The sequence below is a fragment of the Prionailurus viverrinus genome, chromosome B1 (genome assembly GCF_022837055.1).
Source record: "Prionailurus viverrinus isolate Anna chromosome B1, UM_Priviv_1.0, whole genome shotgun sequence".
Taxonomy (NCBI): Eukaryota; Metazoa; Chordata; class Mammalia; order Carnivora; family Felidae; genus Prionailurus; species Prionailurus viverrinus.
Window position 1 is genome coordinate 173643825 of NC_062564.1, and position 111486 is coordinate 173755310.

The following is a 111486-nucleotide window of genomic DNA, read 5'->3' on the forward strand; positions in this document are numbered from 1 at the left end:
TCTTTCCTTAACTTTCAACCCTCAACACGTTTGAAAATTCCAGGTTAGTTATTTTGCAGAATGACCCTCAGTTTAGCTTGTCTGATATTTTCCCCTGATTAGGTTCAAGTTATACATCTTCGGCAGGAATATCACAGAAGTGATGCTGTGTTCTTTTCATTCCATCCTCTCACGTGGCCTAAGATTTTCATTTGTCCCATTACTGATAATAATCGCTTTGGTTTCGTGATTAAAATGGTGTCTGCTAGGCTTCTCAATTTAAAGTTACTCATTGTCCTCTGTAACAATGTTTTGGAGGGAGATACTTTAAAACTATTAAATGTCTTGTTCCTCATCAAGCTTCCAGTTTTTGTTTTTTTAAATGTCTGTACGGGGGCGCCTGGGTGGCGCAATTGGTTAAGCGTCCGACTTCAGCCAGGTCACGATCTCGCGGCCCATGAGTTCGAGCCCCGCATCAGGCTCTGGGCTGATGGCTCAGAGCCTGGAGCCTGTTTCTGATTCTGTGTCTCCCTCTCTCTCTCTGCCCCTCCCCCGTTCATGCTCTGTCTCTCTCTGTCCCAAAAATAAATAAACGTTGAAAAAAAAAATTAAAAAAAAAAAAATATGTCTGTACGTGTTTGTATTTTATTCAAAGGGTTATAGTTTATTATTGCCATTTATTTTACATAGACCCCAGTTTAGTCAGTGGAAGCCCCTCCAAGCTGCCTTCCATGCCCTTTGCCATGCCCCCAACATTCTTTGAGCACAACCTTGTCTACTGGCACAATAAGGTGTTTTAGTTTTGCCTTGTATTTTCCTTGCCCTAGGTCTGGAACCGGGCATTCTCCAAGAATCTTTCATTCCTTTTAGTAGAAGATGGTATTTAGAAGCCAAGATGTGGGCACAAGGTGTGATCACTGCTATTTCCAGACTCTCTCTGTAAAGAGAGCGAGCTAGGGAATATTTGTCTTATGTCTTCTTCCTTCCTCCCTCCCTCCCTCCCTTCCTTCCTTCCTTCCTTTCTTGAACTGTGAGTTCACACTGACGCATCCAATCCTGATTCAATATCAGGATTCATTCTAGTTTTTACCCTTTCTGTATTTATAACTCCCTTCTCCAACAGTGAGAAACTTGTGTTTCATTATCCTTAATATAATTACTAATTCGATTAATACCCTTTAACCATTCTGGGGCCAATCCCAATGTCTGTGGGTTTTTCCCACACCACCAAGTAATTGTCCAATACCAGCTGAGTATCCTACAATTCAACTCAATTCCAAGCAGATAGTGTCAGATCCCACAGGTTAAAGGCTCAGTCCCACAAGACTGCCGCCCCCATCTCCCTAATTCAGACAGCAGTCATAAGCCCAGGTTGTTATCTGTGCTTCTGACCAATTAGCTGTAGATTGGAGTTTCCAATACTCCCTCCTTGGGCTCGATTAATTTGCTAGAACAACTCACAGAAACATTTGACTTACCAGTTTGTTATAAAAGGATATAACTCAGGGGGTGCCTGGGTGGCTCAGGTGGTTAAGTGTCCGACTCTTGATTTTGGCTTGGGTCATGATCTCAGAGCTCCTGAGATTGAGCCCAGAGTTGGGCTTCACGCTGACAGCACAGAGCCTGCTTAGGATTCTCTCTCTCCTCTCATTCTGCCCCTCCCTGACTTGTGTGCATGCACATGCTCTCTCTCTCAAAATAAATAAGCTTAATATATATATATATATATATATATATATATACATATAACTCAGGAAGAGCCGGGTGGAAATGATGCCCAGGGTAGGGCAGCTTACCTTAAAGGTGCAGAGCTTCTATGCCCTCTCCTGGCTGTCAATTTCCTCAATTCCCCACAGACTCACCAACTCAGAAACTCTCCAAACTCCGTTCTTTTTGGGGTTTTTAGGGAAAGCTTTGTTTCTTAGGTACGATTGATTAAATCATTAGCCGCTGGTGACTGAATTCAATCTAGGTCAGGGGGTGGGACTGAAAGCTCCAACCAGCTAATCACCTGGTTGGTACCCCCAGCAACCAGTCCCTCCCCTCCCCTTCCCGCGCCCCCCCTCCCCCGCCTCAGGGGCTTTCCTAAAGTCGCCTCATTAACATAACAAAAGACACCTTTGTTGCTCTTATCACTTAGCTCTGTGCCAGAAACTGGAAGGAAGACAAAAGAATGGATGTTTCTTATAAATCACAGTATCACACCTTTGTAGGCACCCACTGTCCAATCCCTGCCCCCACTCTCTCCGTCCCCAGACACCCGCCCCTCCCTGGTGGGCTCTAATTCCCCTTTTCCAGGTTGTCCCTCACAGACACCTTTTTCACTCTGCTCAGCCTCTGACTTTGCGATGCCAGGCTGAACTCTGGCGTGGGTATTTCCCTTACCCTCCTCAGGCTCTGACAGTTTGTGCCAGGCTGCCCCGCTGTGTGGTTACCCCCCTCACCCTGCTCAGGCTCCGGTGCCCCACACTGGGCCACCATGTCTTCCCTCAACCCTACTGCATATACTATCCTTGCCATGTTCCACCTAATGGCTTTAAATTGCATTATTAGGGAAGGAAAATGCTTTAAAATTTTTTTCTGTTTACTACTTTTGAGAGAAAGAGAGAGAGAGAGCACAAGTGGGGGAGGGATAGAGAGAGGGAGAACACAGAAGCTGAAGCAAGCTCCAGGCTCTGAGCTGTTAGCACAGAGCCCTATGCAGGGCCTGAACCCATGAACCTTGAGATCACGACCTGAGCCAAAGTCCGATGCTTAACTGACTGAGCCAAAGGCACCCCGGTGCACCACTTTTAATTTTCCTTTTTTTCATGTTTATACACCTAACCATTACCAGATCAAGACGTCAAACATCCCGTCACCTCAAAAGATACCCTCTTGTCCACTTATAGTCATTACATCTTCAAAGTTAACCATTCTGAGCTCTATCGCCATGGATTAGTGTTAGCCCTTTTTGAATTTCACTCAAGTAGAAACATTCAGAAGCATACAGCATGTAAATGTTTGTGTTCTGTTTCTTTCACTGAATGGTACACCCATGTTGTGTGGATTAGTAGCTGGTTCTTTTTTACTGGTAAGTAAATAGTTCATTGTATCACTGAACCACTTTATCCATTTCGTTTTAGGACATTTAGGACATTCATTTCTAGTGTGGGGCACATTAAACTGCCATGAATATTCTTGTTCATGTATTTTGATAGAAATAAGCACTTATATGTGTTTAGTATATATTTTGGAGTGGAGTTGTAGGAATGTAGGGTAGATTTTGTATTTAGGATTAGTAGGTCCTGACAAACATTGTTACAAAGTGGTTGTATTAGACTTCCACCAACAATGTAGAATTAACTGCTCTGTCCTCACCAACCCACAGTATGACCAATCTTTTAACATTTTATTTATTCTAGGAGTGCCCAGGTGGCTCAGTCGGTTAAGTGTCTGACTTCGGCTCGGGTCATGATCTTGAGGTTTGTGGGTTCAAGCCCCGCATCAGGCTCTGTGCTGACAGCTCAGACCCTGAAGCCTGCTTTGGATTCTGTGTCTCCCTCTCTCTCTGCCCCTCTCCTGCTTGTACTCTATCTCTCAAAAATAAATAAATTAAAAAAAATTTTTTAATTAAAAAAATTAAAATTGTTATTTATTGTAGTGTGTTGTACTGTGAATGCTATGCCATAGTTTTAACTTGCATTTATCTAATGACTAACAATGTTGAGCATCTCTGCATATATTTATTGGATATTTTGATATTTTTGCAAATTGCCTTCAAATCTTTTGTTTGTGGTTTAATTAGGTTAGCCACACAGCTTTAAGTCATGCAGAGTTGCTTTCTTGTGCCCAGGAACATGGGCCAGTAGCCTGAGATCAACCACTTTCTGATGCAGGCAGGCATGAACTCAGTTTGGCTGGTATGAGAGGTGGGATGGAAAACACTCTTTGGAATTGTGAGAGAAATGATCTAAACCAGCATGTGTTTGCAACTATGAGAACCCTGCTGTATGTCTTGAAGGAAAGAAGAAACAATTTTCGGCAGACCAATTGTTTTTTGTTTGCTTTGTTGACAGCATCCATGGCTCGATGTAAGAGGGAAAAACTAAATTTCTTTCCAGATGCTTTAAAAAATAAGTTATTCTTTTTGGGATGTGTATCAATGAAATTACAGTCCCATCAGATCTCACTTAGATTCCTCATTTTTCTCTGGGAAACGAGTCACACACTTTTCCATTATCTATGCAACCTGGTGCAGTCTGGCTCTTAGACCCTGTCCTCAATGGTGTGCTGGTGCCCCCAACACTGGCGCCTGAGACCTGCTTGTGCCCATCTCTTCCCAACTTTGTATTTAGTGACATCATGTTGGTAGCTCGAAATCGTTGCCTGGTGGGAGTATTTTCACCATTGATATTGGCAAATGCTACAAATCAGAGGTGGTTTTTTTTTTTCCCCACTATAGAGATTCGATGTTAAACATTTACTAAGACACAGCTGCTTCTACTTCATGCAAACTGCTCATCGCCAAAACAAGTGGTCAGTTTTAAGCTCCCTGCTTTCACGTATATTTAAGTTTTGCAGCTGTTCTGGCTTAGGTCAGGACATGAAGGTGCAGGGCATGTGGTGGGATCATGACAGAAATATGTCCAAAAGTAGGGAAAGCATAGAAGTATGGGAAAGTAGAGGAGAAATAGCTCATACAAGAAAGAAACTTGAAGGGCACCTGGGTGGCTCAGTTGGTGAAGTGTCTGACTCCTGATTTTGGCTCAGGTCATGTTCTCGTGGTCATGAGATCAAGCCCTACACTGGGCTCTGCTCTGCTCTTAGTGCAGCACCTGCTTGGGATTCTCTCTCTCCTTCTCTCTCTGCCCCTCCCCACCTCTCAAAATAAATAAACATTCAAAAGAAAAAGAAAGAAAGAAGCATGATGTAAATCTTCCCCAATCCTAAAGGTTTACATGGCATGACTGATGATGAATTGTGAAGCTGAAAGAGGTTTTGTGAAGTATAAATAATAAAAGAACAAATTATGATCAATTGTGTTAGAGGAAAGTGAATTACCTTTCTACCTTTCTATACTTTCTATAGAAAATATGAGAAAATTGTTGCCATATGAAGGGGTGATCAGTAAGTAGGCAACCAAAAAATGTAAGAAAAAATATTATAAAGGTATGTCAGGCAGTTCATAAAATTATTTCATTCTGTAACTTGTACCTTGTAGATATTTAACAAATGTTTACTAAACTAAACTGAACTAATTTCTGAAAATGTTTACTTGCCCGTAATCTGTTTGATATGTATGTGTTTTATTTGAGGTGCACCAACCATTGAAGGAACTCTCATTTTCTTATTTTAGGTATCACACTTCTTCCTCTGAATTCGTCTAATGTTCACAATTTATCCCATTTGCTACTTATCTTCTTGTACTGGAATTATCTGTCAATACACTTCTTTTCTACTAGAATGTTTCCCTCCTTTTTCTCCTTTTGTATTAAAGGGAATCGTGGATGTGATGGATTGTCGGGGACATAGTTATGGTTAGTTGTCTGTGTCCCGCCAGCTTGTGAGCTCCTTACGGTCACTAAAGCGTGAGGGACCATGTGTTTTAGTTCTTAGCACACAGTGGGATCACACACACACACACACACACACACAGATTTGTTAAAATGAATCGAATCACCCTCTTCCTTTTATTCTATATTTTCAGACTCTATCTCGATTCAATGTGCCTGGTTTCACTGATAGTCATATGTGCCAATTTTTAATTTTTGGCTGCTCATATCCAATCTTCATTACCTGCTCTGTGAAAATAGACATGGGCCTTTTTCTTCTTTTCCAGCTGGCACAACGTGAAATGCTGGCACAACATGAAAAGAGGAAGGGGACAGCAATCTGCTGCAGTGCCTGAGCGTCGCTATTCACTACTGTTAACCTGGGCCTTTTCTCAGGGCTGTGTGTAGTATGAAACCTTGAGGACAAAGAGCAGTGTTGCCTACCATTTGCTATAAAGCAGTGGAGGGGCGTCTGGGTGGCTCAGTTGGTTAAGCAACCGGCTCTCGATTTCAGCTCAAGTCATGATCTCACAATTTGTGAAAGCCAGCCCTGAGTCAGGCTCCATGCTGGGCCTGGAGCCTGCTTAATAGTTTCTCTCTCCTTCTGCCCCTCCCCCGCTTGAGCTCTCTCTCTCAAAAATAAACAAATAAATAAAAGCAATGGATTTCTGAAACTCAGCAGATTCCCCACCAGCTCCTGTGGGATTTGGGGGCCAGCAGAATTGTCCCAAACTCTGAGAGTCACACTAGTTTGTGTACTTGGAGTCATCTAGTTCTTTGTCTCTGCCCTAGGACTTTAGTTGTCTTCTGCCAGCACGTGTGAAACAATAACAGGTTAATTTACTAGTTTGCAGGTAGGGCAGAGTCAAATCCCAGACCGTGATAATCAGCCAACCCTGCACTATAGTACGTAGTTCCTTATATCAAACCTTCTCTGGGGCCTTATCTCTTAGGTGATGGAAGAATGGTCCTCCGCACAGGTTGGCAAATTTTTTTCTGCAAATGTCAAGAAAAAGATAGGGTTTTTGTCACAGCTACTCAACTTTGCTGTTGTAGCACAAAAGCAGCCATAGGCAATATGTAATCAAATAGGCACATCTGTGTTCTAGTAAAACTTCACTTACACAAACAGCAGACAGATTTGCCCTGTGGGCTCTAGTTTGTTGACCTTCAATCTGTAGTTTCTCTGCCTTTATAGTCTTTGGATGTAGAAAGCTGAAGTATAATCTTTGAGTTTTATACTCTATCTTTTTTTTTTCTATCTTTTTTTTCTCTATCTTTGGTCATTTTTCTCTATCTTTGGTCTTCAAAAGAGGTACTCATTTGTGGAACGTTGCAAAGTTTTACCACAGGTAAAATTTTAATTTTAAACATTTTCCTCACTCCAGTAGTACTTACCATATTTTATCATGGGCCTTCATTGAATGGTTCTACTTGGCTCCCTGAGATTCTATAGTCACAGGTTACTTATTATAAGTATGCAGATAATTAGGCACAAAAATATCTTTAGCTTATCTTAAAGCATAATGTAATTAATTGAAAAAAATGGCAATGTGCTAAATAGCATTAACTATATAGTATCAGTGGACAACCCAGAACTATGAATCAGCATAATTTTTTATAGTTTGATGTAATATTAGGAAGTCCATAATCTAAAATTTCTACTGGATAAGACAAAGAAAAATTGAGCTGAATAATTTTTATTATCAACAATGGAGAATAATTTCAAAATAATGACTATTAAAATGTTTAATATTAATTAAGTCATTGTCCTATTGTGGTTAAAGAACTTGTCACCATCATGCAGTCATGGATGTTGAAATTTTGGTTCTCTTAACTAGTCACTTGTAGGTTTTACAATTTTTTGTGAATGCTCAAACATCATGTAACATATTTATTCTAATGGCAATCATTGTGAACAATATAGAAGACTAAATAAAATTAGAGAAGAAATATCTTTTGCCATATTTTGAATAAATACAGAATTAGTTTAATGAAATTAACAAAGTTTAGTATTCTTGAAGGTCATATGAGTGAGAGAGATATTTTGCTGAAAATGTGCAGATAGGGCATTTCTTTGATGTCATTTTTCTGACATTAATTTCCTAAGCACATATTATTCTGTTTACATACATTTCAGAAAGATAGTCTTCCTTGTCTGTTAGAAATTCCCAGTGAAAATATCTGGGCCTAGAGTTTTCTTTGTGGAAAGATCTTCTTTAAATGACTATGGGACTATTTATGTCTCCTGTAATGTAAATCTGGGCTGCAACTTTACAGCGGGTGTGTGTGTGTGTGTGTGTGTGTGTGTGTGTGTGTGTGACTTGTGGTCACCTGTTCTCAGAGATCCCCAGGCATTTTCTTTTCTTTCTTTTGTTCCTTTCTTTTCTTTCTTCCTTTCCCTTTTCTTTCTGTCACTTAGTTTCTTTCTTTCTTTCTTTTTTCTTTCTTTCTTTCTTTTTTTTCTTTTCTCATTCTCCTGATAATAGGGAACAAAGTAGGTGTTATTTTGGTTTGTCACTTTCCTTGAGCTGTAGCACTTTAAGGTCCCAGCTTTATAGACTTAGAGTCTTTCCACTTTGGGCATGTCTTGGGTTTTGACTTTTTTTAGCCTATACCCTAGGAAACCAACAAAACCAAAAGGAAATTTCCTCCATTTGGGGAATGTCCTCAGTAAAAGAGGTTCAGTGCTCAGCTCACCTTTCTCGGTCTCTCACTTAGCTTTTTGTCTTCATAATCTTGATTTGTTCTTCAAAGGTTTAAGGGAAAATATATTTTATTCAGAATTTCTCATTGTTTTAAGCAGGATGATTTTTCTAAATAATTTACTCAACCATATTCCCAGAAACGGAAGTCTGTTCTGAGTTGTTCATGTTTTTGAAAGATGCTTTTCATTTTAGACCATCACAAATATCTTTCTTAAATAACTTTGTTAAAAATATTCCATTTCTTCTACAAAAATACTATACAGCCTCACTAATTTGGTATAATTTGGGAAAAGCTCATCTAAATTGTGAAAACCTCTAAATGGTATATTGTTTTAAAATAAATTGTATACTTTGCACATGCTAAATAAAGCTACCAAAATATTATCTTGTAGTGGTCCTTGGAGAGCTTGAGCAGATAAGAATGATTTGCAATCTCATAATTATGTGAATAAGTGGCTCTCCTAAAAGCCTGAGGGTGCTTGAAAAGTTTGCTCTTGGTTTAACACTGTGATAGTCTGTTCTAGCTACTAAAAAACCAAACCAACCAACCATAGACTGGGTGCCTTATAAACAGCAGAAATTTATTGCTTACGGTTTTGGAGGCTAGAAGTCCGAAATTAGGGTGCCCCATGGTTGAGTGAAGGCCCTATTTTGGTTGCAAACTTCTTGGTATATCCTCATGTGGTGGAAGGATCTAGGGATCTCTCAGGCGCCTCTTTTAGAAGACACTAATCCCACCCAGGAGGGCTTCTCTCCTCTTGACTTGAGCACTTCCCAAGGGCTACACCTCCTAATACCATAACTTTTGGGGGGAGGGGGAGGGAGTCAGGTTCTTAACACGTGACTTCTGGGAGGGACACAAACACTCAGACTATAGTTCAGAGAGCCTTGATTTGAAGACTTTGGTAAGCGGTGACACAGAGATTGACCTAGGTAATGGTTCTTTACAGTGGCTGCAGATTAGAATCACCTAGGTTCTGGCTGGAACTGATATCCTGAGATGGCATATATGGGGTAGAGTTCAGGCACTAAGGGTCTTTTAAAGCTCCTCGAGTAATCCTGGTGTGATGCTGTGGTTGAGAATCACTAGACTAGACAATGCTGGCACTGGGGTGATAACTCCATAGAGTTCTGGGTTCTGGCTGGGATATTATCCCAAGATGTCATATCTGGTGGATATGAACATCAAGAGATAGTTGCTATTCAACCTAATTATTGAATACTGGAGCTAGAAGGGACCAGAATAATCATCTAGTACAATCTTTGCAATGACTATTACTTATTACGAAAGATTTATGTAACAGAGAAAATATAAAATTTCCCTACCACCCAAATATTGAGTAAAATGTCCATGACATTTGAAAATTGTAATTGTTGTAATATTGCTGGGAGAAGAGAAAACAAGACGATTTAGTTAATATATTTTAGCTGTAAGTGGTCCATATGGCTATGTGGACAAGGTCAGAAGGGAAGAGCAGGTAGACAGAATATAATGGAGGCCTACCTGTAGACTGCATCCCTGGTAGTTATTTATAACCGTCTGGAGCTTCTTCATATTATTGTGGAGTCATGTACAGATAGAAATGATGACTGTTATTCTTAATTTGAATAATACAATAAATGAGCCGACATTTCCCTCCACCCCTATGCATGTATCTGATTCAGCAGTCAGCCTGGGCTGCTCCTTCCTTCCTGAACATATTCTAGGTTAGTCATTTCTGTCTTGTGTTCTCCACCTCTCTAATTTCAAAACCCTCTTCCAATATGTGAACACGGAAATCTCATAAATTGTTTTTGTTCTGTGTTTCAGAATCTGTGTTACTATAAACTCACATACATCTATAGTGACTGACCTCAAAGACCAAGTCTATTCCATATTTATATTCAACCAATAATGAGCAAGAGCCTATTATGTGAAGGTATATCAATGAGTAACATGCTAAGGGCTGCAGGGGATACAAAAATATACCCCAGAATGGGCCCTTAAGGAACTAACATTCTCTCCCCTCCTTTGTGTCATGATCAATTATTGCATAAGATTTTGGTCTCCCTAATGCTCTGCTCAATGCCTTATTGATTAGAAAGTTTCTGAGATAAATGAATTCTCAATTGGATTAGCTCCTGCCACCCCCACTCCCAGTCCTTCTCTGCAGCTTTGCTGAGTTTGTGATACAGAATCAGACAGGTAAGTAGGTCAGCTTTTGCCAAGCTTATTACCTAGCATTTTCTTTCTTTGAAGTTCTCACACAGCCCAGCTATTCTTGTCACTGACACATACAGCTAGCTCTTTAAATGACAGCTTCTCTCTAACCTCATTGCTCCAGTCACCACAAAGTGAGGATATCTTTCCTTTCACAAAATTTACTCCATCTATGTCTCTTTTGAGTTGCTCAGTTTATTATGTATTTTAGATTTGTAAAGATGCATACCTTTGAAAAGTATTTTAAAAATTTAGTTGATTCCACTTCTCAGTTTTGAGTGTTTTTAACTATCTTCAAAAGTGACAATAGACTTTCTGAGTAGAATTCACTCAGAAAAATATAACCTGACTAGTTTTGAAACATAATGTAGTCACGATCAATTTAATACCTTTAATTACCTTGGGCATGCCACCACTCACAGTGTAACCAAATGGTCATTGAGTCATTGTTTGCCTTCCCAACTTCTGTTAATTATTTTTTAGGCACATATTATACTAGTATTCATTCAGCAATATAAAACTGTTTTAAAATATCTTGATTACATATGTGTTTATTATCCACAAAGAAATGTCACCAAATGGGACCAACCTCAGCTTGCGCAAAGATATAGGACACTGAACAGGGTTCCCAGGCTTCCTTGTCTTCACTCTTTAGATACATCTCAGCCAAAGTAATTACTCAGGGTTGAGGGAAAATAGGGTGGCAGTAAACACTAGTTGTAATGCTAATACCTACATCAATCAATACTGTATTTCTTCAAGAGATTCACAAGATGCCAGAATTGCTCAGGCCCAGGAGAAGATACAAAATAAACATGGTATTTTCTTAGGTCTTAGGAGTAAGGACAGAATCTCTGGTGGGGGCCTTGGTGCATTTTTATAAATCATGGAAGACATCTGAGATTGAGAAGGATGAAAATGCCAAAAGTAGGCTTTAATTTTTCATTTGATTTTTAACTCCAAATAAAAAATGAAATAGAATGGAAATAGAATGAAATAGAATTAAAGTATTACATAGGAATTTATAATCCAGTCACAGTAAAATGATATGTCACAGTAAAATGATATGTCATTTTACTGTTTATTCCTCAATAACAGTTAAGATATTATCAACTATTTTAAGCATTATATGGAGTTTATGAAAAGGTACCTACTTTGACTTTTAGCAAACATTTGTGGAATGCCTGTTTGTGTACCAGGCATTGGGAAAGAGCTTCCAATCAAAATTTCCTGTTTGTAATTGTTTCTCACTCTTAGACTAGAGTTATGATCTAAAGTTACTGTCTGACTTTAAAAATTCACTTACTTGCAGATTACATTTAGAAAAAATATCTTTGGGATGAATATCAGTGCAAAATTTTAATCCCAATAATATCTAGAGAATGCCTAAGTGTTATGATATTTAAATAACAGTTTCTAACATACATACTAAGCTTTTTTATTGTTGTAAAATATACATAACTTTTCCACAAGTGACATTTCTTTACCATGTTCTGTAGCCATCACTATTAATTAGTTCCAGGACATTTTCATCACCCTGAAAGGAAATTCCTTAGTCATTAAGTAGCCACCCCCTATTCCCTCTTACTCTCAGATTCCGGCTATCTCTATGAATTTGCCTATTTTGTATATTTCATATAAATGGAATCATACAATATGTGGTCTTTTGTGTCTTGCTCATTTTACTTAGCATAATGTTTTCAAGATTCATCCATGTTGTAGTATGTATCTGTGCTTCATTTTTTTTTTTATGGCTCAAAAAGATTCTATTATATTATGTACCACAATCTGTTTATTCATCAGCTGATGGACATGTTTCCACCTTTTGGGTACTATGAATAATGTTGCTATGAATATTTGTGTACAAGTTTTTGTTTGAACACCTGTTTTCAGGGGTTTTATTTTGAGGGGGGATATATACCCAGGGGTGGAATTGGTCATCTGGTAATTCTATGTTTAATTTATTGAGGAACCACTAACTGTTTTCCATAATATTTGTACCATTTTACCATCCCACCAGCAATGTACAAAGGTTCTCATTTCTCCACATCCTCTCCAACACTTATTTTCTATTTTAAAAATTATAGTCATCCTAGTGGATTTGAAATGGTCTCTAATTATGGTTTTGGTTGCACTTCTCTAATGATGAATGATGTTGAACACCTATTCCTGGGCTTGTTGGCCCATGAATTTATACCTTCATCAGAGAAATGTCTATTCAAATCCTTTGCCCATTTTTAAATGGATTGTTTGTCTTTTTGTTGTTGAGTGTAGGGGTTCTTTATATTTTCTTGATAGACATGATTTGCAAGTATTTTCTCACATTCTGTTGGTTGTCTTTTCACTTTCCTAATAGTGTCCTGTGATGCATAGAAACTTTTTAATTTTAGTGAAGTCCAATTTATCTTTTGTTACCTTGTGCTTTTGGTGCCATATATATGAAACTATTGCCAAATCCAAGGTCATGAAGATTTATGCCTACGTTTTCTTCTCAGTTTTATGGTTTTAACTCTTATGTCCAGCTTCATTCTTTTGCACATGAATATTGTTGTTCCAGCACCATTTGAAGAGATTATTCCTTCTTCATTGAATAGTCTTGGCACTCTCCTTGAAAATCAGTTGACCATAAGTGTATTGATGATAGTTTATTTCTGGACTTTCTATTTCATGCTACTGGTCTATATATTTATCCTTATAGCAGTACACACTGTTTTGAGTACTGTAGCTTTTAATACATTTTGAAATCAGGATATGTGAGTCCTTTATCTTTATTCTTTTTAAAGATTGTTTTGGCTCCTTTGGGTTGCAATTCCATATGAATTTTAGGATTAGCTTTTCCATTTCTGCAAAAAAGGGTCATTGGGTTTTTGATAAGGATTGCATGGAATCTGTACTCTACTTTGGAGAGTACTGCCATCTTAACTTTATTAAGTATTCCAAACCATGAACATGGGATGTCTTTCCACTTAAATAAATCTTTATTGCAGCAATGTTTTGTACTTCTCAGTGTGCAAGCTTTGCACTTCCTTCGTTAAATTTATTACCAAGTATTTTATTCTTTGTGATGCTACTGTAAATGGAATTATTTTTTAAAATTTCCTTTTTGGATATTTTTTTTTTGCCAATGTATAGATATCAAATGATATTTGTGTGTTGATCTCGTATCCTGCAACATTACTGAATTTGTTTATTAACTCTAAATAGTTTTGTGTGTGTGTGGATTCTTTGGAATTTTTAATATATAGGATCATGTAAGCTGCAAATAGAGATAGGCTTACTTCTTCCTAATTGGGATTCCTTTTATTTCTTTTTATTGCCTAATTGCTCATGTTAGAACTTCTGGTGCAATGATGACTAGCAGTGATAAGAGTGGGCATTTTCTTGATCTTGAGATAGTTTTCAATCTTTCACCATTTAGTATGTTGTTAACTATTTGTTTTTCATGAATGCCTTTTAAGAGGTTGAGGAAATTCCATTCTCTTCCTAGTTTGCTGAGTGTTTTTTATTGGGAAAGAGTGTTGGATTTTGTCAAATGCCTTTCTTAGCAATTGAGATGATCATGCTTCCCCCTTCATTCTATTTTTTTTAAATAAGACCATTATTTTCATGTCATTGTCCCAGTTTCTTCTAGCTGTTGCTTCCTTCATGCTATTAATGTGATATATTACATTGATTGATTTTCATATGTTGAAACATCCCTGTATTCCTGCAATAATTACTAGTCTGTCATGGTGTACGATCTGTCTTTGGTATCAAGATAAAGCTGGTCTTACTGAATAATTAAGGAAGTGTTCCTCCCCTTTTATTTTAATTTAATTTAATTTTTTTTTTTTGGAAGAGTTAAGAAGAATTAGCATTAACTTCTCCTTACATATTTGGTAGAAAAAAAAATGTTTGGTAGAATTCACCAGTGAACTCACCTGCTGCTGTACTTTCTTTGTTGGAAGTTTTTGATTATTGATTCAATCTCTTCACTTGTTATAGGTCTGTTCAGATTTTTTTATTCTTTCTTGAGTCAGTTTTGTTAATTTGTGTGTTTCTAAGAATTTGTCCATCTCATCTAGGTTATCTAATTTATTGGCAGTAGAGCCTTTTTTGATAAATTTGTTTATGTTTCAGTCATCCAAAATACCATGCAATTTATCTAATATTTATAAACGTTAAGTGTATATCACGTTTTCTTGCATTTACTTTTCTAAAGCAAATTGTATGTAAAATTCTGTAAGAGATTTAAACAAAATTTTCCCATGAGACTAAAGAACCAAAATTTTCTGAGAGGGGTATGACTGATATAAATTTTACTTCTAAGAAGCATAAACTTTCTTCATATTCTTTTTATTAAAATAAATGCTGGGGCACCTGGGTGGCTCAGTTGGTTGAGCGTCCGACTTCAGCTCAGGTCATGATCTCACGGCTTGTGAGTTCGAGCCCTGCATTCTGCTCTGTGCTGACAGCTCGGAGCCTGGAGCCTTCTTTGGATTCTGTGTCTGCCTCTCTCTCTCTGCCCCTCCCCCACTCATGCCATGTCTCTGTCTCTCAAAAATAAATAAACCTTAAAAAAATTAAAAATAAATAAAATAAATGCTATTTATGATCTTGCTATTTATGCTCTTGGGGTTAACTCCTCTGTGCCTCAGTTTCCTCATCTGTAAAAATGGGATTAATAATAGACCTACCTCATAAAGTTGTTGTGAGGATTAAATGCATTAATGCATGCAAAAAACTTGGTTCTTAATTCATAATAAGCATTCAGTAATTATTAACAAATATTATTTTTATAAAGTGTCACCAAATGAGGTTAAAATAAAGAGCATCTAGACATCTTTAATGAACAAACTAATTGTAAAAGTCAAGGCAGCAATGTTGTATGGATACAAAAAGAGCCATATTTTCCTCTAGGTTTGTAAGACCCCAGATTGGGAGAAGAAGAATGAATATTTTGGTAAGTGTTCTGTCCCTAGAAAAGAAATCGGTTCTTTTTATTAGTATTCAAGAAAGCAGGTCCTACTGAGTACAGTTGACCCTTGAGCAATACAGGTTTGAACAGTATGGGTCCACTTATATGAGGATTTTTTTTCGATAAATACAATAGAGCCCCGTGCATGGATTTTCTCTTCCTTATGATTTTTTAAATAACATTTTCTTTTCTGTAGCTTACTTTATTGTAAGAATACAGTATATAACACATACAAAATACAAAATATTTGTAAATCAACTGTTTACATTACTGGTAAGGCTTCTGGTCAACAGTAGGCTAGCAGTAGTTAAGTTCTGGGGGAGTTGAAAGTTATACACACATCTTTTACTGTGTACATCTTTTACAACACCCTGACCCCCGTGTTGTTCAAGAGTCAACTATACAAAACTGCATTAGAGAGGCCCTCTATCAGGGTGGAAAAACCAAAGGCACTGTGCATGAATCCCATAAAGGAAAGCAAAGCCCTCATAGAGAAGAATCCGTTCCTTTACTTTAACATGAGTCTGGCCTCCACTGTGGGCCATAGGAAATCAGAGAGTGGATGGTGAGTGTTCAAAGAGATAATCACGTGTAGAAGTACTTCCTTTCAAATCACAGGCCTAGGCTTCCTCAACAAGGTGATGATGTAACTAACACATTTCTGCTTTTGGCTTTTTGTTTTGTTTCTTATACCTTTTCCTCTCTCTTCCCTTAAATACATAAATACACTCTAAGGCTGATCCCTCCTTATCATGAAAATAATGAATTCATGTCTATAATATAATGATTACATAAACATTAATGTGTTTTTCACTATCATTATTATTTCCTTTGTGGCCCCACCAATAACGACCACAAGATTTGCTTTGGGAATGGAAGTATTCAGTTTCTTGGTTCTTAACATTTCAAGAACATTTAAAACCGGCTCAAAAAAAAGAGAAAAAAAAAAAAGAGTTTGGTTTAATTTTTAAAGAAGGCAACTAAAATCAATCTACCTTGATATAAAATGTAAAAACACATTAATCACAGCATTGTATTTTAAAAGATGGGAATTTAGTTGATACTCATTTTTATATTAAGACATAAGTTAATGACTTGTATATCTTAAAGGGTTTATCATAAAATGTTACTGCCCAGTGCATTTTTGCAAAGAGTAAACAATTCACTGAGAGTATTAACATTCACATGTGTAATTGGAGTTTACAAATGTACAAAACTTCGGGTAATAAAGAGTTCAAACTTATTTTTCAACATCCGATAAGCTCATTCCCCTCAAACGGTTTGATTACAAAGAAGCACAAAGGGTTACCACCTGTGGCAAAATGTGAGAAACAAAAGCAAGATGGTAACTACAGACTTGAGAACATAATATCCAAACAGTACCTGTCCATATCAAAAGACAAAAGCAAAACATCTTTTATAACATAAAAGAAAACAAATCCATAGAATTAAATACTACTCAGGTGAAAGAACATTGTAGTGAATATAACATTTATTTTCTCTACATAAATTTGCATGTCTTAAATTTAATACAAAACACCATGTGTCAATTATTCCAATTTGAGAATATCATAACACGTGGTTCTTAGTGAATCTAAATATAATAATAGGTTGAATATTTTAAAAGAACCCAAAGATCATTTTGTTTTCATCCGCTCATTATTGTTTTAATGCTCTAACGTTTTTCTTCACTCATTAGACTAAACCGATTTAGAAATAAAATACATCATCAAAGCTTATATAATACAGCTATTTCTGAAAAAAACTAAGTATTAGCATCGTCTTTAGTATGTCATTAAAATAGTGGTTGTGGTTAAACAAATACAAATTAGTGCAACTAATGTAGAATAAAGTTACAAAGCAAATGTTAAAAGTTTTATCTGGTGTATGTGCACTATAATAAAGGAAATTGGATAATGGAGTAAAGTGTGGTTATTAATAAATGAAATTCCCAGTTGTGTTGTATTTAGGAGGACTGCATTTGTCTGCATATGTTAAACCAGGAACGTATGTTCACCACCCACCAGCTGTAGTTATGATTTGCTAAGAAATGACTTACTAAGAAATGCAGGATTTAATCCTGGTTCATCCACTCCTTCCTCCCTTGTTTTATCATCTTCACGTTGAGACTGGGCACTTTGTGCCCAGGTATGTGGCATTGTGAATTTGCTAAAAAATGTGTCCAGTGGTGGTAGGATAATTTTCCTAAATTCATAAGGAAGAGGATATCTTCTTCACTTAGAAAACAAAGCACTACATTATAATTTGACAGTTACAACGCAAGCCCCAGCTCTTCCTAGACACAGTGGAGCAACCTAAAAGAGAAACAAAAAAATGTATTTGTTGGATTGGCAGGTACAAAAGTTGAGAAAACCATACCCGGTTTGAAAAGTACTGAAATAGTCTGTTTTTGTCAAGGAGCTCTGCCAAACCCTGCCGCCCCAGCCTTGCTGTGGGCCTGGTTCCTTCCCCCGAATCCCTCCTGCTGCCAGAGTTTCACAGATTAAGTCGTTTAGGGTGTATCGCATTATTATGCAGTATTCGCTTCTCTTTAAAGGTAATTCTAAAAAAAACTGCTCAAGATTTTTCTACCTGACCCTTTGTTTTGGCCAAAATGATGTACGATATGGATAATGAGGAAATGCTGAACTTTAACTCTGTGGCCAATGCGGACAAAATATCAAGTATTATCTCGAAAAGCCCTTTACCAGATGTGCTGTCTCAGAGCACACCAAACACACTTCGTGCCTGGGGTCTGCTTATTCCAGGGGAACCAGTAATTTCACATTTACTGACTGCCTTCTCTGTGCATGGTGGAAAGGTCTAAACCCATTCGACTAATTTTTAGCAGAGTATATAAATAATAAATAGTACTCCTCCAGCTCCTGAGGAATTGAAACAAATCTGGTGAATAAACTCTATGACAATGAGACGGAAGTGCGGGGTGCCAGGGAAAGAGATACGATCTCAGTTTATAGATAAGGAATAATTCTTAAATCTTTCACTTACTCTTTTATTACTATTTTTTTAAGTAGCCTAGACACTGGGCAATTCATAGTGAAAATAAAAGTGTAGACAAGGATAGTTTTTAAATTTTTTTAAACATTTTATTTATTTTTGAGAGACAGAGACAGAGCACAAGCAGGGGAGGGGCAGAGAGAGACACACACAGAATCCCAAGCAGGCTCCAGGCTCCGAGCTGCCAGCACAGAACCTGGCGGGGCTCGAACCCATGAACTGTGAGATCATGACCCGAGCTGAAGTTGGACGCTTAACTGACTGAGCCACCCAGGCACCCCAAGGATAGTTTTTAAAGAAGGGCTACTTTGAGCACATTAAGACCTAAGAATTAAAACAACAGTATTTAGGGAAGGAGTGACTAATACAAAGTACTAAGAAAATGTGTTTTGTACTTATGTATGTAGGCGTACGTTAATGAAATGTTTTCGTCAAATACACGAAATCAAAATGACTTTCTAATCAGTTTGGCCTCTTTCCCAACCTTTCCAGTTGAATGACTGGATTTTAAGAACACACTGTAAGAGAATTCTCAGTTGTTCTCAATTTGAATCTATTGTTTTGATCACTGTTCTATCTCCCTGAACAATCAAATCACCTGCTTTAAAGCCAAATCTATTCACAGTATTCTAGGAGTAACCTCTAGGTCATTTCAGTCACAAGTGTCTGTTTGTAATTAGGAGCTTTTCTCAAAACACCCATGACCTGAAGTCTTTACACTGTAAAGAGTTGATGTTGCCATAACAACCAGGGAGAAAGGTCAGCTTAGAGTATTTCTTCAATACAGTGCAGTCACCTCCTGCTTTGGGTCAAGGTGGGTTGTAGGGTGGGTGATGACTTCAGACTTTATAATCTCATTTCATTCCCTGACCAAATGTCCTCTTGTCCATTTGTTGGAACACTAAATGGAAAACATTTGTTTTTCAGATTCTATGGCTATAAGTTCAAATTTAGGTGCTTTAAAATAGTAATAGAGGTGGCATGCAAACAAAAAAGCTATGTAGTCACAGATTGTTAATTTTGATAAGAGAGTAATTCAGCATAAAGTATTAATTACCTGTAATAACAAATGTTTTAAAAATATTTTTTAATGTTTATTTTTGAGAGAGAGAGTGAGAGAGAGAGAGAGGAAGCGCACAAGCAGGGGAGGGGCAAAGAGAAAGGGAGACACAGAATCTGAAGCAGGCTCCAGGCCCTGAACTGTCAGCACAGAGCCTGACATGGGGCTTGAATACACAAGTGAGATCATGACCTAAGCTGAAGGTGGATGCTCAACTGACTGAGCTACCCGGCGTCCCAATAACAAGTCTTAAACACTGGCCAATAGATTTCCTTATAACTAGTCTAACAGCATAAATCAAATATATCTTAGAAAAAGAGATTTTTACATCTCATTTTGGGCTCCTTCGTTATCATTCATATTGCCATGGTGGGAGACTGATTTCATTTCTAATGAATTTCTGTAGCTCTGACTCAAGCCCTCAAATTATCTCTTCTTCCCTCTACCAAATAATCCTACTTAAACTTAAGAAACAAGATCAAGGTCACACGCTCAGTCCCTTTTTCTGTCTTTTTCATTTAAAAACCCTTTTTTCTCAATTCTGCTTCCTGCCCTTCTTTCAGTAAAGTGCCCTTCAATGTTACTCTCTCTTTCTAGCATCTGGAATCTCTACTCTTGTTTTCACCTCTATTTTGAAAAAGACCCACGGCTCAAATTCTAACTCCATTTATTTGCTGTGTGACTTGGGTCAACTATTTAACCTCTCTGTGTCTCAGATTCCTCATCCAGTAGAGCCTGGTACATAAAATGTGTTTAATAAATGTTAACTTTCTATCATCATCATTATTTGAAAATTGTATGCCCCTCTAGCTCCTGCATTTATTTTTTTCTTTACTTTTTACATTGTGATCTGTCTCAAAATAAATAAATAAACATTTAATTAAAAAAAATTGCTCTATTCCATTATCTTATCTAAGACATTGTCTGGTCATTCATTTGCTGTTTTCTTCACCTTCAATCCAACCCAGTAAGTGTAAAAAGAAAGGATAGATAGGACTTGGTAATATCTCTTGAATCCATCTATAGAGTTGACAGCTCAAGCCTTACAAGTGAAGCAATCTTCTAGATGTTTCATTTTTATCCAGCCTTCGCTTCCCCTGCTCCTGTCCCCAACTGCCACATGAACTTCCTATTACTGTATCACTCTCCTGGTTAAAAGTTTCCACTGGCTTCCCACTACCAAACTCTTTACCCATGGCCTTCATAGACCTCCATCCTGACCCCAACCTTGCTCTCTAATAGGAACTCTTACTCTTGCTAAGCATGGATCCATATAACCAGCCACCCTTCCTCAATTATCTTGCATATTTCTGCTTCAGTGACATTTCTTTTGTGTTTTTTCACACAGCTTCCCATTTCTTTCTACCTTTTTGAATTGGATCAATTCATTTAAGGCTTAACTTAAATCCAGCTTCTCCTCACTAAAGCCCTCTCAACAACCATTTTATTTTTTCTTTGACTTCATATACCACACAATACCTATACCATGGGACACTTCCCTACCAACTGTTCTACATTGTGGGTTCTCCCCTTACACATGCAGATCATACCTATTTAAGTAGCTAAGTTGTATGACAGTGGGGATGCTTTTAAATTTTGTTTTCTTGACAGTACTTACTACTGCTCCTTGTATGTAGGAAAACCTTGGCTCAATTAAACATTTGAGCATCTTTCAGTACCAGATACTAAATTGGGTCACAAAATTTCTAATTCTCTTCTTGGTAATGATGGAAACAAGGATCTCAGAAGATCATTCTTAGAAGTATGAAACCCTCCAGAAATAGACATGGTTGGAATTCTGCTAATAAGCTTGCCAGGTCAAGACTTGTTAATATAATTTAAGATTGCTATCTTTATTAGGTGATGACCAGACATTTTATCTGCTTCCAGATATCAATAGCTTGAGTATTTAAAAATTATTGCTCATGTATGGATAATTGGTTCAAATTTTTCTGACTTCTATCTTTTTTCTTATTTTCCACCATCTCCCTCTCTTTTTCCCATAGCTCTCCTGTAGTCCTATCTGCTTTACCAATACTAGAATATCTCATCAATTCCCAGCAAGCCAATGGTGGCAGATCAAAACTATTAATAATTTCCTTGAGTATTAACTTCTACTTCAAAGGTAATTTTGGATTTTAATTATGTTATAAAATTAAACAGTCCTTCTTGTTTTCATATATTTAATTCAGAGATGACCTTATCATGCTTATGCTATATATTTTGATATTGGATAAAATTTAAAGAATCAGTTTTACCAAACAAATTGTTTTAATAAAAACAGAGAAGTGTAATAATGAAAAATGAAATGCCATACCTGGGTCCACTCATTTGTCTGGGGATCATAAGCCTCCACTGTATTAAGGTAAGTCTGTCCATCATACCCTCCAACAGCATATAATTTATCACCAAGTAAACAGACCCCTACTGCATCTCTGCTGATGCTCATAGATGCCACTGCAGTCCACATATCTGTTTTGGGATCATATCTGAAAGAAAATTTTAGAACTGGAGCTGACATTGTCCTCACCACATTTTTATGTAAAAATTGTTTATGGATGAAAGACTTGCATATAAGACCTGATACCATAAAACTCCTAGAAGAAAACATGGGGGGAAGATCCTTGACATTGGTCTTGGCAATGATTTTCTGGATTTGACACCAAAAAGCAAAGGCAACAAAAGTAAAAATAAACACAAATGACCATGTCAAACTAAGAACCTTCTGCATGGCAAAGGAAACCATCAATAAAATGAAAAGGCAACCTATAGAATGGGAAAGAATGCTTCCAAATTATGCATCTGATAAGAAGTTAATATCTAGAAGATATAAAGAATCATACAACTCAATAACCAAAAAACCCAAATAAACCAATTAAAAATGAGCAAAGGGTCTGAATAGGCATTTTTCCAAAGAAGACATCTACATCGCCAATAGGTACATGAAAAGGTGCTTAACATCACTAATCATCAGGAAAATGTAAATCAAAACTACAATGGCTGTTAGCAAAAAAGATAATAACAGTGTATGTGAGGATGTGGAGGAAAGGGAAAAACACTGTGTACTGTTGGTGGGAATGTAAGTTAGTGCAATTGCTATAGAAAACAATATGGAGAGTCCTCAAAAAATTTAAAATAGAAATAACGTATGATCCAGTAATTCTACTTCTAGGTTTTTATCCAAAGAAAAGGAAAGCACTAATTTGAAAAGATATATGCACCCTCATGTTCACTGCAGCATTATTTACAGTAGCCAAGACATGGAAACAACCTAAGTGTTCATCAATGGATGAATGGATAAAGATGTAATACATCTAGAACACACACACACACACACACACACACACACACACACACACACAGTGTAATATTATTTGGCCCTAAAAAAGAATGAAATCTTGCTATTTCAAACACATGGATGAACCTTGAGGGCATTATACTAAGTGAAATAAGTCAGAGAAAACAAATACCTATTATCTCACTTCACATGTGGACCCTAAAACAAAACAAAACAAAAAACCTGGCACTCATAGGGTGCCAGAAGTAGGGCACGAGGTTGGGGGGGGGGGAGGGGGAGGAATGGGTGAAATGAGGGAGGGGGATCAAAAGGTACAAATTTCTATAGTTATAAAATACATGAATCATGGGGATATAATGCACAGCATGGTGATACAGTTAATAATACTGTGCTTTCTATTTGAAAGTTGCTAAGGGTAAAAAGTTCTCATCACAAGAAAAAAATTTGTAACTATATATGGTGATGGATGTCAACTAGGCTTATTGTGATCATTTCTCAATATATACAAATGTCAAATCATTGTTATACACCTGAGACTAATATGACAATTACACCTCCATAAAAGAATACCTACATATCCAGAAACACCTGGGAGAGGCAGTATAGCAAAGTGGTTAGAGAACGCGCTTTGGATTTGGGCTGAACAATCTTAAGTCCTTATCCTTCCAATTATTAGCTCTGTGGTATTGTAAACTTACTTAAAATCTTTAAATCATAGTTTCTTTACTGGTAAATATTGCTCACCACATAGCATTGAAAATTAAATGAGGGGGCGCCTGGGTGGCGCAGTCGGTTAAGCGTCCGACTTCAGCCAGGTCACGATCTCGCGGTCCGTGAGTTCGAGCCCCGCGTCGGGCTCTGGGCCGATGGCTCAGAACCTGGAGCCTGTTTCCGATTCTGTGTCTCCCTCTCTCTCTGCCCCTCCCCCGTTCATGCTCTGTCTCTCTCTGTCCCAAAAATAAATAAACGTTGAAAAAAAAAATTAAAAAAAAAAAAAAAAAAAAAAAAAAAAAAAAAAGAAAATTAAATGAGAATGCATAGTAAGCATTTGATAAATGTCATCTTAAAGATGGGTTCATTTATTACACTTGTTTCCTATTAGCAAGGAATACAATCTTGTAACAAAAATTCAAAGAATACAAAAATATGTAAAAAAGCAATAGCTAGCCTTTTTTCATTCCAACTTTTTTTTTTTTTTTTTTTTTTTTTTCCAACGTTTATTTATTTTTGGGACAGAGAGAGACAGAGCATGAACGGGGCAAGGGCAGAGAAAGAGAAGGAGACACAGAATCGGAAACAGGCTCCAGGCTCTGAGCCATCAGCCCAGAGCCTGACGCGGGGCTCGAACTCACGGACCGCGAGATCGTGACCTGGCTGAAGTCGGACGCTTAACCGACTGCGCCACCCAGGCGCCCCTTTTCATTCCAACTTTAATTACAGAGTCAAGTGGTAACGACTCTTAACAATTTAGTTAGTATTTGATCTTCTAAATATTTCACTTTTTATTCTGAGGACCCAGATGTCTATTTCAGAACATGTTTTTAATTCAATTTACTTTTTCTTTCCAAGTGTAACATTAAAAGTTTTTTCAGGGGCGCCTGGGTGGCGCAGTCGGTTAAGCGTTCAATTTCAGCCAGGTCACGATCTCGCGGTCTGTGAGTTCGAGCCCCGCGTCAGGCTCTGGGCTGATGGCTCAGAGCCTGGAGCCTGTTTCCAATTCTGTGTCTCCCTCTCTCTCTGCCCCTCCCCCGTTCATGCTCTCTCTCTGTCCCAAAAATAAATAAAACGTTGAAAAAAAAATTTAAAAAAAAAAAAAAGTTTTTTCATTAGGGGCGCCTGGGTGGTGCAGTCGGTTAAGCGTCCGACTTCAGCCAGGTCACGATCTTGCGGTCCGTGAGTTCGAGCCCCGCGTCAGGCTCTGGGCTGATGGCTCAGAGCCTGGAGCCTGTTTCTGATTCTGTGTCTCCCTCTCTCTCTGCCCCTCCCCCGTTCATGCTCTGTCTCTCTCTGTCCCAAAAATAAATAAACATTGAAAAAAAAAAGTTTTTTCATTAAAAAAAATAAAAATAGTTTAGTTCTTTAAGCCTACCCCTTGTCTTATTACTGCTATCTAAAGTACATTTGGACATATTTTTAGAAAAAATCAGTATTTCCCTGAAAACTTTTAACTTACAGTATTATAGCTTCATTTAGTAAATCCACGACACTTAAACTATCCAAAAGAGCTAAAGTAAATACTGAAACTGCTTTATGGGTTTTGATTGTCCACTGAAAATCTGAGGAAATCAATACATGAAGCTCTGTGTAAGATGGCTTACACACTCAATCATTATAGCTGTCCATTTTTGAAACGTCTCGTTCCTTTCATGAAATACATTACCTAGAACAGCCCAAAGTTGTCTAAGAGCAGATACATCATGCTACAATGACCTATACTGCTTGTAATACCTCTTGCATCAATGAACAATTTTTCATCAGGTGCAGTACTGCAGTGAGCTTGTAATGTATAAAGTATACAAAGGCTTCCATATTCCTTTCCTGAAATGTAACATGCAACAAGCATAGTCTGGATTACTTTCCCTAATACAGGGGAAATGCAGGTGTAACTCTCCTGCTTTCTCAAAAGACAACAAACCAACCTTCCGTATTATTTCACAGAAAGCACTCATTGCCATCAAACCTGCATTTCGCTTTTTATCCTTCTTCCAATCATGTATAAATAATACACACACACACACACACACACACACACACACACACACACTAACTTCCAGTTGCTCATTAAAATCTAGACTCTTTGATAAGGCCTTAAAGACTCAACGTGATTTGCCCCTACCTCCACTCTAGTCCGCCTCCTTTCCTGACACTGTCTCCCTCATTCTTTGTTCTCCAGTCATAGTGTCTACCTTTCAGCTTTCCGAATGAATCATATTCCTTTCTGCTTAGGAGTGTTTGTAATGTTCCCTTTGATTCTACCTCCTAAATCCGTTCAATTCTCTCCATTCCTTAAATTAGACTAATAGTAACAGATGGAGCCTGAACTATTGTCCAAATCGTCCATTGATGTTAGGCTCTTTACCTGGCCCATACTTGAGTTTCATGAGGCCAGTTTGGATGACTTGTTTAGCCTTTTAGTCTGCTATTATTTCATGTTATTTCATTTTATATGAAAATGTGTTAGTAACGTTCCTCTCCTTTTTACTTATTTAGCCTCCAGCCCCTATTCCTTCTCTTTGAAATTCATCAACCTCCTTTCCTTTTCTTGTCAGGTACAGTGTCCAGCACAAAATACGTACATAAGAAATGTTTGTCATTTGGCTCAATTAATAAATTGTATAATCAATTCTAAGGTACGTTTTCTTTTTTTTTTTAATATGAAATTTATTGTCAAATTGGTTTCCATACAACACCCAGTGCTCATCCCAACAGGTGCCCTCCTCAATGCCCATCACCCACCCTCCCTTCCCTCCCACCCCTCCATCAACCCTCAGTTTATTCTCAGTTTTTAAGAGTCTCTTATGGTTTGCCTCCCTTCCTCTCTAACTTTTTTTCCCCCTTCCCCTCCCCCATGGTATTCTGTTAAGTTTCTCAGGATCCACATAAGAGTGAAAACATATGGTATCTGTCTTTCTCTGTATGACTTATTTCACTTAGCATTAACACTCTCCAGTTCCATCCACATTGCTACAAAAGGCCATATTTCATTCTCTCTCATTGCCAAGTAGTATTTCATTGTATATATAAACAACAATTTCTTTATCCATTCGTCAGTTGATGGACATTTAGGCTCTTTCCATAATTTGGCTATTGTTGGAAGTGCTGCTATAAACATTGGGGTACAAGTGCCCCTATGCATCAGCACTTCTGTATCCCTTGGGTAAATTCCTAGCAGTGCTATTGCTGGGTCATAGGGTAGATCTATTTTTAATTTTTTGAGGAACCTCCACACCGTTTTCCAGAGAGGCTGCACCAGTTTGCATTCCCATCTAAGGTACATTTTCAGTAGGCAGTAATACAATGAGAGAAGAATCTGAGTAGGCATTAGGAGACAGACTGAGAGATGGGCAACTCAACATTTACAAAGCTCTGAAGGAACTGCTTCGCATATGGTAGATGTTCACTAAAGAGTCATTAATTTGTCTGCAAGTGTCAGACAAACTTTTCCTTCACAGGAAATTACCTTTCCACACAGTCTGAGAGTCTGGATGTCAAGTTGGATGCAGGAGCATCGTGTCCTCCAATAGCATACAGCAATCCATTCCAGGTAGTTACTCCGACTCCCCCTCTCCTTTTGGACATTTGAGCACAGAGTGTCCATTTATTAGTATGAGGATCAAAACATTCTACTGATTTGAGGCAAGAACTTCCATCACGACCACCAACTGCATAAAGTCTGTAAAAAACAGTGGCATCATTATGATTAAGACACAGAGGTTATTCTTATGGTATTTCATTGAATTTAAGATGCTACAGATTATAAGACAAACTGTCAATTTATGTGCCATCAAGAAAGAAGATATGCTACCATTATATGACATATGTGTGTAACATATGTGTATATATATATATATACACACACACATACACTATATATACATACATACATCATGTATATAGATACGTAGATAGATAGATACATATCTATATATATAGATATCATCCTGCATAAAATAGAAGAGGGGTGCCTGGGTGGCTCAGTTGGTTAAGCATCTGACTCTTGGTTCTGGCTCAAGTTGTGATCTCAAGATTCATGGGTTTGAGCCCCATGTCAGGCTCTGAACTGACAGCATGGAGCCTGCTTGGGATTCTCTCTCTCTGCCCCTCCTCTGCTTGCATGTGCACTCTATTTCTCTCTCTCAAAATGAATAAACATTAAAAAAAGAGAAAGTGACATGAAAGCAATGACCACTATTTCACAGCTGCCATCTGTTTGGCAGGTCACCACGGATTTTACAATGCATTACAATTTAGAGGTACAAGATGTGTCTTAGAATAAATGAAATGTGGTGTATAAATACACCATGACTTATTTCTTAAATAGCTAAGATAGGACTGGATTATAAAGGAAAGAAACGAACCTTCTCTGCACCTACCACAGGCTAGACATTTTACCTGTATTAATTTAATCATATCAATGATGCTATGAGAAACCATTTATATTCCTGTTTCATGGGTGAAGAAACAGGCTCATGAAGATTAAGAGGCTAATACAGGGTCAGAAGCAGAACCAGGGCAGTTATAATAATGAGCAGTTGTATGGTGAGCAGTCGCCTGGGATGCTCTTGTAAGTGAAATAGGAGGATAAAAGGATTGCTTGAAACAGTGGTATATAAATTAATATTTATTACATGTGAACAGTATCCTTCATTAATTCAAATTACTGCAGAGAATACTGTAAGTTATTGAAAATGAATATGGTATGTTAATGTCCTAAGTGCTGCCTAGTAGATAAATTTTAATTATCAGTCAATATATTTCATTAATTTAAAAGTCTTTTACTCTGAACTTAAAATATATAAAAAATATTTTAAATATTTGAGCATTTGAATATTTTTATTAAGCACAAAATCTTCTTGTACTTACTATTCACTTGGGAAGCTCTTTATAGATATTTTCCTAATCTTTTTTTCAAAAGAGTAAAAAAAATCATTTCATTGCTTATATAAAAGTCTTCACATTTTGAATTTACAGATGCCTCAGTTAATATTTAACTATTTTTCTTACCTCAAGAAATAATATTTGAACTATACCAAATGTCTGCCAATTAAAACTCTAAGTTATTATATTGAGGTGTATATGTGTGTGTGTGTGTGTGTGTGTGTATTTAAAGACTTTTTCTTAGTGTTTATTTATTTATTTTGAGAGAGAGAGCATGTGTGGGAGGGGCAGAAAGAGAGAATATCAAGCAGGCTCCACACTGTCAGCCCAGACCTCAATGTGGGGTTTGAACTCATGAACCGTGAGATCATGACCTGAGCCAAAACCAAGAGTCAATGCTTAACCGACTGAGCCACACAGGCACCCCAAGACATTTGTTAAATTTTAATTCATAATGTAAAGTACACTATGCCACTTAAACTGGTTCTTTTTCTTTTTTATCTTCAAATTTTTCGTTAAATTCTAGTCAGTTAACATATAGTGTAATATTAGTTTCAAGTATAGAATTTAGTGTTTTAATCACTTACATACAACATCCAGTGCTCGTCACAGCAAATGCCCTCCTTAGTACCCATCAGCCATTTAACCCCTCTACCCTCCTGCTCAGCAATCCTCAGTTTGTTCTCTACAGTTAAGAATCTGTTTCATGGTTTGCCTCTTTTTCTCCCCACTATGTTCATCTATTTTGTTTCTTAAATTCCACACCAGTGAAATCTGACTGATTTGTCTTTCTCTGATTTATTTCGCTTAGGATAATACTCTCCAGCTCCATGCATGTCATTGCAAATGACAAGATTTTGTTCTTTTTGAAGGCTGAGTAATATTCGTGTGTGTGTGTGTGTGTGTGTGTGTGCGCGCGCGCGCGTGCACATCTTCTTTACCCATTCAGCAGTTGATGGACATCTGGGCTCTTTCCATAATTTGGCTACTGTTGATAATGCTGCTAGAAACATTGGGGTGCATGTACCCCTTAGAATCAGTATTCCTGTATCCTTTGGGTAAATATCTAGCAGTACAATTGCTGGATCATAGGGTAGTTCTGTTTTTAACTTTCTGAGGAACCTCCATACTGTTTTCCAGATTGGCTGCAGCAGTTTGCATTCCCACCAACAGTGAAAGAGGGTTCTCTTTTCTCTGCATCTTTGCCAACATCTGTTGTTTCCTGTGTTATTAATTTTAGCCATTCTGACAGGCTTGAGATGATACCTCATTGTAGTTTTTATTTGTATTCCCCCAATGATCATTGATTCAAACTGGTTCTTAACTGAGAAGATGATCATATCTGAAATAGCAACATGTGGCTGTAGCAATATCTTATTCTATCTAAACTTTATATTAATAGTATGGAAAGTGAAATTTATTTGAAACTTTGTTAAAAAATTTATCTCTTAAAAACTACTTTCTTGTGTTATCATTCTTAATGTTAAACTATTCTTATTTTTAACTAATACTTGTAGAATATTTGTCTGAATATGGGATCACAGAATATTAGAGGACACCAACAATTAGAAACTATTCATAATTAAAAAAACCATGTACAGGGGCACCTGGGTGGCTCAGTCCTTTAAGTGTCCAACTTCGGCTCAGGTAATGATCTCACGGTTTGTGACTTTGAGTCCCACATCAGGCTCTGTGCTGACAGCTTAGAGCCTGGAGCCTGCTTCTGATTTGGTGTCTGCCCCTCTCTCTGCCCCTCCCATGCTCATGCTCTGTCTCTCTCTGTCTCTCAATAATAAATGTTAAAAAAATTTAAAAAGCCATGTACACACACACAGAAACACAACAACAGGATTCAAGGCACCACCCCCTCTTCACAGTGAACTCATGGGTCTTGACTATGAAAAGTGGTGTAGTATAGGGATTAAGAGATGAACTCTGGAGCCAGACTCTGGATTTGAAGCTTGGTTCTAACACTTACTAGCTCTGACTGTGGACAAGTTATTTAACCTCCACCTGCCTGAATTTCATCATCCAAAACACCTCTAAACCCTGTCTCAAAGGATTATTGGTGATCAAATTTAATATACCTTGAATAGTGCCTTACAATGGTTTAAGTGTTTAAGGGGAAAAATAAATTCTATCTCTATTTGTATTCTTTTAGAAAATGGCATTTTTATTTAAAAAATAATTTTAAACATTTATTCATTTATTTTGAGAGAGAGAGAGAGAGAGAGAGAGAGAGAGAGAGAGAGAGAGATTGCATGAGTGAGTGTAAGCAGGGGAGGGGCAGAGAGACAGGGAAAGAGAGAATCCCAAGCAGGCTCTGGGCTGTCTGTGCAGAAACTGATGTGGAGCTCCATGTCACAAGCCGCCAAGATATTGACCTGAGCTGAAATCAAGAGGTGGACACTTAACGAACTGAGGAAAATGGCATTTTTAGATCTTAAGTGTCCAAACAATGTTTACAATCAGTTAATGTTAAGGGCTAAAATGTACCAATAATACTTTCTGAAGAAACATGATCTCAAGCAATGGCTTTCAAATTGTTTTCTAAGAACAGAATTCTGTGGAGGACTTGAGGAGGTCCCAAAAACAGTGCATTTGAAATTTAAGTTTTAATAATTTTCAAAAATGTCACTTCACTCAATTAAAGGCCATGAAAGATTCACAACTCATCTTTCTTTCCCATGACAGTATCTATTACAGTATAAACATTATGTCAAATTATGAAATTGTGCCCAATTGTATTGTACTATATGCTTCAAAATAAGACTTAATCTTTTCTGACTTTTAAAATTAGGATCAAGAATGCAACGGGCTGGTGGATACTGAGATTTAACAGAAAAAAAATTCTACTACTTTTAATCTACAATACAGTTTAACTGAAAAGTTTCCTGAGATTCCAATTAAATTGCTCTATTAGTTAAAATAACTGTTATCATTTTCAGCTATTGATCTGTGAATGAGGATTTTCTTATACTGAACAACAACAAAAACCAAACATAGAAATAATCTGGGTGTTTTTAAAAACAGAGTTGCTCTTCTACATTGATTTTTATAATAAGTATATGTTATAGGCTTAAACTTCAATTTACCTTAAGTATTGAGATTTTTATAAGGTTTCATTTGAAAGAGAGATTCTACTACCAAAATATATTTGCCAGTCAGTGGCTTAAAAGTAGCCTGAGCAATTAGAATTCTAAATAAAGCTTTTTTCTCTCAAACATGGTAGAAAGTGAAATTTTAACTTTTGACAGTTTCAAGATATACTGACAGGATACAACTCATAAAAAAACATTCAAACAGTTCTTTTCTAAAGAAACAATTATATATATATATATATATATATATATATATATACACATACACATCATGTGCATATAATGCACATATATATACATTTAAGAAACAATTATATTTTGCATCAGGAAGCATTGTAAAATTAAGTTCAAAATAACAAAAATAGTAATTAATTTAGGCTTTTCATTATGTAGATAAAAAAAACCGAGGCACAGGGAAATGATTTGTTCTAAATCACAAGGAGTAGTGAGAAAAGATGCATAATTTGTTTCAATCTTTTTAAAAAAACAACACGATTTCTATTTTTTCCAGATTCTGGATATGTACCTAAAAATGGAGAACAGGGGCACCTGGGAGGCTCAGTCAGTTAAGGCTCCACCTTGATTTCAGATCAAGTCATGAACTCACAGTTTGTGGGTTTGAGCCCCTGCTGTCAGTGCAGAGCCTGCTTGGGATTATCTCTCTCCCTCTCTCTCTGCCTCCCCCCACCTTCTCTCTCAAAATAAACAAAGAAACTTAAAAAATGGAAACCAACAAAATCTTTTAAAATATTGCTACTTTAGCAACGTGGATGGAACTGCAGAGTGTGATGCTAAGTGAAATAAGCCATACAGAGAAAGACAGATATCATATGTTTTCACTCTTATGTGGATCCTGAGAAACGTAACAAAAACCCATGGGGGAGGGGAAGGAAAAAAAATGAGGTTAGAGTGGGAGAGAGCCAAAGCATAAGAGACTCTTAAAAACTGAGAACTGAGGGTTGATGGAGGGGTGGGAGGGAGGGAAGGGTAGGTGATCCATTGAAGAGGGCATCTTTTGGGATGAGCACTGGGTGTTGTATGGAAACCAGTTTGACAATAAATTTCATGTATTAAAAAAAATAAAATAAAATATTGCTACTTTGTTTTTTTTTTTTTTTAATTTTTTTTTTTTTTCAACGTTTATTTATTTTTGGGACAGAGAGAGACAGAGCATGAACGGGGGAGGGGCAGAGAGAGAGAGGGAGACACAGAATCGGAAACAGGCTCCAGGCTCCGAGCCATCAGCCCAGAGCCCGACGCGGGGCTCGAACTCGCGGACTGCGATATCGTGACCTGGCTGAAGTCGGACGCTCAACCGACTGCGCCACCCAGGCGCCCCTATTGCTACTTTGTTTTAAAGCACGCTTAGAAAAATGTTAGTTGATAGATTAGCTGTGATTAAAGTACCATGTCATCTAAGTGGTACCAGAACATTCTTCAATAAGGTCACACACTTCAGGTTATGTTCCAGGTACCATGCTAGGTGTCAGGAACAAAAAGTTAGGCCAGGTCACTCAAGACTATGATATACTATAGGAGACTGATGAGTAAATAACAACAACAATAGATTGGTACCTGCTATGATACAATCATACACATATTATACACAGTAAAAATGCAGAGGCTAGAATGGACAATTAATATGGTGAGGGGCACTGAGGAGATGGAAGTGGAAAGTGGGGACAGTTTTCCAGAGATGACAGTTGAGTACGTTTCAAGGATGCTGAATTTGCCAGGTATGAATCCAGGGAAACAACACTCTAAGACAGATGGGATGGGTCAAAAGACAATGTGAGTGTGAAACAAAATACATTTTTCACAAATAAGTTAGTTTTGCTGGGGTGTAATATGCATGGGTAGAGGAGAGAGAGGTGGAGAGGGGTGGACAGGGGCAAAAAAGATATCTCTGTCTAGGAGTCAAAGCTGCTGTAGGTCTAGGAATAAGATTTTAGGTAAAGTCGTTTTTCTTTTGTACTGTCAGAAAGAAATATTTCTAGCCAGAGATAAGGGCTAAGAAAAATGTCAGTGAACAAGAATTAGTTCAATGAAATAATCCCAGAAGTTAAAAAAATTTTTCTTTAATGTTTCTTTATTTTTTAAAAGACGGAGAGACAGAGTGTGAGTGGGGAAGGGGCAGAGAGAGAGAGGGAGATAAAGAATCTGAAGCAGGCTCCAGGCTCTGAGCTATCAGCACATCGAACCCATCAGCTGTGAGATCATGACCTGAGCCGAAGTCAGACACTTAACTGAGACACCCAAGCATCCCTCCCAAAAGTTTTAACTGAAGGGTCAAAACTGAAAAGATACTGTTAGTTTTCTCTTTTTTCTCATTCACTAGATTCTTTGGTGGCTAACTCTGCTACCAAAGAATTAGGAAGGATAAATTCTGAAGTTCTTTCTTTAGTTAAAACAAATGAAGAGAGGGGTGTGGAGATCACATACATTTTAAAAAGTAGGACATACCTAACATGTCCTGAGGAAATAAGACCTTAGGTGTGGGGAATAAGTTTAGGAATTCCCTGGGCTTGCACCAATGGGTTAATGAGGCATAAAGAATTACAAAGCCATAGGGTGCTCTCACCCAAGCTTGGGTAAACAAGGTGAGACTCCCAGAATAAAGTAGGGAGGGGCCTAGGCCCCCATAATAGAGAGGAAGGGACAAAGGTCCCAGAATAGAGAGGGAGGCAAAGGCCCCCAATACATGGGTATATGAGGTAAGCAAGATTAGGCATTCAGGTGAGCCCCCCACCCCACCGCCCCTCAACTTAGTACTATGGCAGAAAGCTGCTTTTACAGGAGGGAAGGACCAAGTTAGGTAAACAGGTAAATAGAGCTGTGGATCTCTGAACTGCAGGTGAAACTGCCCAGAGCAGAGCTGATTAGCAAATGAAAAGGTGCCTCATTAACCTTGAGGTTGTTTGACTTATCTGCCTTATCCCCTAGGCGAGCTAAGATCAACAGATAACTGGCACCTCCTGTCTGCCATTAACAACCATCTGCCCATCTGCCCTGTGCCAGGATTCTTCTATTGACCCAAACCACAAACACGGTATATCTTCTAAACCCCCTTTCCCTCATGCTCATGAGTTAATGTTCACCGATGCATTGTCTTTTTGTGGATGCCCATCACGTTTGTAAGCCTTCTGATCTTAATAAATATGGGGCAAGGACCCTTATTCAGGGCTCTGGTCTTTTCCTGGACATTAGCCATCTGTTGCATTTCAATCCCGTGTCCCGCTTTCTTGCTAGACAAGAAAGAACTTTAGACTTAAGAGTCTACGACACTTAGGTCATAGATTATAAACATTTTACTAATATTTTCTCATTTTTGTTTTGCCAATCGATCAGTAACACAATTCTACAAATAATTCTTGGTTTCTATATTTTTTTTTTTTAATTTTTTTTTCAACGTTTTTATTTATTTTTGGGACAGAGAGAGACAGAGCATGAACGGGGGAGGGGCAGAGAGAGAGGGAGACACAGAATCGGAAACAGGCTCCAGGCTCCGAGCCATCAGCCCAGAGCCTGACGCGGGGCTCGAACTCACGGACCGCGAGATCGTGACCTGGCTGAAGTCGGACGCTTAACCGACTGCGCCACCCAGGCGCCCCTCTATATTTTAACTTTGATTCCTTCCCCTTCATGGAAGTGATGATAAAACATTTTAAATGAGTAAAGGTATGCAACAAACAACTTTTATTTAATAACCATGCAGAGCTTCATTTTATGGAAGAAAGGTCTTTGATATGTATTTAGTCTCTGAGTTACCAAGAGCTATTGGTAATGGCTGTCCAAATCTGTTTACTCTAGTGAGAGCAGACTAGAGCCAAGACTGCACCTTTCTAAATCCATTTCAGTTTTCAGCAGTTTTACCATGATAAGAAAGAAGTAAAAATAAAGATAAGTCAGTAGAAGAGATGGAAGGAATTATTTAGAAAAACACTGAGAGGGCCCATACTATGCTTAAAACACTATATACTTTTGGGGCACTTGGGTGGCTCAGTCAGTTGAGCGTCTCACAGTTCATGAATTCAAGGCCCACATCAGGCTCACTGCTTTCATTGCAGAGCCTGCTTCAGATCCTCTGTCTCCTCTCTTTCTCTGCCCCTTCCCACTTGTGCTGTCTCAAAAATAAAACTAATTTAAAACACTATATACTTTTAAAGCTATACAAACTACCAGATTTTTACTATATTGAATATTTATATAAAGTTTCTTCATGTAAAATAATTTGAAATTTACAATATCTGTACATTAAAATGAAAGCCTAACACTGCTAAGTTATTTATATTTAGAACTATGATAAAAAGAGACTATTTAAAAAAATTATTTTTATTTATTTTTGAGAGAGAGAGAGAGAGAGAGAGAGAGAAGGCACGAATGGGAGAGGAGCAGAAAGAGAGGGAGACACAGAAACCAAAGCAGGCTCCAGGCTCTGAGCTGTCAGCACAGAGCCTGACACGGGGCTCAAACCCACAAACTGTGAAATCATGACCTGAGCTGAAGTCGGACGCTTAACCGACTGAGCCACCCAGGAGCCCTGAGACTATTTTAAAAGTTTGCATCACTAGGGGCATCTGGGTGGCTCAGTCGGTTAAGCATCCAATTTTGGCTAAGGTCATGATCTCGAGGTTCATGAGTTTGAGCTCCGCGTCGGGCTCTGTACTGACAGCTCAGAGCCTGGAGTCTGCTTCAGATTCTGTGTCTCCCTCTCTCTCTGCCCTCCCCTGCTCCTGCTCTCTCCTTTCGCTCTCTCAAAATAAATAAACATTAAAAAAAAGGGGGGGTGTGTGCCTGGGCGGCTCAGTTGGTTGAGTGTCTGACTTCAGCTCAGGTCATGATCTCATGGTTCGTGGGTTCGAGCCCCCCGTCAGGCTCTGGGCTGACAGCTCAGAGCCTGGAGCCCACTTTGGATTCTGTGTCTCCCTTTCTCTCTGATCCTCTCCCACTCATGTTCTGTCTCTCTTTGCCTCTCAAAAATAAAGAAACGTAATAAAAAAAGATTTAACAGTTTGCATCACTCAAAGAAAGTATTTCTCTTTTGTGATTTATTTACGAATATTTTTATTCATTACATAAAATGTATTTTTATACACAAAAATGATGTAGCTCAATAAATTTGGTTTATTGTGTTTTAAATGGAATTTTAAATATTTCCTTACTTTCCACTTAGTACAGCCACACCTACTGTGCTTCTGGGGGTGGACATAGTGGCAACAAAATTCCACTGGCGAGCCTGAGGGTCCCATCTTTCCACTGTATTCAGATAGCTCCAGCCATCATGTCCTCCTACTGCATACATGGGACCTTCCAATACAGCCACACCTACACGGGGACAGGAAAGAAGCAATGACTTAAGATTTACCACTACCTTAAAGATCACATTTTAACTGAAATATAAATACACAGTTTACTGCCTATGATTTCTTCTATGAGTTTTATGGCTCCAGGTCTTATGCTCAAGTCTTTAGTCCATTTTGAGTTTATTTTCATGTTTGCTCTAGGATAATGGCCCACTTGCATTCTTTTGTATGTGACTATACAGTTTTCCCAGCACCATTTATTGAAGACTGTCCTTTCCCCATTGTATATTCTTGGCTCCTTTGTTGTAAATTAGTTGAGCACACATGCATGGGTTTATTTCTGGTCCACTGATCTATGTGTCTATTTTTAAGCCAAATACCATTATGTCTTCATTGCTATAACTTTGTAGTATAGTTTGAAATCAGGGGGCGTGATGCCTCTGCTTTGTCCTCCCTCAAGTTTGTTTTGGCTATTCTGTATTTTTATGTGGTTCCATCCAAATTTTAGAATTATTTGTTCTATTTCTTTGAAAAATGTCATTGGAATTTTGAAAGGGATTTTATTGAATTGGTAGACTCCTTTGGGTGGTACAACGAACCTTAAACATACAAATTTAACTAAGGAAACATTTATAATAAAGGTATCTGGTTGCCACACAGCTCTTCTTGGTGGTAGGGGGGTAGGTGAGGGGGAAAAATAGCAATATAACCCTGGTCTTGTAAGATTTTTTTTTTTAATGTTTAATTTATTTTTGAGAGAGAGAGAGAGAGAGAGAAAGAGAAATAGAGTGAGAGAGCGAACAAGCATGAGCGGGGCAGGGGTAGAGACAGAGGGACAGACTGAGAATCCCAAGCAGGCTCTGTGGTGTCAGTGTGGAGCCCAACTCTGGGCTCAAACCCACGAACTGTGTGACCTCAGCCAAAATCGAGAGTTGGACACTCAACCAACTGAGCCACCCAGGTGCTCCTGGTCTTATAAGTTTTAGAGGCAGTATCTTGAGGTCCAACAGTGGAAACTTATTTAAAACTATATAAGATGCATACATTGCCATATTTAAAAGATTTTTGGGGGTGTCTGGGTGGCTAAGTTGGTTAAGCAACTGACTTTGGCTCAGGACATGATTTTGCAACTCATGGGTTCAAGGCCAGCATCAGACTTCAACACAGAGCTCGCTTTAGATCCTCTATCTCTCTCTCTGCCCCTCCTCTGTTCTCTCTTTCTCTCAAAAATAAATAAACATTTTTTAAAAATTTTAAAAAATAGGGACACCTGGGTGGCTCAATCAGTTAAGCATCTAACTCTTGATCTCAGCTTGGGTCATGATCTCACTGTTTGTGAGTTCAAGCCTTACATCTGGCTCTGTGCTGATGGCATGGAGCCTACTTGGGATTCTGTCTCTCCTTCTCTCTGCCCCTCACCTGCTTGTGCTCTCTCTCAAAATAAATAAATAAACTTAAATAACCTTAAAAAATAAATCCTCATTTAAAATTTTTTAAAAAACATTTATTCATTTTTGAGAGACAGAGACAGAGTGTGAGTGGGGCAGAGAGAGAGGGAGACACAGAATTCAAAACAGGCTCCAGGCTCTGAGCTGTTGGCATAGAGCCTGACGTGGGGCTTGAACTCACAGACCATAAGATCATGACCTGAGCTGAAGTCCAACACTTAACCAACTGAGCTACCCAGGCACCCAATAAATCCTCCTTATAAAAAATTTTAAAAAATAAAAGATTTTTCAATAATTCAGATTTAAGATATGTTTGAAAAATCATTTTTATTCCTTTGCCCCTATTAATTCAAATTCATGACATTTTACTGTAGTTAGAGGTGATACCACAATCATTGGTGTGATTCATTATCAGGGAACCAAGCTAGATTCATTTGTTCCCTTATTCAACAAATATCTATTTAGTGTTTATTAAGTGCCAAGCACTTAATAAAAGAACAGATAAGGGCCCTGCCATCATGGACCTAATATTTTAATCAGGAAACAGGCAAAATATATCTCAGGTATTGGTAAGTGCTAATAAGAAAAATGGAACTGAGTAAAAGGGTAGAGAGAGTCAGGAAAGATCTCTTAGATAAAATTACATCTGAAAAAAAACACAAATGAAGTTAGGAAACCAGACAGAGAGACAACTGAGAGAAGAGATGGTGAGGTAAAGGGAACAGTATGTACAAACTACACATACACACACACATACACACACACAAACACACACACATACACACAGCTCCAAATATATATAAAATATATCCAATTATATGTGTATATGTATGTGTGCAAAGTTAACTAAAGGGCTGGAAGAAACGATAATGGGTCTAATTCAACTCCTTTAACAGTATCTTTGAAAATAAATTCTAGGAGCAGAACCATTTCTTCCAAATGAAGTCTTTAGGTAATTCTCACATATAAAAGAGATAAAAGGAGCATTTCCTATGTAAGAATTTCTTTTATAAGGTCAAATTGATTTATTATAGGATAAATTAGTAAGAACAAGGCTGTTTTGAATGAAAGATCTAAAAAAAAAAACTTAAGACATTTGAACTATAGGATTATTCTTCTCTGAACTTGCTTCAATAAAACCTTATATGGTACCTAGAATGAACGATAGTATTCTATGCACAATCTGATCTGCACAAAACACAGCTGGATCATGGGCATTCTCATTCTGTGTACCCTAAGAATCTACCTTAAGTTAAAATTAAATTTCTTTTCTCCATGGTGGGGAAAAGTATGCATTTGAATCACACACTATTGAGCCTGGATTTTATGGTCAACTCAAGGTTATAAGTCTCATTCATGCGGCTTTTAAGATACATTCCCATTCTGTGCCTATGTAATAAGTTGATTTTATGGACTAAAGATTAATATTTTATGGTTTCCTTAATTAAATTTCATATAGTTAATTTTTAGCTCCCCTCTCAATACCGTGCCCTTAATCCTCTGGTTTTACTGTTTTATCAAACTTGAAACTTAAGATCAACTTTAATTGAAACCTAATCACAAAAAGTAGAAGCACTTATTTCTTTGATTTTTTTGTTGTCCAACTATCACACCAATCTTCATGCCTAGATAATTTATATTACTGATACTGGCTTTTTTTGGCAGCCTCTGCTCTGGTGCTCAGCATTAATAAATTGAATGTAGTACAAAGCTATGCTATCTAGACTGAATGATGCCTTCATTGCTGCTCATCCATCTTTTAATTCATCTTTTATGATGACCTATCAAATTCTTTATTGCAATTAATTTAAACCTTTTCCAAACTGTGATACATTGACAATATAGCCACAAATTTGTCTTACCGCTGAATGCATGCCTATTTTCAATGTGACACTGTAGTGCCTCCCATAAAGAACAGTGTCCATCAATAAATGAATAGATGAATGGTACACACACACACACACACAGCCATAAAAATGATAAGTTCATCCCATATGAGACATGCATGGACCTAGAGGGTATTATGCTAAGTGAAATAAGTGAGACTCAGAAAGGCAAATCTAAGAAATGAATAAACAAAAAAAGAGCAGCATCAGAATTATAAATACAGGGGTGCCTGGGTGGCTCACTCAGTTAAGTGTCTGACATCTCATGGTTCATGAGTTCAACCCCGCGTTGGGTTCTGTGCTGATGGCTCAGAGCCTGGAGCCCACTTTGAATTCTGTGTTTCCCTCTCTCTGTCCTTCCCCTGGTCAGACTGTCTCTCTCTCTCTCAAAAATAAATAAACATTAAAAAATTTTTTAAAAAAGAACTATAGGGGCGCCTGGGTGGCGCAGTTGGTTAAGCGACCGACTTCAGCCAGGTCACGATCTCGCGGTCCGTGAGTTCGAGCCCCGCGTCAGGCTCTGGGCTGATGGCTCAGAGCCTGGAGCCTGTTTCCGATTCTGTGTCTCCCTCTCTCTCTGCCCCTCCCCTGTTCATGCTCTGTCTCTCTCTGTCCCCCCAAAAAAATAAATGTTGAAAAAAAAATTAAAAAAAAAAATAAAAAAAAATAAAAAAGAACTATAAATACAGAGAATGAACTGATAGTTGCCAGAGGGGAGGGAGATGGAGGGCTGGGCAAAATGGGTGGAGATGGAAATATAGGCCTCCAGTTATTGAATGAGTAAGTCATGGGAATAAAAGGCAGAGCATAAGGAATATAGTCAATGGTACTGAAATAGGGATGTATAACAGGACAGATAGTAGCTATACTTATGGTGAACACAGCAGAATGTATAAACTTGTCAAATCATTAAGCTGTATACCTGAAGTCAATGTGACATGGTGTGTCAACTAGACTCAAATAAATATTAATATAAATACATACATACATATATAAATAAGAAGAGTAGTCTTGATCTCTACTCTTTGGATCTGGGCTTGCCCATGTGACTTGTTTTGGCCAGTGCAACATTAGCAAGTACAATGCTAGCAGAAGCTTGAAAATTCTTTGTGCACTGTGGCTTGCCTTCTCTTGCTGCTTTTGAAACCCTGTGACTGGCACCATGTGAAGAAGCCTGGCTAGCCTGGTGAATGATTACAGGCATGTGGCCCGGTTGTCTCTACCTCAACAATCTACCTACCATTACACATGTAAATGAGGCTATCCTAGATCATCTAGCTGACCTGTGAGCCCACCAGAGATCCATGAAAAAATCTAGCAGAAATCATCTAAGGCAGGCATGCCAGACCAGAAAAATGCCTCAGCTGACCCACAGTTCCAACAGCTAAATATATGGTTGTTGTTTTAAACCTTTGACCTTTCGAGTTATGCAGCAAAAGCTGGGTGATACAGATTCATTTCAAGCCCCATCTAATTGTGTGTCCATCTGCTTCACTCATCTAACAATTCTTTTTATTTCATCAATTCTTTCTCCTATCAGAAAAGATAGATCATCTGATATAAGGCCCTAAGTTATCTTCTATCAGCTCAGAGTGAGCCATCAGTTCCTTCAGAGTAAAGATAGTGTCTTCTTCATCTTTGTACACCTACAGAACAAAGAGCATGATGGCACATAGTACATGCTCATCAATGTCAGTTTAGTGTTTTATTGAATGAAAGAGTGAAAAGTCTCTATCATTATATTCTCTGTGCCAGCTCAAGATTTCTCTGGGTTTTTACTCATTTCTGCTTAAAAAACAGGGGATATAGATGAAAAACAGTAATGCTAAATATTTTTAAAATAACATTTCAATCAGGTTAGATTAACACTGATTGACAGAACACACATTTTAAAACATGTTACACTAGAATCCTTAAATATCCATGTTTTTACTTGTGCTAGTTGCTGTTACATTCATGTATATTCTACTTCTCAGTTAAAGAGCATGTGAAGGAATGCTTGGTGACTGATTGCTGCTGACTCAGCAGCTCCCACATTGGTTTTCTTCTGCCTGGTACAGAATGTAAAAATGCTGTGGAAGCTTAATGATGATATCATGAATGAACGTGCATGGTTATACTCACCAAGGCCATGCCTGTGGGTGGACATAGGAGGCATCACACTCCAGGTTTTTGTTTTGGGGTTGTAGCATTCTACAGTGTTCAAAGTCTTCAGTCCATCTCTTCCTCCAACCACATACAGTTTGTCATCTAACACTGCAACACCAAACTGCAGCCTCCTCCCATTCATATTTGCTACAGGAGTCCACATATTTGTACGAAGATCATACTTTTCAATGCTTGTTGCTCCTTCACAGTAATATATAGATGTTACATAAAAGAATTTCACATTTGAGTACTTTATGATTTTATACACATAAAAGTATAATTTATTAGCATTGACAATAATACTTTTATTATATTTCATTGAGCTCCTGCATGGTCAGGCCCCTGCTTATGTCTCTGACCTCATCTCCTACTATTCTCCAGGGCATACACAAGGCTCTACATTAAAAGGTCAAGTGAGAAAGGATTACTTGTAACAGCTAGAAGTGGCAGGAAAAGCAGGGAAGTTTAGTGTCATGGAACCCAAAATAAAAAAAATTGTAGCAGGTAGTTTTGAAGGAAGATGGTGGCAGAATAGGACAACCCTAGACTTGCCTCATCTCATGAATACAACTAGATAACTATCAGATACTCAATACACGAGAAATTGGTACAAAGACTGGCAGAACAAACTCCACATCTAAGGGTAGGAAAAAGGCCACATCAAAGATGGTAGGAAGTATGGAGACATGACTTGGGAGAGAAATGGATCATGGTCAATGCAGTGAGGAGGGAGTCATGGTATTAGAGAAGGGTGAGAGACAAACCAGCACACAGGGAACTGCATGGGGAAAATGAATCCCCTTAGCAACTGGGCTTGGAAAATGAGAGGGCATGAATTTCATGAGTTCTTGCAACCAGTGGGGCTTAGAACTTGGGGTTTTAAAAGTCAGCATGCTTGGCTCTTGGAGACTTTGAAGAACATTGGGACTGCTCTTAGAGAAAAGCATATCTGCAAGCTGACATACAGCACAGAAACAGCGATCTGAAGAGCACCTGGAGACACAGTGGAGAGGTTAGTTGCTTATATTGGAGTGTGTCCCGGGGGGGGGCAGCATTCATGGAGAGACCTCTCTAGTAACAAAGAAACTGGCAGGTGCTATTTCTCTCTCCCCATCCCTCATCATAAGCACAGAGCCACCTGCAGGAACCAGCACAGTGCCAACACTCACCACCTACCTTGCTTACATCCAGCCCAGCACCCCCCAAACTCCAGTGGAACTGCCCTTCCCAGTCACACTTGCCTTCATCCCAGCACAGGGGACCCCTTTCTCCAGAAGACCAGCCCAAACTCCTGCCAACTCTGCATCTGCTGACTGAGGAGTTTTGTGAGGCCTCAATTCCAGTGGTGGTGGTGACAGGTCTCTTTTCACAAGCAAACCAGAGCACATCTAGTTAAAATGCACTACATTCAGGCCAGGGACCAAACACTGCCCTAACAAGCAAAGAGAGTTTCTGCAGACAATTGGTATGAAGGATAAAGTGGCCAGGACACAGCAACAAAAGCACACGCAGCACACACTGGACACACTCCTGGAAGTACCAGGCCCTGGGGAACAGGAGATACTACACTGTACTGTAAGATCTCTTCTTTTTAAAGCCATTACTCTCAAGAACAGGAGACATAGCTGATTTTCCAGAGAAATAGGCACAGAGACTTAGACAAATGAGAAAACAGAGCACAAAGTTTGGCTATAAAAGGGAGGAGAGAGATAGGAATTACTAGATCAGTTGAGAGAGGTTTTATTTTGTTTTTAAAGCTGGATAAACTTGAGTTTGCTTAAATGCTCATGGGAAGGATCTACTTGTGAGGAAAGAAGCTGTAAATACAGGAGAGAAGGGATCCTACTTAACGGTGAGGTTCCTGAGGAATCAAGAAAGGGCAATGTCAGAGCACAGATGTGGGGCTGGCTTTCCTAAGAGGAGGGAAGGGATATACATTCTCCTGCGACCTGGAAGGACAAGAGCCTAAGTGAACATCATGGATTTTGGAAACTGTCAGTGTGAGAAGTCTGGGGATAACTGCCTGGTCCTGGCTGTCTGTCTGTCTCTCTCTCTCTCTTTATACATATACATATACATATACATATACATATACATATACATATACATATACATATACATATATATATATATTTTTTAAGAACTGGAAGATTCCAGGAACTTTTGTTTGCTTTATGAAATGAGAAAAAAATTTAAAAGTGCCACCCCTCTAAAAAAATCCAACTTCCAGTTATGAAGAGTTCAATTAGAATCTATTTTAATTCTAAGTGTTGAATATCATGTGCAATCAGAGCTCTTTATAGAATTAAAATCATAACAAATATTTATTCTGAAGTATTTGTTATAATTACTTCATCAGAGCACTAGTACTACTGGAACCTCCTAAAATTTAGAAAGAGTTTTGTTATATATATTATACATATAATATTATATAATCTATTTAGAATACTGTATATATAATATATGTATTTCTTCTCATACATTATAGTTTTTATTTTATGAATTTAACCTATGAAATTCTTAAGTTATTTGGGATAGATTACAAGTCTTTTTCCATCTCTGTATTCTTTTTTTTTTTTTAAAGATTTTATTTTTACACCCAACATAGGACTCAAACTTACAACCCTGAGATCAAAAGCCACAGGCTACTGACCAAGCCAGCCAGGTGACCCATCATCTCTGTATTCTTCACAGCAACAGAGTTTCTTGTATGTAGTAGCTGTTCAAAAATATTTTTTGAGCTTGAATAATCTTTCTTTATAATTTTTAGCTATAACGAGATTTTATTCATACACTCAGATTATTTTATGTAATAGTATACTTTATTCATCACTCTGAATTTGATCTTAAAAAATGTCTTCATTCCATTAAAAAGGCAATGCTAGTCATCTTTCCTCACTTATGAAGTTAAGGAATATTTCTTTCATTTTAAGTTCTTTCTTTTACTTCTAGCTCACTAGGCAGTATCACAGTCCTATGAACTGCTAAGTAAAATTTCCTTTGCTAACACCAAACATAATTCTTTTTTTTTTTTTTTTTAAATTTTTTTTTCAACATTTATTTATTTTTGGGACAGAGAGAGACAGAGCATGAACGGGGGAGGGGCAGAGAGCGAGGGAGACACAGACTCAGAAACAGGCTCCAGGCTCTGAGCCATCAGCCCAGAGCCCGACGCGGGGCTCGAACTCACGGACCGCGAGATCGTGACCTGGCTGAAGTCGGACGCTTAACCGACTGCGCCACCCAGGCGCCCCCAAACATAATTCTTAAAACAAAAACAAAAACAAAAACAAAAACAAATATCCCCAAATAACAAATTCCTAATAATTACAAAATTCTGTGTAGAAGCTTAAAACGTCCTTGACTTATACTTAAAGATTAGCCTTTAAAAAAGTAAGCAGAAATATATGCTAACATTTTCTTAGTGGTTATTTAGAAACATTACCAGTTTATGTGTTAGGCTCTACACTAAGTTATATGTAGGGACCAAGAACCCAGTGATCAGATTGCCCTCCAATTAATGCAAATTGCTCTCCATTATAAAGACACTGGGTACAAAATAAGTTGAGGCCAGGGAAGATAGCTTGAATAGGACAGAAGGTAAGAGTAACTGATGTCTAGCAAAGACTCAGAAATAAAGTTGGTCAAGTAGTAAGGGCCAGATTACAGAGTCTTCAAACCTAAAAAGAGGAATTTATGTCTTATGTGGTAAGAAGTAAAGACTATTATAATTTTTAGCAGAGTAATGGCATATAAACAGAAGAAATAATGAAACAGAGGGTATAGTCTCCCACATCAATGCCTGATCTGAATCCTGATTCCATCCCTAATTAGCTGTGTATTCTGGGGAAAGGTAGTTAACTTTTCTAAGTCCAGGTATCCTAGAGCAATAGCAACATTCAACTCTTACAGTTGTTATGAACATGAAATTAAAAATGATAGGTGAAGCACTTAACATAATGCTTAGCACATACTAACAACACGATGAGCACAATGAATGCTATTCCTATGTTAAATGAATGTGATCAAAAGATGTAGGCTGATAGGGGGCTACCTGGTACTAGAAAGTAGCAATGGAAATTTAGAAGAACAGACCCCTTTCAAAGACTATTTGGTGACTGTCAGAAGGTATGATTTAGAGGAAAGGGAGGGAGGGATGGAAAAGAAAGAAAGAGAGAGATATATTATTCACTTTGGGTACTTAGTATCTGAGTTCCTTCTCATGCAAGGGGAAGTTTCCACCGTAGGAAAGAGCTTTGATGAGAGGCAGAAACCCATCTACCATGAAGCTGAAAAGACAGATATTGATCCTCATTGTCCTTGGAGGCTTAGGGCCCAGGAAGCTGGTAAAAATGGATGCTTAAACCTAGGATTTAAAATCTAAGGCAGGCATTATAAAGAAGGTGCAGTGGATATAGTTCCTGCCCATTTCTCAACAGCCTTCTTTATCTGCTTAAATGAGCCAGAGTTGGTATCCACTGAAAGACACTGAATTACAGTTCCGAGTCCTCGAGTCTGGGAGACATGGGTCAGAACACACAAAATTTGAGATGAAAGTTGGAGAACAAACATATTTTATACAAGTTGGAAATATGAGCATAAAAGCAACACAATGGTATAAGCAATATAGAAATAACCGTTAAAGCCTTGAAAAAGAGAGGGAAAGATGGAGAGGAAGAAGTGCCAGTAACGATTACAAAGCTGAGCACCAGTTCCAAGCATATAGTAAACACTTAATAAGTCTTTGCAGATTGATTGCCTGGACTGTAGAGTGCTCCAAAAATGCCAAATATTTATACTATAACTCTCATCAGTTATCTAACTTTATGTATTTCTGTAGCATTCAGTGATGAAGCCTATATTTAGAACTTCAGCATCTATAAATACATAGGACTCTATTATGTTCTGTGGGATAATATCTACAGCTATATCTTTGTTAACATGAGGCTAAAAGTTAAATCACAATAAAAGACTTTCGATTAGAGCTCATAGTTTTATATTCTTTATTTTTTTTATTATTTTTTTTTTTTTATATTCTTTAAAGATATCAGGTAGAAAAGAAGTCTTTGAATGTGAATAATGCATGAAGGGCTTAAGTCATACAAATAATTCAAGAGATGGCAAAGGACAACCTTCATTTATCTGGCAAATATTTATTGATGCTATCTATGGGCAAGGCACTGATCTAGGCTCTGTGGGATATATTCTTGAAAAAAACAAAAAGCAAAAAACAAAAAAACCAAGTTTCTTGCTTTCCAGAGCTTACTTGTGGGTAAGAGGTAGACGATAAATCAATGGATCAGGTGCTATGAAGAAACATAAGTAGAGGAACAAGACAGAAAGAGGTAGGCCAAAGATTAGAGAGTGATGAACAGGTGATGACTGGCCATGGAAGTCTTCTTTGGTAAATTGATGTCTGGGAATCTAAGTGAATAAATTCTGCGAGGCATTCCAACATCAGAGCACATAGCATTCCAGTGAGAGGGAACAGCTAATATCCCCAGTGTGGGATAATGTTTGGCTTGTTACGTGAACAGGGAGGCCAGCGGGGCTAGAACACAAAAGAGTGGAGAAGTGGAATGAATGAGCTGAGCTCAGAAAGGTAGTCTAAAGTCAGACAGGTGTTGTCAGGGAATTTCAGGCAGCTATTAGTACTAGGAAATCAGAGGGAGATCAATGTACACTGAGAGATAATACACAGAAAGCTTCTAGCACAATACCTGACATTGGGTAGGCACTATATGAGGTATTTGTTACTATTATTGTTACTATTAGTAAAAACTGTTACAAGAACAACACAAAGAATTCCCAGATACCTTTGGTACAGATTTCCCAAATATTGAGGTTTTATATTTGCTCTCACTATATACGGGTATGTAGAATTTTTTTTTTCCTGAACTGTTTAAGTTGTAGAAATGATACCTTGTACCCTAAATACTTCAGTGTGTCTTCCTCAAGACAAGAAACCCTATCACAAAACCACAATACAATGATCAAAATCTGGAAATTAACATTTATACAATGCTGTCATCTAATCTACAGACTTAATTTGGATCTTATCATTTGTTCCAATTATGTCCTTTATAGCAAAAGAAATTCAAGATGATGCATTATAATAGTTGTCATATTTCTTCAGTCTCCTGAAATGTGGAATAATTCCTGAATCTTTTCTGTATTTCATGATATTAGCATTTTGGAAAACTACAGACAGACTAGTTATTTTGTAGAATGTCTCTCAACTTGGATTTGTTTGTTTCTTTCCTCATGATTAAGTTTGGATTATACACTTTTGGCAAGCGTAACTACAGATGTACAGCTGAGTTCTTCTTACTGTCTCCCACAAGAGGAACATACTACTGATTAGTCTCGTTACTGGCAATAAGACATCGATCATTTGGTTAAGGTGCTGTCTGCCACGTTTCTCCACTGTAAAGATACTATTTCACCCTTTGTAACTACTAAGCAAGTGGTTGGAAGATACTTGGAGGCTAATTATCCTGTTCTCAAACCTTCACCTACTGATTGCAGCATCTATGAATGATTCTTGACTGAACTAGTTATCATTAAGGTGGTTGCCAAATGGTACTTTTTCTAGTCCCATCTTTCCTTCTATATTTATTAGTTGGCATTCAAAGAAAACCTTTCCCTTCTCCAATCTTTATTTGTGTAAGAGTGGGCTCATGCATCCTTACTGATTTACTAAATGATAATCTTTTATCATCATTATCTATTTTGATGCTGAAATTATCCTAGATTTGGACAGTAGTAGCCTCTACAAATGGCCTCTTCTGTCCCTTGACTGTCTCCATTATTCTTTGACCACTTCTTTACTTTCTGGCACTACAAGATGTGCTGGGTTTATCTTGTCTTTTTTCAGTCCTGGAAACAGCCATTTCTCTAAAAAAGCTCATTGGCCATATGTATTACTAATTACAGTTCTTTTTTCCCCTCTTCCCCCAAATGAAAAATGATTTAATACCTTTTGTTGAATCCATTCCTCCAACTGCAAAGAGTGTTCCAACCGTTGACTTTCTAGGTTTTGTCCGAGGGCTTTGTAACATGGGTCGTCTCTCTGGTAATAAGTGGTACTTCATCGCTTCCATAATAAGTTTCTGACATTCTATATCATCCCGGAAAAGTGCATTATTTTCCATATCTGCCAGGAACTAGAAAAGAATAGGGAGTATGTACACCGAGTGACCAAGAAAATAGTAATGAAAAGAATAACCTATATAGTTCACAAATGGGAATTATCTCATTGAGAAAAAAAAATCCATGTGTGGACATCTATTTTTAACTAAAATCTGCAATATTTACAGGATTTACATTTTAAATTTCATTGAAAAACATAAACTGACCAGATAACTGGTATGCTCTAAAACCTGAGTGGTGCTTATCTCCGGGTAGTGGGAAAACTGCTGCTTCCTAAATAAACTTTTTTACTGCTTTTCTATATTGTTTAGATTTTCTAAAATAAATCATTTTACTTTTTCTTTTTATTTAATTTATTTTTTTATTTACATCCAAGTTAGTTAGCATATAGTGCAACAATGATTTCAGGAGTAGATTCTTTAATGCCCCTTACCCATTTAGCCCATCCCCTCTCCCACAACCCCTCCAGAAACCCTCTGTTTGTTCTCCATATTTAAGAGTCTCTTATGTTTTGTCCACCTCCCTGTTTTTATATTATTTTTGCTTCCCTTATGTTCATCTGTTTTGTCTCTTAAAGTCCTCATATGAGTGAAGTCATATGATTTTTGTCTTTCTTGGACTAATTTTGCTTAGCATAATACCCTCCAGTTCCATCCACGTAGTTGCAAATGGCAAGATTTCATTCTTTTTGATTGCCGAGTAATACTCCATTGCATATATATACCACATCTTCTTTATCCGTTCATCCATCGATGGACATTTGGGCTCTTTCCATACTTTGGCTATTGTTGATAATGCTGCTATAAACATTGGGGTGCTTGTGCCCCTTCAAAAGAGCATACCTCTATCCCTTGGATAAATGCCAAGTAGGGCAATTGCTGGGTCGTGGGTAGTTCTATTTTTAATTTTTTGAGGAACATCCATACTGTTTTACAGAGTGGCTGCATCAGCTTGCATTGCCACCAGCAATGCAAAAGAGATCCTCTTTCTCGGCATCCTCATCAACATCTGTTGTTGCCTGAGTTGTTAATGTTAGTCATGCTGATAGGTGTGAGGTGGTATCTCATTGTGGTTTTGATTTGTATTTCTCTGATGATGAATGATGTGGAGCATTTTTTCATGTGTCTGTCAGACATTTGGATGTCTTCTTTGGAGAAGTGTCTACTCACGTCTTTTGCCCATTTCTTCACTGCATTATTTGTTTTTTGGGTGTTGAGTTTGATCAGCTCTTTATAGATTTTGGATACTAACCCTTTATCTGATTGTTATTTGCAACTATCTTCTCCTATTCTATTGGCTTCCTTTTAGTTTTGCTGATTGTTTCCTTTGCTGTGCAGAAGCTTTTTATTTTGATGAGATCCCAATAGTTCATTTTTGCTTTTGTTTCCCTTGCCTCCGGAGACATGTTGAGTAAGAAGTTGCTGTGGCCAAGGTCAAAGAGGTTTTTGCCTGCTTTCTCCTCGGGGATTTTGATGGCTTCCTGTCTTACATTGAGGTCTTTCTTCCATTTTGAGTTTATTTTTGTGTATGGGGTAAGAAAGTGATCCAGGTTCATTTTTCTATATGTCGCTGTCCGGTTTTCCCAGCACCACTTGCTGAAGAGACTGTCTTTATTCTATTGGATATTCTTTCCTGCTTTGTCAAAGATTAGTTGGCCATACATTTGTGGGTCCATTTCTGGGTTCTTTCTCTATTCTGTTCCATTGATCTGAGTGTCTGTTTCTGTGCCATTACTTCTTCAATTAGAAATAATTTTGGGGCACCTGGGTGGCTCAGTCGGTTAAGCGGCCGACTTCAGCTCAGGTCATGATCTCGCAGTCTGTGAGTTCGAGCCCCGCGTCGGGCTCTGTGCTGACAGCTCAGAGCCTGGAGCCTGTTTCAGATTCTGTGTCTCCCTCTCTCTGACCCTCCCCCATTCATGCTCTGTCTCTCTCTGTCTCAAAAATCAATAAACATTAAAAAAAAAGAAATAATTTTAACTGAAGAAGAATAATTATAAATAGAAGTTGACTAATGACTGCGTTTACCTGAACTACCTATACAGTGCTCAAAGAACAAGAGCAAAAACAACTTACCAATTTCTTAGGTGGAAGAGAACTCTAAATGGTGATTATCCTAAAGGAATTTAAATCCCTTGTGCTTCACTAAATCCCATTTTTTTAACTTATGTAATTTTATGCAAAGGTATAGATATGGTTTCATCCTGCCTTTTAAAAAATGCATTTCTTTTCTTTTTGTGCTTGTTTCTACATCCACCTCCCTACCCCTATATTACTGTATTTCTTTCACTTGGGCTATTGATCCATGTGAAATTAATTTTTATATAGAGTACGAGTTGAGGAATATTTTAATCTCCTTCCAGGTGGATGGCCAATTCAGTACTAGCACCATTTATTAAACAATCCCCTCCATTTCCAAGTAAATAGAAACTTGGTTATACATTACATTCTCAAAAATACATCTCAGGATATATGAGACCTGTTTTCTGAATCTTTAGTCTTTTCCATTGATCTATTACTATTCTGATACCATAATTTTTTAGTGTCTTTATGACATATTCTGATTTTTTTATTTAAATATACCACTACTGGGGCGCCTGGGTGGCTCAGTCGGTTAAGCGTCCGACTTTGGCTCAGGTCATGATCTTGTGGTTGGTGAGTTCGAGCCCCGCATCAGGCTCTGTGCTGACAGCTCAGAGCCTGGGACCTGTTTCGGATTCTGTGTCTCCCTCTCTTTCTGACCCTCCCCCGTTCATGCTCTGTCTCTCCCTGTCTCAAAAATAAATAAATGTTAAAACAACAACAACAACAATATATTAAAAAATAAATAAATAAATATACCACTACTGTTCATTTTCATAGTTTTCTTGACTGTTTTTGAGTCTTTACTTTTCATATAAGCTTAAGATATATTTATCTAATTCCCCTTCACCATCTCGATCCTGTTGGAATTCTATTATGAACTTCATTAAATTATTTATTAATTTTGGAAGAATTTACATTTTTATGACATCAAGTCTTTCCATTTAGGAAGCCTTACCATTTGTTGTATACCTTTCTTCATATAGGTCTTATGCCTTTCTTTTATTAAATACACATATTTAATATACATATTACATAATTGATTTTTATTGCTACTGGGAAGGGATTTTTAAATTTTCATTTTGCATATATTTTGCAAGAGGAGACACAAATCTTTGGTTATTGTATATTTGTTTATAATCTACTATTTTACAACATTCCTGTATATCACTCTAGTTATTAGGCATAATATCATTATCATAATCATCACCAAACAGGGATAGTGGACATTTCTAATATGTATGCCAATTACTTCATTTTTATTTTATTATTACAATTGCTAAAACGTTCAAAGCAATGTTAAATAATTAGGATGAAACAGAGTACCCGTTTCTGGTTTGAACTGATACAGTTATAGTGTATGACTATTAAGGATGAAAGTCAATACAGCATCTAGTAATTTTATTATATTTAGGCTGTTTTCATCTCTTCCTATTTTACGTCATCATTTTAAAACTAAGAATGGTTCCTACATTCTTTCTGAATGCCCTTTATACATCCATTGACATGATCATATGGCTTTTTCACCTTTTTTTTTTTTTAATTTTTTTTTTTTCAACATTTTTTATTTATTTTTGGGACAGAGAGAGACAGAGCATGAACGGGGGAGGGGCAGAGAGAGAGGGAGACATGGAATCGGAAACAGGCTCCAGGCTCTGAGCCATCAGCCCAGAGCCCGACGCGGGGCTCGAACTCACGGACCGTGAGATCATGACCTGGCTGAAGTCGGACGCTTAACCGACTGCGCCACCCAGGCGCCCCAGGCTTTTTCACCTTTAAGTTACTGACATAATAATTATTTTGACAGATTTCCTGAAACTCAATCATTCTTATATTTCTGGAACAAGACTTTCCTGGTCATAGTGTATCATCCTTTTGACACACTGCAGGAATGCATTTGATAATATAAGGTATATTTTACTAAATATATTTTAGTAAACCTGCCAACTTGTGCAGCCATTACCATAAACCATTTTGGAGCATTTTGATCACCCTACTTAGACCCTGCATACCTGTTTGCTGTTTAATCTCTGTTCTCATCTCCTATTTCATGTGCCAATCTGTCTCTATAGATTTGAAGGTTTTTTTTTTTTTTATGTTTCATATAAAGTCATATACTGTGTGGTATCTTGTGTCTTCCTTTTTTACATTTAGTGTGTTTTTGAGGTTCAGCCATGTGTAGCATGTATTAGTACTTAATTTCTTTTATACAAAAAATTTTTTTTTTTAAATTTTTTTTTTTTTCAACATTTATTTATTTTTGGGACAGAGAGAGACAGAGCATGAACGGGGGAGAGGCAGAGAGAGAGGGAGACACAGAATCGTAAACAGGCTCCAGGCTCTGAGCCATCAGCCCAGAGCCTGACGCGGGGCTTGAACTCACGGGCCGCGAGATCGTGACCTGGCTGAAGTTGGACGCTTAACCGACTGCGCCACCCAGGCGCCCCAAAAATTTTTTTATTGCAGTCGACACACAATGTTACATTAGTTTCAGGTGTACAACATAGTGATTCAATAACTCTATACGTTATGCTATGTTCACCACAAATGTATGCTCACCATCTATCACTGTACAACACTATTACAATATCATTGACTATATTTCCTATGCTGTATCTTTTACAACTATGACTTATCTATTCCATATCAGGAAGCCTGTATCTCCCACTTCCCTTCACCCATTTTACCCATTTCCCCACCCTCACTGCTCTGGCAACCATCACTTTGTTCTCTGTATTTATGGATCTGTTTCTTTCTTTCTATTTTTTTTTATTTTTAAAATATGTATTTATTTTTGAGAGAGACAGGGAGAGGGCAGAAAGAGAGGGGGACAGAGGATCTGAAGTGGGCTCTGTGCTGACAGCACTGAGCCCAATTTGGGGCTTGAACCCATGAACTGTGAGATCATGACTTGAAGTGACGTCGGATGCCTGATGGACTGAGCCACCCACACCCACCCAGGGTCTGGATTTTTGTTTGTTTGTTTTGTTTTTAGATTCCACATATAAGTTAAATCACTTGGTATTTGTCTTTCTCTGACTTCTTTCACTTAGCATAATACCTTCTAGGCCTATCCATGTTGTCACAAATGGCAAGATCTCATCCTTTTTTTATGGCTGAGTAGTATTGCAGTACATGTGCCTCTGTGTGTGTGTGTGTGTGTGTGTGTGTAGACCACATTTTCTTTATCCATTCATCTAGAGATGGGTTGCTTCCATATCTTAGCTATTGTAAGTAAAGCTGCAATAAACACAGGGGTGTATATATCTTTTTGAATTAGTGTCTTTGTTTTCTTTGGGTAAATACCCAGTAGTGGAATTGTTGGGCCATAGGGTAGTTCTATTTTTAATTTTTTGAAGAACTTCCATACTATTTTTCCATAGTGGCTATGCCAATTTACATTCCTAGCAACAGTGCACAAGGGTTCCTTGGTACTTCATTTCTTTTTATTGCTGAATAATATTCCATTGATTGATGTACCACATTTTGTCTATCTGTTCACAGTTGATGGACACAGATTATTTCTAGTTTTCGGCTATCATGAATAAAGCTGCTAAGAACATTTGCATGCAAGTCTTTATGTAGGTAAATGCTTTCATTTCTCTTGGGTAGATACCTAGATGTAGAATTGCTGGGCCATGTGGTAAATACATGTTAACTTTTAAAGAAACTGCCAAACCATTTTTCAAGTAGCTGCATCATTTTATGTTCCCACAGGCAATATATGAGGGTTCCTGTTTGTCCACATTCACACCAACAACTGTTACTATTTCCTTTTATTTTAGCCATTTGAGTTGGTGGGAAATACAGCTTTACTTTGCAAATACAAATGAATAATAATGTTGAGAATATGTTCCTATTTTGATAAAGGAAGAGTCTCTAACAAAAGTCACTGTTGGGGCGCCTGGGTGGCGCAGTCGGTTAAGCGTCCGACTTCAGCCAGGTCACGATCTCGCGGTCCGTGAGTTCAAGCCCCGCGTCAGGCTCTGGGCTGATGGCTCGGAGCCTGGAGCCAGTTTCCGATTCTGTGTCTCCCTCTCTCTCTGCCCCTCCCCCGTTCATGCTCTGTCTCTCTCTGTCCCAAAAATAAATAAACGTTGAAAAAAAAATTAAAAAAAAAAAAAAAGTCACTGTAAAAAACGTTTGTGGCATTTGGAAACTGAGTAGAGTATGCTAATGGAAAAAAAGCCAAATTAAGACATAAGTCTCAGGACCTCTGCCAGAGTATAAATTATGGTATTAATTATTCCATATTTTTCTATGCACACAAAATATAATTATACTTGCTACAGAAACCATTACCGAATATGCACTGAGTTGGCTCATTTAGATTGACCTTAATGTTCATATTACTTCTGTTATACAGAATTACTTCAGTCCTTTCTAAATAAAAACTAATGTGAAAAAAATGTAGAAAATAGGGGCTCCTGAGTGGCTCAGTTAGTTAGGTATCCAACTCTTGGTTTTAGCTCAGGTCATGATCTTATGGTTCCTTGGTTCGAGCCCTGCATTGGGCTTTGCACTGACAGCAATGAGAGGGTGGGGGCTGCTTGGGATTTTCTTTCTGCCCCTCTCCCATTTGCACTCTCTCAAAATAAATAAATGAACTTAAAAAGACAAAAAACAAAACCGTAGGAAGTAAAGTCTTGGGAAACTTAAAAGTTACTGCAATTTGAAGTAAGATATATTTTTAAACATGCTAACAGTCTCTCTATGAATAAGTAGAGAGATGAAAGCCATTAATCCAAGCATCAGATTAATCAAACGGAAGGTACCAGGAATCATTTAGAAAATCATTCAGGAGGCGCTGAGAGAGAACTAAAAACCACTCTTGTATACTCTGCATGTTAGGTGAACACATGTGTCTTCCCTGCCACTAGAGAATGACAAATTACTTAAATGAAGGCATTAAGGAAATAGAAATATTTTTAATGTGTAAATTTTTATCTTCACTCTCACACTTGATCTCATATGACTATTTTTCTAAAACAGCCCCCTCCAATACTACTTAAAGTAAAAAAATACAATGTGAATGATTTCTCAATTCTATAGGCTTTAAAAGATGTTTTGGTATAAAAAATGTGTAAATCAAAAGAATAGAAAAGGTAAGTACTGGCTCATTTTATGTTTTTTTACTTTTAGTAGAAAACAATAATAAGAATTGAGAACAGAATTGTGAAGACCAAGATACTTGTACTACAGGCTAACCATTGGAAACTCTGAGAATGTACATGTCAAAATATTTTAAATAATGTACATCTGTCCTAGTATTTCTATCCACATTGTTTAAAATTTGATCAAATAGAAAAGCTTGTAATATATTCAAGGATAAAACAAAAAAACACAAATATGTATCTTCTAGATTATTCACAGTTAAAAAAATACACAGTAAGTCACACGAAAATGATCATTTGGTAGAGGATTACAATTACATACAATTATACACATATATACAATTATTTCCTAGGTCATTTTAGGGATCTACTGTGAGCGACACTACACTAGAATTACTATATGTAAAAGCATCCCTTCTCGCTAGACTGAATAGTGTTTCATATTAATAGAGTAGGGTAAAAGTTCATCGAGAAAGGAACGATTTTACAGAAGTAAATTCTTTCTTTTAACTTTATTATTTTTTAAATTTTTATTTATTTTATTTTAATTCCAGCATAGTTGACATACAGTGTTATATTAGTTTCAGGTGTACAATATAGTGATTTAACAATCCTATAAATTATTCAGTGCTCATCATAAGTGTACTCTTAATCCCCTTCACCTATTTACAAAAGTAAATTTAAAAAAAAATTTTTTTTTTCAACGTTTATTTATTTTTGGGACAGAGAGAGACAGAGCATGAACGGGGGAGGGGCAGAGAGAGAGGGAGACACAGAATCAGAAACAGGCTCCAGGCTCTGAGCCATCAGCCCAGAGCCTGACGTGGGGCTCAAACTCCCGGACGGCGAGATCATGACCTGGCTGAAGTCGGACGCTTAACCGACTGTGCCACCCAGGCGCCCCCAAAAGTAAATTTTTTAGGTAACTGGACCTAATGGCAATTAAAAAAAAATTTTTTTTTTTTAATGTTTATTTATTCTTGAGACAGAGACAGAGCGTGAACAGGGGAGGGGCAGAGAGAGAAGGAGACACAGAATCCGAAGCAGGCTCCAGGCTCTGAGCTGTCAGCACAGAGCCTGTCATGGGGCTCAAACACACAGACCACGAGATCATGACCTGAGCTAAAGTCGGACGCTCAACTGACTGAGCCACCCAGGTGCCCCCCTCATGGCAATTTTTTAATATTAGTCACTATTATTTGATATGCACTAGACAATTTAAATAATTGTAATATTTTCCTATCTTTTAAAATAAAACATACAGAATAAAATCCAACATTTTCTTGATGGTTTTAGAGTCCTCTTCCAAACTTCCATTGCTTAGGGGTGCCTGGGTGGCTCAGTCAGTTAAGCTTCTGACTCTTGATTTCAGCTCAGGTCATGATGTCACAGTTCATGGGATGGAGCCCTACATCTGGCTATAGCACAAAGCGTACTTGGGATTCTCTCTCTTCCTCTCTTTCTCTGCCCTTCCCCTGCACACTCTCCTCTCTCTCTCAAAAATAAATACATAAACTTAAAAAAAAAAGACCTTCATCACTTGATAACCATAATTTTGCAAACTTGCAAGGAAAGAAAAAAAAAAACAAAAAAACCCTGCTAGTATTTCTAAGTGTCACAATAGTACAACATAGTATTATTAATGTAGAAAAGAAAAACATTGCTCAGAAAGGTGAAGTAACTTATTTATATCATACAGGGCAATGTAGTTTCCATCAGTCATCACTATTCATCTGCTAAGACATTGATTGTCAAACTAGAGTGTGCTTCAAATCCACATGAAGGCAAATTAAAATACAACCTACTAGGCCCCATCCCCAGAGTTTCAGATTTTTCAGGTATAGAATGGGGCCTAATAATTTGCATTTTAAGTTGTGTATCTGAGACTTTCTTCCTTCTTTAGAAAGACTTGGATTGCTATATATTTCCCTCTTATGACCACCTTTGCTGCATCGCAGAGGTTTTGGGCTGTGGTGTTATCATTTTCATTGGCTTCCATGTACTTTTTAATTTCCTCTAACTTCTTGGTTAGTCCATTCATTCTTTTTTTTTTAAATTTTATTTATTTTTTAAAATTTACATCCAAATTAGTAAGCATATAGTGAACAGGAGGAGTAGATTCCTTAATGCCCCTTACCCATTTAGCCCATCCCCCCCACAACCTGTCCAGCAACCCTCAGTTTGTTCTCCATATTTATGAGTGTCTTCTATTTTGTCCCCCTCCCTGTTTTTATATTATTTTTGTTTCTCTTCCCTTATGCACATCTGTTTTGTCTCTTAAAGTCCTCATATGAGTGAAGTCATATGATTTTTGTCTTTCTCTGACTAATTTCACTTAGCATAATACCCTCCAGTTCCATCCACATAGTTGCAAATGGCATGATTTCATTCTTTTTGATTGCCGAGTAATCCTCCATTGTATATATATATACCACATCTTCTTTATCCATTCATCCATCGATGGACATTTGGTCTTGTTCCATACTTTGGCTATTGTTGATAGTGCTGCTATAAACACGGGGGTGTGTGTATGTGTCCCTTCAAAACAGCACACCTGTATCCCGTGGATAAGTGCCTAGTAGTGCAATTGCTGGGTTGTAGGGTAGTTCTATTTTTAGTTTTTTGAGGAACCTCCATACTGTTTTCCAGGGTGGCTACACCAGCTTGCATTGCCACCAATAATGCAAAAGAGATCCTCTTTCTCTGCATCCTCGCCAACATCTGTTGTTGCCTGAGTTGTTAATGTGAGCCATTCTGACAGGTGTAAGGTGGTATCTCATTGTGGCTTTGATTTCTATTTCCCTGATGAAGAGTGATGTGGAGCATTTTTCGTGTCTGTCAGCCATGGATGTCTTCTTTGGAGAAGTGTCTATTCATGTCTTTTGCCCATTTCTTCACTGCATTATTTGTTTTTTGGGTGTTGAGTTTGATCAGTTCTTTATAGATTTTGGATACTAACTCTTTACCTGATATGTCATTTGCAAATATCTTCTCCCATTCTGTCGGTTGCCTTTTAGTTTTGCTGATTGTTTCCTTTGCTGTGCAGAAGCTTTTATTTTGATGAGTTCATTTTTGCTTTTGTTTCCTTTGCCTCCAGAGACGTGTTGAGTAAGAAGTTGTTGTGGCCAAGATCAAAGAGGTTTTTGCCTGCTTTCTCCTCGAGGATTTTGATGGCTTCCTGTCTTACATTGAGGTCTTTCATCCTGTGTGTGTGTGTGTGTGTGTGTGTGTGTGTGTGTGTGTGTGTATGGTGTAAGAAAGTGATCCAGGTTCATTCTTCTGCATGTTGCTGTCCGGTTTTCCCAGCACCACTTGCTGAAGAGACTGTCTTTATTCCATTGGATATTCTTTCCTGCTTTGTCAAAGATTAGCTGGCCATACATGTTTGGGTCCATTTCTGGGTTCTCTATTCTGTTCCATTGATCTGAGTGTCTGTTCTTCTGCCAGTACCATACTGTCTTGATGATTACAGCTTTGTAATATAGCTTGACATCTGGGATTGTGTGTGATGCCTCCAGCTTTGGTTTTGTTTTCAAGATTGCTTTGGCTATTCGGGGTCTTTTCTGGTTCCATACAAATTTTTAGGATTATTTGTTCTAGATCTGTGAAGAATGCTGTTGTTATTTTGATAGGGATTGCACTGAATATGTAGATTGCTTTGGGTAGTATCAACATTTTAACAGTATTTGTTCTTCCTATCTAGGAGCATGGAATCTTTTTCCATTTTTTTGTGTCTTGTTCAATTTCTTTCATAAGCTTTCTATACTTTTCAGCGTATAGATTTTTCACCTCTTGGTTAGATTTATTCCTAGGTATTTTATGGTTTTTGGTGCAACTGTAAATGGGATCGATTCCTTGATTTCTCTTTCTGTTGCTTCATTGTTGGTGTTTAGGAATGTAACCGATTTCTGTGCATTGATTTTATATCCTGCAACTTTGCTGAATTCATGAATCAGTTCTAGCAGTTTTTTGGTGGAATCTTTTGGGTTTTCCATATAGAGTATCATGTCATCTGCAAAGAGTGAAAGTTTGACCTCCTTCTGGCCCATTTGGATGCCTTTTATTTCTTTGTGTTGTCTGCCCATTCATTCTTTAGTAGGATGTTCTTTAGTCTCCCAAGTATTTGTTGTCTTCCCAACTTTTTTCTTGTGGTTGATTTTCAGTTTCATAGCATTGTGAACTAAAAATATGCAAGGTATGATCTCGACCTTTTTGTACTTGTTGAGGACTGATTTGTGTCCCATTATGTGATCTATTCTGGAGAATGTTCCATGTGCACTTGAGAGGAATGTGTACTTTGCTGCTTTAGGATGAAATGTTCTGTATATATCTGTTAAGTCCATCTGGTCCAGTGTGTCATTCAAAGCCATTGTTTCCTTATTGATTTTGTTTAGATGATCTTTCCATTGTTGTAAGTGGGGTGTTGAAATCCCCTACTATTTTGGTATTATTATCAATGAGTTTCTGTATATTTGTGATTAATTAATTTATATATTTGGATTCTTCTACGTTTGGGGCATAGATGTTTACAACTGTTAGGTCTTCTTGGTCAATAGACCCCTTAGTTATGATATAATGCCCTTCTTCATCTCTTATTAGACTTTTCATTTTAAAATCTAGATTGCCTGATATAAGTATGGCCACTCTGGCTTTCTCTTGGCGACCATTAGCATGATAGATGTTTCTCCATCCCCTTATTTTCAATTTGAAGGTGTTGTTAGGTCTAAAATGGGTCTCTTGTAAACATTAGGTAGATGGGTCTTGTTTTCTTATCCATTCTGTTACCCTATGTCTTTTGAATGGAGCATTTAGTCCATTGACATTTAGAGTGAGTACTGAAAGATATGAATTTATTACCATTGTGTGTTGCCTGTAAAGTTGGCATTTCTGGTGGTGTTCTCTGGTCCTTTCTAGCCTTTGTTGCTTTTGGTCTTTTTTGTTTTGTTTTGTCCTTTCTCTCCTCAGAGAGTCCCCCTTAAAATTTCTTGCCGGGCTGGTTTAGTGGTCACTAACTCTGACTTTTTCTTTGTGTGGGAAACTTTTCTTCTCTCCTTCTATTTTGAATGACAGCCTTGCTGGATAAAGAATTCTTCACTGCATATTTTTCTGATTCAGCATATTGAATATATCCTGCCACTCTTTTCTGGCCTGCCAAGTTTCTGTGGATAGGTCTGCTGCGAACCTGATCTGTCTTCCCTTGTAGATTAGGACTTTTTTTCCCTACTGCTTTCATGATTCTTTCCTTGTCTGTGTATTCTGTGAATTTGACTGATATGCCTTGTTGATGGTTTTTGTTGACTCTAATGGGAGTTCTCTGTGCTTCCTGGATTTTGATGTCTGTATCTTTTCCCAGGTTAGGAAAGTTTTGTGCTATCATTTGCTCACATAAACCTTCTACCCCTTTTTCTCTCTCTTCACCCTCTGGGACCCCTATAATCCAGATGTTATTTCTTTTTAATGAGTCACCGAGTTCTCTAATTCTTATATTTTATATTATATATATCTTATATATAAGAATATATTCTTATATTCTTTTGCCTTGGTTTCCCTCTTTTTTTATGCTTCATTCTTCTCCATAAGTTTGTCCTCTATATCGCTGAGTTGCTGCCTTGCTTCATCCATCCTTACCGCTGTGGCATCAATTCAAGACTGCATCTCAGTTATACCATTTTTAATTTCGTCCTGACTATATTTTACTTCTTTTATCTCCACAGAAAGGGATTCTATGCTTTTTTTCAACCCCAGTTAGTAATCTTATTATCATATTCTAAATTCTGGTTCAGACATCTTGCTTGTATCTGGGTTGATTAAGTCCCTGGCTGTCGTTTCTTCCTGTTCTTTCTTTTGGGGTGAATTCCTGCTGAGTTCTTGGTTCAAGTTACACAGATTGTTGAGTTAACCCTCAGATCAATATTTTAGGTGTGCAAGATGGTTTGGTGTTGTTCTAGCTGCATTTCAGGGACAAGAGACACAAGAAACTTCCATGCTGCTCTGCCATCTTGGTCCCTCCCCATAATTTGTATTTTAAACAACTTCCCAGGTGGTGCTGATCCTATACTTGGAGACCACAATTTGAAACAAATGGGCTAATCCAATGGATTTTCTGTCATTATCTTGTCTCTTTGAACAAGATCATAATATCTGATAATGTTAAAATTTCCTCCTTCTTAGACTGGAATCTCTTTTTAATCTTTATTTATTTTTGAGAGAGAGAGAGAGAGGGAGACACAGAATCTGAAGCAGGCTCCAGGCTCTGAGCTGTCAGCACAGAGCCCGACGTGGGGCTCGAACTCACAAACCGTGAGCTCATGACCTGAGCCAAAGTCAGACACTCAACCGACTGAGCCACCCAGGCGCCCCAGACTTGAATCTGTTTTTAACAGCACTCCAGTTATTTAGGCAGGTTTAGGAACTACCACTAAATCCTACTATTTCCTAGGGTTCCACTCCTAGTGCCCTTGTGTTCTCTTTGGTCATGTCATTCTCTTCCTTTTGGCTTCAACAACCTAATAATAAATTTTCAAAACTCCTTCCTAGACTCCAAGAGGATTAAAGGTACAAGAAGCTCTGGGAACATGATTCTTCCACTTTCTTCTCACCTTCAAAATCAGCTCTTCATCCTCAATTCCTTGTCTTAATTGACAGCACCTTCCTTAACCTACTTGGACAAATCAGAATCATTTTGGAGCCCTCTTTTATTTGTACCCTCCCCTTTCAACTGATCATTAACTTGTATCAATTCTAATTCCTAAATAGCTCTTGAGCCTGGTAATTTCTCTACCTCCACTGCCAGAGAGGGCTTAATTCACTTGCCTGAATCTAATAGTCTTCGTAATGGATTTCTACTTTGACCATTCCAATCCAATCTCTGCAACACTGTTAGAGGATCTTCCTAAATAAAATGTTAATTATGCCATTCTCTGTTTAAACTTTAGTGCTTCCTCAATGCTTCTGGGATAAAACACAAACTCTTTGGCATAACTAGAGATTCTCTGTTTCTCCACACCTTTTATTTCTGCTCTCAAGCCATGCAAGCACTCTTCAAATTCCAGGGCACGATGCATTGCTCATGACTCCATAACTAGGTATAATCTCCTATCTCTCCTGGGCTATCCTGCCCCCTCTTCTGGGTAGCTACTCGGATTATTTCCATAATGCCATGTTCATGTATCTATCACAGCCTACCTCTCATTATATTGTAATTACAAATTTATGTTTTAATCTATTTCTTCCTCAACTTGATATGCTTCTTCTCACCCAGCAATTTTACATATAGTACATTCAAGAGGCATAATGGTTCTGTGAGAATGGCACAGAACTTAACTTGGGTTCAAGTTCTACCTCCATCTTTTATTAGCTCTATATTAGTCAAGTAGCAAAGGCAAACAGAACTACAATGGAGAAGGACAGGAATTTATGCAATCACTTTATGATTTTGAGCATATGGTTTTACTTTTTTAGTCTGTTACTTCATTTGTACAACCGGTGTTAGACTAAATGGCTGCCTTTTAACTCTAAGATCTTATGCCTATGATTATCAGCAGTACCGTGGATAACAGAAATTTTAAAGAGTCATGCAAATACAGTATCATAAATATTTGAAACTGCAGCACTGAAGTCAATTATCAGGTTACTTAATTGCACAGATTTTTTTCAAAGTCTACTAGGATTTTTCACATTTCATTTTCTGTAATCTAGAAAAGGATAAGAAAAAAAATTCTGCAAAGTATCAGTAAAATATAACTCTCTTTTTTTAAAAAAAAAATTTTTTTTTTCAACGTTTATTTATTTTTGGGACAGAGAGAGACAGAGTATGAACCAGGGAGGGGCAGAGAGAGAGGGAGACACAGAATCGGAAACAGGCTCCAGGCTCTGAGCCATCAGCCCAGAGTCTGACGTGGGGCTCGAACTCCTGGACTGCGAGATCGTGACCTGGCTGAAGTCGGACGCTTAACCGACTGCGCCACCCAGGCGCCCCTATAACTCTCTTTTTAAAACCTGATTTCAAAGGACATGTTTTACAATGTTATTTTTCCTGAATTGTCATAAATTCATGCAGTTTCATTCCTATGAATTCATAGAAAATTCTTCCTTCCAAAGAGAAGATCTTTCTTATAAAGTATCAGCGTTAATTTTTGTCTCTATAAGGTAGACAGCAAACAGTAACTTTTGCTAACAATGGCTGGAAATAATACATAATGCCCAAGATAAATGCAGGTAAGATAAAACTGATGGCACTTGAAACAACAAAAATCTGATCTCGAGTAGTAACAGCTCATTCTTTCTTCACTTTCAAGGCCTCTTTCTCTATTCAAGCCTTCAAGATAAGCAGCAAAATAGGCAGTAGAAATTACTGTATAGAAGTCCCCCCTCCTAACCATGGGGGATATGTTCCAAGACCCTCAGTGGATGCCTGAAGCTGCAAATAGTACCGAACCCTGTGTACACTATGTTTTGTCCCTATACATACATACCTATGAAAAAGTTTAATTTAAAAACGAGGCACAGTAAGAGATTAACAACAATACCAAATAATAAAATAGAACAATTATAATACTGTAATACAAGTTACGTGAATTCAGCCTTTCTCTCTAAATATCTTATTGTACTGTACGTGCCCTTCTTTCTCTTGTGATGACAGAAGATGATAAAATGCCTGCGTGATGACCTGAAGTAAGGTGGATAACATAGGCACCGCGATGTAGTGTTAGGCTAACTAATGATCTGACAAGACGTCAGAAGGAGGATCATTTGCTTTCTGACCATGGCTGACTGTGGGTAACTGACACCACAAAACCAAACTGCTGATAAGGGGAGACTGCTGCACATTCCAGTTAGAACTGTACAAAGGGGGAACTATGCATGTAAATATGTTATGACTGATCACCTTGAATACACTAACTAGATGTCTCTCAATTCTAAAATGATGCTGATAATCCTACCATGATTATTTATAGCACATTTGGTTTCACAGAGCCCTTTTCTCATCTTTATAGTAATCCTGTGAGGCAGTCAAAGAGAATGTTATCTCCATCTGATAGACTAAGAGACTGAGGTGTGTGAAGATGCCCAGATACAGAATTTTAAAATGTCAGAGCTGGAACTCTTTATCATGTCTCAGTTTATATATCACCAGAATCCAGCATTTAGTGGATACTTAGGAAACATGTAGCAAATGAATTAATCGAATTTTTCTGGTTCCTAGTGTCCATTGCTACTTGCATTAGCAGCTTTACTAATTCTCAATTGCTAGGATAGGTTTCTAGTTGAGTCAAATAAAATTACTAACCCCTAAGTGAAAATGTTATTTAATTCATGCAATTTAGGTAGCCAGACCTTCTGGGTTGAATATATATATGCGGAGGGGCACCTGGGTGGCTCAGTTGGTTAAGCATCCAACTCTTGATTTTAGCTCAGGTTATGGTCTCACAGTTCATGAGATTGAGCCCCAGGCTGGGCTTTGTGCTCACAGCCCAGAGCCTGCTTAGGATTCTCTCTCTTCCCACCTCCCATGTGTGTGCATGCACACGTATTCTCTCTCAAAATAAATAAGCTTAAAAAAAGAAAACATAAGCAGAAATTTTTTTACCTAAGTATCGTTTCAACTATGCATTTCATAGGAGTATATGTAAAACGACCTTATCAGATAGAATAATCAAAGGAAAAAACTTACAGACATGTACATATTAACATAATTAGCATGAAGTAAATACTCAAATGTTGTTGAAATTATGATGCTGATTAAATAATCAAAAATAGTTTACCTGTGGTGCAAGAAGAGGTAGCCTAATATAAGCCAAAAGTTTACTGAGATCTTTCCGTCTCTGTTCCAAATCATGACGGACCCAAGTTAGAAGTGCATTCAGTATTGTCTCTTCATTAGGAATGTTCATGTCATCACTGGCCAAGAGCTTCGCAATTTCGCTGGCTGGTAATAGTACAAATTCCTGGTTTCGAATTACTTCCATGAAATGTTCCTAGAGGGAATAAATAGCACATAAACAACACTGCTCCTCCTGTCCATCGGTTTATTTAAGATAAAATAAAAAATTCTGAATTAGATGCCAAAATACAGTTTGTACAGTTTGTACCTTCCTTACAATAGTATCACTAGGAAAGAAACACAGTAGAAAATAACATTTAAACTGCAATTATGTTGTTACATTTTAAGTCTCTATATCAGTAGAATTAAATTCTACCATTTGGTACATTTTAAAAATGGACCTGGGATTGGTACGTATTGCTTTGGTCAAGTTAGGGCATAGTTCTGGCAAGTCTTTCAAGAGGTAGAAGGTAGAAAAAATGAATTAGACTCTGAGATGTAGGATACTCTTAACATCAAATTTGGTTTACATTTGGGGTTGCCGAAGAATTTGGTTAACAGTACAGCTAAACACTTGGGTGAGCGATGAAGTTATTTCTCTTACCCAGAAAGGGCTGTCTGGCTGGCTAGATCGCTCAAGACCATTCCCAAGACCACAGAAGTCTTCTCAGACTCTGCCCAGTGAAGACTGTATGTCCTTAGGGCTATATGAGAACCTGATTAGCCTATACTAGTGTTTTAATGTAATTTATAAGACCACCCAGGATTTTAGATCTGTTTTAAAAACTTCTAATCTGATTTATGTATGAAGTTCTTTTGGTCTCAAAGAAAAAGAGCCAAAGCAAGAGTGTTGACATAGAATGCACTGGGACCCTAAGCCCTTGCACCAAAGATCATTCATTTTCAGTCACATATTAGAATCAGGCTCCTTATAATTTGAAATGGGAGATAGAAATGACTTTAGCTGCAAGATAATGACTTTTGCTAGGTTATTATGCTAAACAGTCTGAAGAGACGGGAAATTTACTTTCTGGTGTGCAAGGTTACAAGTCTTAATGCATGGACTGTTTACATAACTATAAAATAAATGCAAAAGCTACGTATATTGTCCCTTAATGTTTTTCGTACATTTCCTAATTTGCCAGGGCTGTCTCAGCATACACAGTTCTAGTGAAATAGCTAGGGCTGTTTAAATTAGAGCTAGAGATAAGGACTGGTGACTATCTTCTATATTAAAATGAGAATTATATGTTCCACATAGCTTGCAGTAACCCAAATTAGGTACTAATCTAAAATATATCTTGGGTTGACATTCCTTTCTTAGAAATTCTTAAATAGGAAACCATACATGAATAATTAACTAAATTCAATTGCCTCAATTCATCATGATTTGTTAAAGATGCCCAAATGTATCTATTTTAAATGACTGATTATCATTTTCAGAAATGTATTTTAATAAAACCTTGATGTTGGCTTCAAGCAAACTGTTGAACCCAATTATATACTGACATTATAAAATGATTTGGTAACACATAGCAAGAGCTATAAAAATGCTTAAGCTCTCAACCTAGTTACCCCACTAGCAGTTTAATACTTTATAAATAATTCACAAGGGAAAAAAAAAGCTGATGCTTCTCTAATGATGCTTCTCTGAATTATTATTTATAATAGTACAAAATAGGAATTAGCCTAAAGGTCCGGCTATAGGGGTTTGTAACTCAATGAACTATTAAGCAGGTATTAAAAATTTCAAAAACAAATATCATACAGATACATGGAAACATATTTATTACATAGTATTAGGAAAGATTCTCAAGAAATCAACATTTCTTTTTTTCAACTTTGTTTAGTCATTTAGTTATAGCAGATATGTGATTAATTAATTAATTTTTAAATTTAAATCCAAGTTAGTTAGCATATAATGCATATACATATACACACACTCACACACACATACACACACACATACACATACACATACATATACATCTTCTTTATCCATTCATCCATCGATGGACATTTGCTCTTTCCATACTTTGGCTATTGTTGATAACACTGCTATAAACATTGGGGTGCATGCGCCCATTCGAAACAGCACACCCAATTCCCTTGGATAAGTACCTAGTAGGGCAATTGCTGGGTTGTAGGGCAGTTCTATTTTTAATTTTTTGAGGAACCTCCATGCTGTTTTCCAGAGTGGCTGCACCAGTTTGCACTCCCACCACCAGTGCAAAAGAGATCCTCTTTCTCTGCATCCTCACCAACATCTGTTGTTGCCTGAGTTGTCAATGTGAGCCATTCTGACAGGTGTAAGGTGGTATCTCATTGTGGTTTTGATTTGTATTTCCCTGATGATGAGTGATGTGGAGCATTTTTTAATGCATCTGTCAGCCATTTGGATGTCTTCTTTGGAGAAGTGTCTATTCATGTCTTTGGCCCATTTCTTCACTGCATTATTTGGTTTTTGGGTGTTGAGTTTGATCAGTTCTTTATAGATTTTGGATACTAACCCTTTATCTGATTGTCATTTGCAAATATCTTCTCCCATTCTATTGGCTGTCTTTTAGTTTTGCTGACTGTTTCCTTCACTGTGCAGAAGTTTTTTATTTTGATGAGATCCCAATAGTTCATTTTTGTTTTGGTTTCCCTTGCCTCAGGAGACACGTTGAGTAAGAAGTTGATGTGGCCAAGGTCAAAGAGGTTTTTGCCTGCTTTCTCCTCAAGGATTTGATGGCTTGCTGTCTTACGTTTAGGTCTTTCATCCACTTTGAGTTTATTTTTGTGTGTGGTGTAAGAAAGTGGTCCTGTCCAGTTTTCCCAGCACCACTTGCTGAAGAGACTGTCTTTATTCCATTGGATATTCTTTCCTGCTTTGTCAAAGATTAGCTGGCCATACATGTTTGGGTCCATTTCTGGGTTCTCTATTCTGTTCCATTGATCTGAGTGTCTGTTCTTCTGCCAGTACTATACTGTCTTGATGATTACAGCTTTGTAAAACATCTTGAAGTCCAGGATTGTGATGCCTCCAGCTTTGGTTTTCTTTTTCAAGATTGCTTTTGGTTATTCCAGGTCTTTTCTGGTTCCATACAAATTCTAGGATTGTTTGTTCTAGCTCTGTGAAGAATGCTGTTGTTATTTTGATAGGGATTGCATTGACTATGTAGATTGCTTTGGGTAGTATTTACATTTTTAACAGTATCTGTTCCTCCTATCCAGGAGCATGAATCTTTTCCCATTTTTTTTCTGTCTTCTTCAATTTCTTTCATAAGCTTTCTATAGTTTTCAGTGTATAGATTTTCACCTTTTTGGTTAGATTTATTCTTAGGTATTTTATGGTTTTTGGTGCAATTGTAAATGGGATCACTTCTGTGATTTCTCTTTCTGTTGCTTCATTATTGGTGTACAGGAATACAACCTATTTCTGTACATTGACTTTATATCCTGCGACATTGCTAAATTCATGGATCAGTTCTGGCAGTTTTTTGGTGGAATCTTTTGGGTTTTCCATATAGAGTATCATGCCATCTGCAAAGAGTGAAAGTTGACCTCCTCCTGCCTGAGTTGGATGCCTTTTATTTCTTTGTGTTTATCTGATTGCTCAGGCTAAGGCTTCCAATACTATGCTGAGTAACAGTGGCAAGAGTGGACATGCCTGTTTTGTTCCCGACCTTAGGGGAAAAGCTCTCAGTTTTTCCCCATTGAGGATGATATTAGTGGTGGGTCTTTCATATATGGCTTTTATGATCTTGAGGTATGATCCTTCTATTCCTACTTTCTTGAGGGTTTTTATCCAGAAAGGATGCTGTATTTTGTCAAATGTTTTCCCTGCATCTATTGAGAGGATCATTTGGTTCTTGTCCTTTCTTTTATTAATGTGATGTATTGCATTGATTGTTTTGCAGGTATTGAACCAGCCCTATATCGCAGGTGTAAATCCCACTTGGTCATGGTGAATAATTTTTTTAACGTACTGTTGGATCCAGTTGGCTAGTATCTTGTTGAGGATTTTTTGCATCCATGTTCACCAGGGAAATTGGTCTATAGTTCTCCTTTTTAGTGGGGTCTTTGTCTGGTTTTGGAATCAAGGTAATGCTGGCTTCATAGAATGAGTTTGGAAGTTTTCCTTCCATTTCTATTTTTTGAAATAGCTTAAAAAAAATAGGTGTTAACTCTTCTTTAAATGTTTGGTAGGTTTCCCCTGGAAAGCAACCTGGCCCTGGAGTCTTGTTTTTTGGGAGATTCTTATTTCTAACTCAATTTCTTTACTGGTTATGGGTCTGTTCAAATTTTCTATTTCTTCCTGTTTCAGTTTTGGTAGTGTATATGTTCCTAGGAATTTGTCCATTTCTTCCAGATTGCCCAATTTATTGGTGTATAATTGCTCATAATATTCTCTTATTATTGTTTGTATTTGTGCTGTGTTGGCTGTGATCTCTCCTCTTTCATTCTTGATTTTATTTATTTGGGTTCTTTCCTTTTTCTTTTTCATCAAACTGGCTAGGTGTTTATCAATTTTGTTAATTCTTTCAAAGAACAAGCTTCTGGTTTCATTGATCTGTTCTATTGTTTTTTTGTTTGTTTGTTTGTTTCTATAGCATTGATTTCTGCTCTAATCTTTATTATTTCCTGCCTTCTGCTGTTTTTGGGTTTTATTTGCTGTTCTTTTTCCAGCTCTTTAAGGTGTAAGATTAGGTTGTGTATCTGAGACTTTCTTCCTTCTTTAGGAAGGCCTAGATTGCTATATGCTTCCCTCTTATGACCACTTTTGCTGCATCCCAGAGGTTTTGGGCTGTGGTGTTATCATTTTCATTGGCTTCCATGTACTTTTAAATTTCCTCTTTAACTTCTTGGTTAGTCCATTCATTCTTTGGTAGGATGTTCTTTAGTCTCCTAGTATTTGTTATCTTTCCAAATTTTTCTTGTGGTTGATTTTGAGTTCCATAGTGTTGTGGTCTGAAAACATGCACAGTATGATCTTGATCTTTTTGTACTTGCTGAGGGCTGATTTGTGTCCCAGTATATGATCTATTCTGAGGACTGTTCCATGTGCACTGGAGAAGAATGTGTATTCTGCTGCCTTAGGATGAAATGTTCTGTATATCTCATAAGTCCATCTTGTCTAGTGTGTCATTCAAAGCCATTGTTTCCTTGTTGATTTTCTGTTTAGATGATCTTTCCATTGTTGTAAGTGGGGTGTTGAAGTCCCCTACTACTATGGTATTATTATCAATGAGCTTCTTTAGGTTTGTGATTGATTTAATTATTTGGATGCTTGCACATTTGGGGCACAGATGTTTACAACTGTTAGGTCTTCTTGGTCAACATACCTCTTAATTATGATATAATGCCCTTCTTCATCCCTTGTTAGAGCCTTTATTTTAAAATCTAGATTGCCTGATATAAGTATGGCTACTCTGGCTTTCTTTTGGTGACCATTAATCAGCATGACAGATGTTTCTCCATCCCCTTATTTTCAATCTGAATGTGTCTTTAGGTTTAAAATGGGTCTCTTGTAAACAGCATATAGATGGATCTTGTTTTCTTATCCATTCTGTTACCCTATGTCTTTTGATTGGAGCGTTTAGTCCACTGACATTTAGAGTGAGTACTGAAAGATAAGAATTTATTACCATTATGTTGCCTGTAGAGTTGTTCTCTGGTCCTTTCTAGTTTTTGTTGCTTTTGGTCTTTTTTGGTTTTTTTTCCTTGTCTTTTCTCCCCTCAGAGAGTCCCCCTTAAAATTTCTTGCAGGGCTGGTTTAGTTGTCATGAACTCCTTTAGTTTTTGTTTGTCTGGGAAACTTTTTTTTTTAATTTTATTATTTATTATTTTTTCTAATATATGAAATTTATTATCAAATTGGTTTCCATACAACACCCAGTGCTCATCCCAAAAGATGCCCTCTTCAATACCCATCACCTTCCCTCCTCTCCCTCCCACCCTCCATTAACCCTCAGTTCGTTCTCAGTTTTATTTAAGAGTATTTTATGCTTTGGCTCTCTGCCACTCTAACCTCTTTTTTTTTTTTTCCTTCCCCTCCCCCATGGGTTTCTGTTAAGTTTCTCAGGATCCCACATAAGAGTGAAAACATATGGTATCTGTCTTTCTCTGTATGGCTTATTTCACTTAGCATCACACTCTCCAGTGGGAAACTTTTTCTCTCTCCTTCTATTTTGAATGACAGCCTTGCTGGATAAAGAATTCTTGGTTGCCTATTTTTCTGATTCAGCACATTGTGTATATCCTGCCACTCTTTTCTGGCCCAAGTTTCTGTGGATAGGTCTGCTCAAACCTGATCTGTCTTCCTTTGCAGGTTAAGGGCTTTTTTCCCTTGCTGCTTTCATGATTCTTTCATTTTCTGTGTACTTTGTGAATTTGACTGATAATGCTTTGTTGATGGTTGGTTTTTGTTGAATCTAATGGGAGTTCTCTGTGCTTCCTGGATTTTGATGTCCATGTTATATCTTTTCCCAGGTTAGGAAAGTTTTGTGCTATCATTTGCTCACATAAACCTTCTACCCCTTTTCTCTCTCTTCATCTTCTGGGATCTCTATGATTCTGATGTTATTCCTTTTTAGGGATTTAGTGAGTTCTCTAGTAATACACATTTGTAATTGCTCAAAGGTAGTGTATAGTATAATCAACATTCACACCATACTGCTGTTAACTATTGGTTTCCTTTCAAATGGTATTAGTGGCATTACCAATGCAATGGGATTAATTCATCAATTAGAAAAGGACTATTATATAACAATATACATTTTATTATTTATTTTTTGATATACCTATTTCAGAATGCTGTCCATTCCATTCTAATTCATTTTAAGTGAAAATCAAGTCTCTCAACAACTTACAGAAAGACTACTGAACTCAAGGTTAAACACAAAGTGCTTTTCAAAAGTATTATTTGGTTTTAAAGCAGGGGTTTTAACAGAATTCAATGTTTTTTTCAAGGTTTTCTAGATCAAGAAACAAAATTTAAAATTAAATGCTTGTATTTATTTCATAAATCCATAATGTCATTAGATATTTGTAATAATATACCCAGTCTTAGACTTTTTGGTGGAGGTTAAATAACTTGTGCCAGGTCACATTCAGTGGCAGCCAGAATGAGCACCAGTTTCCAGATTTCAGGATAAAAAGAAGGAACTCTTCATCCTCTCCTACCTGTGCTCACAGAGGACGAGTAAACATCCGCAATACATGCATCATTTACTGACTGTAACAACTGAATTCACTTGTGGTAGTATGCTTACTCTCTTGTTGTGATGAGCACCAGGTGTTTTATGGAAGTGTTGAATCACTATATTGTGTACCTTGAAGCTAATATAACACTGTATGTTAACTCACTGGAATTAAAATAAAACCTTAAAATCTATTTTGTAATATAAATAGCTATCATGCTACCAAACACTTGCTAGCATTATGCCTTTCCTCCTTTTGGAATTAGGTTTTAAGCAAATGAAATTACTGAGGGATTTGTTTAAATTGAAGATTGAATTTTGTGATACATTTTCATCGAGTTCCCATAGCAACAATTCAAGTCAAACAATCTTCCTCTAAATGACTTACTGTTGTTAGAGACTTAAATTTCATGTCTCTGTTCAAACTGAATAATGTCAAATAAAGGTCTTGAGAAAAAAAATACCCAACTAATTGGATATGAAAATAGTTTTAAAAACATTGACCTGAATCAATAATATTGTAATAACTCTGTATGGCTATAGAAAGTAACTACACTTATCATGGTAAGCATGGCATAATGTATAGTATTGTTGAATCCCTACATTGTATACCTGAAACGAAACACTGCAAGCCAACTCTACTTTAATAAAAAAATAAGCCAATTTAATTAAAGTCTAAGCCATTATGTCTAAGCAGCCACTGTGCCTCTACTGTAAACAACAGGCGTGACCCCAGTGCATTCCTTCCTAAGAAAGAGGTATTACTTAAACTATGAACGGATTATGAAGAAAAGAAAACCAGCTTTACTTTATTTATATTCATCTTACTCCCCAAATTATTTGAAACTGAGGTTTAAGATCAAAATGAGAAATCTGCAGGGAAAGATAAAGACTGAGACGGGGGAAAAAAATCTCCCCTGGGATTTAATTTAGAAGACACTAGATCTGTATGGTTTTGCCCTGTCATACAATCTCTAGCTTTTTACTCGAAGCACTATAGCCATTATAAACAAGCAACATTTCCGAGAAGTGACGACACCACAGGGGAAAAATGAATCATAAAGGTTGTACTTCTGTATGAGTGCTTGTATTCCCTCGCATCAATCCCTACTGTGTCAAATAGAGGAAATCTCTATAATGATGGTAACGATGATGACACCATTTATCGACTGGGTATACTATGTGTCAATTTTAAGCACTAAACTGCTATTAACTCATTTAATCCTCACATCAAGCTTATGAAGTTGGTGGAATTATTCTTCCCAGTTGTTGCAAACATCTGTTCTCACAATTCTTTCCAAATCTCTGTTTCTGTAGTGAAAGATTCTTAAAGTACCTGTCAATCCCTTCACAGACAAACCAATTCAGTGGAAGGATGGGGGATGGAAGACAAGGTAGACAAAAACATCTCCTGAATGTTGATAAAATAGTAGTATGGATAACTGGTATAAATGTGTGTGAATGTTCACACTCTCTCTTCTCTCAGAAGCTGTACTGTCCTGATTGTAGCAGGTCGAGCAATCTTGGCCCAGCTGTGGAGACCTAACTGCCTTGGTGTGACAAGATGGTCATTCCTTAAAAATCCAAATATCCTCCTTTGCACAAACCTTCCTACTATGAAGACTGTGGGACCTGGTCCTAACAATATGCCTTCAACATGCCCTTCTTTTCTTGGTATCCTAGAGCAATCTGTACCCATTATCCTCCAGGTTTCTGAATGAGAACCTCCTCTGCAATTTACTTTGTGCACATAATTTGCTACAGTTAACAAGAACATCTTTCTACATAGCTAAAAACCCTTCTTATATATAACCAGATTTATCTTTAATAAAAAGCCTCCCTTTCATTCTATCATCTGTACTAGTACTGTACCAATACCCCACAGTCACCATCACCAATTTCCATCAGTGAATATGTAGGCAATTCTGAAATACACCCAGGTGCTACAAAGGAAAATGCAGGGGAAATCCTGCTTTAAAAAGTGGCAGATCTGAAAACCTTGAATACAACAGTCCCAGGCCACTGCTCTGCTTCTCAGCAACTACAATAACTTCAGGCTTGACTCATATATCCAGGAGAAATATTACTTGGTGATTCCCCTCATAACTCAATGAAAATATTTTGCATTAGACAGTAAACCTGGACCTCACAACATATGGCAGAGCCATGGGGAAACAGCAACATGTAGATAAGCCCACAACAATAAGGAATGGGGTAAAGAGCATATATGCCTTTCTGCTTTTCAGAAAATACATACCATAGTATAATTGTGAGCCACTTTATGCAAATCTGTACAACCTTGGGCATCAGCAAAAGAACGGATTCCAAGACAGTTGGATGGGTGAAGCTGTTTCATTAAAAACTTACAGCAAGCTTCTACAACCTGTGAAAGCTGAAGAAGGCAAGCTGTAGATAGCAGGCACTCAATATTATCTTCTTTTAATTCAAGGCGGCCTTAATGATAAAAAGAAATTCCGTTAACTATAGAGCTATATTAACTTTAATTTATAAAATAATCAATGTTAATAGTAATAATTCTAAACAAGAGTTCATTACATGAATTCCAGACCTAGATGGCTTAAGATAGTCCAAAAAGAAAAGTACTAAATACAAAAAAAAAAAATCATTAGCTCTTTGACTTCTATTAAAATAAAAAACTAATGGTTTATTTTCAGAATTTTTTTTTCAGAATTTTTAAATGATGCTTTAGGTAGCATATCTAATTTTAAATGCAAATAATTTATAAACATTACATAATTCATCTAATTATTATATTAACATTTAAAAATACCAATCATAAGCTTAGTTATGATAACCACTTTAAAGATTCTAGTATAAAGATTTTAACTTACGAAGTATCATTAGGGGTGATGACAACAACAGAATTAACTGTTAGCTGTGGCAGGCTTTGCTAGAAGCAGAAATCTGAAATCTAAGAATATAACATAACCTGAAGAGGTTTTAAATTTACATTTTCAGACTTATTACCTGTATACGCATACTGAATCAAGGACCATAGTGAATTAGGTTCAACACCTTCCATTTTTATTTCCTCTTGTCTTGCTTCCCTGACATCATTAGTAAACATGGCAGCAAAATAATCCGAGACAGAGGAGAGCACCAATCTGAGAACATATCAGAAGAAGAAAAAATCAGTGACCACATTATAAAGTTGATGTTCATCAATAAATGCTGCTTCTTCTCTTTCTCTCTTTCCTTCTTTTTTTTTTTAATTTATTACCCATAGAAAGTGCATGGTACTGGGAAATGCGTTTTAAGTTTGACAAATTGCTTTATGCTCTAGTTCCTTCCTTGGAATAATAAATTACCATTACTGAAAATTTTCTGCTGAGGTAAATGATTTACCCATTCATTACTCAAATATCACTTTAAAACATCCAGAAGAAAAGCTAAAGCCCACAGCATGAAATTGACCATATAAAAAAAGAAAAAAAGTGTAGAGTTTATTTTCTGTTTATCACTTTTGGAAATAACCTAAGGTTTTGTGTGTGTGTGTTTTTTAAATTTAATTGTAGAAACAGTAAATATATGGGAGACATTTGAGAATGGTTTTAGCAGGTTATTTTTAACTTTTGTGATTTTTTATTACTGTATATTATAATGTTCATATTTTGTTATTATAGTATTTGTTGTAATACTATAAAACTATAATATTTTTGTAATAGTACATTATTATATATTATCTATATCTGATCAGATTTTTGATAGTCATGTATGAAGAAAAATAGGTTATACATATATATTTTGAAATGTGCATTTTTTATTTGATGTCTTGGAGACACTGCCATGTCAGCACACTTATATAGATTTATTTTTTTTTTAAGAAATATTAACAGATAATAGTTGAAGCTCCCTCTGTGTTCCCCTCTACTTCCACTCTCCTCCCTCCCCAGGTGTGCAGTGCTAAGTCACAGGTTTACCAGATTGCTCTCCAAGGTGCTATCCCAATTTAGACCCCCACCAGCACTGTATGAAAGAGAACATTTTCCCACAACATTGTCAGATGTTAAATTTGGGGGCCATGTGCAAGGTGTTAAGGGGCATCTCACTGTTGTTTAAAAAAATTTTTTTTAATGCTTATTTTATTTTTGAAAGAGAGAGACAGAGCGTGAGTGGGGAAGGGGCAGAGAGAGAGGGAGACACAGAATCTGAAGCAGGCTCCAGGCTCTAAGCTGGGGCAGAGAGAGAGGGAGACACAGAATCTGAAGCAGGCTCCAGGCTCTGAGCTGTCAGCAGTCATGAACTCATGAACTTGAGCTCATGACCTGTGAGCTCATGACCTGAGTGGAAGTTAGACGCTTAACCGACTGAACCACCAATACTGACCAATCTGAGGCTAGTGTGCTTTGTTTTTGTCATTCTGCAGAGGGAAAGTGACCCTTCTGGGGTCATTTAATGTGTAATAATTTCACATGCACTGTTTTCTTTGTAGAAATTCCATGAAAGATACCCTTTCCCAAAAGCATCCTATCCTAATAGTTAGTTGGAACAAATTATCTCAACATACATCACTAAGTTAGCAAGGAAATACTTCTCACATATAGAGACTTAGAAAACAATTTACCTGTGAGCTGGAATTCTGCGATCACCAGCAACTAGAATTACATCACATAACTGTTTATGTCTCAAATAGTTTTCCATCTTTTTAAATGTTTGCTCCGCATGATTAAGGGCTTGGAAAAATTCATCTGATGAACATGGCTCCATAGTATGGCAGGATGATAATGTCTGACTACTATTGGAAGTCCTGAAAAGAAAGAGAACACACCTTTTGAAATATTACTATCACATTGAAAATATATTTTCTATCATGTCCTTTAAAACCCTTTAAATGTAATAGAAGTAATTGATGCTATCAGTCAACAGTAACGTGTAATGATTCATTTTTGCCTTTTAAATTCAATGATGGCTCAAAAAATGCATGTGTCTTGTAAACATTGTGAGTGAATGTGACACCTATTAGTAACTATACATACTCTTTGTGGTGTCTGTTTTTGAGATCTTTTTACTGGTCAACATAATATCTCTGTTGAAAAAGAGCCAAGTTATATTCATAATGATAGTTGTATCTCCTAACATTATATTTCAGGGTGTAAGACATTATTCTTTGAAGGCAGGAAGGCAATGAAACTATTTTAGAGATATAAATCCAAGCCACCCTTTACTTAAAAATGGGTTATATTCCACAGTTCATTTTATAGGGTAACTGTTTAGAATATAAAACATAGTTGACCTGTGACTAATACAGGTTTGAATTGTGTGGGTCCACTTACACGTGGATTTTTTTCAGTACACATAGTACAGTGCTAAAAATGTATTTTCTCCTTATGATATATATATATATATATATATATATATATATTTTTTTTTTTTTTTTTTTTTTTTTTTTTTTGAGAGAGAGCGCATGCAGGGGAGGGGCAGAGAGAGGGCACAGAGGTAATAGCTCTGCTGTGTGGGGCCTGAACTGAAAAACTGTGAGATCATGACCTGAGCTGAAGTCCACACTCAACCAACTGAGCCACCCAGGTGCCCCTCTTCCTTATGATATTAATAACATTTTCTTTACTCTCTAGTTTACTTTACTATAAGAATACAGTATATAATATATATAATATACAAAATATATGTTAATTGACTGTTATTTTTAAGGTTTCTAGTCAAGAGCAGACTATAGTTAAGTTTTCAGGGAATCAAAAGTTATATGGGGATTTTCAAATGTGTGTGGTTGGTGTCCCTAATTCCCATATTGTTCAAGGGTCAACTGTACACTGTCATAAAAATAATGTTATAAATAATTCATTTGACCCTCTAGTCATTATTCAAAAGCCCAGGTAAACTACAACTTATATTATAGGTAAAGGAAATTTGATGGTCTAACCCAGATATCTAAAAATTATTTGAGATTTCCAAATTATAATTTGAAAAGTGTGAGTTTTCATATGATTTACTGATGGAAATGGTGAAAAAGTAAAAAGGTTAACATCAAGAATTAAGTTCTAGGTCCACCCCTCTCCACCACCCCCACAATCACTTGAATCACATAATCAACATCCATTGGCTATGCAATTAATTACATAACCACTGACTATGCCATAACTTAGCTCTCATTTCTTGTCAGATCTACTTTTAGGGATAATTATGATTTTGACAAATGCTTTGTTGATTCAATTCTCATCGTATCTTAAGAGAATATTCTTAATATAAACCACTAATAATCTTACCAAAAAAGAAAAAGTCATTGTATCTTTTATGTTTAAGGTAAAGAGAACTGAAGCTGAGGAGAGCAAGTGACTTGCCAGGAGTCATGCAGTTCATACATGACAGAAACAGGCCTGTCACAGAGACCACTGTGTGTTCACCTTTAAAACGCTTTTACTTTTACTTGTGAGAATATAGCTAGACTGTATCTCCCAGCCTCTGTCAGAGATAGGTGTGGTCTTATTATAGAAATGAACTGTGTCACCTCCAGGCTGAAGTGGCTAAGAGCAGGTGTTCCTTTCTCGTGCTTTCCTTCTCTTATAGGAGTTGAATGGAGAGGACTGAGGGCTTAGATCAAGGAAGAGGTAGTATAGACACATGGAAGATCACTCAGGTAAGAACATTCATATAGGTTATAATCACAAGAATTCTCACATTGTATTGAGATTTATCTGTCTTAGATGGTAGCAGTATATTGACTAATACATATCTTTCCTAAATTCTCCCAGCCCAACACGTTTTTAATGCACATAAATATGGGCCCTAAAAAATGTTCTGGGAGGAAAACTGTCAATAATAATAACAGAAGCAAAATATATATTATCTAGAATGCATGTGTCATACACTATGAATATTGGTGTAATGACTTTGGAAATCCAATATAATATACTCAAATTTACATTTGAGATAATTATTATAAAAATAAAGTAATATGTAAATATATGTGTATTTAGACAAATAAATGAGAATTAAAAATTATTTTAAAATCTAGGAGAAAACATGAGCAATAACAAATGATGGTAACTGGTGAATAACGATTTGAAGATTTAAAATATTTTTCAATAAAATGAAGTTTTATATTGTCAAAACATTGACAAATGATTTTAAGAGTTTTACTGATCTAAGAATGAAAGAAAATTAGAACATTTAATTTTCATAAACCACAAATTATTTCAAGAACAAGATCAAGTAAATAAATGAAGTGCTTCTTTCTTAGGGTTCCTACATTTCCGATCACATTTCTTATATTAAATTCTCAGTAATGGCGAGGCAATGAGTTAGGTGAATGTTTTTGAGTGATGAATTGCCATTATCCAAGCATAAATTCTAATCAATGTTAAATTCTGAAAGAACAATAGAGCTTTATAATATCATTACAGGCTAGTTTTGACGTTGGTATAAGCCCAATTAATAAATAGGCCATCTCTTTCCTTGTCAAGAACTTTCAGGATGTTTGGTTCTTTAACCTCTGGAATGAGTAAGAATAGTTTGGGGAGCCTTTCAGCATCTGTATTCAGAGCCTCATTCCCTAAGACTGATTCACTAGGTTTGAGGTAGGACCTGAACATCACATTTTTTGAAAGCCCTACAGGCGATCTGAACACACATCACAGGCTGAAGGGCAGTGGTGTGCACTTCAGGGAGAGGCAAATACATTATACAAATCAGCATGTGATGAACTTACAACTTTACACAATAGATACTTTAAACATGTGTAAACTGAATTTTTGACTAAAATATTTTTATTTTTAATGTGGTTTTTTTTTTTTTTGAGAAAGAGACAGAGTGTGAATGGGGGAAGGGGTAGAGACAGAGGAAGACACAGAATCTGAAGCAGGCTCCAGGCTCTGAGCTGTCAGCACAGAGCCCCACGTGGGGTTCGAACTCACAAACCGTGAGATCGTGACTTGAGTTGAAGTTGGACACTTAACTGACTGAGCCACCCAGGTGCCCTTGACCAAAATATTTTAAATGAACTAGTTGAACTTAATGGAATATTTGTCATTTTTTAAATGAACATAAAGGTAACACATCAAAATCGTTTATACATATACATATTAACAAACAACTACTTTTGTTTCTAAAATAACATTTCAAACTTTGTTATTTCCTTTTCAAGGCTTCCACTGCCATCACATATTAAATAAACATATTATTTCAATATGACAATTAATAACTGAGATCTCTGGGCATAGAAATCACTTCAATCCACTGCTACAAATGAAAGATCAAAAGAGGTGCAGGCTTCTGATTTGTATACATGGAAAAGTGAAGCCATCCATTCACAAAAGGATCATGAAAGAGGAAGAAACAGCTACTCAAAAGACTTAAAGAGCTGCACAGCTTTCTAGCATTTCTTGTTTTAAGAAATCAGGGGGTTTACATATACACTTTTGATAATGCAAGAATTAAACTTAAAAAAATTACCACATCTCCATACAACTATAGGACCTTGGCCATTAGAAAAACTATATATAGAATTTTTACATCTAGGAGAAATCTAGTTGCATTTAATCCAATTCCCTTATTTTGAGATAAAATCCACAGCCCAAAATGGCCAATGTAATCAACCAAAGACACACAGGCAGCCGGTTACAGAGCCAGGATCAGGAAGCATTGAGTGTTGCCCAAACCACTCACAAAGAAATGGAAATTCTTGCCTACCTTCATCCTTAAGGATGAAGCTCCCTGTATATACTCTAAGGGTATGAAAGGAGGAGGATGGTACAATATGAATGAGGGTGATTTCACAGATGATATAATTAAGAATTTTAGACAAATGTTTACTTCTATATGACTACCCTTTTGCTAGGTATAAGAGAAAAGTCTTTTAGGTTTTCATGGGACAGAGATCACATCTCTATCCCTGGCTAATCAGACTGCTTTTAATACTATGGCTCCATGTAATTTATAATGTTAGTATTTCCTTATCATTTCTTTTCCTGTTATGTATTTTGGTTTGGAGAGTTGAACTGGAGAGGTATAGGGTAGTGAACATTTTAGGAAAATTCTAGAGTTGTGCTTTCCAGTAAATTAGCCACTAGCCTCATAGTGCTATTATAATTTTTAAAAAAATGTTTTTTTAATCTTTATTTTTGAGAGAGAGAGACAGAGACAGAGACAGAGTGTGAGTGGGGGAGGGGCAGAGAGAGAAGGAGACACAGAATCTGAAGCAGGCTCCAGGCTCTGAGCTGTCAGCACCAGAGCCCAATGCAGGGCTTGAACTCACAAACTGTGAGATCATGACCTAAGCTGAAGTCAGATGCTTAACTGACTGAGCCACCCAGGCGCCCCTACAATTTAATTACAATTAAATTTAATTAAACATTCAGTTCTAGTAGACAGACTAGTCATATTTTAAATGCTCAATAACCTCAGGGGGCTAATGGTTGCCAAAATGAATGGTACAGATATAGGACATTTCCATCAATGCAGAAAGTTCTATTAACTTCTTCAATAGAGAAATAGGAATAAGTAATACCTAGTACTTTCTTTAGAGAATCTGTCATGGGAGGATTATTGAATGAAATGATGAATGCATAGCTCTAGCACAAAGTACACAGTCAAGTTAAGCTACTGTTGGTAGATCCTATGTTTTCACTGGCAAATGGAAAGGCCTGTCTTTTGTTTTTGTACAATGTTGTTTGGCTGGTTTGTTGGTTGTCTTTTTAAAAAATGATCCCCAGCATTATCAATTTTATAACTAAATTTCATACTTCCTAATTAAAATGGTCTTTTGTAAACCCAGTAGACATCAAAACCCACAATACAATCATTTAAGAATAGGCCACTTACAGAGCATTAAAAATATATTTCTCTGAGATTCTACACAATCTTTCACATAACAGAGGAAACACATCTAACATCTCTGCTTTGTTTTAGTTATATGATGTTACTACAATGGTAAATCATTAAAATCTTTCATAATGGATATTCACTGTGGAGAACTATGCATTGCTGAATATTTCCAAGCTACAAAGAAACATTTAATTTTTAGCTTACTGCCCCGCTGCAGTAGACAATGAACTTATAAGTCATGAAAACGCCTAAACATAGCAAGGAGGCAAGTATTAAACAGAATAAACTCATCAACTATTTCCAGAGTAACTCTTAATTGGCAATATTGCACCAGAAGTTAGAAACTGTGGGGCTGCAAACAAAGATAGAATCTTTAGTGAAGGAATTTGAAAAGTTTCATGAACTGGAAAGAAAATTAAATAGCAACACTGCCTAACCCTTGCAATTCCTCAGATTTCATACATGTGACACTCAACACGTACAAAATACGTACCAAGACCAACATTGCCTTTTATTGAAAAACTACTTAGATTTCTTCACTTTCATCATCAGAATTTGCTTTAGGCTTTCTTCATGGAGTAAATCCTCAAAACGAGTTTAAAAAAATCACTTCATAAAAATTACACTGTATGTAGATTTGAATAGAAAACAAAGCTACATGAGACTCAAACTGGTCTGCTTGGCTTGCTCTCTCTCTGATTTACTCCTAGCTATCTGCCTCATAGCTTCTGGCATTCAGAATTCATGCTTTTGCAAATTGCAAATTACTAGATCATGAATCTTTTGGCATCCTCTACAAATATTCAAAACCACAAATGTAAAATAAGAATGTAAATTGCTTAGTATAGGCTAGCAGTCTCTAAATCTTTTTTATGCATGTCCTTTTCAGTATACTTTTAACCATGTGCCCAAATATATGGATATTTACTAATTTATAAAAGATATACAGATACCGTTGTACAGTTTTTATATTCTAAAACATAGCAAAGATAGAGCTTTGAAGAGTAAGATAAAGGAATGTGGTTAATAATATACTAATAACTGTACGGTGACAGATGGTAGCTAGATTTATTGTGGTGATCACTTTATAATGTATATAAATGCTCCCTGTTGTAGATCTGAAACGAACACAATATTGCTTGTCACTACACTTCAATAAAAAAGCATAAGATAAAATGTAAATAGAAGATCTATTTTTGCCATTTCTCCAGCTGATCATTTTGTATATCCCCAGTTGGAGTGTAAGTGCTACTGGAATATAGAGAAGGGAAAGATCAATATGAGCTAGTGTTTGGAAAGGCAACAAGTAGCAGGTGAGATCTGAAATGTGTCTTGGAATTAAGTGGGTGAGGAAGAAGAAGGTAAGAAGATTCGAGGTTGTGTCCTTTAAGAGGAGGACAAGGCAGGTGTATAAAAAGAAATGACAAGAGGAAAGGCAAAAGAATACCTTCACCTCTTCCCTTCTCAAGACAAATACTTTTTATTTGAGAGAGAGAGAGAACATGTGTGCATGAAGGCACAGGGGAGGGGCAGAGGAAGAGGGAGAGAGAGAATCATAAGCAGGTCCCACGCCCAGCACAGAGCCAGACATGGGTCTCGATCTCACGACCATGAGATCATGACCTGAGCTGAAATTGAAGAGTAGGACACTTAACTGACTGAGCTACCCAGGCGCCCAAGACAAATATTTTTGATTTTGGAATTTAAGGGAGTTTTTCCTGGTACCAGGGCCAGAATATCTATGGTGGAGAGAATTAAATGTCTTAGAAGAATCAAATTGTCTTAAATAATAACCAGTGTGAAGGGAAAGGGCCAATGGGTACTCTTATACAATGCTGCAGAGAATTAAAATAGTAGTAATGTTCCTGGGACGCCTGGGTGGCTCAGTCGGTTTAGAGTCTGACTCTTGATTTCAGCTCAGGTCATGATCCCGGATTCATGGGATCAAGTCCCATGTTGGGCTCTGCACCGACTGCAGCGCCTGCTTGAGATTCTTTCCCCCTCTCTCTGACCCTCCCCTGCTCGTGTGCTCTCTCTCTCAAAAACAGAAATAAATGAAAAACAATAGTAGTATTGTTCCTGAAATGACTCTGACAATACAAATAAAAAACCCTAAAAACGTGCACACCTTTGGGACTTTATCCAAAGAAAACAATCATTTGTATGTATAGAGATGAATAGAGATCTTGCTACAGGGAAGGTTTATCACAGGCTGTTTCTAACAGGAAAATACTGAAAACAACCCAAATTCTAAAAAAGAAACATAACATTGGTTAAACAAAAGGTGTATCTGTGCAGGGGAGGATGATGCAGCCATTTAAAAAGATGTAACAGTTAACGACATGGAAAACTGTTCTAGCGGACGTTGTTTTTGCCTATCCAGGATCCCTTCTTACGGTAACAGATCCATGTCTACCTTTTGGGAAACCACACATTCCCCTATCTCAGTCCACATGGCTTGGGAAGAGATGGATCTTCCCCCTGAACAGGGTTGGACTGGGACCTGGCTGGTAAGAGTATCACATCTCCTAGCAATTATGATTGGTTTGAATGAACCCATGACCCAAACAAGGCCAGTAAGAGTCAATTTCAAGATGTTAGCTGGCACTCTTTGAAGAGTCACTCTCTTTCCATTGAGGTTGCTAAGCTGATAAAAAGTAAACATGCAGCTGCTAGTGGCTTTTTTGCTACCATACTGTGAACCTGCCCGAGAAAATGCTGTCACAAAGGAAAACAGAATCTAGAGGAAGAGTAATAAGATTAGTGGTGTTATTTGAGTATCTGCATTCAGCCATGAATAAAACTAAGCTTTAACCTTGGATTTTTAATTTATTTATATGAACCAAAAATTTCTCGTTTTTTGCTTTAGTCAGTTTGAGCTGGGCTTCTGTCTTCTACAACAACAACAACAAAAAATCCCAATTTTAATATTTGCATCAGGGCAAAATTGGGTTACAAAATAGAATCTACAGTAAGATTCAGATTTTCACTTGAAAAATACATATATTTATTAAATATGTATAGAAAATATACTTGAAGAACACTTCTCCAAATTCTTAATGGCTGTTATATCTGGGGTGGCAGGATAGTGATTCTTATTTTTCTGTTTATACTTATGTCTATTTTCCAATATCTCTGTGGTAAAAATACTACATAATATGGAAAAAACTAATTAAAAAACTCTAAAGAACTCTATTCAGCTGTCTTCACCCCTTGCTCTCTGTTGTTTATAACTCCCAAATCATTCTTTCCTTCTATCACAGCAGTGAATTTTGCTGGACACATCGCTACCCAGGTAAAGATCACATTTCTGAGCCTCCCTTGCAACTGGCTGTGGCCACGTGACTAGGTTTTCAACAAAAGAGTATGAGCAGAATTGATACATGCAACTTGTGCTATTCGCTTAATATTTTCCCTTTTCTTTTGTTGGTCCTTCCCACAGGCTAGAATGCAGAGTTGAGTAGCTTTGAGCAGGAGTTGAGTAAGCTTTGAATGTGAAGAAAAGGTAACATCCTACAGGATGGAGAAACAATATGGAAGGAAATCTGGATCTCTGTGTAAACTTGTGAAGCAGAGCTACTTATCAGCCCTGAGCTGCTTGCTTATCTGTTAGGAAATAGAAAAATAAACTTCTATTTTATTTGAGCCACTGTACTTCTGAATCTCTTTGTTTATATCATCTTAGCCTATCCCTTACTAATATGCTCCCTAAAGTTAAATGACCAAATTATATGGCTATGTGCATATGGGTGTATATGTGTGTGTGTGGCAGGGTGTGATTGTTTTCATGCCTAATATACCTAACATTAAAATTGTAAAACCTCGCTATCTAGTTCCAAATGGATAAAAATAAAGAACAAGCAATAAGTGGCATAAAGGCAGTTTCTCTGCCTTTAAAATTTGGAGTTATAAAGGCCAGTTGTGCAATTGTAGCACCAATCCTTTTTCCTAGGCTGATTCTTCAGCTTTCTCAGCAGCTCTGCGAACTCGTATGATTCCAACAAATTCCTATTCTGTTAAACCAGCCAATTTCAGTTGCTTAAAACTAAGAAGGCACAGTGATGCAGCATACAGAGATGCTTTAGAAGGTTCATGAACTCCTTGCACTGTATACTAAATACTTAACACATACACATACACACCTACATGTGCACACACACACGTGTTCCTCAGTTTTAGGTCAAGGGAATCCATGCTATGATTTGGGGATATATGTGTGACAGAACATGCAATACAACCTTCCCAGATACAAGTACATTACAGTTGAACTTCTTTGCAATCCCCGGAAACAGAATTCGTTTCATGTGGAAATGTAGAGGATTTAAATTTCAGACCATACCAGAAATAATAGACTGGTTCAAACAAGGAGATGTGGAGACAACATAAAGAGGGTTAAGAAAAGAAGGTAGCTAGCGCTTAAAAAAAAGTGGAGATAACCCCTTGTTGGGAAAGCCTCGAGGAGGACCTAAATGCTTCAAGAAGAGTTAAAGAATAGCAAGGATATCTGTAATTGAAACACAAAGGAATGAGCAGCCAATTAAGATGGGTCAGATGGAAGACTGTGGATAAAGAGTTGTGGCCATGTTAAGAAACTATACCTGTTAGCCAGCCAGGCTTGGCATTTTCAAGAACCAGGCTAAGAAAATTAGCTGAGGAGAGAAAGTGAAATTGGTTTAGAATGAATCATTAACTATTATGTTAATCCAAGCTGAACTTAGTGATGAAATAGTCACAGACAACTGCCTACTGGTATGTGAACATGAAATCTACATCTTAATTGCTTGGGCTCAAAATGCAGCCACTTCCAAGTGATCAAGGTCAATATCAACAGTGTAAGTGAGGTTGATAGTATTTATCCTTGATATGATGTTGACTAAAATATACTTTACTTTGTGGTCTTACTCCCCACAACTCATAACCCCACTCTAATCATGAGAAAAACATCAGACAAATATCAATTGAGTAAGACATTCTACAAAACACCTGACCAGTACTAGTACTCCCCAAACTGCCAAAGTCATCAAAGAGAAGGAAAGTCTGAGAAACTGTCACAGCCCAGAGGAGCCTAAGGAGACATGCTAACTAAATATATCATGGGATTCTGGGATCCTGGGATTCTGGAGAGGATCCCACAATAAAAAAAGGACATTAGGTAGAAATTCAGAAAATCTGAATGAAGTATGGACTTCAATTAATAATAATGTATCAACACTGGCTCATTAATAGTAACATATGTACCACACTAATATATTAAAAATAGGAAAAACTGAGGGTAGGAATTCACTACATTATTTTGTAACTTTCCTGTAAATCTAAAACAGTTGTAAAAACACAAAGTTCATTTTTTTTTAAATGCAGTTTTATTTCACTTACAAACTTGGAGGAAGTTATCTAGGCTTTCTGTTCTTCATTGGTTTCATCTATACAATTAGAATGGTAACAGTGGCTATCTCAGAAATTTGTTGTGAAGACCAAATGACTTAATACTAAAATGCATAAAACAGTGCATACTAAGCAGCCAGTCAGTATTAGCTCTTATTAGTTTTGAATGTTTGTAAAGTACACTAATAATTATGCATATTGCCTAAAGTATGATATCGAGATCTGACATGTAAAATATTAAGGTCTAACTTTATGAACAAAGCTGGAAATAATGAAATTTCCCCCAATATGTCAAAAATGACATAATTTCAAAGCTGGCAAATCAAGTGAAGTATAAACTGTGTTAGTACTAATCTATGGTCACAAGGTAGGTCAAAATGTAAACTTTGCTGGCCCTGGTAAGAATTCATCCTGCATTAAGGGCTTAGGAACCTAGTACTCACATAAAAGGTGGCAACTCTCACTTAGGATCTAAAATTCTTCACGGAATAAAAAATAAGTGTTGTATTTTAATGTCAATGTAATGACTTAGATGATTCCCACGGAGAAAATGCTGGCTAGGTTACAGACCCAAGATCAAAGTCAAAAGATAAAAACTTTTAAATCACTTAGATGTGTGGCAGGAGAAATGAGCGGAAGTCTAAGGGCTGAGACAGACATTTCTTCTTGTTAGAATACAACTAATCAAACACAGGGAACCTACGATGCTTTTAACTACTACCTTGAATTGCGCAGACCCACTGTAAGTGCTGGCATTTTTGTGCAGGTAAAACCACTCAGCTGTTTTCCCTTTCTTTCTAGTAACTCAAAATTTCAATCTAAGTTCTCAGATTTACCTATGTAAGTAACACGAATGCTTAAAAAAGAAATTCTCTCTTTACCGCTAAGTATCTCCCTGTTACGTCTTTGACATTTTAAAATACCAATCTCTAATATACTCAAATAAAATGTTTACTATGTTTTTTTGTAACTATTATGTAAGAAAAAGAATTATTCCCAGTTATATACAAAAATGTGATGAATGTCAGCATAGCTTCTTTTGACATTAACAGTGACAGCTTTTGATTTGTTTACAGTAGAAGGGCAACCCCCCAGAGACTGCTCACTTAATCACAAAGCTGGGGGCAAATACATATATCCTTATGACAAAGATCAAAGACTCAGAGCTAAAGGACTGAAGGAAGATGTGAGAATCAGATATATTTAATCTAGTATAAAACAGGGGAGTAATAGCGACACACAAATGTCAATTCTAAATCCAGAATGGTGGGATTTTTTTCCCTTTTTGCAATAATATGTTAGGACAGAGATTTCAAAACCTTTGGGAATATTAAGATGCTTTGACACATTTATTTCCCTTCTTATATCTAAAAATCAGAGACTTTTTAAAAGTACATTTTATTTTTGAAATTATAATGTTAGGATTAGTTTCGTCACTGCAAATCTAAATTATTTACTCCCATCTTATTACTTACTTTCTCAGTCTTCTTGATTAGCATTTTTAAAGCAACTACATTTAGATTTTTTAAAATACCATTTTCTTACTTTTATATCCCCTGTAAGTAAAAATGTCAATTTTATATTCTTGAATTATGCATAATCTCTCACTAAAAAAAAAAAAAAAAAAAAAGGCAACCTTTTTCTTTCATAATGAATATCCCACTAAGATGATATTTTGATATGGATACTAAAGAATACATTAACTTAATTTTAATAATCATTAGTTATGCATACAACCTTTGTTGTAAGAAAGTAAATTACAGCAACCAAGGTGTGTATAACCTTTCCAACTTTATATATTGTATATGTTCACATATGTATAATCTCTCCAGATAGTAGTTACAGGTTAAAATTTTTTAAATTTATGGTGATAAATAAATGCTTTGCTTTTCTGATTTTGTTAAAATATTCTTGATACAGTGTATTGATTTTCAAATGGAAAGATGATTATTTTTTGGTTTTCCACAAAAATGATACACCATGGACCTTTTACTATATACATTATTATTCTCTTTATGGCAACAAGTCTCCAAAGAAAATACAAAGCATGAAACCACACTAACTCAACTGCTCTCCATATTAAAATTATTTGTGTCTCCTATTCACTTAAGATAATGCCAAATCACAAACTAATTACATTGTTTAAAAATTAAATACACTAGTTACCTATGTAAAGATATGCCCCTCTCTCCAGTATACAAATGATTATAGATGACTGGTCTATATTTATTATTATTCCAACACCACAGTTCAGAATTCCATGTTCTGAAGGTTAGAAGAGAAGGCAGTAAATATCCCCAAGTAATAGATACTTGAATATATGAACTCATTTTGTCTCCATCTCTTATGATGCCTATAATTGACAATAATCACCATACAAATTACAAGTGTTATCAAAACCTGAAAGAAATTTTAAAAGAAGAATCCAGTAATCAAATTAGACAAACAATAGCCTTTAAATATTTAGAAATATTCCCGAATGAAGCTGAATCAGAAAGATGATTTTCATGCTATAACTTATTACATAATATAGTGTAGCAGTTTAAACTGATTAATGAGAAAATTCATTTCAAAGATAAAGCCAGGTTCCAAAGGTGAAGATGAATGAAGTCATTGTGAAATCACCAATTTATTCTTTATGTTCTCTCCTCAAACTCACTTCCCCTTCTTGCTCTGCCTTCACCCATTAACCACATCTAGCTCCTCTATGTTCCCTTATACTCTCCTGAAGGAATGCCCTTCACTTCCCTAAATAGCACAATTTTCAGTGAAGTGAAGGTAACAGGAATTAGTAGCTGTCATCTTAGAAAGAGACATGTTACTGTATTTTCTGTATTAGTCTGGAGAGCTACAACATAGACAGGACAAAGAGAAATAACCATAAGAAAAATATTATTGTAACTACAATGCTGTAAAAAAATTATTGACAACTACAATGTGCATCTCCTTGTAAATCCTTTCATTTTCATTAAAATTAAAACATGACTCACTAATGTGCTGCAAACTAAAGTGTCATGTCTCCTACAGTTTTCATATGACTATAGAAGGTAAATGAATGAAGCAAACTGCAAGGCAATGATGCATAAAATTGCTACTATATATTACTTTCCAGGCAGAACAATATCTATATATGGAACACAAGATATTTCAAAATGAATGCTACTTGTTGTCTTTATAATTTACAGAATTGAAATTAGTATTAGAACATGTTAATAAACCCTAGCAAAAGTACCATATATGCATACCAAGGTATTATGTGTATACATGCAGTGCTATATAGATTTCATACATAAATAATAACACTAAATTATTAACACTATAGAGAATATACCCCCATACCCCATTTCTAACAGTAAGAAAATAATCAACCTGCATGAACTGGAATCAGATTCATTTTCTTCTTCACTAGTGCCATCATCCACTTCTGGTCTATCCAGCCAGTGTGCACCGCCACAATCTTCTGCTGTAAACTCAAATGCAGGGACTTCAGAGGTGGATGCCATTGGCCAAGAAGGTGAATTCTGAAAATCCAGTTGGCTGGACCTTCGGTAACCAATTGAAGCCAAAGGCAATTGTAGGCTACATGGATCTAAAAACTTTCTCCCACCGTTTGCTCCAGTCTGTCCTCGATTCCAAAATTCTCCCTGCTGGCTGTCAACTGTAGAATTAGATGATGCTTGATGGCTAAACCACCTCCATCTGATTTTCAAAATCTGCTTCACATCAAACTCTTTACGAGAACCAGACATCCTCAGAGAAACCAAGTGATCGTCTAGGCAACGGGCAAAAAGCACTGCACACAGATTTGTGCATCCAACCAAGACAAGAGAAGTCTATGCCCTGCTGTGCACAATAAACAGATTGAAAGGAAATAAATCACATTCACATATATATCTACATTAACTTTTATACGACTATAGCGGAATATAAAGAACAAAGGAGAATGAATAACGATGAAACACGGTGGAACATTCCATTCAATCAGAGCAAACTCTCATCCACCTATCCTGAAGCAGCTAGAGCACTTTCCCCCTTTCTCCTTTCCCATACTGACCATTAGCTCTCACAAACACTGACAGCATTCATTAAAGTCCTTTCAAATGCAGAACACCCCCCTCTTTTCTTAAACCACAAGTGACAGAAACTGAAAGCACTATCCCGTTGCAATATCTCAGTCTCTGCTGCTTAGCGTATTAACTCTTTCATTGCTACAACAAGGAATTTATTCCAGAGCATTTTCCTTTGTACATAAAAATCACTGTAAAACTAAAATGTTTCTATTTTTATACTAAATTCCTAAATGAGATATCACAAAATAATCATTTTTAAAAAGCATGTTTAAGTAGATGAGTAATAATGACTTTTAAGCTGTGCTTTTTTGGGGGAAGGGAGGGGGAGGAATAAAAAGGTGGGGCTCCAGTTTGTGGCTTTCAGTTTCTATCTTCTTCCTTCTGGAAAGGAGTGTATTTAATTAATACAGTAAGATCTGGGGTAGGATTTCATTTGAGCAAAGAATAGGAAAAAGGAGAAAGAAAAAGTCTGAAAACTACACAGGATCAAAATATGACAGTACTTACTCTTTTCTTCAAATAAACAACTTGAAGCCAGTATTGCCCTATAGTTGGGATTGGGCTGCTTTAATTTAGTATAGTTTCCAAATTTCTATGACACCACTTAGAAGGAGGAAAGTGTAGTTCAAGAAAGCTACCCAGGACTGGGACAGGATTACTTCTTGGCTGTACAAGTACCCTAATGGTGCCCTCTGTTGTTAGCAAAACAGAAAAATAGTCTGAAGATGGTGACAGTTAAGGCAGGCTGATAAAGCAAATAAATAAATCAAAATTTAAAATACTGAATAGTTACTGTGAGCCAGACACCCTACTAAGCGTTGTGAGGGACACAGTTGCATAACATCTTGGTTCCTACCTTCAAAAAGAACTCAATCAAGTTACTGACACAAAAAGCATTTGATAATTTAAATATAAGAAACATTATAATGTTGCAATATTAATATACTGTGATCTACAAATAGAGAATTTGAGTTTTCACGGTGCTCAGCATCTAATGCTATTCACTCGAAAGACAATGCCTATTATCAACTGACCAGAAAAAAAAAAGTCTGCTTTGGAGGCTTACAACAATACTGGGAGGTATAGATCTTAACCTCACACAGCTCTCGAAAAGAATAAAAATTATTCAGAGAAACAAGAATGAGAGGCATGAAAAGCTATCTACAATTTTGTGCTCAATATGGTAGAACAAACCATAAATACTGTAAGAAACAGAAAGCAGGTATCGGGATGGTGTGGAGTGGCATGGGCCAGTTTCATTAGGGAGAAAGCCTCTAGGGATAGTAAGCCATATAGACAGAATGGGGATAGATTTTATTAAAGAAGGAAGATATTAATAAAAACATGAAGTGAGCATATTGACAAAGAAAGGGGGAAAAACAGCAATGGACCAGCCAGCCAGACATACCTAATTAATTTTAAGGAGCAAAAAGACATAAATTGGAATGAATACGATGAGATAAAACGCCTTGAGCACAAAGCAAAGGTGTAAAGGCTCATAGGCAATAACAAGTGGACCGTTGAGCGGGGCACTGTTTTAAAAAATTAATTTGGCAGTAGCATGAAGGATGCATTCGAGAGTAAAATGACTTTCTCTGTCTGCTCACCTGTCATAACTCCACTCTATCCACCTTTATTTCTAACCATTTTCCAACAAGGACACATTGCTTCTTTGGTTGAGATAGAGTCTACATTATGTTGCTCCCTCTTCTATATGCTGTTTGTGTCCCAAGGTCTCTGGTTTTAAGATATTACTCATCCTGGGGTGTCTGGGTGGGTCAGTTGGCTAAGCAACTGACTCTTGATTTTGGCTCAGGTCATGATCTCAAAGCTCATGAGTTCGAGCCCCACGTCGGGCTCCGTGCTGCCAGCACGGGGCTTGCCTGGGATTCTCTCTCTCTCCCCCTCCCTCTGCCCCTACCTTGCTCTCGTTCTCTCTCTCAAAATAAATACATAAACATTAAGATCTTACTCATCTTTTGAGGTTAGCACGGGCACTACTGCCCCAAGAGGCTCCTCCAATTACTCTAGCTTTGTGGTTCTCAACAGAGGTAGCACCAACCCTCCACTCCTACACCCCCAAAAAGGGATTCTGGAAGTCACGGGGGCAGGGGGAAATTTGTAGTTGTTTGATGACCACAGAGTGCTACAGACATGAAATGGGTGAAAATGGCAAACATCTTGCAGTTCATGGTACAGACCCTCATAATGGAGAAATGCCACTGCAGTAGTGCATAAGGATCTTGCCATCATCTCCATTCAGCTTTACATAAAAGAATTCTTTTCTCTCCATTGTTTTGAAATTCATCTGTGTTGCTGCCTGTGGCAGCTGATAGTTGGTTTTTATAGCTATACAGTATTTCACTATATAAACATACAACCAAAAAAATGCATTCTATTGCTCATTTTAGTTGTTTCTAGTTTTAGATTTTTAGAAGTAACCCTGCTATGAACACTCCTGTCCATGTTATCTGGTGCACATGTATATGCATTCCTATTGAGTATATATACACAGAAACAAAACTGCTACATCATAAGGTATGCGTATGTTCAACTTTGATTATTATTGATTTACACTCCTACAACCATATGAGGATTCCAGTTACTCCATAAACACTGGGATTGTCAGTCGTTAATGTTAGTCATACTGATGGGTGTGTAGTGAAATCCCATTTGATTTTACTTTACATTTCTCGTTATTAATGTTATTGGGTAACTTTTTGTATTTACTGGGCATTTGGACATCCTTTTGTGAAAGGGCCTTTGTTTGTCTCTTGACCTTTTTGATTTATTGGCGCTCTTTATTTCTAATATGAGTCTTCTATTATCCATATAATTTTAATGTAAACCACCGTTTTCCACTGAATTGAGGTATTACTTTTGTTATTAATTAGCATCTCACATATACAGAGATCAATTTGGGGATGCTAATTGTTCTATTTGTTTATTTTTTTAATGCTTATTTATTTTGAGACAGAGACAGAGAGAGAGAGAGAGAGAGAGAGAGCGCAGGGAAAGGGCAGAAAGAGAGGGAGAGAATCCCAGACAGGCTCCATGCTGTCAGCACAGAGCCCAATGTGGGGCTCGATCCCACCAACCATGAGATCATGAGATCCCACCAAAATCAAGAGTTGGATGCTTAAGACTGAGACACCCAGGTGACCCTACTGTCTACTTCTATGCCAATAGTAGAGTCTCTTAATTATAGTCTACCTATAAGATGTCTAATATCCATTAAAGCAAGTTCCTATCTCCACATATATCCTTTTAGAATAATTTTTAAAGCTAATTTTAGATATTTACCCTTCTCTATATACTTTAAAGTAATTCTACCCAATCCTTTTCTCAACAAAAAGCCCCAACCCTATTGAAATTCTAATTGAAATTGCATTAAATTTGTGTATTAATTTTGAAATGATTGGCATTTTATGATATTAAGGCTTCACATCTAAGCATATATGCTGTTTAGTTTGTTCAGAGCTCATGCTCACCAATAAGATTTTGAAATCTTTTGACTATAGGTTCTGTGCCTTTCTTACAAAACTTTTTATCATGTTCTTTTCTTTCTTCTTGTCACTGTAGTAAATGCAATATTTTATTTCTAGTTCCATTTACACATGGTTATTGCAATTATAACAAAAGTATTGAGTACATTTATCTTGTATCTAGTCATCTTATCACACTTCTTCATTAGTTATATTTTAAAAATTGGTGTTCATTTTTCATTATGTTAAGTTAGAGGTACTTTGAGACATCTAAGTGGAGACGTCAGATAGTTGGACAAATGTTTCTGGAACTCTGATCCAAGCTCCAAAACCTCTAACAGAAGTCTAGTAGTGGAGAAGCCACTAAAGGAGACTGAAAAGGAATAACCAACGAAGAAGAAGAAAATCTACAGGGTCTGGTGTCAGGCAAGTCAAAAGATAAAGGTATTTCATGGCAAAAGGCATGGTCACAATGTCAAATAAGAGCTCAAGTATTATATGCAAAGAAATATGTCCACTGGAGTTGGCAACATAAAAAATTTGCCAAATAAGATAGGAGGAGTCTCAGTAAAGGAGTGGGGACCAAAGCCAGGAGTGGGGACCAAAGCCATGTATAGACAACTCATTCAGAAAATCTGAACAGTGGGGCACCTGGTTGGCTCAGTCGGGTAAGCAACCAACTCTTGATTTCAGCTCAGGTCATGATCTCACAATTTGTTAAGTTCGAGCCCTGTGTAGGGCTCTGTGCTGACAGTGCAGAACTTGCTTGGGATTCTCTCTCTTTGCCCCTCCCCTGCTCGTTCTCTCTCTCTCAAAATAAATAAATAAGTAAACTTAAAAAAAAAAAAAGAAAATTTGAACAGTGAGGCTGCATAATGGGATTGTAGCTGGAAGAGGTGAAGGATCAAAGTAATGGCTTTGCTTACTTCTTTATTTGTTGCTTTTTAAAAATATGAAGCATATTGGAATGATGAGAATGATCCAGTAGGAAGAAGAGACTGATGACTATAAGGAGAATTACTGGAGCAAAAAACAGTGAAGACTCTGATAAAAGGAAAAGAATGGCACCTGAGTGCAGCAGATGGCTTAGATAGTCATAGGAGGAGGGATACTTCCTCTGTTGTAAGATTTATAACTTTCTAAATGCATCGATTATTTAAAAGGATAGATATGCATTAAGCAATCTACTCAAGATGAAAATCAAATCAGCCCTCTAAAAGGAGTCATGAAATAATAAAGATTAGAGGAGACACTGAAGAATTAAGAAATAAAATGACAGAATAAAGATCCAGCTCCTAAAAACATTTGCCAGTATTTTCTCTTACTTCTAGCAAATTTAACCAAAGAAAAAACAAATCAGAATTCAGAAAGAGGATAAAATAAGTTATAATAAAATAGAATATTTAAATAAAGAGCTAAAAACACTAATATGGCTACAAAAATTTTAAATGTCAAGTTGAATAAGGGAAATGCTGACAAATGGAGAGAATTTAGGCAAGCAAAGTTGGAAAATAGTCTTCAAAGATAGAATTTGCTCAAAATCCCTTACAGCTAGATCTCTATTTAATAATTTTGCCTAAGGTTAAGCTTGTCTAAGCATGGGCACTTTGGAGAAAAATCTTCATTCTAACAAAAAACATTAAAAAATTATCTATTGATACAGTAGCTTGTTATAGTGCCCATGTTAGAAAGAGCTTTATGGAAATTATTTCCCAGCTTTAATTCAATTCTTGGGCCAAATACTTTCTTTCTAAAAAATGTGTAGTTAGCTTAAGAGTTAACGCTTTAGTGGCATGAAATTTAATATTTACATAACACCTTTTCTTCTGTTTCATCAGCTTTTGCCAAACAATATATAACTGTTTGGCTCAAAAACTTACCCAGCTCGGTTGAGGAGTACTTCTTAAAGTAATTATTCTTACAAGATCAATACGTATTAAAAGTCATTACATTGCTAAATTATTAAAATGGTCTGCCTGGACTATTCCATATCAATTAGATCCCTTCCTATTCTCTGTACCCCAACTCTTTAATTTTTTTTTTTTATAGCACCTATCATTGCCTTGCATACTAGCTGTTTATTTCCTTACTTATTGTCTTTATCCTCACTACAAAGTAAGCTATAGTAAAGCTTTCGTTAATCACTACAACCTTATAACTTAGTATGGTAGCTGGCAGACAGTAGGTGCTCTATAAATACTTCTCTAATGACTGAATGTATCGAACAATTACAAGAGCAATAATACAAATATATACATTTTTGAAATTATAAAGAATCTAATTTAAAAAATATTAGAGGGGCACCTGGTGGCTCAGTCAGTTGAGTGTCCCACTCTGGATTTTGGCTCAGGTCATGATCTAACGGTTCGTGAGTTCAAGCCCTGCATTGGGCTCTGTGCTGACAGTGTGAAGCCTGCTTGGGATTCTCTCTCTCCCTCTCCCTCTGCCCCTCCTACATCTCTCTCTCTCTCTCAAAATAAATAAATAAACGTAAAAATACATTAAAAAACATTTATCTCTGGTGACAAAATCTTTTCAGTATTTTTTCAACTTAAGAAAAAAAACCGTAATATGTAATACATTACCCTAAGTGTTTCCTTTTTCTATTTCACTCTTTAGGCATAAGAAATTTTTTATCACTTTGAAATCTAATGACTAAATAGATGTCTTTTTAGAGTGACCAACATTTTCTTCAAACTGATCATCAAATTCTATTCTGTACCTCTCTCTTAAGAAGTTGCCTTTCCTTAAACTGGAGATGCAGCTCACACTACTTAAAGTAGAAAAGTCTCAATTATGAATACATTTTTCAAAATGTAATTAAAAAATCCACATGCAATTTCTGCTTCAAATCTGCTCAAATGTTAGTTTGTGAATTCAAAAGATGACTCTATTCAGTATTATAATAGCAATACTGAAATGCCATTAAGATAGACTGCAGACAAGCTCACTTCAACAGTGTGACTTTTAAAGGCATGGCTTCACTCAATAAAAATCACAGCTATTGAGTAACCGAGTTATATGGGTAATCATTATTATACAAACCTCTCTTCACATAGTTTTTAAGACAACAGCTTTGCTCTATGAGCAATCAATTGTAATAAATCTATTCCTATAGTTTTAAGTGTGTAATATAGATCGCATAAAACACTTCAGGAATTAATTTCACTGTACTAGCCCAGCAGCATTTCACCTTCCCAAGTTTTACCTCAACTATAAAGAGTTACAACATATGATTTCAAAGAACACTTTAAAGTTTGATGTTCTAGGATAGACTTTAAACTTAGTCAAATTAGGTCTTTTATCAGAATTTGGCTTAATTATCTGAAAACTAATATAATTCCACTAACACTTAAAAATGATGGCAGAAAATAGTTAATTATTTACACATATTAGAAAAGATGTGAAATTTAAACTTTAATTTCAGAAATATGTCAGGTATTCTGTACCTCTTCTCCAACTCCATAAAAAGTCATTATTATAAATGTAAAAACAAAATCCTACTTATGTAAATTCAACACATCTCTGTGCTATATGCAGAAAAAACTTAAAGATAAGAACACAGAAAATAAAATCTTTCAGGGCAGGGACCACCATATCCCTAACAACTTGTACAGTGCATGGCATTCAAATTTTACTAAATTTAAATCAAAGAATAAATGAATAAATTAATGACCCAGACCTTGATTGGAAAGATCTGAAAATCTAGCAGAAGAGGGTTTTGAATGAAACACTTACTGAATTATCAAGAAATAAATATGTCCTTTATGTGGGAGGGGATGAGGTTCTTGAGTCCATTTAGATGTATGCTTCAAAAAAATTTGGCAACAGTGAAGAATGGATTTGTGAGGGAAGGCACCATCAGGAGAGAGACCAGTTAGAAAGCTCTTCAAGGTAAGAGGTACAGCTTAACCATGGCTGGAGGCAAGGAGATCTGAAAGGGGGATGGACATTAAAGATATTACAGAGACAGGCCTCATGGAAGCTCTGTGGCAAATGGAAAGGAAGCAGTCAAAGATGATAGCATTTTCAAACTTGGGTGACTGGAAGAAGTAGGGTAACATCGACATAGAAAAGGAAGTAAGAAGGCTACAGCTTCAGGAGGATTGAGTGTAGCTTCAGATAAATTTGGTTTTAATTAAGTATTGGAAATAGGGGTCTGGAGTCTTATCCAGCTTATACTTCAGTATCAATCTATTTAGGGAATTAGAAATTTAGAGTGTGGATAGAGGGGTCCTGGGCTGTTAACACTTGTTATCTTTTCATTCTTTCTACTAGTTACACACACGGCATCAAAATTTCTTTTGTAATGAAAAGAAGAACATTAGAATATAATCCGAAATCCAAAATAAGGTTTCTGGTACAGTGTTAAATCTTTCATGTTGTTAAAAATAATTGGGTAATATTTCTGCTTTAATCAACAAATTAAAGATGAATATTGGATTTAAATTCAGCTGTAACAAACCAAGAGATTTAGCTTTGTAAACTACACGGTGAACCGAAAGGTCAGCAGTTGAGAACTCTGAAATACACGGAAAACTGAAGGTGCTTCATGGTAAAAGCCATCTAATATAGAAATTTTACTTCTTTGTGTACCCTAAATGCACTCTGTGACATATATAAGATCAAGGTGAAAAAAAATGTGTGAGGTAAATTTTAACCTTTAAACTAAATTATGTCTCCTTGCTAAATGATCATACATTATCCCAAACTACTTGCTCAGATAACTTCTTCCCTAGAGTGGAAACTCTATTAAGGTTACAGAAAGAGCCATGACTTTTGAGACACTTAAAATACAAGAACTGACATTCAATTTTAAAAGTTCCATACAGCATGATACAGACATAGAGGCAGGCATAGGGTACTAAGGTCAAAGCAAAATTTTCAATCTAGCTGGACCTCTCTAAAAGCCCCTTGTCAGATGAAACCTCATAATTGGTCCATTAAATGAAAAAGTCAGTAACTGTAAAAATTATACTCACATATCCTTAAAGATTTTAACTGAAACACATACATGTACATTCATTCACAAATATTTTCGTATAGGGTTAATGCATATATTTTACGTGGGCCCCCTGCTGAGTTTGTGTCCTCTTTCTTGTATAAGCCATGTCCACAATGACCCAACATCCATGATTTCCATTTATGATTTCTATAAATGGAAAACTTAAAAGCACTTCAAAAATAATACAAATACAGAATCTATTAGACCAGTGGTCCGTCCACCTTGAGATAAAAAGCTTCTGCCATAATGAAATTAATGTACTTCCTTCTAGCAGAAAGTGTTACCATGAAAAAAATGTCAGCTGAACAAAACAGTGTGCTTAGTGATGTGTCTAATTTACATTTCAGCATGAGCTCATTTCCTTGAGAATTACTAATAGTCTAAAACCAGTTAGCTGGCCCATGAACTTTGACAGGCACTGCTTTAGACTTTGATGATCTCCAACAGACACACACACCCTCCCTCACCCCTACCCAGTCATTTTACAGTTTTCCAGCCTTCGTCAAATTTGATAGCCAATGTGTTAAGAACTCGTTTATATTAAGATCTCCCAGAGCATTCAACTTAATTTTCAAAGAATGACTTTTTTCTTTACCCTCATTAATTAACATGTTTACAAATGTTTCATAATTATTAAAACAAGCATAACTGTTAAAAATGGGTGTGTGAATAAACACAACCAACTTTTGGTGAGTATCCAACTCAAGAGGTAAGCACAGAGTTGTGTGGAGTTGTGCCCTACTGTAGGGCATTCTATTTAGCCAAGAGTGTTTAATTGGCCCTGGGGATCAGTAAGTACAATTGACAGAGGGAAGAGGGTGCATTAGGTTAAAGCTATGAGTCAGTTCAGAGGTAGCTAGTTGAGGGTGCTTCTGTTATTATTTTCCCACATTATTACTTATTAATGATAAGCCTAAGTGATATAGCAGAAAGCCTGAGTCAATAACTAAGCCACTCACCAGCTAGCTGTATAATTTAGGCAAATCACCTCTTTGGTTTTCAGTTTTGTGTGTGTGTACATGTGTGTGTTTCAGTTAAATCAGATTAGGTAAGTAACATGTGCAAGTATTGAGTAAGGATCTAGATTTCTAATAGCAGCTACTATTTCCTAAGTGTGTAAGTGTGCGTGATAATATGTGAAGTACTGTACATTGACTGGGGCTTTAGTTGTCTCAAACACTCTGGCAAACAGGTCATTCCTTTCTCCCCTTACACATGAGGACGCTGAAGTCAAGTGAGGTTATAAGATATGTGGGTAGCAGGGTTCAATGTGAATACAAAGACCAGATACTTTCAAATATGCCACATTGCTGCTTGCTTATAAAATATTCTCATCTGGAACTCATAACTACTTTGTGAGAAGGCAGAGTAGGTATTTCCCCCCATTGTCCAAATCAGGAAGCAGATTCAGAGTGTAGTTGATTTGTAGGTTAGATATCAAGGAGTAGTAGAGTGGACTTAAATACTTTACCAGTAAGATCTGACCAAACTAAAAGAAAATAAGGCACAAAAAGAGAAAAAAAACCAAACAGTCCTTAAAGAACGTATCACTTCTAATATAACAAAATACTGTTTATCATAATTGCAATTAAATGCCAAAGTGGTCTTTAATTCCTGAAGCACAAGAGCCTCCCAGATTTCTCCCCACTCGACTCCTTCCCAGTTTCTGTCACAAATTCTTACAGGACAATATGTTGACCCACATTAATATATATCAAAAGTACCTTTTCATCTTTCAACTGCTTATTGGTACTAATAACTGGTAGTAAAGCAAGCAACATTTAAAAAATCAGTTAAATTAACATTATATGGTGTTTTTATCCCCACACTCATCTATAAAAGTTATCACAGTTGATACTATGAAGACCATAGTATAATTGTAGCAAAATATTTCCTTTTAAAAATAGCCCTTTAGGGTGAGCTCAGTTGGTTAAGCATCCAACTTTGACTCAGGTCATGATCTCATGGTTTGTGAGTTTGAGCCCCATGTCAGACTCTCTGCTGTCGCCACAGAGCCTGCTTTGGATACTCTGTCTCCCTCGCTTTCTGCCCCTCCCTGACTCACTCTTTCTCTTTTAAAAAACAGTCCTTTAGGGGCCATCTGGGTGGCTCAGTTGGTTGGGCGCCTGACTTCGCCTCAGGTCATGATCTCACCGTTCTCATGAGTTTAGAGTTTGAGCCCCGAGCCAGGCTCTGTGCTGACAGCTCAGAGCCTGGAGCCTACCTCAGATTCTGTGTCTCCCTCTCTCTCTGCCCCTTCCCTGTTTGCACTCTGTCCCTGTCTCTCTCTTCTCAAAAACAAACATTAAAAAAAATTTTTTTTTAAATAGCCCTTTAACTTGATGACAGGTAGAAAAGATTTCCTTGCCACTCACTCTTGGATTTTATAAATTTAGGTATATATTTGCTGCAGCACAAGGATGAAAGCTATAATACTATAAAGGTAATGGCAAACCACCAATAAACTCCGGCTTGATCCTTCATGGTTGGCATGTGCTGAGACACCCAACTGTCTTATGTGCCATAAAAAGTAATAATCTGGATAACCATCATTTTGTCTTTTACTGACCTGAACCAAATTCAGCATTTCTATCTTCTATGTAGCTTTATGGTGATGGAGGGAAATAAAGTAATCAATCAGTACTCTCTAGACACAAATATAATAAAACAAAATTGGCTGGGTTCTGTGTATACATAATGAGCCAATCACAGATCCAGCTGATTCTGCTGCAGAACCAATCAGATTTTATAGATGGTATATTAGCTGGAACAGTGAAAGCTGGGTAAGGAAAGGGTAGTAAAGGGCAATGTAAGCAACAGAGAAAAACGTGAAGCACTGTTTCTCAGCTGCTTGTAATTAGAAATAGTTAATCAATACAAATGTTACACCAGTTCACCATTATAAAGAAACTCCCTGGCTTGCCCTACAACTAGACCTTAAAAAGAAGCCACCAATTCATTCTATTATTCTCGAATTCATTCATTCTGTAATTCAGTTCCAGCAAAAAGCAAAATGAGTTATGTATGTGAGTCAAATGGCAAGCAGTGGAGACCAGTGGAGGCTAGAATTATTCTTAACAACATTGCTAGGAGGCAGTTCAGAACAGTCCTCCCCAACTCCCCATCTCTGTGGGGCAGGGGGGCAGGACAAATTGGTTCAGGCCCTTCCAAAGCACCATGCTGAATCTGTCCACCAATTCTAAACGACTATGGAGCAGGAGAATTGGGTATTTCTTCTTTCTACTTATCAGAGAACTATCGCCCCAAAGACAGGTATATATTAAGAAAAAGTGAACCAACCAGACTGAAGTCTAAATTTCCTCATCTACTTTCCATACTATAGCCAAAGTAACCTCCCAAAATGTAATTCTTGACCATCTTACTTTTACTTAATACTTGTTCTCGGTCACCTACAAGAACAATAAAATCCAAGATCTTTACAATGCAAACCAGTGTTTCTAACAATCTAGTAGTTCTTGCTACCTTTTCAGCCTTACCTTCCTCTCAACCTCTCTTCCTATTTCACACTTTTTCTGTCATAAGAGCTAAAACACACTACATCAAAGGAAGCAAAATGAGTTATTATTGCAATATTTCCCAAATGAAAAGGACTATGGAAGATACTGCAGATAATACAAGTGTGAGTGGAGTTAAATTTTCCCTTCTCCATTTAGCCTTCAGTTAACTCTCTTAGCTCTGTTCCCTGGTGATCTGATAAACACAGGTATGCCAACTATGTCACTAGGCAACACTGCTTATAGTAAAAATGATGAGTAAATTTGCACCTGAACTCAGAGGAACTACAAATAAACTATAAATACCTCACAGGTAGCCATAGCTTTGACCTCCCTGAGTGTGACAGTTCTTGTAATTGGCGTATCCCTCATGGGGACCTTGGAAACTAAGTCTATGGAGTGGTGTGGCACATCGTTTCCTGTGAGACCCGAGATGTTTAAAACCAAGGCAGCCACCTACGTCCACCTGTTGCGAGCTTTCTCTCCTTCAGCTTTCACTTGGAGCAGGGACTCCCAGATGGCTACGGGAACTGCTCACATGGACTGCTGTGAGGATCACAACCACGGGTGAGGGACACTGGATGCTGTCTTGCTTGAAAGCTGTGGTTCCTGTCTGATGTCCTTCTAAGTAAACACACCTATGGTAGATTTCTGACTGTTCAGCTGAACCTAAAAAGACCCATACATTTGCACGGCAGTAAAAGGACGTCTCAGAATGACACTGCAGATGTTTTACAATCGGTACCCCAGCCCCTCCCCTCTGTCTGTTCTTTTAGACTAACATATATCCCTGACAAATAAAATACACACCTTGTACTCACCTTTCTTTGTTGTTATTCCTTTTCTGGGGAGCCCATCTTCCAGGTAACATATCCTACCTCCCCATAGTCCATTCCTTCAGCCATCTGCTGAGATGAAGCTATGGATATTTGCAACCAGAAAGAAAGGAGATATTGCATAGGTAAAGAATGCAAGGAAACTTTGCTGAAAGGCTAACTGTATACACAGAAAAAGAATGGAAATTTATTAAGAATAAAAAATAGGCGAAATTGGTGGAGAGATATGGCAATAGCATGTTAAAGTGTAAAATGTCCAGATAGAGTGTCTAGACCAATTGAAGAAAAGAGCAGAGTCAGGCAGTATATCAAATGCGCCCTTCCTTCTGCATCATTAGCCATGGGGAGAAGCCAGGGAGCCCTGGATCAGCATCAAAGGCAGGGGACTTTAAGAGTTAGGCAATTTGGTAATCTGTAACTTGGGAGAGGGAGAAGGAGTGGAGGGAAGGATAACAAAGGAGATGGTTTACCAGTAGTCCAGGGAGGGAATAGTGTTGCTATAAGTCAGCTCCACCTCTATCTTCTTAACCTGATTATCCTAATCAGCCTGTCCTCGTGGAATCTGTAAGCTGATTGTTAATTGTATAGCAGAATTTTCAATGGTATTACAGCTTTCTTTAATCCCAAACTATTCAGATCTGTCTCCTCTATTACAGGTTGCCAAATACCCTAACTTGTTATACTTTAGGGCCAACTCCATTATTTCCAAACTCTGAGAGTGGTTAACTTGAGAACTAACCAACATGTGGCACTTAGAAAAAAATTTAGTTCTTCTAGACTTGCTAAGGGCTCTAGTTAGTCTCCTTTCAGTGTGTGAATTCTTAGGTTAAAACACCCAGTATTCAAAAGCAAAATAAAGAAAACCAGTCAACAGAACGAGGAATGAAGTATACATGCAGAGACACTAGCAAGGTATCCTGGAGACCTGGAGGGGAAACAGCCCCAGCTCCTAACTTGCTGTTGTTGATGTCAGTTGCCTCTGAGACTGCTGCACTCCCTGCTCTTGGACTCTGTGACATAAAGTTATATCCTTCTTTTAACAAAACACTGTTTTTGCTCAAGCTATTTTGTCGCCAAAAATTCCCTAAAACCAAAAACAGTGGTTGGGGCAAAGTATACAGAATCAGGTTTTATCATATGGAAAGATTCTACTGATGAATCTATTGATGAGAAGGAGAGAGAGAACTCAATTAGTGCTATTTTATTTGGGGTTGTAAATTTCCCATTCATCTTTTTATTCTCACAGGAGCTAACATAGTGCCTTATACACACCACATTTAACACATTTAAATATTTTTTGAATGAACATATAATTAAAAAACAATGAATCTACTTGGTCAAAATAGTATGTCTAATTATGGAGTTTTTCAAAAGCATTTCATTTCCAATTAATAAAAAATATTCTTTGCAATTCTCATTAGCATAATTCTATGATTAAACACACATGCTTTTACCCACACCAAAAAAAAAAAAATGCTGTTTTCTATGCTCTAAATGCTGAAAAGCATATTTTGGATTTCATTTCTCTGGATTTTATGTTAACTCATAGGACTATAAAGCCTGCATAGTGTAGTCATTAAGACTGTCTGCAGAATATTCCAGTTCTCCTCCTGCTGGGCACATGATAGAATTGCATTTCTCAACCTCCTTGAAGTTGGGTGTAGCCACATGACTTGTTGGGCCAATAAAATGGCAGCAGAAGTTATATGTGTCACTTCCAGGTAGAAGCCTTCAAGAGCCAATGTGCAATTCATCACCTCCTTTTCCCTGCCCTAGCAATTGTGGAAGCATGTGTTGGGATGGAGCCTCTGATAAACTGGGGCTCCAAATGACCACCTGTAACAGAGTTCTGCTGACCCTAATTGGATATGCCCTGTGACTAAGAAACAAACCTTTTTCTAAACCAGGAAGATGTGAGGGTCTTTTGTTACAACAGCAAAATTTACCTGATATATTCACCAGACACCTCTCTCAAAAGTGGAATGAAAGCAATGAATAGCTCCAGCCTTCAATCTGTCTTCAGAATAGTAACATTTTGTATAGCATTGCATCATTTATAGAATACTTTCTTATAGAAGTGTACCTCATTATCCAAACTCTCAAAATCCAAACACAGGAACTGAATGAAGTCAGATATATTTTTGGACCAATCCCCCATTCTCTAAACCCTCACTACCTGCTATCTGAAATTCAGGAACCAGATACATTTAGATGAGGTGATACTCCTTGCCTTTCAAACTCTTGCCACCTGAACTCAGGAATGGAAAAAACTTAGCCAGTAAAGGATTCTTGATACATTATTTTATTTGTACCCTTAAAACTGTTTTTCTATTACATTACCTATAAGACCCTCAACATCTATTGAATGAACTGTGTGCTGTCATCATTCTAATTTTACAAACAAGGGAAAAGAGTCAGGGAGGTTCATAAACTTGCTGGGAATAACCTAACACTTTAGTGGCACAATCCCAGACTTTCTGGCTTCAAATCCCTTGCTCTTTCCACTAGGTACCAAGCTTCCTAAGGTCTCTTACAGCTGTAAAATTCCAAGATTTGATACTAAATTAACAGTATCAAAAGTGTGATTTAAAAAAAATGTCAATGGCATAGAATAATTAATGTCATTCTTTAAGCAATTCTACTTGCCTGAACCTAGTCTAATTCAGTATCCTGAAGCACAGGACAGGAAGAAATTCTAGAGATCATTACTTGCAGAATTATGAGGCACTATGAAAGAATTTAGGGGGAATTAGACTTTTCCTTTGACATACAGTATATTTAAAATGCTGACTTAAAAAAAATGCTTTTAGATGATCTTCACTTTGGTTCTTACCAAATTGGCTAACCTCAAACTCTTTGCTCTCCCAATTTTTATAAAGCCTCTGTTTAAAGAAATACTCCTGAAGAATTGCCTGTCTGTCCATTTCTATAGGTTCAGTGGTTCTCAACAAATGAATTTGGAAAAGGTCACAAAATATATTCCCCTTTAAAAGGGTTATCTTTAACATTAGCCAAGAAGTTGAGTAAAAAACTGTTGAAATTTGACTAACCCAGTGATTTCAAAGTTATTTGACTTCAGACTCTTATTTCAAAGAAATAAACTACTGATTTCTCATTTCCTGGAACAGAGTTTGGGAAATACTGTTCTAGATAATTCTAAGTGTTATGAATGGTTCAAGTTAAGCTTTTAGGCAACTTATCTTTAGAGTTTTATTACTGTCCTTCATTGAAGAACACTGTCTAAGATTCATTATTTTGCGTAGGAATATTTTAAAGATGCTGCCAACCTTACCATGCCATCTCCCTTTTTATTAGGGCCCATGAGAGAATGTTTCTTCTGAGGCCTCATCACCAGAAAATATCCTGCTTAGGCAGAACTGATCTGTTTTTATCTTGTAATTAGAAACACACTGAAACTTACTGTCCCCCTCCCCGCCGCCTTTTTTTTTTTTTTTTTTTTGCTAGCTGCTATGAAGCCCAGAGCCAAAACTGTGACTCACTTTTAGTACAGGATCTTACAGTATGCACTTGGTATTATCTTTCTCCTTGATTTGGTATTATTTTTCTTGCTCTGCCTCAATTTTCTCATTTAGTTTTGTTTTATCCTTTTGTACCACATGGAGACTAAGGGGCTTCAAATCATTTTTGCAACTCTATATTGTATATAGTAAGTCCTGCCTTACTAGTTTCATGTTGATTTTTCCCTACCTGCCCCATTACCTGAAAATATCAGTGTATTCACCTTTGTGTAAAAGTATTCATAGTGACGACAAACCAATAGAACATACACATTCACTATACAGGCAAATCCGCAAATGCTTAAAACCTGAAAAAAGAGTTACTACTGCTCTTTTAGCTGTCTAATAATCAAATCGACTCATTAAACTGTTTTCTAAACGGAAGGAGAATTACCATTTATTGGGTACCAGTAACTGCTAGGCACTTAATATACAACCGTTTCACTTCAGTGTATTTGCACATACACTGTCTCTGAAAGGACAAATTAGAAACTGGTAAAATTGGTGGGCTGCGGGGCGGGGGGAGGGGGCGGGGAGAGAATTTGTACAGATCCCTCTCGTACCTTGTGAATTTTGTGAATACATCAACTATTCCAAAATGTTTTTTTTTTTAAATCAAATGGGACTTTAGGAAAGGCGGCAGCAAGGCTTTACTCTCTGCTACCGCAAACTTTTTTCCTCGTCAGCTTTCGATCCCCGAGTATGTCACTGAAATGCCCAACGGAGTTTCCAGGAGGCACGCCAGCTTTTACTGAAATAAAGTCCCTTTCTGATTCTCCACGCTCCAGGATGAGGCAATTACTTAAGATGAAAACTGAGATTGTGATAGCCTGCGGATAACAGTGAAAAAAAAAAAAAATCCGAAATGGTTTCCAGTTGGTTTTATTAGTGGAAGAGTGCCGGGAAGAAGCCGCGCAGTCCTGCCTCGGCCGGCGGGCCGGCCGCACCACCGCGTGCAGAACTTCGCCCAAGTCGGAGCGCGGCCCACACGCAGCTCCGGGCCCCCCGCTGCGCGGCGGGGAGGCCGGGCCGGGGTTCGAGCCCCGGGCGCGGCTGGGGCAGGGCCCCGCTCGGCCCACCCCTCCGCTCGGAGGTGCCCCGGAGGGCCCCGCGGGACCCCGGCCACCACGGCCCGGAGGGAGGGTCGCGTGGGGGCGGGGAGCGGGCCTCCGTGCGCGACCAGCCCGCCGCGGCCCCCTCCCCGACGCCGAGCAGGAAGGAGCACTTACCGCGTCGGGCTCCGGAGGCGGCCGGGGGTCACGGCGGGGCGAGGCAGCCAGGAGTGAGGCAGGGGGCAGGCGGGGGGCGGGGGGCAGCGGGCCGGGGAAAGGGATGCTCGGCCCCACGGGCGTCCCCAACCCCTCCCCGGCAGCCTCACCCCCGGTGCCGGCCGGCCCGGAGCCGGCCACTCCCCCTCCGTCAGGCTGCGCTAGGCCGAGGAGGCACGAACTCGTCGGGCAGCCCTGGAGGGGGCGGGCGAGCGGGCGGGCGGGCGAGCAGGCGAGCGGGCGGGGGTCGGACTGGCTCGCCCGTCAGACCCGGCGCGGCGGGAGCGGCTGCCAGCCCCGCCCCCTGCCGCCAGGCCCCGCCCCCTCCGCGCGGGGCCGCGAGTCCTGGGGGACAGCCGCCGCCGCCGCCGCCGCCGCCGCGGCTTGGCGGTTTCTCTTTCCCTCCACCCCCAGCGCGGCGCGCGCGGACGGCTTGGGCCGAGGAGGGAGGAGGTGGAAGGAGGTGGAGGGAGAGGGAGAGGGAGACCGAGGAGGATGCGAAGGAAGGGCGAGGCGCGGGCTCTGGCGACGGGAGTTCTTGGGGGAGGGGAGCGATGGGGGAAGGGGCGGAGGAGGGACGCCGGGCTGGGCGGGGCTCTGGGGGAGTGGGCGGGGCGCGACGGACCTGACAAAAAATTCCGGTTGTTCCCGCCCCTTGAAGCTGGGATGAGGGGAATTCCTGGGGCTGGAAGTTTAGAAAGAGTCCCCTCTTCAGAGCAAGAAGAGAGCGGGCCTGTGGATTTTGATTCCTTGGAGAACAGGACTGTATTGTCCTAGAGTTTTGGGGGAACTCACCAAGAGTCGCCTCTCGTCTCCGTGTCCTGTAACTCTTCCCTTTGCAACAACCTGATAATTATTGTGCCCCAGGCAGTGGGTTTGTGGCACAGCAATTATGATCCTCAACTCTATCACCGTAATCCTTGTTTTCCAACGGTGGGATAATAGGAATTCAACAAAAGTAGGTTTTTTATTCATACCTGTAGGCAACGTATGTTAAGCAACAACTATACGCTAGGT

At 37.4% G+C, this 111486-nt stretch overlaps 1 protein-coding gene across 6 annotated transcripts; it reads right to left on the reverse strand.

Annotated features, from left to right (window-relative positions):
* Positions 1-16552: 16552 nt before the first annotated feature.
* Positions 16553-110806, reverse strand: KLHL5 (kelch like family member 5). Of its 6 annotated transcripts, none has more exons than XM_047856034.1 (13): positions 110431-110806; positions 92142-92612; positions 90939-91037; positions 78178-78360; positions 76581-76717; positions 75850-76046; positions 66350-66562; positions 49218-49404; positions 42215-42439; positions 36616-36778; positions 26935-27147; positions 21774-21945; positions 16553-17693 (listed from the first exon to the last, which is right to left on the reverse strand). In XM_047856034.1, exons 2-13 carry the CDS (start codon positions 92519-92521, stop codon positions 17637-17639), a joined length of 2226 nt encoding a protein of 741 aa, XP_047711990.1. In that variant the 5' UTR covers positions 92522-92612; positions 110431-110806; the 3' UTR covers positions 16553-17636. The 6 variants fall into 6 exon arrangements, with proteins under 6 accessions (XP_047711990.1, XP_047711989.1, XP_047711988.1 ...); XM_047856033.1 differs by lacking the exon at positions 110431-110806 and adding an exon at positions 105669-105766 and having other exon boundaries at positions 92142-92615; XM_047856032.1 differs by lacking the exon at positions 110431-110806 and adding an exon at positions 105669-105765.
* Between the last annotated feature and the right edge of the window lie 680 nt (positions 110807-111486).

What these genes read in the sequence shown, in the direction of transcription:
- KLHL5 (XM_047856034.1), bottom strand. Translation starts at nt 92,521, where the DNA reads ATGTCTGGTTCTCGTAAAGAGTTTGATGTGAAGCAGATTTTGAAAATC. An exon ending in AGGAATGGATTCAACAAAAG is followed by an intron (nt 42,440 to 49,217) that starts GTATTAAATCAT and finishes ATTACTGTGAAG; the next exon opens with GAGCAACAAGCATTGAAAAG. An exon ending in CACCCACAGGCATGGCCTTG is followed by an intron (nt 36,779 to 42,214) that starts GTGAGTATAACC and finishes GTCCCCGTGTAG; the next exon opens with GTGTGGCTGTATTGGAAGGT.